At 36.7% G+C, this 144,179-nt stretch overlaps 2 protein-coding genes across 9 annotated transcripts in view; both read left to right on the top strand.

The window, feature by feature from the left end:
• The first annotated feature begins 24,075 nt into the window (after nt 1-24,075).
• Nucleotides 24,076-137,240, top strand: RPS6KA3 (ribosomal protein S6 kinase A3). Of its 8 annotated transcripts, XM_074324159.2 has the most exons (26): nt 24,460-24,579; nt 46,157-46,273; nt 46,433-46,526; nt 47,493-47,529; nt 52,609-52,629; nt 53,330-53,386; nt 75,628-75,744; nt 81,680-81,761; nt 89,108-89,188; nt 89,981-90,060; nt 90,667-90,773; nt 94,134-94,171; nt 94,396-94,538; nt 94,732-94,802; nt 105,005-105,093; nt 105,296-105,360; nt 105,439-105,541; nt 113,860-113,984; nt 115,978-116,103; nt 118,526-118,615; nt 121,058-121,216; nt 122,962-123,123; nt 125,970-126,046; nt 126,587-126,704; nt 131,059-131,199; nt 131,847-137,240. In XM_074324159.2, exons 6-26 carry the CDS (start codon nt 53,345-53,347, stop codon nt 131,967-131,969), a joined length of 2,139 nt encoding a protein of 712 aa, XP_074180260.1. In that variant the 5' UTR covers nt 24,460-24,579; nt 46,157-46,273; nt 46,433-46,526; nt 47,493-47,529; nt 52,609-52,629; nt 53,330-53,344; the 3' UTR covers nt 131,970-137,240. The 8 variants fall into 8 exon arrangements, with proteins under 8 accessions (XP_088651173.1, XP_019610968.1, XP_074180260.1 ...); XM_019755404.3 differs by lacking the exon at nt 52,609-52,629; XM_019755407.3 differs by lacking the exons at nt 47,493-47,529; nt 52,609-52,629.
• Nucleotides 137,241-142,177: 4,937 nt separating this feature from the next.
• The window catches only part of EIF1AX (eukaryotic translation initiation factor 1A X-linked), a 17,610-nt gene continuing 15,608 nt past the window's right edge, over nt 142,178-144,179 (top strand). The window contains exon 1 of the mRNA XM_019755433.3: nt 142,178-142,419. Coding sequence (XP_019610992.1) covers nt 142,404-142,419 — 16 coding nt within the window. The 5' untranslated portion in view covers nt 142,178-142,403. The remainder of the gene's footprint in view (nt 142,420-144,179) is intronic.

The following is a 144,179-nucleotide window of genomic DNA, read 5'->3' as shown; positions in this document are numbered from 1 at the left end:
ATTCACATTTAAAATGCTTTCCTTTTTACATTTGCACTTGCAGATAAAATTTTACAAAAATGCACAAATGTGACCACATCATACACATTTGGATTTTTGGTGCAGTCTCTTTTCCTCCTTTTCCCATGCAGCATGGCTTCCCTCTCCCCATTTCTTGCCCCCCCTCCATCATATAACCCCCTTCCAAATAATCCATGATAGCCACTTAATCTCTATCCATACATATTGTCTCTAAATTTATATTTTACACACACACACATCTACATGTATACATTTAAGGTGTTATTTTGATCATTGTTTTTTAGAAAGATGAGGTTATATTACACATGATTTTCTGCATCTTGCTTTCCTCATTCAAAAATACCATTTGGAAATAACCAAGTAAAGTAAAATGCCTCTCATTCATTTTTTTATTGGGTGGATATAATATTGGCTGGATATACCATCTTTGCACAATATTCCATTGGGTGGATATATCATAATTTATTCAACCATTCCATATTCATGGGCATTTACTTTGATAACCCTCTTCTGCCACTAGAAGCAGTGTGTGTGTGTGTGTGTGTGTGTGTGTGTGTGTGTGTGTGTTCGTTCATAATTGTTCTTAACTTCTAAGAGTTGGATACCCTGAAAAGGGATGACTAGGTCAAGTGGCACGGATATTTTTAGTTTTAATAGATACTGCCAGATTGTCTTGCAAAAAGCTGTAGCAGGTCAAACTTCACCCAGGAATGAATGAGTTCCCTTTTCCCTGCATTCAACCAGCAATAAGAGTTATAGATCCTTTTAAATTTTGTACCTGTTTCTTGAGCAATGTCTTATTGTTACTTTAATTTGCATTTCCCTTTGCTAAGAGCATCTTCAAGTGTTGTTGACCATCTGGATTTGCACTTTTGCCTATTTTTTTTTTTTTTTTGCAGAGAACTTATGTGTATAAAATAGAAATATAGAAAGCTTAGGACATATAACTGCAATTTTTTGGATACTTATGTTCAAATTGCCTATTCTACAAAGAATGTATTGTTGAAACATGTATAGTGTAAGCTGATCTAGATTTTTAAACGTTTTTCAGTTGTTCCATAAAAACATGTGCTCCTTCAAGAACTTAGATTAGTAAATTATTTTCAAGAGTGAGTTTTGGAATAGTTGCTTCTTTAATTTTGTCGCTCATTTTTACACTGAGTTAAAAAGTTCTTTTTATAAAATATATTATGTATGTCTGCTGTTGCTAATGTTTTTCCAAATATGTTGTTTTTCCATTAAAGCTATGGACATTTTTTAAATTTTACACAGTCAAATATACTTGAGCCCAGTTTTAGTTAAGAAGGTCTAATGCACCCCACTGCTGCACATAGTTTCTTGATTTTCTAACAGGATGTTGGTTATTTTATTTTTATCATTTAAGTGTTTAATTCATCTTAAATTTATTTGTGTGTACAATATGTAAGGTCAAATTTCATTTTCTTCCAGATGTATGGGCCAGGTAAGCCTACCCTACGTGTTAAATAATCTTTCTCCCACACTTCTCCCTTTTCCTCTTACAGTGCTCCATTCTTTCCCACAAATCCCTCTCTCTCACATTTCTCCATTTTCTCCCATGATTCTTTGGTTTCTCCCACAATTCTTTGTCTCTTCCAAAATTCATTATGTCTCCCACAATTTTTTGTCATTCCCGGAATTGTTTGTCTCTTGCACAATTCTATGTCCTCTCCCACAATTCCATATCTCTCCCACAATTCCCTCTCTCACAATTCTCTGTTCTCAAAATTCCTTCTCACATAATTCTTTGTTTCTCTTGCAAGTCTCTATTCTCTCCCACAATTACTTGTCATTACTAAATTCTTATATATGTTGGAATCTTTTTCTGGACTCTCTATTTTTTCCATTAAACTATTTGTTCATTCTTATTCAATTACCATATTAATTGGGCCTTATAATATTTGCTCTCATCTGGCAAAATGTTGCCCCTTCTATTCTGATTTTTTTAAATGCCTTGAGTGTTCTGAAACATTTAGTCTTCACCCAAGATATAAAGGATATTTTATTCGGTTTTTTAAAAGCATACAAAAATTCAACTATTGGCATTCTAACTAGAATTAATTGAATTAATATATTATTTTTGAGAGAATCAGGTTTTTTTATACTGTCTCCTCCAAAATTAGAAGTGTCTTTCCATTTGGTCAGATCTTGTTTCATGACCTTCCATTTGAATTTATAAGCCTTTTTATGGCAGTTCTGAAACTTTCTTACTAACTTTCTCTTATGAATCTTGTGTCGTGTGTTTTTTTCCAATAATATGAATGGAATAGATTTTTTTCAACTTCTTTTTCTAGGTACTTAATGCTAAAAAAGAGAAAAATGATTGATTTCTAAAATACATGTCTTCTTATTTAAACATGAGTGAATTGAAGGAATAATTATGTAGAGAACAGGGAAAACACGCCAGGTAGAGGGAACAGTAAAAGCACAGACTCTGAGGAGGGAACATTCTTAATAAGTCAAAAAATAATAAAAAGATCACCATGGTTGGAGGCAATAGGCAATGGGAATAGTGGTCTAAGATACAGTCAGAGAAGTAGCCTTGGGCAAGATTACATAGGGCATTATAGACTGCATTGAGTTATCTACTGCTGCATAACAAATTACCTCAAAATCAGCAACTTAAAGTAACAATAAACATTTTTTTGTCTCATAGTCTCTGTGGGTCAAGGATTTATCAGTCATTTAGCTGTGAGATTCTGGCTCCTGGTCTCTCTTGAGGTTGTCCTCAAGATGTCGGACTGAGCTTTAGTCATCTGAAGGCTTGAATGGGGCTGGAGGATCCCACTTCTAAGATGGTTTGCTCACAAGAACACTGCTGCAGACATTTTTTTTTTTATTTCAATCAACTCAATTCCTACTTAATGCCTGAAGTAAAACCCTGAAGTGTGTGCATATTGACTTTTCTCTGACTATATTTCCTTGGCTCCTGTGCTAATTTTGAATATGGACCCATCTAAATGTCAGACCCTGGCTACCAGTGTCATAACCTACATGTACTTTTCTAAAGCCTACATGTGCTCTCTTTTGGAAACACAATAGCATTTATGAGATCAAGAGGACAGTAAGAAAAGAACTACAAATTTTTTAAAGCAGGAAATTTGAGGGTGGGCCTCCAGATTTTGACAGAATCTCTTTATTGAAATATTGCGTATTGCTCCTACTCTATAGCAAACATAATAAAAGGCAATATCTCTCAGCATGGAGACTCTATTACATCTACCTATTTATAAAAGGGAGGCCTCATGTAAGCAAAAAGAGAGCAGGCTTGGCTACAGAGAATTATTCCGTCCTCCAAGAGCTTAGTCTAGTCTTTCAGAACTAGGTTACAAGTTTATTCTCAGGCTATGACCCTACAATTTGCATAAGTTGTTGTTCCATATTTTTTTTTCAGTTTTATTAAATTTATTCTTATTATGGGAAATGGAGTTGCTCTCAATAGTCAGCTTTCTGTGGACTTTCTCTTGGTCAAACCTGCTGGACCTGGTGAGTAATAAAGAGCTCCAGGCCCAGGAAGTAAAGGCAAAAGCCAGGAATAGTGAGTGTATCAGTCAAAAGTCAAAAAGAAGGCAATAAAACTCAAGAAAATATCCAGGATCCACCCAGCCGAACCGAAGCCAAGAAAAAATTGTCAGTGCAATGGGAAGAATATCTAGAACTTTCCCATTGACTACAGTTCTGTTTTTAAAAAGAGTAGTTCATTAGGCTCTAGCAACGCCTGGATACTGTATCTCTTATCATCATCTGATCTCTTCTCTCTATAATTCCATCCTCATCAGCATGACCTTCTGATAAATAAGATGGCTTCTAGGTATACCAGGAAGGGAGTACCTTAGAGAGAAGACTGTGGTTCAAGTCACTAGAAATGTCTACACCCCTACATAAATTAATAAAATTTTCATCTGGTTCACAAACCGGACTCCTATAAATTTTATTTTATGGTTTGCTGGGACCTGATTGCTTCCTAAAGCAGGAGGAAATAAAGTGGCATGCTATTGTTTCTTTTCGCTCTCATTTTATATTCAAAAGGAAAATCAATACATTAATGTTAAAAGCACTTAAAACTTTTTTAAAATCTTGATAAATATGGATGGAGAAGTCTGAAATAGGAAAAAGTCGGAACTGTAGGACACTGTTAATAAAACAAAGTTTTGTTTTATACATATATACAACAATTTAACCTGCTAACAGATTTTGTAAATGAGACATGTTGAATTTACTCATTTAATAGACAATTCATGTCTAATTAGCAAAAACCACTTGATCATGAGCAATTACACCAATACACAGAGTTCTTAACCCCTGATGAATCTCCTGATAGTGAAGGGGCAGTTTCACATATATATGTATGTTGTAGGTAGTACTCTCTCTGTTGCAAGTGAAAAATATTTGAACTAAACTTGTTCATGCAGAAAGAGGAAGTTGGGATAAAGATTTCTCATAGAATCCAAAGTCAGAAATGTGATTAGCTGAGCCTTAGAAGCCAGTAGAATAAGAGACACAGTTGGTAAATTCTATCATACTTCTCTCTGGTCATTGGCTTTATCCTTCTCCCTTGCTGCAAGCTGACTTTTTACTGGAAAACATGGCTAATAATGAGCCTTACATCTTACTTTTTCAAGTATCTGTAGACAGACTGGCCCTCTTTCTCCTTTTCTGTTCTAAAAAGTCAGGCTTAAACTCTGATTAGTTTGACTTGAGTCAAGTGATCATTTACTGACCAATCAGATGCAGCCAGGGGTGAACTCATGTTGTACCAGCATTGGGGCTCCTATGGTAACCAAGTGGATGGAAAGGCAGTTTCCAGAAGAAAGTTGCTAAGGAGATAATCCCAATATATGTATGCTACCTTAAGAATAGGTATTTTCTAAGGATAGATCCCCAAATTCCTTCAAATTCTCAAGGGATCCAGACCTCAAAATGCTTATGAACTACTGCCTTAGTGTATCCTCCCACACCAGGGCAGATAAACATATACTCTCCCAATATTTCTATACTACATTATAACTTAAACTTTCTTTAGACTTGTACAAAGTAAATACAATATAATTTCCACAAATTCTAAATTATTCGAATCAAACTAACAATTTTATCATGCCAGACAGACAGATTCCATGGTCAATCTCTTGACAACATTTGATTGTTTTTCTAGTTATGTATTATCATTCAGTTTACTGTAATGGAAGGCACCAATCATGTCTTTGGTTAGAAAAGAATCATTATTGTGTATGTGATCTTTGATTAATGTCTGGCAATGATAGTTCCAAGATTTATGAAAGTGAGAAATGGAGCATGAAATATTTTAGACTGAGGACCAGAACTCAGAGAAGTCCTTGCCTCTGTCCTTAATTACTCTAAGTACATTTTATAGTTAAGGATTTCTCCCAATATCTGAGCTTCTTTGTAAGATAATAATAACTTCTGGAGACTGTATCAACTCTCATGACCTCTTTATTCAGTCCATGTAAAACTATGTCTTATTGATAAACTTGACATACACACTTGATAAAATAAGTAGGGTTTTTTTTGTACTAACCTCAAGTTATGTCTAAAGAATATTCAAGTTAAGGTAGAGTATATTGTATAAGACTACACCAATTGTGAAGCATTATCTTATAATCCAGCTGTATTAGCCCAATTTAATGTCCTCCTAAACAAAGACAAAATTCTGAGATTTCAAAGCATATGGCTAAGGGATCGGTATATATGGAAGAAACACTACCCTTTTCACCAAATATTCAAGTCAATGTGCTAAAAGATTATTTATCTATAACTGGTAATACCTATAATGTTGTAACTAAAGTCAATGGAAAAATAGGAATCAGGTTACAAACTGTTCTGAGAGATGTGTATCATAAATAGGCAACATAAAATAGGAAAGAGAGATCTGAAGTGAACTGGATTTTCGACCTGGCTTTATCCCCATTCCACTTTTGTGACCTGGTTATGTGATTTAACCTCTTTGGTCATCAGCCGTCAAATGAGAATGGACCTCCAACTGAGCCATCTTCTAGCTGTAACATCTTACAATCTTATTTCTATTTATCAGTTACATTAGATTTGGGAGCAAATAGCAAAAGACCGAAAGAACTGTGGCTAAAACAAGGTAAAAATGTATTTCTCTCTTACATAAAAATTGAGAAGTAAGAAATGTGTGGCTGGTATAGCAGCCCTGCTTCACAAAGTCCTCAAGAACCCAAGCTCCTTACAACCCTAGGGTGAGGCCCTCATCCTTGTGATCTAAAATAGTGGTGAGAGCTCCAGTCATCATACCTGTGCTGCAGGCAGCAAGGTGAAGAAAGGGAAAATAATAGAAGAGGCAAAGAGTACACAATGGCTATCTTTTAAGGAAGATGCTTAGAAACTTCCACGCATCATTTCTGCTAATAACCCACTGGCCACACTGAGTTGCAAGAGAAACTGGGAAATGTAGTCTTCATTTTAAGTGGCCATGTTCCCAACTACAGATGGGGAGAATGGTTACTAGGGAGCACCTTGCAGTATCAGCCACATATATCATCTTAAAAATCAACACTTCTAATATAGTATCAGGAAATCTCGTTCAATATTTAGCAGTAGAGTTATCTATAGCCATACCTATTTCAATTCACTTCAACAAATATTTCATTGTTTCCTTTTGTCAGTCACTGTGCCAGGCTCTGGAGACACAAAAATAAATAAGACAGGCTTAGTCCCTGTTCTCATGGGGCTTACATTAGAATGGGGGAAGGTCATAAATAAGTAATTATAAGTGTGGCGGTTGTTACATAGTAAGAGAAAAAGCAGGGTGCTTTGATATTTGTGACAATTTAGCCACCAAATTTTCTAGACTGTCTGAAAGGGGAAGAACATGATATCCATTACTCATGTTTGTCACAAAGATGAAAACAGAGTTTTCTAGGACATTAACTATTTCCTTGCTCCCCTATCCTCGTTCTTACTTTTTCTAGCAATGCTGGAAAGTTGTCTGAGTTTAGCAATTTTCCATGGAACTCTGATAAATTACAGGCCAGCTTTTACCCTGAGAGTTCAGCATGTTAAAATCTGTGTTCATTTCAACATCTAAGAATAGAGCAATAATAGTGCCAGAGATATTTAAGAGTGGCTTTCCTTGAGTTTATATTGATGGAGGGAAGAACCTTGGGAAAGATTGCATCAAAAACTTTACAACTGATTGGACATACTTGGGGAAATTATATTGTATTGAGAATCCTTATTTGTTAAATACTATTTCATCAGGATTTGCTATTTCTGTTTTTGCTTTCTCTTAATATAATTTTCTTGAAAGCTCATCAGATGTATACTATTTGCCATTAATGATTCACTGCAAAGCAAGCTGTCTGCTGCCTGCAGTATTCAGGTAGCCTCACACATGTATACATATATGTGAATGAACGTTATAGAGAGAGTCGCTCAATACCTATAATGTATTCAGAAAATAGAAAAGGAGACCTTCAAAAGTGAAATAGCAGGTTATATATGTAGGAATGTGCTAAACACATTGGAGTCTAATTTTTTAATAATGAAGGAAATTCATTACAATGTTCTTCATATCACTTTCCTTCAGACAGGCTACTGACTTTCCTTTGGAAAAAATCTTCTTTCTTTCCCATTAAGTTGTTAAGAGTCACATGAACCTAGAAAGCATTTAACCATTGTACTGGGTTGAGTAATATCCCAGAAAAATTCATGTCCACCTGGCCCCTCAGAATGTGACCTTACTTGGAAATAGGGTTTTTGCAGATGTAATTAGTTAGGATGACATCCTACTGGATTAAGAAGACCCCCTACTTCAATAACTGATGACCTTATAACAAGGCCATGTGAGGATACAGAGACACACAGAGGAGAACACCATGTTAAGTCAGAGGTATTATTAGAGGGATGCATTTACAAGCCAAGGAACATCAAGGATTGCTGGCAACCAGCAGAAGCTAGGAGAGAAGCATGAAACAGTGTCTCCCTCAGAACCTCCAGAAGGAACCAACCCTGCCAACTACTGATTTTGGACTTCTAGCCAACAGAACTATGAGAGAATAAATTTCTTTTGTTTACATATCACAGCTGGAACTGTTGTGGTCATCTTGCAACCGTGATGCAACAAGCCTGAGGACCAAACCAATTCTCTGAGAATGGCAGAGTAAAAATAGGGAAAGAGTCCGGGCTTTTAATAACATTGTCAAGCCGTTGCATTAACTATGCAATCATTCTACCCTTAGTCCTCTTGTTATATAAGATTAAAAAATTCCCTTATTCCTTAAGTTTATTTCAGTTGGGTCTTCAGCTCTTTGCAGTCAGAAATATCCTGATAAGATGAAGACAAATGCCATATGATCTCACTTATATTTGAAATCTAAAGAATATAATAAATGAACAAACTAATCAGAAACAGTCTCAGAAATATAGAGAAAAAACTGAGAGTTGCTAGATGAGAGGGGGGTTGGGGTGAGGGGGAAGGTGAGGGGATTAGAAAGCACAATCGGTAACCACAAAATTGCCATGAGAATATGAAAGACAGTTTGGGGAATATAATCAATAATGTTGTGAAGATTTTGTAGGGTATCCGATGGACACTTGTCTTCGGGAGATTACTTTATGGATGGTGTAGGTGCCTGCAGTCAACTATAATTTTATATATATTTACATATATTTGTAAATATATATATATATAGTCACAGGATGTGGAGTACAGCATAAGGAATAGAGTCAGTGGGACTCTAACAGCTATATATGATGTCAAAGGGATAGTAGATTGGGGGGGGTTATCACTTTGTGAGGGGTGTAAATGTCTAGCTACTACATTGTTTTGTACACGTGAAACTAATATCAAAAAATCCTTATAAGCCACCCCTGGTATAAATACAAAGCGTAACACTTTAGCTTCATTTTATGTTAACTAGACTTTTGTGCATTACTCTAAAAGCTTAACCAGTGGGATAAAAAGATGAATAGAATTCAAAGTGCATGAGAAGGGAAAAATCTCTCATACAAAATAACTTGAAGAGAGAAAAGATTATTCATTTTCAGTCAAATGTTTTTGTGCAGATAACAATGACATCAATGGTCTTGAATTATTTAATACTTTGTTCCAGTGTCATTTATGAGCAATGTCTCTTGCAGTTCAAGATTAAAAGCATCTTTACTTTGCATTTCATTTACCTTGGTCACATAGTTTTCAATTATATATTTTTTCCATGTTGGCTATGCTTCAATTTCTCTTTTCAAGTTATTAAAACTCTTCTTTGCTGAACCTGAGTAAAATACAACAGAATACATACAAAATATGAAATCAGAGAAAGTGGAAGTAAGTAAACAATCACCCCCAAATAAATAACCCACAATGTAAACCATACAAAAGGTTAATAAAGCAAGTAAAAAGAGCTAAAAATGACCAACAAACTATGGCAATAAAACTTGTGAATAGTCCTATGAAATGAAAAAAATATGTTAAAAAGTATTTCTCTCTGAAGTGAAGCTGTTTTGACATTAATGGACTTAGTGAATGAGTTTAGATGCTGAGTAGAAGCTTGACATAGGATCAGGGAGAAGCATAGTTTAGTAGCAAGGCAGGAAAACTAGAAAGAATAAGTAAAATGGAGCCAAGGAGGAAGATGAGATCATAAGAAGCAATCTATTGAGGTTCAGGTCTGAGATTTGTATAATTAAATTGAAAACTTTTCCATTTCAAGGACTGGAATTATGTTTAAATGAATTTTTATAAAACTCACCATTCAAACTTTATGAGTATGAGCCCATAATTGCTACCTATCCATTATGTAGAATGTACTCACAGAATTCTCCTGGCTGAATTAGTCATGACTCATTAGTATGTTTTTAGAACACTTAGATATATTAGTTGCCTGGACATTGCAGGCAGTGTTATTCAAATATACCTCGATCAGAATACTTCAATAGTTTCCTCCATTTCTAATTAAGCACTAAAAACATTACAAACCACTTAAAATATTTCACAAAATAGATTTTAGTGAATTATGTTTCATTTATTCCAAAGGAATTTAACAGTAGCCTAATAAAGATAGTATTGATGCTGTTTTTAATGTTAATGATGTTCCCCTTCAATAGAAATAAATATTGACTTAGTTATTTATTCATCCACTCAACATTTATCAGCATCGCTCTGTGCAAAGCCCTGTAGTAGTCCATGTGAGGACTATTCAGATGAATCAGGCAGGGATTCTGCCTATTCTAATATCACAGCTCCTTTGGGAAGATAAAATATAACAGGAGATAGAAAGTGGTAAAGGCTAAAAGAGATGTGGACATAAAAATCAAGGAGAGTGAGAGCATATTGCCATCAGAGAGGTACAGGAAAGGCTTGGTGGAGAAAATGTGTTGATGCTGAATTCATTCCATCTTTCAAGAAAAATTTACTGGAAAGGTCCCAGCCCTCACAGAAGGTGCGTCGAACAGGGAAGGCAAATAACGAGCAAATAAAGGTTTGAGAGTGATGTGCTCCAGGGAAAAGGAAAGAGCTTGGCAAAATCAAGAAATAGAAATAGGGCCAATGTGGGCAGAGTGTAATGAGAAAAGGGAAGAATGAAAGGAGATAAAGTCAAAGGGATAGGTAGAGTTCAAACCCCGTAAGACCACATAGGCCATGGGGATGAGTTTGAATTTTACTCTAAGTGCTTTGGGAAGCCACTGAAGTGTTGAGCAGGAGGGTAACATAATCTGCTTTGCATTTTTAAAAGATCACTGTGGCTGCAGGGTGGAGGAGGGATTGTAGGGAGGTAAGAGTGGGAGCAGGAACACCTCTCAGGGGGCAACTGAAAGAGTCAAGGTGAGAGCTCACAGTGACTTAAATTCCATAGGTAGCCAGGGGGCTAGAGGAAAGTGGATAGATTAGAGATCTATTGTGAGGATAGAGCCAAAAGGACTTCCTGATGGATTGTACATGGACTGGAAGGGGAGTAGAGTGAGTTAAAGATAACTCCTAGGCTTTTGGCTTATAAATGGCAGTGACATTTACTGACATTGAGAAGGCCTGCAGAGGGAGGGGGCTGAGGGGAGAGATAAACAGCAATTCTAATTTGACCATGGTAAGTTTGAGATACCTGTTGGGCATCCAAGTGGAGATATCAAGTAGACAGATACATGTACAAACCTGGAGCTCAATGGAGGCATTAGGACTGAGGATATACATTTGTGACTCATTAGCATATAGATGTATTTAAAGCCATAGACCTGGATAAGATCAATAGGGAGAAAGTGTTGATAGAGTTGGACAAACTGAGGACCAGGCCCTAAGGCACTTGAAAGATGGATAATATTTTGATAGGCAGAGATGAGAAGGGCATTTAACATGAAGGAACAAATTAAACAAGCTCAGAGACAGGAACATGTTCAGCAGAAGTGGAGAAGCTTGAGTTACCCATTTAGAGAGAGCCTATAATAGATACCAAGTCCTAGATTTGGTCACAGACTTCAGTGAAGAATTATGGAAGGTTTGTAATCTGTGAAGTGATACTGCTCCTGACAATGTCCACATAGCTCCTTTGTGACTATCCTCTAGATAACAACTATGAACCCTGGACAAGATTTGTTTTTTAATCCTACCTGGCGACACTGGAGAGCAAACAAAAGCAGGCAGATACTGGACGGGGTCAACACTTGAAGGACAGCATCAGCTCTCTGTGAGTTTCCCATATTTATTTTATAGCTTTTTGCCTGAAGGCAAGTCCCAGTGTTCACCAAGCATGACAGCTAAAGCCGCAGTCTTATTGCCTTGAAGAACCAGAGGATAGAGTTTGGAGCAAGGTGGGGGTGGAAATCTCTGAATGGAGAGAGACAGAAAGGAGTACTTTAAATTCTGTATTTAAACTTTGCCTAAATCTCTGGCTAATCCTGGAAGTACACACATACAGGGCAGACTCCAAGAAGCCCAGATAAGGTTAAAAAATAATCTGAACCAAGATTTCAGCTGCTGCCCACCATGGGAGAGACAGTTTGGAATTTGAGCTCAGCCAAGTTAACTGCCTGCAAAAACAAACAAAAAGTTCCTTTGGAGGAAACGAACAGAATCCAGAATCTCTAGAGCATGTCATTTACAATATCCAGGACACAATCCAAAATTATTAGACATATGAAGAAATAAGAAAACAAGGCCCATACTCAAGAGAAAAAATAATCAATGGAGAGACTCAATGGAGATGACCCACATGTTGAAATAAGCAGGCAGAAGGAAAATATGCTTGTAATGAATAAAGCTGACGAGTGAACTCATCACTCTGTATCTTAGAATAATGAAACTTAAATCAGTGTATAACATTAATTTGAGGATACAGAGACCAGAGATGAGAGAACAATATGGAAGTTTTGATGAGTGAGTAATTCTACAGATATAAAAAAGTTACTTTGAAAAATATCTGACTGACTATGGGAAGCAGTGAAAGGAATCAAGAGATGACACTGAGGTTTCAAATCTGGTTGACTAAAAGAATGGTAGTACCATCAACAGAATTAGAAACATCAATAAGGATATAAGGCTTGGATAGTGGACGACAAATTCAATCAGCTTTCAAAATATTGAGTTTGAGGTGTTAACATGATGTTCCAATGGAGTGAGTATTCAATAGGGAGTTCCAAATTCAAGATAGAGCTATGGAAAAGATTAAAGGCTGGGGAGAGTGATTTGGAGTCATTCAATATAGACGTGATCAATAAAGTACCTATGAAATTGGATTAAATTTCCAGGGAAGAAGGTATATCTAATAGTTAAAAGAGAAATAATGTCTTAGGTATCTATTGCTACATAGCAAATCAAAAATGCTTAAGACAACAACCACTTTTTAGCTCATAATTCTGTAGGTTAGCAACTTGGGCTGAGTTTAGCTGGACATTTATACTGGTCGCTTGCAGGCTCACTCATGAATGTGCCATCAGCTGCCAGGTCAGCTTTGCTGACAGTTATTGAAATTATGTAGAAACGGATTTTGATAAAACTTACCATTCAAACTTTATGAGTATGACACCATAATTGTTACCTATCCATTACATAGAATGTACATCTTTCAGGCCTCATCTGAAATGGCTCATCTCTGCCCCATATACTCTCTCATCCTCTAATAATGTAACCTGGTCTTATTCACATGGATTCCAACAGAGCAAGCAGAAGTGTGCAAGACCTCTTAAGGCTCAGACTTGGAACCAGTCCCACATTGCTTCCATGTCATTCTATTGTCCAAAGCTAGTCATTAGGCTGTCCCCAGATTCAAGTAGCAAGGAAATAAACTCCATACTTTGATGGAAGAAACTGTTAAGTCATATCGCAAAGGCACATGGATACAGGAAGGAGAATAATTTATGGCCATTTTGCAATCTACCGCATAGTAAAAAGAACTTTGGATTTGCACACCCATGTTCATAGCAGCATTATTCATAATAGCCAAGAGTTAGAAGCAACCCTAAGTGACAGAAGAATGGATAAACAAATTGTGGTATATACATGCAGTGGAATATTATTCAGCCTTTAAAAGGAAGGAAATCTATACATGCTACACATGGATGAACCTTGAGGACATTATGCTAAGTGAAATAAGCCAGTCACAAAAAAACAAGTATGTTTCCACTTGTATAAGGTATCTGAAATAGTGAAATTCATAGAAACACAAAGTAGAATGGTGGTGGTGAGAGAGGGGAAATGTGAGTTGTTGTTTAATGGGTACAGAGTTTCAGTTTTGCAAGATGAAAAAGTTCTGGAGATCCATTGCACAATAGTGTAAATATACTTAATACTACTGATCTATACACTTTAAAATGCATAAGGTGGTAAATTTTATGTGTTTATTATCACAATTAAAATTAAAATATTTTTTTAAACATAGAACTTCGGACTATTTGTTTTAAAAGATAGACCCTCTCCCCATATTTGGGGGGAAAGGAGGAAAAAGAGAACAAAAGGGAACAAATTTTGCCCAGTCCAGACCTAATAGAAACCAATACAGCAAGTGAGGTTTGAAAATGGTTCTCTGCTCTTGTCTTTAAGGACCAGTGTCAGATAAAGTGTTCTAGGATTTATCCTTTCCTCATCGGAGGAAAGAGCAGAGTGATCTGCTCATGTGGCCCTCATCTCTCCAGGATTCTAGCATTCACATAATTTGTCCAATTATCCGGGCTTATAATATCATGATGGAAATTCCAACCTCAGACCCACCTTCTTTTTTCATTCAGGCCAGCCCCATCTCCTGATCCTGGGACCTCAATCCTCATCTCTTGGCTTCACATCAAACTGATTATTCCCTGTTGATGATACAGTCTGCTTCCAATCCTTGTCAGAACCACAGCCCCATCTTACTCCCAGAGAACAGACATCCATGGGAGAACCATACATACCTAGAGCGAGTCTAAACTTCTGCTGCACTCAGGGACTTGCTTGCTATGGACTGTCCTTGTGCTGCCAGAGAAGGGACAACCCTCCTGCCACCATATTTGCCTGGTTCTGTCTTGCTCCCTTCTTGCTCATTCATCACATTCAGGGTGTCTTGTGACCAGACCTGGAGCCCTTTTTCTCAGCTGAAGCTGCTGCAGATATTAAAGGCAGGAAATGGGCATCCTGAGAGCCAAAATGCAGCAAAATTTAAAATGCAGCAAAATTTAAAAACCACCAAAATTTCGTTTATAATCAGTTTTCATGATTGTCTTAGAAATATATTTACAATTGGCTTGTTCAAATTGGGATCCAAACAAGGCCTATGCAGTACATCGGATTATCAATTTTCATAGAAAGCGTTACTCCTTCCCCCTTTTTATTCATTCCATTGACTTGTAGAAATTGGATCAACTGAACCTGGAGAATATACTGTGTTTCCCCAAAAATAAGACCGGGTCTTATATCAATTGTTGCTCCAAAAGATGCATTAGGGCTTATGTTCAGGGGATGTCATCCTAAAAAATCATGCTATGGTTTATTTTCCGCTTAGGTCTTATTTTCAGGGAAACACGGTATCACATTCTATATATTTGTCTATTCGCTTGCTTCTGGTGTCACTTAATTTCTTTCTCTAGCCCCCTTTTCCCCAAAAACAGAAGTTAGCTCTAAAGCAGCACTGTCCAACACAGCTCTCTGCTATGGTAGAATGTTCTACAACATGCACTGATACTGTAGCGACTAGCCATGGGCTAGCCATGGGTGAAAATTGACACTTGAAATGTGGTTAGTGGGACTGAGGAACTGAATTTTTAAATTTTACTTTATTATACTTAATTTAAATTTAAATAGTCACATGTGACAAATGGCTACCATATTGGCCAGCACAGCTCTAGAGGCTTAATTGAATTTCACTTCAGGTTTTTGGAAAGACTACCTCATAGATAGTATTATATGCTTCCTATTGCATGACATAAGAGGTTTATAGTGTTTAATTGTTTCACCTTTTTTTGATGTTAAGATTAATCAGTGAATTCAGGTGGTGATAGCCTAATCATACCAATTTCAAGTTTTCCACCCACCTTTCATCCAATGGCTTCATTCATTTACAATTGTTGCCTGAATCAGTTCTTTCATTATGGGTTTCAAAATGGTGCTTTTCTAAGTCTATCATTCCTTCTACATTTATAAGCCAGAATTTTTCTATAAAGAACTTTCATCAACTATTATTGTATGGTTGGCCTGAAATACAGTTTACACAAGAAAAGGTATGATAAATCCTTGAATATTTCTCTTTCATTGCCATTGATGGCTGGAGAAAAAGGCAGGCATATTGAGTCTATGCAAAGGTGGTAGGATTTTATCCTGAGCTATGGAGAGCCATTCTGGGGCTTAAGTAGGGGATGGACGACAAGATGAGACTTTCATTTTAGGAAGCACCGTTTGGCCATAGTGTGGAGAATGGGTGAAAGTCAGGAAGGTTCTAAAGGTATCTGTCATAATGCAGTCCAGAGATGGTGAGGGCCTGAACTCTGGTGGCAGTGATGGAGTAGGAGAATTTGACAGAATCCAGATTAGAAAGTAGAATCAGCTATCAAATAACGTAGGGAGAGGGGTGAGAAAGAGTATAGTAGGATGACAGGATTAACCCTAGATTTCTAATTTGGTGAACTAGGTAGATAGTAATACCCCAAACCATCTTGTGAAATACAGGAAGAGAAGTAGAGAGAAGTTACTTTCTAAATTAAAAAACTAAATAGGCCCAAACATGGACCTCCCAGACAGAAGGAAAGATTTAGGAAGCTATAGCATAATTTGTTTTCACTTCAGTCTAATAAACAATAGTGAGTGCATACTATACTACACTGTGGGGAAATTGCTCATATAGAATTATGTGGATTCTAGAGGTCTATAAATGAAAATCAGGGAAATAAAGTTTAAATGGCTAGGAGATAATAACCAATTGTTTTCTGATGATTAAAAAATTAAAATCAGGGATTATTTTGTCAGCATTAAGTGTTTCACCTAAATAAATTAAATTCTATGCTCTATTCCTATCTATTTTTAAACATATTCCAAATTCCTCTCTATCATTTTTTCCGTATTGCTTACAGACATGTACCTACTATTTTAGGAAATCATTAATTGTAGATACTGTTTTCTCAGTGGTTGTATTAGTTTGCTAGAACTGCCGTAATAAACTACTACCAATTGGGTGGCTTAAAACAGTAGAAATTTATTGCTCACAGTTCTAAGAGCTAGAAGTCAAAAATTAAGGTGGCAGCAGGGCCATGCTCCTTTTGAAACCTGTTGGGGAATCCTTCCTTGCCTCTTCCTAACTCCTTGCCTCTTCCTAGCTTCTGATGGTTTGCCAGGAATCTTTGGCATTCCTTGGCTTGTAGTTCCATCATTCCAATTCTCTGTCTTTACATGGCATTCTCCTGATGTCTGCCTTCACATGGCCATCTTCTTATAAGGTTACCGGTCATATTGGATTAGGGGCCCACTCTGTTCAAGTATGACCTCATCTTAACTAATTATATCTACAACGACCCCATTTCTAAATAAGGTCACATTCTTACGTCCTGGGTCTTAGGACTGCTGTGGTGGGACATAATCCAACCCATAAGAGTGGTCTAACGACTCAAAAAGAATGTTTTCATTTGAAAATTACCTCCTTTAGCATCCTTTCGAAAGCCTTATATTGCTCTTTGGAAAACTGAAACTTATTTTCTTTCAATATGACATTCAAAGAATCTTTTTGTTTCCACCAAGGTGAAATAAAACAAAGAATAAGAAAGTGATATGGCATGCAGATAAATTTAATAAAGATACTTTTAAGTACTTAATTGTGCTTTATGATATTATACATTTTCCCCAAGTATATTCCTGAAATTTTTTGAAATAATTAATTATAATGAAAAACATTAATTCTTTGTTTTCTTTTTTACTATTTTTTATTATATTAGTTTCAGATGTACAAAACAGCATAATGATTAGACATTTACACCCCTCACAAAGTGATAACCCTCCCAAGTCTACTACCCTTCTGACATTGTATATAGTTGTTATAAGACCATTGACTATATTCCCTATGTGTACTTTACATCCCATGACTATATATACATACATATATGTATATTTAGTTATAGTTAACATTCAATATTATTCTACTTCAGCTTTAAGTGTACAGCGCAGTGGTCAGGCATCTACACAATCTATGAAGTGATAAGTCCAGTACACATCTGGCACCCTACATGATCTTCACAATATTATTGATTATATCCCCAAACTATATTTCACATCCCATGACTATTTTGTGACTACCAGTTTGGACTATCTAATCCAGGGGTGTCCAAACTTTTTACGTTTTTTACTAAGGGCCATATGCAGTAAAAAATACACAATCAGCCGGGCCACTCACTCGAGGTGAAGTACGTATTGCCTCACCTGGTTTATTTAAATAAACTAAATATATTTTTGGAATTTGCTGCGGGCCAGTTAAAAATGGATTGTGGACCACAGTTGGCCCACGGGGCCACAGTTTTGACACCCCTGTAATCCCTTCACTTCCTTCCCTATCCCCCAACACCCCTCCCATCCAGCAACCATCAGTATTTTCTCTGTTTCTCCGAGTCTATTTCTGTTTAGTTTGATCATTTATTCTGTTCTTTACATTCCACATATAAGATCATAAAATATTCTTTATCAGAATAAAACACTTTTGCCAACAATACCTATTGTTAGAATGACACAAGATAATGTATGTAAACCATTTAACATAATAGCTGTTAAATGCTATTAATATATATTTAGTATTATAAGGAGTACAAAGATTATTAAAGAAGTTAATAAATGTGAAACACTTATAATACTGCCTGACACCATGTGTACTCAATAAATGTCTAGCTGTTACTATCAACATCACCATCATTATATAAGATGGTAAAGTGTCCAAAACTGCCAGCGTTACTTCCAGTTGGCTTGTTCTTACTTACACATGAACTCAATATTTCTATATTGATTCATTAGGTGGGGCTTCTTAAAATTCAATTTAATCTATGGAGTCCATCCCTTATTTAGCAGGCAATTGTGAGTTATTTTAAATTCCATTTCTTTTTTAATAAAGTAATTTCTTAATATTTATACCAAAAAATATTTATTTGATTTACTAGTTACCAGAAATATGACTTGAAAATAACCTACTGAAATCATAATCGATGTTTCGTTTGATGGAAATATACTTCATTAACAAATATGGCATTATTAATCCACAGCCAGTTTTTCCAGCAATAGACTTAATTTGACGCTACCTCATTCACATGATTTTTGTAATTAAAGCCGCAGATTTTCCAAGCGTAGGGATTTGGGGTTCAGTTAGTGGTCAAGGAATAGAGTTCCATTTAATTCCATTGCTTTTCCAGAGTCACTTCCCCAATTAAGATCTGATTATGGGTTAGTCTTAAATGCAAGTCACTAAAAGAAGTCAAGATATTTTTTGAAGTATCTTTTCTCGCTGCAGACTCAAATCTACATTCAAAAGCACAAATATAAACTTTAAAAAAAGAACATAACCACAATAACAGCTATGCTTTAGAACAACAGTTCCGTAAAGCTTTAGGGTTTTTCTCATAGTGATGAGTAGGAACTGGTGGTCCTTGGATTTTTGCTTTAAAATGGTTTGTGGACTGAAAAAAATTTGAGAACCACTGCTGTAACCAACCAAACTAAATTGGTAGTTACGAAACAGGAATGTTTATCCTCTGAAGGAATACTGTATACTATGATTTTTGATTAATGTTAAGGCAGCCGTTTTAATATCATTTTGAAAATGAAATTTTAATGTATTATCTCTCTCTTATGGATAAATGTTTATAAACAAGAACATTTTGTGGGTCTTTTCCGTTCTAGTAAAATGAAAACTGAAGAAAAACAGTAGCTTATTAAAGCTCCAAGAATGGCTTCTCAGTTCCTTGTCAAGTCTCAAAGCCCCATAATTCTTTCTCTTCAAACAACTCTGAAACAAAATAACACCTCTAAGGATTAAACATTTTGGAAACCAATAAAAGAAAACATTAAAGCGTGTCTGACACAGACCTTTCTCCATACTTCCCTGTTCCTCCCATCCTCCCAACATAAGTATGAGTCAGGTAATGTTAACTTTGAATCATACATTTGTTAGTTTCTTTTGAGCATTATATAAACAAAGTTTTGATCATAGCCTATGAGGCAACTGACCTGTAATCATTTGCATTTCAACATATGTGGCTTGAAAAGCAGAACAGTAAGTCACCCGACATGCTCTTTTGTTGAATTCCACAGGAAGTTACTCAGTATCGTTAGTGTTGTGATACAAGAGTGCCCTAAAGAAATAGATTATGCCATAATAAAATGCTCACACAACAAATGGAAATAACTTTCAAGAGTGAAGTATTTGAATTACATTATGTATGCAGGAATACTCATTTTCTGAAGCTGATAACAATAGCTCCATTTATTGAGTGCTTCCTATGTGGCAGGCACTGTGCTTAATGCTTTACAGACATTATCTTCATTTAATCTTCCCAACAGTTGTACGAGGTGGTTATTATTATCTTTATCTTCAAATGAGGAAAACAAAGCTTATTCTGCAAATGTTTATTGAGCGACTACTCTGGACCAGATCCTGTTGTAGACCTTCAAATTGAAGCTTAGAGACATAAAGGACCCTGGAGTTTGGACACATAATCCCATATTGCCTAACTAGGAAGAATGTTAAAGTAAACATTTCAAGTATTTGTATCATAGAATGCCTTCCCCTTAGTTCCTTATAGATTTTATGAGCATCTTTTACCATATGCAACTCTAGAAATACTAAACTTTATATCTGAAGGGGAACCTAGAGAAGAGCCTTACATTTTCCAAAATTTGAATTCTCTAAAATAGATGTAGAAATTCCTGTTATTTCTTGAGATGTGCGTCAATCAGGAAAATATTCTTAATTATTTTTATTTGGGAAATTTGAAAGAAAAAACAAAATTCATACACATGAAAAATGTCACCACATATTGTTTCATTATTGTCTTACGTGAGATAAAATTTGAGCCTAAGCTTTATCTTTCTCTTTCTCTGGAAAGAAACAGTTAAATAGTTTCTAGAGATTACCTTTTCTTTTTGTTAGAAAAATAAATATGCTTCAAATAATGTAAAGGGGAAAGCTTTTTCAGATCGGTGATGAATCTTTATGGGTTTTCTATAGTAGTGACAAACCTCTATGTAAAAGAACTATGAATTTTGGATATATGTGAGATAGAGATTGTGCCATAAGCCATAGTTAGTCATCTTGTAACTTTTCCAGACTGATGTAACTCCATTTTTTGAACAAATGTTATTCTGTTAAGTAAATGCCCATTTAAACTTGTGTACAAAGGTTATAATTATAGCAGGAAATTGTTGGGGACAGAGGAGGTTAAATCTGGTTGTCCTGTCATACATCAGGAATGATTTCTTGGAAATCTAGTCCATATTTTTTACTGAGGTTTGCTGTTTCCCTTTGCTGTAGTTTCAAGTAATAACTTTCCAATATTTTAGTTCTGACTAAAAGGCATGTGGGGGCGAGGGGGGGATAGAATAAGTAGATAACTAAATCAGCCCTTTCTGCTGATTTTGCACCCAGGAGCCCCAAAAGACATTGTAATGTGAGGATATCACATTATAGGAATACTTGTAGGAATACACAGAAGGATCAATGTTAAAGGAAATTTCTAAAGCAGCACTGTCCTATAGAACTATAATGCCAATCTTGACAAGTAAGCCACTTATAGTAGCCACATAAGAAGTAAAAAGAAAAAGTGGAATTAATTTTAATGAATTTTTTAACTCAATATATTCAAAATGTCATTCCACCATGTGGTCAATATAAAAATTATTAATGAGATACTTTACATTGTTGTGTTTTTTTTGTACTAAGTCTTTGAAATCTGGTATGAACTTTACACTTATAGCACATCTCAATTGCCACCAGCCAACCTTATTTTAAATGCTCAAGAGCCACGTGTAGCTAGTAGCCACCATGTTAGCCAGCACAGGGTGATCTCTAGAGGCACCTATTCTTTGAATAACTACACTTAGAGTTTTTCTTTCTTAAACAGAACAACAACAACAAAAGGAATCCTGCTCAGGGTAATATCAGCTTCTATGTTCAAATAACTCCTTTTGCTGCCACTTACAAGAAATATCCCCCAGCCTCATTTGATTTCCCCAAATTCTCCCAGCCAGACATAGTGGTTGCGCCACTCTTGGATTTAATAAAAGAAGAAAAAAAAACGAAAAAAACTTATTGTTGACCCAAAGAAAAAAATGTTCTTTTCTTTTGAGGCAAAAGGAATGATAATAGTGTTTTTCTAAGTCAATTCACACATACTTATCAAGTTGATCCTATGTGTAAGGCAGCTGTGCTAGTAGTACTTTAGCCCATTAAAAGTTTATTTAACGCTTAATTCTTGCAATGTGGATACTATTCACATTACTTTTTCAGATCAATTAACTTTACTTTAAAAGTTATTCTTCTAGATCTCAAGGTAAAAAGAAATGAATAGAAGTTGATACTGAAATCAACTTTTAAGTATACAATTTGATTCATTTCTAAAAGGTTAGTTCACCCTTTGACCGGAGTAATTAGCACTGGACAGTGTTAGACACATAATTGTCTCTTTCAACTACATATGTTTTTACTAAAGCAAGACTGTTAATTGGAATAATTTGATCACGGGGGGGGGGGGGCTAATTTACCTTAAACTGACCAAATTGACCAAATTCTTTTCTCTATAAGAAATGGTAATGTGGCTTTGCAATGTATTATATACGAAACATAAATTAGGCACTTTGTACACAAATGCCAAACAATACAGAACTCCTTGTCTTCAAACTTCTGCAAGCTGGTTTCATGTCAGGAATTACGGAGAAGGTGCTGCCAAATTATCTGAATTAGGGTCCAGATTGGATTTGCAGCACTTGAATCAAGCATGTTGGCGGAGGTGAGAAAATCACGAGCTAAATCCTTCCCACCCCCCCAGACCACTGAGCCTGCCCAGATGTTGCTCAACCCTGAGCTGTCCCCCTGAGTCCAAGGCTGCGCCAGAGGGCGCGTAGCGAGGATTTCCGGTCGCCTCTTCGGGTTCCCTAAACAGATGGAGCCTCTTCAGGTGGCCTGTGCCAAGGGGCTAGCCGGGGAAGGCCGCAGAAAGAGCCCAACACCTGATTCTCTTGGGCCTAGCAAGAACCTTGCCCCGCCCGCGCAGACCTGGCCGGCTAGGTGTGGGGCTCTAACCTCATCCCCACACCTGCGTTCAGGAGGAAGGCGAGGGCTCTCCAGGTGTCTGGGTCCCGAGATAATGAGAGGGAGCTGTTAAAAGGCGTGCTCTGGGAACGCAGCGGGGGACGCGCTGTGGTAGCCAGGCGTGGGAAGCCCGGGACGCCTGGGCCGAGGCCTGAGGGAATGAAGGCACTACAGCCTGAAGAATTCCCTTTACTTTTTTCCTTCTCCTTGTAGGGCGATAAGCCAGTGGCTGCCGTAGCTTTCCACTCTGCCTGGCGACTTTTGCACAATTCTGCCCGGGGGCAGTAAGCTCGCCACGGCACCTGGCGCAGGGCACACGGGGTCTCACCCAAGCCCCCGGGACCTACTTCAGACACCCAGGCCTCTCCCCACACGCTCGCCCTGTCTTCTTGGGCGCCGTCGCCGTCTGGGGATTGAGTTTCCTCAACCCAGGGCTTCCCTATCTTGGGCAGGAGTTAGAACTCCTCCCTCTCTCCCCCTCCTCCACCCACGGCCTGCCTCATTTTTTTTAATTTAATCTTTTATTTAAAGTCAACAGAGGAGCAGGAACCCCGGACTCCTGCCAACAAGATATTTTAGAATAATTCCCCAACCTCTGCCGAGAGTCTCAGGCAGCCTTAAGGAACCTCCTTGTTTTCTCCTTCATGAAGATTTAGGCAGCAAGGAGTGGGGGGATTTAAGGGTCGAGGCTGAAGCCCGAGGGCTCTGCGGACTTGGGAGAGGAGGACGACTCATGCAAGACAAATGAATTCCAAATATTAAAATTATAACACAAGAGCGTTAATATAGAGAGCCTTGAATCAAACCGAGAGCCAAACCCCCAGGGTTCTCCCAGGCACTAAGCCTTCAGTGTCCCCGGTGTGTATATGGGAGGGGGGCAGGTGAATGCACAGCGTGTGACCCTGGAGAGGGCAGGTCCTGGCCATTACGAGATGTGCCCATAGACTCGGCTCACCCAAACGCATCCACGGGGGAGTCAAGACGAAAAGACACCCCATACCCGCTCTCCGGGTCCTTGGCACCGGACTGTGCCCCCTGAGCCTCTCCCATCTCCCTCCTCATCTGGGCGGGTACCACTGTTCGCTACATCCCCAAGGAGCTTCCGACCTGCTCGGACCCAAGGCTGTTCAAAAGCTCCCACCCTTTCGCCCCTCCTGCTTTCCCCCCTCTTCTTTCCCCCGCCGACGCCCCCAGATCTCTGGGGCTCGCCCTTCCTGAAAATAGGCGAGGCCCAGAAGCTGAGGCTAGGGCGAAGAAGGAGGGAGGAGCAAAGCGTGGCGACCGGGGGCGTGTCTTCACAAAGCCCCGCCCCCGGGTGCGCGCGCGGTGGCGGCGGTGGCCGAGCCTCGCTCTGAGAGACAGGTATCGCTAAGGCGCCATGTTGTGAGCGGAAGTAGGGGAGCGCGCGGCGGCCGCTGTTCTGCTGGGAGCGGGCGCGGGAACCCGCGGTGGGGGGCGGAGCTGTAGTCCCCGCGGCGGAAGGAGGAGAGGAAGAAAGGGGCGAGACCCGGTGCCGGGCAGCGGCGCGAGGTTCTCGCTTGGCGCGCGGGCGTCTCCAGCGGGCGCGCGGTGTTCGAGGGTCGGTGTCGGACACCGAGCCCTCTCTCGGGCAGCCTCTGTCGCTGTTGCTACTGCTGCCGCCGCCGCTGCTGCTGTTGCTGCTGCTGCTGCCGCCGCTGCCGTGGGGCTCGGGCAGCGACTGAGTGGGGCCGGCCGCGGGGCGGGCGGGGAGGGAGGAGGCGGTGAAGGCGGCGGGCCGGGGGGGAAGATGCCGCTGGCGCAGCTGGCGGACCCGTGGCAGAAGATGGCTGTGGAGAGCCCGTCCGACAGCGCGGAGGTGAGTGCAGCGGGGTGGCGGGGGCCGGCGCGCCCCCTCCCGTCGCCCCCGCCGGCTGGCTTCCCTCCCCGGAGCTGGCCACTCGGCCCCTTCCTTTGCCTCTCGCGTCTCCCCTCGCTCCGGGATTCCGGTTCGGGTTGTTGGGGTTGGTCCGTTTGCCCTTCTGTTCCTCCCACCCGCACCCTCACCTCCCCTCCCTTGCTATGGGGGCTGTGGTGTGGTGGCGCGTGGGGTTTGGAGTGGGCGCTGGGGCTTTGCAAGAAGCCGATTTTAATCAACTTTGCGTGGGGAAAGCGCGAGGCGGAGCGGGGGCCGGCGAAGAGTTGGGAAGTTTGGCCCTGCCTGGTTGGAAGCTTCCGTGGACCCTGGTGGCTTTGAGGGATGAGCGAGAAGTACGAATTGGGTTCACTAGGGAGCAGGGACTCTCGAGTCCCGTCCAGGGACAGGGTTGTTTCGGGAAGACTGGCGCGCGGGGGCAAGAACGGCCCAGGGCAGGGATAACGACCTGTGGGGGTTTCTGGTTGGGGTGCAGGACAACCAAGGGTTTTTGCTTCGAACTGCCGCAGCGGTTTCTCCTGCTGCAAAGGAGAAAGTGGAAGCCCGAGGTCCTCCATCCCCTCCCGCCACCACCCCCCCCCACCGTTTCTGAGGTCGCTCAGTTCTATCGAGGACCCGGTCCCTGCGAGTTTAGCTTGAGTTTCCTGTCCATGGAGGTGAGAGAGTGCTATTAAAGGAGATCAGCGGCCGCCGTAAAGGGCTTTCTGGTTTTCCTCGCACGAGATCTAGTGACCGTCCCCGAGACACCCACCCGAGTGCCAGAAACCCAGATATACCCCAAACAGGGCAAAATAGAATTTCCCCCGGACACACCACAGCACCGAGGTTTTCACAGCCGCCTCTTGTCCCAGAACCAACTCAGGGTCTGCGAAAAAACCCAGACAAGACCCATTCCAGGGCATCAGCGCTCCTCTTCGAGTGGAAAATCAGTTCCTGATGGTGGCGCGTCTGTGATTCTTCCTTCTTGACTTTTTGCTGTCTTCTGTCCCCGCAGCGGACTTTGGGGGATTACAGGATGATAGGCTACGTGTGTGCAATAGTTACTGAGTGAGTGACCCCATTTCTGGAAAGCATGACTGAAACGCGGGGGTGGAATGGGACAGGCTCTGATGAGTGGTGTACTTGGCCGCAGCCGCTGCCCTGCCGGCCTCCGCAGTGTGAGAGGTGGATAGGGTTACTGGTTACGTCAGTAAGACCCAGGCTCAGTTTGATCTGAGATGCGGGACACTTGCATTCTCGGGTATAACGGAGGGGAGGGAAAGCAGGGGGAACCGTTTAAATCGCTTTTCAATTTTTTCCTAGTCACCTCCACTGCTGTATAAAGTGTTTACTTGCTTTGCTTAACGCAAACAGAGTTGTAATAGTGCTTACGATTGGTGCTTAGTATTTTGCGATTTGGATCGTATTTTAAAACCCTAAACTAAACGCTGTTCGTCAATTGAAAAGACATTGATATATGTTACCTAAATTTTTTTTTGAAGAAATCATGTTTTTAAGACTGGCAGAATTACGAGAATTTCATTTAAAATTATGTTAGCCAGACTAATACTATAAATCTTTTATAAGAAAATCAAATTTAGAATGCTTGACTTGATAATGTGAAGAACAGTATTCCAGGGGGCTCTTCATTTTTTTCCCTCAGAAATTTTTTTGCATTAAATAATATAGCTAAAAGGTTAATAATGTTCTCAAAGTGCTGACCTTGTGGAAAGAAATGGAATTTGCTTTGAGCCTAATTTTTAGATGCAAACGTTAACATGTGCAACTCATAACCAATCCACTTTTCTGCTTGGCACGTACCAATGTGTGAAAAAAATCACTTAAAATTCTACCTTATCCTTTTTCTGAATAGCGTATACCTGGATAAGGAAGGCACAAAATTGATGATTATTTAGCACTTACTATATGCCAGATACTGTGCTACATGCTACTATTTCATTTTCTCCTTCTTATAATCCAACAGAGGATTATGGTTCCCATTGTTACAGATTAAGAAACAATCTCCGAAGTTAAGGGCACAAAGATTATAAATAGTAAATGGCAGAGCCATAATTCAAAGCCAGGTGAATATAATTCATGTTCTTTTGCTTTATATTAGGGTAGCTGCTTCAAACCCTTTGTGGAAAAATTCAGGGTATAAATAAATAAGCCAGTAGTTAGAGGTCATGTGTTTTTCAGAAACAATTATGGTATTATAAGAGGTCTCATTTGTTAAAACCTAGTTATTTCAGTTACTGTCATGGTTTCCAGAACCTGGCAGATAGGATTACACAATTTGTCATTTTGAAAGAATTTTCTGATATTCTGGCATAAGGTATGTCGAATACAGCCAGTGTTGCCTAGATTTATTAAAACTAGTTTTAACAAATTGCCTTTAGATATTTTGTTGCCTTTGGTTGTTCAGCTGTTTCAAGTAAATTACTTTTGATACAAATTTGAAATTATTGAAGCCAGTAAGGAAAAGGTTGAGAATTTTCATTCAGAAGTCTAATATTGGACTTAATATTATGCCTACTATTATTGTGCCATCTCCTCCCCAGTAAATTCTTGGCAGAGAATAATTGTCTTTTACCAGAGTAAAGTCATTTTTAAAAATATTCATTTACTTGAGTAAATACATAAAAAAATTTCCTCTCCAGACTAAAAGATTTCAGGGTTGGTCTCTATAGGAATTTACATTTGTGGTATCATCCCTAGTAGAACTTTTTTTTCTGTATCCTGAGCACTTAACACAGTGCCTGGTACATGCAGATTATGGACCTAGTAGATGTCCGCTGAATGAATTATGAAGGTCAGGAGTAGGGTGATTATCAATCTTATCTCTTTTCTTATCATTTTAGTCTTACATTGAAATATGAGCAATCTTAAAAGACCTGAGTACCTCACCATAAGCATAGGCAGTTTCTTCACTCCTTTACCTAGCCTTCCTGCTTTAAGACCTCACATGGGTCTCATGGTGCTCAAAACAAAACAACAACAAAAACCCTTGTGGTTGAACTCAAACATGGGTCAGAACATGGTAGGCTAGAACAAGGCCGAATGTTTCAAGAAGCAAATTTAGGATAATAAAGGAATTACTATGTGAGCAAAGTCAAGGTTGGTGCAAGATTTAAAACAAAATAGCGTTCTAAAGTGTCCCGGTGAATTTAAAACTCTTTAATGAGTTAATTTAAAGATGCTAGTATGTTTTTGAATGTTGAACTGTTTAGGAGATGGGTTTCAAAGAATTGTGGCTGTTCTGTTCTACAAATTCCTTGCCACTGCTGTCAGGGACAACATGTACTGGATCATAAGCTTGACCTAAAATGACACATTTTTCTCAGTTTCAATAGAGTAAGGATAGATGATAATAAAATTAAATATGAGCAATTTTCAAAAATAAAATTAAGGATGTTATTTTTGCTTTATAGAAATATGTTGTATAAAAATAGCCACCTTGAATTCCTTTAAATAACAAATACCCATAATGCATTGAAACATGGTAACTACATAAATATTTTCTTTATAAGAAACGAGACCCTTGTGTTAGAAACTATCTTCAGTGGATGTGCAGCCATTTTTAACCTCAAAAATTACATTGGGTTCTATAGTACTACTGTATAAATATTAGGTTTCTTATATTTCATCTGTAGGGGAAAATATAAAAGTATGATCATTGATTTTGCAAAAATATGTTTTATTAAGTTTTTTTTTTTTGCTTTTCCTGTTTCATTTTTACCACCTTTCAGGTTTTTTTCTTTCCCCCAAGTGAAGATCTGAGGAGAGGACAGGTATTGTTACATGTCAACTGTCAAGTTAACTGTGACACATTACTGAACACTTCATTGTTTTCAGTGATTATAATATAGGATGTCAGTCTTTGTTAAACTAAAATTTAGGAAAGTTTGCTTTATTTTGGCAGCTTGATCCTACACTAATGGGGTTGATCCAAAATGTGAAACTTCTTTGGTACATTTAAATTTAAATTTTGGTACATTTAAAGACATAAACTTACCTAATTAAAGAAAATATAGGCAGACTTTGCCTTTTCTTTAGTATGTTTCTGGAAATCACAATAAGTGTGTCCTATTTTTATATAAGAAGTGGCATAATTGGGATGTGCATTCTTGACCAAGGACATGACATTCAATAAATTATAGAATGATCAAAAATACAGCAGATCCTTTTATCAGAAGTCTGAATTGCAGAAGAATTGTTCTGAAGATTTTTAAAAAATTTATCATCTACTAAAAAATTTATACCATTGTGATCATTGACAAGATTTGCTCTAGAGTTCCATGCTCAGGGACATGTGATCTTCCAGACTGTGAATGATGTGTGATGTCAAGTGGCCCAATTCACCAGTGCAGACTGGATGCTTTAGACTCAGTAGATCAGATTACAGTGTACGAATGACAGTGACATCTTGGTGGTCTCAGTAATGCATGAGTGTGATAGTGCAGTTGTGTATGTGTTTTGGTGGATAACAAGCTTTAAAACATTGGAATGCAATTGTGCAAATATATATATTTCACATCCCATTCCCCAATTCACATAATAGAAAGAAAAAACAAGCAACTGGATTTTAATACTTGGCATTAGATCCCTCCCCCATCAGAGTTGATACAGTTTCCTGTATCATTAATCTGGAACGATATCAGATCTCAGATATTCTGGTTTATCAATTTAATACCAAATAGTGTAAAAGCAAAGATAAAACAACTGTAAATCTTAATTGTTAAGTAAAATGTGTTGAGTTAACAAAAACAAATGTACTATATACGTTTTATAAAACAGATTCAGAATAAATATATCCATATAGAACATAACTATTATTTAATACATTTGGCCTATTTTAAGCAAATGCATTAGTTACTAGCAATTAAATATTTAAATTTTACTTATCTCCTTAAAATTTGGAAGGCACTTTGTGGGATTATTTGGATGTATGGCGAAGTGTTAAAAAACATATGCTTTGGAGCCATAAAGACCTGGGTTTGAGTCCTGGCTCTGCCACTTCATCACTTTGTAATCTTATGCAAGTTATTTAATATGTCTCTATGCTTCAACATCCTAATCTGTAAAATAGGGATGCAAATAATATCTAACTCATGGGGGTGTGGTGAAAATTAAATGAAATGATAATATATGTAAAGCCCTTGGTTCAGTACATGGTTTAAGTGTTTAATAAATAATAGTTATAATGAATCATCTCTCTGACAACTGTCTGAGGAAGTTCTGTGTTTTTCCTCTGGGGTAATTCTTCAGAATCAAGCAGAACAATTAAAAATGATTTGTTTGATTGATCTGTTTAAACAGAGCCATTATAATATCTGAATATAATTGTAAGGGTGAGGCAGAACAGAAATCTCTTGAATCTTGTCCCTTTTTGTATTGTTCCCCTCTTTGTTATTGTCTTTAAAGGGGGAAAAGAGGTAAAGAACATTTTGAAGAATATGTGTGGAAGAAGGAAGAAAGGAAAGTGCGTTCACATTTCAACACTGCTCAAATTGGAAGGCATCTCACAATCCATAGCATGTCATTGTTTAATTAGCAGTGGGATTTTTTCCTTAGTGATATATGAGATAATAGTGTCTTCTACACATGATGGTTGCCTCATAAATCAGTGAAATATGGTATATCCTGTATGTCAACCTCTTGAAGGAAGTGTGTCCCTGAAGAAATGGATAAAGTCAATTTATAGTGTCAGTGGGTAGAATTTTAACTTTCTAAAACATACCCCAAAAAATATGGATACCTTTTTTCATTTTAGGATCCATTAGTTCTGTTAATTTCATTTATAGGGACAGAAATTAATATGGTACACCTCCCTCCCCATTACTCTATAAGCACATTTGTTAGGTGTGTTTTTTTAATATGACATGAGTAACTGGGTTTTCCTGTCTAGAAATATAATCCTTTGGATTTGGTCTATTATGTGGTATTTATACTAAAAAAAACTTTAAAAACTTAATTTTTCAGAATTTTTTATTGAGAGTACAGCTCACAGTGGCCCATGCGGGGATTGAACAGGCAACCTTGGTGTTATCAGCACCATGCTCTAACCAACTGAGCTAACCGGCCACCTGCCATACTTAAGGAGCTTTAAATAGTACATAGCAGTATTTTTTTTTTTTTTTTTTTTTTTTTAAGAGCCTGTGCTCCAACCAACTGAGCCATCCGGGAGGCAGCTCAGCTCAAGGTGCTGTGTTCAATCTTAGTTGCAGGGGGCAGAGCCCACCATCCCTTTCGGGACTCGAGGAGTTTGAACCAGCAACCTTGTGGTTGAGAGCCCACTGGCCCATGTGGGAATCGAACTGGCAACCTTCGGAGTTAGGAGCATGGAGCTCTAACCGCCTGAGCCACCAGGCCGGCCCCATAGCCGTATTTTTAACTGAGAAGTCTCTGGACATGTTAAAGATGTATCTGCACCCCAGCAACCATCTCCCACCTCCAAAAACACCAAACGAGAGTGGTACAGTCAAATAAATTTGGGAATTACAGAGTTAAACAAGATTTGACCAATGTCTTTACTGCATAACTTTTTAGAACTTTTAAGATGACGTTGTATGTGATGAATTTGCAAAAAGGATGTAGCCCACAGCATTTGAGACTTGATGTCAGAACCCCTTTTTTCTGAACCATCTATTGAAGTCTCAAAGGACACAAATGCTTTGCAGAATACAATTTTGGGAAGTCTGATAACTATAGTAACATGATCCAGTATTGCCTGGAAATGAGCTGTTATGTTTAATTGACTGTATCAAAGCTTTTTCTTTAACTGTCAAGAGTTTTTTTAATTTTAAATTGAAATATTTCTAAATTAAATTGTACAATTTCCTTCTTAATAGTGGACTAAAATTTAAATATAATAAATGAAAGTTTAAAATAATTTAAACATTTTTATTCAACGTTTTGAAAATTAATGGTCATAATCTACCTTAATATCAAGCTAATTGCCCCTACTATATGGCCCCTACATGGCTTGCTCTGTAACTTATATCTAATATTCACAGTTTCTAAGGAGCCCCTTTTATCATTTGCTACCTTATGCTGCTGTCAATATGCCTACTTCTCCCATTCTCCTTTTTTAATTAATTGCTTCTGACTGGCAGTTACTGGAAAACATACAGCTAGGGTTAATGATATTTTGATGCAGCCATTTTTAACTTTGGAATGTTGTTACTTCATCTTTAAAAAAACTTAAACTTACAGCTTAGCAAACAATTAAAAATAGTGCCCTGACCCATTTTCTTATCTCTCTCCATCATATGCATATACCTCTGGGGTCAGGTATTTGATGGGCATATTACCTACTAATAAACAGTGATTTTATGCTCCAACATACCATAACAAAATGGCTCAATTATTGGCATTACCTATTGTGCATATTTACCTTCCTTTCTTGAAGGTGTCAGCTAGAAAGGAATGTGAATGAACTTAAGAACAGGCAGCTACAAGACTAAAAGCTAGCCTACTGCCCCACCTGGAGTCAGGTCTCCACATTGTCTTTTTGGTTTGTTTTCTGTGTATGGGGAGGTGGGGTTGTGTTTTGTTTTTTTGTTTTTCATGAAATAGTGCTAGTTTCCTGAATGTTAGACACCCTACACTTATGTGTAAATCCAAAAGTGCTTTTATATTTCATTCTTATCCTGTTAGTATACATAGAATTACAGCAATAGCATAACTGAAATCAGATGTCCCCATCTTAACTAATATATCCATGGTTTCTTATATACCTTAAAAACTAATGTTTTATCCACCATGTAAATTGATTTTTATAATCTTATATATGATCACAATTTTATCTTCAAATCTGACGTGGTCATCTAGATTTCTGTGAGCTTGGCCTCTAATCCTTTGGTCCACAAAGCTTGTTATAGGAAACTTGGTTTAGTCATTTGATATGTGTTAGAAGCAGATGTCAAATGATAGCCTGAAGCAAAAGATCATTTTGACATTAATAGATTGAAGTACATTTCAAGCGCAGTGTTTTGAGAGAAACCTTCACTCCAGAAATCTTGTAAAACCTATACCAAAACCTCAGTTACCAGAATGTTATTTCAGTTCTTAATATTTAGGATCAGAGGTGTCTACCTGAAAACAATACAAAATAATGGGAAAGAGTCATTTGAAAAATAAATTTCTCCATAGGCATTGTTCAGTAGCCACTAGCCCCATGTGGCTGTTGAGTACTTGAAATGTGGCTAGTGTGGCTGAGGAACTGAATTTTAAATTTACTTTTAGTTTACTTAAATTTAAATAGTCACCTGTAGCTATTGCCTACCACATCGAACAGTGCAGTTCTAGATTATAGGATTAATACAAATTGAACCCTGTTTTTCTACACCAGTGTTTTTGATCTCAACCTTCTATTATTTGTGTATTGAAATTAGGCTAAAAGTTTTTCTAAATAAAAATATATTTAATACACTTTTTCAAATTATGTTTAATCAGCTTTGTTTTGTCTGTCTCCTACCCTGAAAAATTTGATAAGCCCTCCTAGGTGGTGCATGCCCCTCATACCACCATTCTGCACTTTCTACAACTTGACTAGTTTTACAGTGATATTTCTCATTCAAGTAATGACACCTACACATTGGGGAAAATGGGCTATCAAAAAATGTTGCATTGTTCACTACACTGTGCTATATTAGTACTGGAAAAGGGGATTGATATATCTCGGAGACTAACATTTACTGAGTGTCCCCTCTGACTAGATACTTTTGTATATCAATTTGAATGAGATAAGACATAATTATCCTCAATTTACAGATGAGGAAGCTGAAGCCTAAAGAGGTTAAGTCACTTATTCATGGTTGCACAGCTAGTAAGTGGAGGAGGCAGGATTCAGACCCTAGTCTCACAGATTGTAAATTCCTTTGGTGTTCCACTAGTCGGCCCTGCTTGATGATTCAGTCTAGATGAAATCTCCTACAGGGGAGAGAGGTTCTAGGTGGTCTGCATGAGTAGATGTTTTATGGGATTATATACGAGGTGTGATAAAAAAGTGTGAATGTTTAAATTTAAAATTATTACAGTAAAAGACACATTGCCATTAATCCCCCTCAAAATACTCCCCTTCATTTCAAACACACTTATCCCATTGTTCTTGCCACTTTCTGAAGCAGTTCTGGAAGTCCTCTTTCATGAGTGTCTTTAGTTGTGCTGTCATGGCTGCCTCGATGTCCTGAATCGATTCAAAATGTTTACCTTTTGTGGTCATTTTGACTTTGCGGAAGAGCTAGAAATCACATGGTGCCAGATCCACACCAGTGAATAAGGTGGATGAGGACACACCATAATGTTTTTATTCGACACAAATTGCCATACCAGAAGCTGTGTGTGACATGGAGCGTTGTCATGATGGAGAATGAAGTAAAGACACGCACGAAAGAGGATTTCCAGAACTGCTTCAGAAAGTGGCAAGAACAGTGGGATAAGTGTGTTCGAAATGAGGGGGAGTGTTTTGAGGGGGATTAATGGCAATGTGTCTTTAACTATAACATGTTTTTTGAACATTCACCATATCTTTTAATCATACCTCGTAGGTAGAGTTGGAAAAATAAAATCGATATTACTCTCCAAATACAGTATGGTTAAATAGGCTTTGTGAGCTGGCCTGAGGAACAGCATTTTGACATAAAATAGGAAAATATTTTGAGATTTCTGAATAGCTGTCTTACAAATGAACATTTGAAACAAAAACTATAGTATTTGGAAAAGAAGGGCTGCCTAGATGTTATTTAACAGCTCTCCATATAGAAACGCCTAGGTGTGTGCTGAGTAACTGTGCTCTGTTTTTTAATTGCAGCAGCTTAAATCTTACTTTTTTATATTTGCATCTTTTTTACAGAAAAATCTATTTGACGCTCTCTCAGAGTACCAGAATACAGGATATGGCTTAACCTGCTAAAGTTGCCAATCATCTTGCCACAATATTAGAAAGGAAATTTAAAGAAAAGTTACACAGTCATTGATGGGTTATTTTCCCCTATTGGATTTTCAAACTGTTAGATCAAATAGCCCTAATGAATCTTTTTAAAAATTGAGATATGATTTACATACCACAAATTCACCCTTGTAAAGTATACAATTCACTGGTTTTTAGTATATTTACAAGGTTGTGCAACTATCACCACTGTCTAATTCAAGAACATTTTCTTCATCCCATGCTCATTGGCAGTCACTGCCTAGTCTTTCCTTTCCCCCAGCCCCAGGCAACCAATCAACTTTTTTCTGTCTCTATAGATTTGCCTATTATGGACATTTCATATTAATGGAATCATATAATATGTGTCTTTTGTGTCTGACATCATTTACTTAACATAATGTTTTCAAGGTTCATCCATGTTATAGCATGTGTTAGTGCTTCATTCCTTTTTCTGGCTGAGTAATATACCACTGTATGGATAGATCACATTTTGTTTATCCATTCATCAGTCGATGGACATTTGGATTGTTTCCAGTTTGGGACTGTTATGAATAACACTGCTATGAACATTTGTATACAAGTTTTTGGTGAACTAATGTTTTCAGTTCTCTTGGGTATATACCTAGGAGTGGAATTGCAGTGTCATATGGTAAGTCTATATTTAATGTTTTGAAGAACTGCCAAATAGTTTTCCAATTTGCTCGTACCATTTTGCATTCCTACCCACAATGTATGCTGGTTCCAATTTATCTACATCCTCACCAACATTTGTTATTGTCTGTTTCATTATAATATGTGTGAGGTAGTTTTGATTTGCAATTCCCTAGTGACTAAGGATGTTAAGGATCTTTTCATGTGCTTATTGTCTACTTGTATATATACCGTGTTTCCCTAAAAATAAGACCGGGTCTTATATTAATTTTTGCTCCAAAAGATGAGTTAGGGCTTAGGTTCAGGGGATGTCATCCTGAAAAATCATGCTAGGGCTTATTTTCAAGTTAGGTCTTATTTTCGGGGAAACATGGTAATTCTTGTGCTTATTTTGTTACTGATTTGGGGACTTATGGAGTTTTGCTCTAATTCTGTTATAGAAGATCCTTATCTATGTTAATGTTATACATAGTTCTTCTCAGAAAACTTAGTTTCAATTCATGCTTTTAAAAGATTTTCTTTATTTTTAGATGTGATAAATACAAAGCTTTTCCTAGAAGAGTGGTTTTCCAACTGGGTTAATAGAGCCCTACGTTTTGTGGAAATACCTTAGGATACCTCATCACCTGTGCCACCCTTTCTCCCAGCTAAAGTAGAGTTCCTAAGAAACAAGCAGTTAAAGGTTAGTTATAGAAAATTATAGAACGAAGGCAAAGATTGAGGCAGTTAAATTTTTCCTTAGTCTCCTCAGTCTTGTTATATTATTTTATAGTGTCTTCTTTAAAGCAAAAATACAGTTATAAATTGAAGGTCAGTCAAAACAAAAGGTCTAGAATATATGAAATTAAATACATTAACAGATAAATGAATTCTTTTCAAGAGTTCATCTCAAATAAAGTAAGACATTCAGGTGTTTCATTTAAAGAAGTAAAAATTCACAAAAGAGGCCCTATTTGCCTCCTTTTCTTCAAATTCCTGCTGGCTATTGGTATAATTCAAGAAAAATAACTATCAGAATGGATGTTGGTAGCAGTAAAGGGGGTTGCTTAAAGAGAGAAATGTCACAGGCAAGTAAATAATAAAATTTGTCTTGGATTATTAAAAAGAAACTTGGATTATTAAAAAGTTTTAAAGGCATTTTTCCCCCCTGGCTCTTCTGAGTATGTATAGTATAATACTAGGTGAAAATGAAATAGAATTCTCTCCTTTGGAATACTGTAATCTAAAAGTACTAAGCTACACAAGCAGTTGAAAAACATGAAGCAAGATAAATTAGCTAGGAATGATATAAACAGATGTAATTTGATCTTTAGGGAAAAATTATAATGTTATAGCAGTTTTCCATAGTGCATTTTTAACCATAATGTGGGTACATGCACACTCACCCAGCCCTCACACTACACCTCAACTGGTGGACAGCCTGCTAAAAAAAGATTAACTAGGATCTAGAGTCTTGTAATCTCCAAAATGTCCATTATACAATTGAAGATAACTTATTCTAAGAACCAGGGAAATCACAACATGAGTGAGAAAGTAGTCAGCAGACACCAACACCCAGATGCTTCAGATGTTGGAAATATCTGACAAGGATTTTAAAGCAGCCATAAAAATGCTGCAGTGAGCAATCACAAACACATTTGAAACAAATGAAGTATTAGTTTCAAAAATAAAAGATACAAAGCAGAAAATGACAATTTTAGAACTGAAAAATAAAATATTAGTAATTAGTAACTGAAATAAACTTACTACATGGGAACAATAGAAGAATGGAGATGACAGGAAAGAGTTAACACGTTGCGTATGGCGGGGTTTAAATCCCTCGTGAAGAGTCTCGTGATCCGTACGCAACGTGTTAATAAAAATGAAGGTAGAGCAGTAGAAATTGTGCACTCTGAACAACAGAGAAAAAAAATGAACTGAAAAAAAAAATGAAGAGCACCTCAAGGGCCTGGGGAATAATAACAAAAAATTTAACATTCATGTCATCAGAGTCTCACAAAGCAGAGAAAAAATGTGGACCTATAGAATTAATGGCTGGAATTTCCCCAATTTGGCAAAAGACACAAGCCTACAGATTCGAGAAGCTGACTCAACCCCAAACAAGATAAACCCAAAGTAATTCACACCCAGACACATCAAAATCAAACCTTTGGAAATCAGAACTTGTTTAATGGGTATAAAGTTTCACTTTTGCAAGATGAAAAAGTTCTAGAGATTGGTTGCACAACAATATGAATATACTCAACACACTGAACTGTACATTAACAATGCTTAAGATGGTAAATTTTATGTTATATGTATTTTACCACAATTGAAATAATTTTTAAACCAAACGAAAAGTAAAGATAAAATCTTGAAAGTAGCTAGAGTGAAACGAACTATTACCTGTAGGGGAACAACGATTCAAATGACAGCAGATCCCACGTTAGAAACCATGGAAGCCAGAAGGAAATGGCACACTTTTTCAAATGCTGAAAGACAAGAACTGTCACCCCAGAATTCAATATCCTGTGAAAATATCCTTTGGGAATGAAGGTGCAATTAAAGCAGTGAGGAAAGCTAAGAGAATTTGGCTATAGGAGACCCTGAAATGACTACAGGTAGTTCCTCAAGCAGAAAGGAAATGGTATGGGCCGGCCCAGTGGCTCAGGCAGTTGGAGCTCCATGCTCCTAACTCCGAAAGCTGCCGGCTCGATTCCCACATGAGCCAGTGGGCTCTCAACCACAAGGTTGCCAGTTCAACTCCTCGAGTCCCACAAGGGATGGTGGACTCCGCCCCCTGCAACTAAAATTGAACATGGCACCTTGAGCTGAGCTGCCCCCTGGATGGCTCAGTTGGTTTAGAGTGCGGGCTCTCAACCACAAGGTTGCCATTTCAATTCCTCGAGTCCCACAAGGGATAGTGGGCAGCGCCCCCTACAACTAAAGATTGAACATGGCACCTTGAGCTGAGCTGCTGCTGAGCTCCCAGATGGTTCAGTTGTTTGGAGCGTGTCCTCTCAACCACAAGGTTGCCGGTTCGACTCCCACAAGGGATGGTGGGCTGTGCCCCCTGCAACTAGAAACGGCAACTGGACCTGGAGCTGAGCTGCGCCCTCCACAACTAAGACCGAAAGGACAACAACTTGAAGCTGAACGGCTCCCTCCACAACTAAGATTGAAAGGACAACAACTTGACTTGGAAAAAAAAAAAGTTCTGGAAGTACACACTGTTCCCCAATAAAGTCCTGTTCCCCCTCCCCAATAAAATCTTTAAAAAAAATTTAATTGAATTTCTATATATTAACAACGAATATGTGGAAACCGAAATGAAAAATGCAGTACCATTCGTAGTTGCTCAAAAAAAACTAAGGTATAAATTTAATGAAACATGTATAGAATTTGTATGTGCAACACTAAAAAATACTGATGAAAGAAATCAAAGTTCTAAATAAATGGAGAGGTATACCATGCTCATAGATTGGAAGACTCAATGTAGTAAAGATGTTGTCGATTCTCCCCAAATTCTTCTATAAGTTTAACACAAGCTTATTCTAAAAATTGTAAAGGTAAAGGAACTAAAATAGCTAAAGATAAAAATAAAGTGGGAGGAATCACTCCACCTGATTTTAATACTTTTATAGCTTCAGTAATCAAAATTCTCTGGTATTGGTGAAGGGATAAACACAAAGATCAATGGAACAGAATACAGAACCCAGAAATAGACCTACCTGTACAAGTATGGCTAACTGATTTTTATCAAAGGTGCAAAAGCAGTTCAATGAAGGAAGTATAGATAGCTTTTTTAACAATGGTACTTGCAACAATCACACATCCATAGGTAAAACAATGAACCTCAACATAAACCTCAGACCTTACACAAAAATGCATTCAAAGTGGATCATGGATTTAAATATAAAATGTAAAACTATAAAACTTTTAGATTTTAGACATAGGAGAAGATCTTCAGGGTAGTGGGCTGAGAAGTTCTTAGATCAGACACCAAAGCACAATTGATAAAAGAAAAATAAATAAATTGGACATCAAAATTAAAAACTTTCGCTGTATGCAGAAGATCCTGCTAAGGGGATGAAAAAACAAGCTATACAGGTAGGCTGAAAATATTTACAAACCTGTATGTGAGACAGGACTTGTATCTAGGGGGAAAAATACATATATGTAAACTCAAAACTTAATAGTAACAAAGATAAACAATCCAGTTAGAAATTGGACAAAAGAGGTGAATTGACATTTATGGATAGCAAATAAGCATATGTAAAGATGTCAATATGGTTCATTATCAGGGAAATGAAAAAAAACCACAATGAGATATCACTACATGTCGATATGAACAGCCAGAATAAAAAATAGTGACAATACCAAATGTTGCTGAGGATGTAGGCAAACTGGATCTCTCATACATTACTGGTGGGAATGTTAAATGATACTGCTCTTCTGGAAAATAGTTTGGCCATTTCTTAAAATACTAAACATACACTTACTGTGTGACCAAGCAGTCATACTGCTGGGCATTTATCCCAGAGAATTGTATGTCCACACAGAAGTCCGTAACAAATGTTCATGGCAGCTTTATTTGTAATATCCAAAAGTTAGAAACCAAATGTCTTTCAATGGGTGAATGGTTAAAAAAAGTTGTGGTACATCCACACCATCGAATAGTACCTAGCAACTAAAAGGAATGAATTATTGAATCTCAAGGAAATATGCGGAATGGGGAAAAAATAAGGTTACATTCTGTATGATTCCATTTATGTAACATTCTTGAAATGACCAAATTGTAGAAGTGAAGACTAGATTAGTGGTTGCCAAGATTAGAAAGAGTGGAGGGAGGGAGGGAGGGAGGGAAGTGTAGTTGTAAGTGGGGCAACATACAGGATCCTGGTAGTTACGAAATGTTCGGTATCTTTACTGTGGTGGCAGATATAGTAACCTATATGTATATGTTACACACACACTAGAACGGGTGTCCAAACTTTTTTCAACCTTTTCACCAAGGGCCATATGCGGTAAAATACACAAACAGCCGGGCCACTCACTCGAGGTGAAGTACGTATTGCCTCACCTGGTTTATTTAAGTAAACTAAATACATTTTTGGAATTTGCTGCGGGCCAATTAAAAATGGATTGCGGGCCACAGTTTGGACACCCCTGCACTAGAACATGTAAAACCAGTGAAATCTGAATGAAGTTTGGACACTGTTCCAGTATACATCTTCTGGTTTTGACAGGAACTTATGTTACATGTAACCACTGGATTAAGGGTATATGGAAACTCTTCGTACTATTTTTGTAACTTCTGGTGAACCTATAATCATTTCTAATTAAAAAGTTAAAAAATGTCAGAAAGCATTAGCTAAAATTCAGTGTCTATTCTCTCTTTTCATTGGGGAATATTGGGGAACAGTGTGTTTTTCCAAAAAACATCAGGTCCAAGTCAAGTTGTTTTCAATCTAGTTGTGGAGGTTGCAGCTCACTGGCCCATGTGGGAATCGAACCGGCGATGTTGGTGTTATGAGCACTGTGCTCTAACCAAACGGCTGCCCCCTAGTGTCTATTCTCAATTAAAAACTTAGAAAAATGGGAGTAAAAGGGTGTGTCCTTAATATTATTAAAAATATCAGACCAATAGCCAGCATCATGCCTGCTGTTTTCACTTTTGTATTCTGGAAGAATTTGCTATTAAACAAGAAAATCAGAGCATTCAAAAAAAGAATAAAAGATTACTATTCATAGATGATATATATAATCATCTGCTTAGAAAAATCTAAGGAAAATGCTAAAAGGGTTTGTTAAAACTAATGGTAATCTAGTAAGGTGATACTATACAAAATATGTTCAGAAATCAATATTCCTAGTTAGAAATGATAATGGAAAAATCTCATTCAAAATAACAGTGAAAACATTAAATGTCTGGAAATAAACATAACAAGCAAAGGGTAGGAACTAAATGAAACTCAGTTGCTTTAATGAATAATTTGAATAAATCAAGAAAAAAGCTATGATTCTTTAAATTCCGTTTAGTAGGATTTGAGGGATTTTTTTTCTTATTAAGAATTGAGGGTAACTTTTTCTTCTATCCTGAATGAATGTTCCCAGGTTTTTAGTTTTTTAATTTTTTAGGTTTCTTTTAATTTTATAGCTTATCTGAACAGTTAATACTAACAATTTTTAGTAAAATGATCTTTTAAATATATATATGCTTAATACATATGTAGCTAGAATTAATTATGGAACTGTAATTAGAAACCATATTTCTGATTACTTTTACAGAACGGTTTTGCTGCCAGATTGTGTTTATACCTATGATACTTTTTAAATATATATACATATTTTTTTAATGACTGAGTAGTTTGGATTGTTTTTTCCTAAGTGAATTCAACTCCAAACTTGTCCAAAACACTATGTGTTAAGATACAGTTGAAGTATGGTGGTTACCAGAGGGGAAGGGAATTGGGGTGAGGATGCACAGGGTAAAGGGGGTCAAATATGTGGTGATGAAAGACTAGACTTTGGGTGGTGAGCACACGGTGCAATATACGGATGACGTATTCTGGAATTGTACACCTGAAGCTTGTATCATGTTATATTAACCAATGTTACTCCAATAAATTTAATTTAAAAAAGGTACAATTGATACTGCACAGAAATTTTGCTTGGATGTTAAGCTCTGATTTATTGTGTATTTGAGCAAATCCCATTCTGTCTCATTTCACTTACAACCTATTATTGCTGTCTCCTTTTTGTTCATAAGAATGTTTGTAAAACTGTATAAGTTTAATTATTTTAAATGATTATTAGTTCACATATTATCAATAATGTATATTGGGTTCAGTTTGGCAAACATTTAAGCACCACTTGTTTTACAGATGAGGAAACAGAGGTTCAGATAATTTTGCCACCGTCACATAGCTTGGGCTTTGAAGCCCCACATAATGGTGTATCTGTTTTAGATAGGAGGACCTCATTAAGCCTCTGGAAACCAGAAAAAGTCATTAGACTTGCTCCTGAGACTCTTAAATTAGCCAACCCAAGTAATTGATCAAACAGTGATCCAGTACTCAGATTTTTAGCCCTAGAAACAGAAGTGGACCCATTAGGGTAAAAGACTCATCAGAATCCCCTCAAATATTTGTATTTGTCATTTCCTGTGGCAAGATGAGCAGGAGGACAGAGAAGCTAGCACTTACTGAACACCCAACATGGCTAGGCATACTGAACTTTACCACAACCTTTCGCATAACTAGTGTCCAAACCTTGTGGATTAGAAAACTCAGACTCGTTGTTAAGTAACTTGCCTAAAGTCACACCTATAATAGAGGACAAGGCCAGGTTTTGAAACTTGGTATGTCAGGCTCCAAAGCCTGTGGTCTTTCCTCTATACTGTGATTTCCCAGACTGTCTAATCATAGGAATCATCTAAGGTGACTGTTAGAAAATGAAATACTGAGCCATGGGGCTTCTGGAAATTCTGATTCATTTTTGGTTTGGAGTAAGGCCAGGTAATACATCATTAACGGGAATCTTAGGTGATTCTGATCATCAGGCAGGTTTGGGAAATACTACCAACTCCATGAGTACTAAGAGGTGGGGTTTGAAGGTATTAGGAATGCAGGAATAGGACTGGAGTAGATAGAGCAGTTTAAAAAGTTTAAACAAGTTGACACTTTATTGGTTTTCAACACTAGCAAAATAAGAATAGTACGATTGGATTATGGAAATTATAAAATTGCTTTAGGTTTCTTAATCTGCACTAAGAAACAATGTTTTATTTTCTTAGTACTTCTCTTTCAGGTGACAGCATTTGTGCAATCCATTCTTTGGCATTATCCTTGCTTACACTTGGGTACAAACATACCACTGAAGGATAAAGATAAAACTGTATTTTGGATGCAGAAGAGAGAAAGAGGGAATTAGATATAACATAAAAACAGCTTTAAATACAGAATCAGTCATTTCCTCAGGTGTAAAAACCCCACAAAATCTTAAATAACTTTAATCCTTAAAGTCACAGGATTATAACATTTCCAAGCTGGAAGAGCTCTTAGGTATCTACATATTTTATGCATGAAGAAAACCACAACTCAGAGAGGCTTAAGGACTTGCCCACAGTTAGTGGCATACTTTCAAATCCACCCTGGCCAAGGTTCCATCGAACACTTATGGATTGCATATAAGCACCAGAAAATAGTGACGTCCAAGGTCACACTGCTTTTGAGAAATAAATTTAGTGGCAAATCACGTTTACCTTATATCCCCTACTTTGTTTATCTAATTTAATGGTTTCTTCCTTTTTTAATTGTCCTATTGAGAATATAAATATATTCAAAGGTGTCTTTTTTAGAAGATTATGGAATTTGAAATATTAATATATCTGATTAATGATATGTTAGAAAAATTAACCACTACCTTCTTAGAATAGTGTATTTAACAAATGGACACTTTCAGAATATGTTGTGTTAAGGAAGAACTCTAGTTTTCTCCACTTTTTATTATAAAATTTTATAGAGAAAAATGAGCACACACAGCTAGATGCCTATACATGAATTCTAATAAATGTGACAGCATTTCTGTGTAGTATGAGTTTTGGGTACAGACTTGGGTTTAATTATCTTATCTGCAAACTTAATAGCTCTGTGATCTTGGACAGTTTATTAACTGTCAACCTAATATTTTTTCTTCTCTATACATAGTAACACGCCTCATAGTTTATTAATGATTAATTGCAATTAAACGAGAGACTATGTGTAACATGGCTAACACTATACTTTGCACAAAATAAGCATTGCATAAATGATAGCTGTTATTGTTTATTTCCTCAAGCCAGTAGTTATTTAGAAGAATATTAGTTTCTGAATGAGTGCTTTAGTTTATTTTCTTAATTTTTTATTGTGATCAGAAAATATGATGTGTGTGATTCCTGCTTTTAAGAGTTTTCAATTTACTTTATGGCCTAGAACACGGTCAGTCTTTATAACTTTTCATACTTCAAAAGAACCCATATTCTTTTTACTTTATAAAATTCAGTACTACCTATTCTAATATAAATTATACGCTTTGTCTTTATTTTGTTCATTATGCTAGTTTATATTAGTGTGCTAAGATTTCCCCTTCCACCTTGTTTCCATTTATTTCATGTTGTAGTCCCCAGAATATCTTTTGTGTTTTGTGGCTAGGTTAGTCTGTGATTAAATGTTCAATACTGTTTTGCATTCATTATTTTTAATGACTTGTTTCAGAAAATAACACGTGCTAATTGTAGAAAATCTGAAAAATAGAGAAACGCACAGAAGGAAGTAAACATCTTTACTGTTACTATGAAATGTCATTGTTAAAAGATTTAAATGTGATTAAGAGTAAGGGTTTTAGAATCAGATTTGGGTTTGAATTTAGGCTCTACTTATTAACGTTTGACAGGATATCAGACTTTTTCATTTATTCAACAAATATTTATTGAGCACCTACTGTGTACCAGGCATTTTGCTAGGGGCTGAGGACACTGCTTAAAAAGATTGACATTCCCATCTTGGCTTAATTTCTTCGTTTGTAAATTAGTGATAATGTCTCACACAGTTGTTAGAAGTATCAACGGTGATCTGTAGTACTCAGCACTTGCCTGGTACACGGTAATTGCTCAGTAAATGATAGCAATTGTTATTACTATATGTATTAAGTACTAATTACATTTTTAATCCAAAGCAAATAACCTTTTAATCAGCTTAAGGTTTTTGCCTCACAGTTTATTTTTGGCCTTAATATTACAAACTCTTTTTTGTGTGCTTTTCTGCACTTAACCTGTTTTGTTTGGGTTTCTGTTTAAAGCAGTAAGTGATTGTGTGGGCTTTTTAACCTTTGTAAAAATATAACTTAAGACTCTTAAAATTTTTATTATCAAGCATTTCAAACACATACCAGAGTAAAGAGAATAGTATAATGAACCACCATATTCTTATAACCCAGCCTCAAGGATTATCAACTCATGGCCAACTTTGTTTCATCTGCACACTCCCACCCCCCACGTACACATTACTGTCTTCCCCTTCCGCGAGCCAGTGTATTCTTTTGAAGCTAATCCTAGATACATCAATTCAGATGTAAATATTTACATTTATATTTCTTAAGACATAAAGACTTTTTAAAACATAACTACCATACCATCGTCATTCATAAAAACATCAATAATTCTGTAATACCATCAAATATCCAGTAAGACCCTTGATTTTAATTAGATTTAAACTTTACATTTCTCACATTATTACATTTAGAATGATTTCCCTCATTTTAAGTTTTTTATTATGGTGTGTTTCTTTTTCTTCTGCCATATGGATTGTTTTGTTTGAGGAATTTATGAAATATTGAAGAAAGAATTGTGGAGCTAGAAAGACCTGGGTTTGAATCCTACTTCTGCCATTCACTAATTAACTTTGCTGAGCCTTCGTTTCCTCATCTGTAAAATAGGGTTAATTACACCACCTCATATTCTTAGGGTTGAATGTGATGCTTGCGTAAAGTACTATTCACAGTCTTTGCCAATAATTATCTTCTACTGATTTGGACTGCAATAAATAAATAAAGCTCTTGGTTATTATGTGGTTTTTCAAAACATTGCAAAATTTATATCTACTAGCTAATTACTAAAACTAGTGGTGTTTAAATATCCTTTTAGGAAAGACAGAATTTAGAATCTCTTTTGTTTCTCCCTTCTTCCACTACCTCCTTTATGTGGTGTTCACATTAATATAGCCTGAGGTTATAAATCTTACCTTTAATTTTCTAAGCTTGCCTATTGTTTATGTACTTCTATCAATTATTTATTCTTCATTATTGACCCTTTTTTAGTGGGGTTAATTGTTCTGTTCAGTTATTTCTAGATACTAAGTTGGTGTCAGTATACTTCACCAGTTCTTGCCTACCTCAATATTCTTGAATTCTTATTTTGATTCTCTTTCAATGGTCTAGGATACACCTTTGAACAATTTATGAAAAAAGATACTACCAGGATGGTGAAATTTTATAAGATTTTGCAGATCTAAGAATAATTTCCTGTGACCTTTGTACGTGAAAAACTAGGACAAGGTATAAAATCCTTAGATCATAACTTTTCCCTTTCAACTCTCTGTAAATCATTACTTCATTGTCTTCTGGCATTTTATTGTTGCAGAGGAAAAATCTGAGGTCAATCTGATTTTAGTTCCTTTGAAAATAACCTATTTTTTTCTGCTTGTATGCTTGTAGGATTATATCTTTATCCTTGAAATTTAAAAACATTTGCCAGGACATGTCTTGGTGTTGATGATCTCTGTTGAACCTTCTCAGTCTCCAGTCTCAGGTATTTTTTTTCGGAACTGGAAAGTTTTCTTATTGATTAAACTGCTCTGTTTTTTTTTTTCTTTAGGAACATCTGTTATTCATAGATTATTTCTACGTCTGTCCTCCATAGTTTTTAAATCTTTTCTTTCATTTTTTTTTCATTTACTCAAGTTTGTCTTCCGTGGCATGGATTCTGTTTTTGCAGTGTCAATTCTAATACTTGCTATTCACAGTGCAGATTTAATTTTGGCTACCGTGTTTTCTTTTCTTTATTCTTATCTCAACATATTCTTGTTTCATAAACAGAATTTCCCCTTAGGGGTACACTCCAAAAAACATGAGGTGGATTCAGGCCTAAAACTTGTCTATTTTCTGAGGCCACAACCGCAGGACCAGAAAGAAAAAAATAGCTTCTGAAGGGTCCTCTAAAACTTAAAAATGAAGATAACCAGAGGTCATTCCTACTCTAGTCTAGAAAATAGAACAGTCTTGAGTACTAGCAGGCCTTTTTAGTTGCTAGTGGAATAGCAAAGCAGGCATATGGGCACCTTAACTAGAATAAAGGGATTTTTCTGATTACATTGATTGTTTTTTATCTTTAGAAAAATAATATATAATAAATGCATATAATTTTGAAAATACAGTACAAAGAAGACAATCCTATGACCCAGGTAACTACTGATAAGATTTTATATGTTTTGCCAGTTACATACACACATGTTGGGGGGGATGCAAAATTGGAGTCATACTATGTAGCTTTGTATCCCTTTTAATTTAATATATTGCAAGCATATTTTTGCATCATTTTTCTTTGAGGCCCTGATTTTAACCATTGCACAGTATTCCTACATATGAATAGATGTATTATGATTTATTTAATCAGTCCCCTGTTGGTCATTTAGATTGTTTTCTATTTTTCAGTATAATGAGTATGATGAATATCACTGTACTTAAGTCTTTATGCACATCTCTGATATTTCCTTAGGATAAATGAGGAGCTGATTCTTAATCCTGTCACATTGGTAAGGATTATATACATTCCTTATTAAGAATATGAAATGCTTGTTTCTTATTGTTTCAATGTGATTGCATAGAAGATTCTTTGGATTCTGAACAGTTTGATGGTATCTTAACCGAAGTTTGAGATTTCTAATACCTCATCTTCAGCACCTTCATGGAACTCCTGTTGCATACGCTTTGGGCAGGAAAAGCACTGCTGATATCAGGGAGTTTGGAAGGCAAATATACTTATGGAAACTTGAGGGTGGTAAAGAAACAAAACAAAAGTGTGGTCCTTGCTTGTTCCTAAACCTGGGTCTCCAAATTAATACACTTGGTCTCTGGACCCTTTCTTTCCCTCCTCCCTTCCTCTTATTTCAGGCTGTTCTCTGTGAGGCATTCTTTTTTCCCAATGTTCATGTGTACATTTCATTTCTAGGTAGGAAGATGTCAGTAATGTTATGTCCTGCTAAGTTCAAGGTAGCATTTGGTCAATCACAGATAATTTTTTCAGTCCTAGTTTACTTGTACATGATGATCTCCTACTGGCCTCAAAGCATTTTTTAAATGTATTTTATATTTTTTTCAAAAATATCAAACAGCAGCCTGGAAATACGCATTGTTGTAATATGCCATTACAACAAAACAATCTGTTTAGTAGGGTTGCTTAAAATGAAAATTTATAATTAGTAAAATGTTCTTATTTTTAAAATTTCAGAAGTTTCCTTAAAATACTTGGGACCACTCTAGAAGTCCTGAAGCCTTGGTTCAGAATTTGAATTGTTCATCCTCTTTAAACCAGGAAGATGATCTTGAGTGGTAATTTTATGCCACAACATTAGAAGTTATTTTGAAAGCAGTTCCTGCTGAAATGCAAGCTAGCAGTCTCCTTTATCTGATTTGTTCTGATGAGACCCACATTGTACAGTAGCTAATTTTTGACTTTTACACATTTCAGACTAACAGAGTAAAGCATGATTAGCATTTTCTAACCTTTTCCAGTATTTCATGTAATATTTGCATATGTACAATCTGCCAAGCTCTGCAGTTTTTTGGCTGGAAGGCATTATGGTGGGATGAGAGAGGATAAATACATTTGCCTCACTTTTAAACTATTCTTTTTTGTCTGTACTCATTCTTTAGTCACATTGTATAAAAATATACCACACATATTAATGGTCTCTTCCACCCTGCTTGGCAGGAAATTGTCTAGTAAGTGGTAATACAGGTATCTCAACACTCTGCTGTACTTCTTCATTGCTTTACATTTGGAAGTTAACTGTAGAAATGTAAATATTACACAGTCAATTGAGGCCAAAGGGGGACAGGAAGTAGCATTTACTTAGCATCTACTGTCCCTTGGTGGATCCTTTTAATTATAGCATTGTAATTCTACCTGTGATGTAGATATATGTGCCTTACAAATGAAGAAACCGAGGCTCAAAATGTAAGTAACTTACCCAGGGTAAGGTAGCGACAGCAGTAAATGACGGAGCTGAGGTGTAAAGCTGGTACTAGTTAGATTCAGACCATGTTTTCTGTGTTTCTTAAAATTAGAGAAACAAGTTTTCTTGTTGAGTAGATACTATTCCTTGAACTTTTGGAACTATAGAAATTGAAATATTGAGTCAGACTGATGGTCGGTGTAATCTAATCTCTAATGAAGCCAAGGGTTATTTTTCAAAAGGGAAACTTCTTAGCTGCAGTAGTAACTTTGTGCTCTTTTCGAACAGGTAACATTTGAATCCTTGTTTTGATGAAACAATACAAAAGGCTTGCTGAAGTAAAGGTGGTTTTTGGTAGATTTTTGTAAAGCTTCATTGGTATGTAGGATAACATTGGCTTTCAGATTTTGCTGCTTTAAAAATTAAATCGTTCAAAATTTTAAGTTTTTGCTAAACTCAGATAGAAAGTAGGTATTTTTGCAAAAAGTAGACTATAAAATACCTTTAGATCATGTTTCACTTAATTTTTTCTTAGGTTGCTTTATTACTATATTACTGTTTAGCATTTGGTGAGCAGTTCAGAAAAGCAAATCTATTGTGAAATTTGTGGATCACATGAAGTTGAAAATAGTGAAGAGGCTGATTGGCAGATTTGGAACCCAATCTATAGAGGCTGTAGCAATGGATCAGAACTGGGAAAAGATGAAACAAAATTTAAAATAAGGCTTTATTCATGCGACTAAGAGTAACAACGAGTACAGAATAGAGGATACAGGGTTTTGTTGCAGTGTAAATAAAGAAGACAAGGTTTTAATCAATAGGAAACTTAGTATGATTCAGCAATGTGTTGTGGACATTCCAAAAATAATGCACCTGTGAACTGCATTAATATAAGTTATTACTCAGGACAAAGGAGGTGATATGTCCTTTACATTGGTCATATCAAGGTTGGAATGTTAATTGCATGCACTTCTGTGAACTACCCTTTAAGATGAATTAGATGTATGCTCAGAAAAGAAGATGGTCTCATCTGTCTGAAAGGAATGTTTAAAGTTACCTGAGCTATCGAGCAAAGAACAGACTTGGGGTGTTGTACAGTCAAAGCTATAGATTTACTTCCTATGACTTTGCAGATATAGTACAGGCAAGGTAGTCGTCATATGTTAGTGATCCTCTTACAGGGGGTTTGTGTCTGAGGCAAGTTACTGCTATGTAATGAAGGATTTTATTTAGCAGCCAGCGCTTTTTCTGAGACGGTGTAGTAAACTGCCTGGTGATGTCGCACGTTCTTGGCCTGATGGTGTTCAAACATAGGTGAGAATGGCAGGGAAAGAACCGAAGCATGTGATGTGTATTTAGAATAGGAGACTTTTCAAGATCCCTTACCAATCCTAAACTTTTTTTTTATTCTAAGATCAAAAGGAATTTATGGAGTGTTATTTTATCCTCGTGAATCTACCTCACTTTAATAATAGTAATTTGCATTAGTACAGCTCTTCACAGTTTATAAAGTGCTTCCTTATGAGTTAACTCAGTTTTGAGCCTAACAGTAACCCTTTGGGTAGACGGGGACAAGTATCCTCATCTTGAACAGATAAAGTAATAGGGTAGGAGAATGTCTGAATTGCCAAAAATGTAAAGCTTGTAAGTGGCAGACCTAGGACTCTACCCCTAGTCCACCAACTCCAAGTTTAATGCTGTTTCTACTGTACCAATTTGCCTTGAAAGTAAGTTGTAATTCTTGCTTTGCATACACTGAAAATTGCAAGAAGCAGATGGTTCTCGAATTATATTTCCATGGAAAAGTGTAAGTGTAGTTCAAGTTAGACCAAGGGTTCTAAAAGCCAATTGGGGACCATTGAGCAGATCTGTGTTATAGAAAGAGAACTCTGTAAAATTAATGAGAAAATCTAGTTTGGGCTACTAGATGAATGATGGTACCATTCACTAAGAGCAAATACAGGAGAAGTAGTAGATTGATTGGCCACAGAGGGGGTGATTGAATTGAATTTTGGAAGTAATTAGCTAACATTGATTGTTGACTAAGCCAGGCACTGTGCTTAGGGTTTTGTATCATTTATATCATTTAGTCTTAACTCTCTGAAGATAAGACTTTAATCTCCACTTTCCATATGAAGGAACTAAAGCTTATACACTTTAAATAACTTATCCAAGTCTTCATAATTAGTATAAGAGCAGAAATTTCATCTAGGCGTCTGACTTCAAAGCCAGTGCTCTTAAGAGCTAGTTTAAGGTTTGTCTGGGATGTCTGAATAAAAATGATCAGTATTCAGTTGAAAAAATGGTTGTGGCTTTTAGGAGAAAAATGTATCCTGGAGTTATTTGAGTCCTTACTATAGAAGTGGGCAATACTATAGCCTCTGAAAGTGTCGTAGGAAAACATAGATTTTATGCTGCCTCCCCCCTTTCTGTATTTTGGCACTATTTCTGTGCTTTGTATAATAATATTGTATAGGCATTCCCTAACCTAGGAACATGCTCTGAGAGTGTTTGAAAATGAAAGTTACCCTTTTTATGGGTTAATAGACCTGTGAAATCCTCTAGGATGGATCTCTAGGATGGGGGCCATGTTTTATTAACCTTTCATCCCCAGCTTGGTGCCTAGAACATGCTATGAAATGAAATAAATGAATGAATGGATGGATAAGTAGAGATGGGGAGAGTAGAGAGAGGAGTTCAAATTCAGAGCAGCTGCCTCATGTGGGATATAGGGTAATGGATGGGATACCTTTTATCTCCCAGTTGATAATGCTCCAGAGATGGTTAGCTTAGATCTTGTATAATTGTTGAATTAACAAGTGGTCAGGGGCATTTACTACTTTTTCCAGTGAGGGAACTAGAGAAGACACTATGTGTTCCTGACTTCTGGTTTTGTTTTGTTTTGTTTTGTTTTAAATTACACAAATAATACATACTCATTGTAGATATTGTAGACACATTAGAAAATTCAAATAAGCAAAAACAAAACAAAATTTAAATTGTCTAAAATTCTACCACCCAGAGATAACCACTGTTAACATTTTGGTGTATATCCTTCCAGAGTTTTTTTCCATAGAAATATATACATTGAAACATGTATATATTTATTTAAAATGGGATCATTACAATCCATACTGTTTTGTAAACTGCTTTTTCACTTATTACATGTGACTGTCTTTCCATGTCAATGAATTTACATCTTTATCATCATTTTTAATGACTGCATAGTATTCCATAATATGGATGTACCAGATATATTTAACTAGGTCTCTATTGTTAGGAATTTAGGTTTCCAATTTGGAGTTCTTTTTGGAAAAAATTATGGTGAGCGTTCTTGTATGTACATCTTTGCACACTTGTCCATTGTTTTAAAAAAAGTTGAAATGATGGGACATTTCAAAGTCTTATGTTTGTTTTTTTGTTTTTTTGTTTTAACATACTTAGATTACCTTCCGGAAAGATTGAGCTGATTTACACTTTCTCTAGCAGTATATCCTGAGTGCTGTTTTCCCCATACCCACATTAGCGCTGGGTATTATTTTTTTCTGTAAATCATTACCAATTTGAAAGGCAAAGGTGCCTTTCAGTTAAATTGTATATCTTTGATTAGTACTAAGGCTGGACTCTTTTTTTCCCTTATTGCTCATTTCCATTGAGGGTCATCATTTTTTCTTACAGGTTTGTAAAACAAAACTCTTTATGTATTGAGGATACCAACCCTTTGTCATATGTTGCTTTTATTTTTGTGTGATCAATTTGTTCTTTAAACTTTTGTGTCTGGCAGAAGAAGTTTTAAAATTTTATGAATTCAAATGTCAATTTTTTCCTTTATGATTTCCACTCTCCTTACCTTCCTAAGTATTATTCATGTATATTTTCTTCCAATGTATAATTTTATTTTTTGACATTTAAATGTTTAATCCATCTGGATTCTATTTTGATGTAGAGCTCCAGCATAATTTTCCCCTGAAATAATTAATCAGTTACCCTGATTAATTATCAATGGAGTTGGAATTTAGAATGTGTTTTCCCATTAAGTATTGTAAATGATGTTTGGTGAGGTTTAAATAAGACCATTTGTAATGCATTTAACTGTTAAAATAAGCTCAAGGGCTCACCTGGAAAGGTAATCATCATTTATTATGTCTTTTCCATGGAAAAATGTTTTTATAGTTTAAAATAATCAATTTACATACTAACTTTTGAAGCACAAACTGTTGCAAATTGGCAACTGCATACTTATATGGTGGTTACGTACTTCATTAGAACCCTTTAAGTGTAAAAATATTCCTATATGATTTTTTTGTCTGCCTTCAATTTAACTTTAACTGATGTCAGATCTGTTTGGGTAACTTTGTACTTGCTGTGCTTTTCACAGAATGGACAGCAAATTATGGATGAACCTATGGGAGAGGAGGAGATTAATCCACAAACTGTAAGTAAAATGTTATATTATGAGGGCTATAGATAAATCAGATACCATAAAATTTAAGTATTCTTATTTTTAAACTGAGCAAAGTAATGATTTTATGGTATTAGAAACTTGATGTTTTTACGTCAGTTTTACAAAAATTCATTCTTGAATATGCCAGTGACATTTTTAAAAACTGTGATAGGAATGAATTTAAGAGAAAGACAAAACAAATTGCTTTGATATTTTCGAAAGTTTTTCATTCGTACCTTAAAGTGTTTTTTTTTTTAATCAAACTATAGATTTATTAGAGACAAAAACATAAAGGTGATAATTTAAAGAAATATTCAATGTAGAAAATGAATGTTCACCATTTCCTCATATTGGGTTTTTTGTTTGTTTGTTTGTTTGTTTGTTTGTTTTCACTCCTGAATCCCCAGCACCTAGAGCAGTGTCTGGCACATAATAGATACTCACTAAATATTACATAAATGAATTAATAAATTGTCTCCCCCTGCAAGATAACTATTGTTAGCAGTTCAGTTATTATTTTCTTTTTGTTCTGTACATAAGACAATTGTTGATATTTACAAAGTACATATATTCTGCAACTTGTTCTTTTAACTTAATGTTTTGAACATCTTTTATGGCAGTACATGTAGATCTAGCTACCTCTTTTAAATGGTTGCTTATTCTGTTTTATGCATGTCTTATATGTAATGCAATTTTCCCCTGTTTATTTTTGTGAACTTGTGTTTCATCAGGATATAATCTTAGAAAAAGATGTGCTGAAACACAGGGTATGAACATTTAAATCTCAGCAGACACTGCTAAATTGCTCTCCAAAACAAAAAGGTTGTAAAATTTCACTGTGTTAGAGTGCCTCTTCGACTATACCCTATTCAGCACTGGATAGTATCAGAAATTATTTTTAATTTAAGCCACTCTAAATGAATAATTTCTCATTTCAGTTTGCATCTCGTGATTATTAGTGAAGTTTAATATCTGTGCATTATTGGTTTTTGTATTTTTGTGTTTGTCCAATTTTCTTTTGGATTATTTGTTGTCTCCTTATGATCTGTGTGATCTCTGTATATATTCTGGATATTAACTCCATGTCTACAACATATCTTGCAACTATTTTCTCCCTATTTTTTTTAACATCGATTATGTTGTCTTTCATTGTATATGTACAGAAGTTTTCATTTTTAAGTGGTCAAATCTGGCTTCTGGGATTCATGTTTTGGTTAGAAAATCCTTCCCTGCACCAAGGTTATAAAAATATTCTCTTACATTTTCATCTACCATTTTTATGGTTTTGGTGTTTTGCATTTAGATCTGTGATCTACTTGGAATTTTAGTACCTGTTGTCAACTAGAAATCTAAGTTTTCTTTCCAAATAAATAGCCTGTTGTCCTAATCTCTACTTATTGAATAAGTAAGACCCATTCATTTCCACCCATTTGAGGTCCTTCTTTTATCACATATAAAATTGCCATATACCCATTGTATTAGTTTCCTAGGGCTGCCATAACAAAGTACCACCAACTGGGTGGCTTAAAACAACAGAATCTTATTCTCTCACAGTCCAGAAGACTAGAAGTCTGAAATAAAGATGTTGACAGAGCCATGCTCTCCCTGAAGGCTCTGGGGGAGGATCTTTCCTTGCCTCTTGCAGCTTCTGGTGAGGCAGTCCTTGGTGTTCTTGGCTTGTAGACACATTAATCTCTACCTCTATTGTTACGTGGCATTCTTCTGGCATGTTTCTGTGTCTAAACTTTCCTATTCTTATTAGGATACCAGTCATTGGATTAAGGCCCACCTTACTCCTGTATGACCTCATCTTAGCATTATTACATCTGCAATGACCCTATTTTCAAATAAGATCACAGTCACAAGTATCGGAGATTGGAACTTGAAAATACTTTTTTAACAGTTTTTTAAAATTTATTTTTCCATTATAATTGACATACAATATTATACAGTTTCAGGTGTACATAGTGATTACATACCTTACAAAGTGATCACCCCAATAAGTCAACTACCCATCTGGCACCATGTAAAGTACAATATAGGGAATATTGAACATACCTTTTTGGAGGACACAATTCAACCCACAACAGCCCTGAATGTTTTGACTTTATATACATTTTCAGTTACTGTACTTTTATTATGGTTTTTATATGTGCCAAGGCAAGCCCTCTCATCTTTTTACTTTTCAAAATTGTAGTCTTATCCATCTTCCAGATGAACTTTACAGTCAATCAATTTATCAAGTGTTCCTGAAAATTTTATTTGGGTTTTTATCAGAATTGCATTAAATTTACAGATTAACTTGAAGAAATTTATTTTAATAATATTGAGTCTTCACATCCAAGAACATTAATTTATTCTGATATTCTTTTATGTCCTTTATCAAAATTTTATGGTTTCTTACCATATAGTTTTGTATGTTTCTTATTAAGATAATTCATGGATATTTCGTAGTTTTTGTTATATTGTAAGTGGGATTCGTTTCTGCTATGTCTTCTGCTATGTATTCCACATGGTTATTGCTAGTACATTAGAAAAAAATTGTATGTTTCCATATGCTTTTTAATGTTTTGGGAAAGTTAACTTTTCAGAAACCAAATAAATTGTCATGAACATTATGGAAGTTATGGAGGAGTGAGATTATTGTACTCTTCTTCTTAAAACCCTTCAATAGTTTTGTGCTTCCTTTAAATAAAGTTCAAACTCTGCAATGTGACCTACCAGGCCCTGCATAATAAGGCCTTTGCATACTTCCCCATATCATCTCCGACCATATACCTCTACCCTCTACTGAAAGTCCAGTCACTCGAATGTATCATGTTCTCTTTTGCTCCTGGGAACTTCATAGGTGATATTCCCTCCCCCAGAATTCTTTTCCCTTACCACCCACTCCTCTGTAATTAATTCCTGATCATCCTTCAGGTGCAAGTTTTAATATCACTTCAACTTCTTCCCTATACAACTTCCCGATACAACTATCTCTTCCCAATACAAGTATCTCTTCCATTTCCACCTTGAGTTAACTGTTTTTTCCTTTGTGCTGCCATAGCAGCCTATGTATACCCGAAATGGCAACACCACACTTATTTATTTGTTTATATTCCCTACTAAACCGTGAGCTGCATGAGGCAGTGACCATGTCTGACTTATTTCTTGTTTTATATCCAGCACCCCAATAATTGCTGTTAGTTAAATGAATGCCTGAATTAAGTTTTGGCTAGCACAGAGACCTGGGCATGGGGCTTAGTGCCCAAGGCTGCCTTCATATTGGTATAGATTTCTGTACCTTCCAAACATTTGAGGCATTTTACTTCATTAGTCTGTAGTACATATTTATTAGCATTTAAGCAAATGTAAAAACAAGTGTTAATACTGATTTTTCTGCCACCAGCTACCTTTTTTTCATTATGTAACAAAATTCTTTTGGAAGGAAAACCTTCAAATTTTTTATTCTCTCAGTCTAAAATCAAAGCATTTTCCATTGTGATATTATATGGCTCATGTTTTCCCTCAGAGTTCCCACAGCATTAGTAACATTTACATCTGGACGAAAACTGCATTCTAGAGCTAGGTTGGATAGGTGCAGGACAAAGATATTACCAGTAGTGTGGGTAATCCTATTGAGCAGATCATTCCAGATTATAGGAATTAGGTTGAAGTATAAGACAAAAGCCTAATAATGTTTAGTATTTTTTAATGGTAATAAATCCTAAAGATTGTCAAAATATATATTAGCCTTCGGGAACTTCTAAATTGTATTTGCCTTTAATGTACAATGAAAAGTTTTCATTGTGTCAGTCACTGATAACTTAAATAGTGAAAATTAAGATGTTCCATTAGTTATCTGTTTGATGCATAACAAATTACCGCAAATTTAGTAGCTTAAATAACATATACTTGTTATCTCACAGTTTCTGTGGGCCAGGAATCAGTTTACAGCTTAACTGGGTTCTGTGGATCAGGGTCTGTCACAGACTGCAATCATGGAGTTGGCCAGAGCTGGTCTCGTTCAAACCTTGACTGCAGAAGGATCTGCTGCCAAGCTCACATGTTTGTTGGCCCAGATTCCAACTACGAGATGATAATTTTATATATGGAGCTTGTCAACTGGTGGACTTTCTTGTAGGTTGATTGGCCCCTTTTCCGTGGGCTGGAGTGCAGAGTGTAATGATTAGCCAGTTTTGACTGACACGATCCTGGGATGGATGAAGAATAACAAGAGAGAAGAAACCTGGTTCTCTTAATGGCCTAATGAACTAGCGACACTGCCTCACCCTAACCTACCTTCTTACCTATGTACTGCTCCATGAGAGAAAAATAGGCACTTACCTTTTTTGAGCCATTGCATTTTGAGGTCTTTCTGTTATGGCAACTTAGTCTGTACTCTGACTACATCTGATCGTTCATTAACCGAGTAGTTAATGAGTGTCTATTAGGTGCCAAGAACTCTGTTAGGTTGTTAGAGACACAAAAACATATAAGGGAAGCTTGTAGTTCTAAAATGGCAAAACTGTTTTTGACCTCTTCTCCTCTGGGAAATTATCACCCAAAACAATAAGGACAATAAGAAACAAAAATGTGGTCTTTGAAATTAGAAGACTTCTGTAATTTGAACCACAATATATAAATATGAAAAGCAGATAAAAGAGTCATAACAAGAGGAAGTTATGGGACCTGAATGCTTTTGGGGGAGTATATCAGCGGGAAGCAAGCCTTATTCACAGCCCTGAAAGCCCCAGAAGAGCCAAGAATGAGGTCACCAGGTACTATGGAAAGTGGAGATGTGGCACAGGGCTGAAAACAGATTGGTTGAATGTCTGTATAAAGGGCCTCCACTCTCTTACCCTGGAAGAGACAGAAGGTATTTCTTTGAGAACAATGAACCAGAGACGCTCCACACTTGGGGAACCCAGGTATAGTAGAAAGTGGGGTGAGGCACTGGGCGGGAAACAGGGAGTTCAAGGGAAAGCCTACTGCTAAATGGTAGAGCTGCCCCTGTGATGTCTCTTGAACATATCTTCTGATTTCTGTTTCCAGTAGCGCCATTTTATTCTGGCTGGATTTTTCCCTTCTTCACACCTCATCTCTTCCCCTCTTTATTCTTTGCCCTGCAGTCTGCCTCCTTCCCATATCCTAGATCCACTCCCATCTTCTGGAATTTTAATGCTCTTTTTCCTTTCCTCTGGTTTCTAAAGGCTTGATCCTTTCTTGTCTTTATATACCTGAAGTAACATCTTTTATTTCCTCCATGTATCTCATAAAATATAAGAAAATTAATCTAATTAAGTTGGTTTATACTGTAATATAACAGTCATTAAGTTTCCCCATCTCCCTCCCCCTGGAATATTTGCATACTAATCCATGTTTTTGTATAATTAGTTGAATTTCTTACCAGTTAACTTGCTCCAGCCAGTGTCTTTTTCTCCCTTCCCTGCTGGAGAGACTTATTTTTAGCCTTTATTTTGGTGGGGATGGGGAGAAAGACTATCTTCATAGCAGGAGGTAGAGTGCTGTAAAGCACCTCAAGCCAAGATATCTTCCTGGACTCCAGAATTTTCCATCTTTTTGTCAGCTGGCCAGAGACCTCCATGCTCTGCATGATCCATGCTGAAGAAATAGGGAGTCTTGACTGTTTAGGTATCCATAGTCATCCAGGAATCGTTAAAGCCGTTTCTGGCTTAGTGGAGAAATAATTTTCTTAATGGTTCTTGTAGTATCAGGCAAAGATTCTTCTGAGGCTTGAGAATTAAAGGAGATAAATAAGTACCAAGCACAAAGTAAGAGCCCCGTAAGTGTTAATTTTCCTGTCCTCTTCCTTCCAGAGGCTGGTCCTGCTCTCTTCAGAATATTCACCAGGGACGAAGTAGGCCCCTTAGGAACTATAGTGGTATCCTGTAATTTTGTGACAGACAATAGGCCTGGTCTCAGACAAAGTTGTGAAATGATTTAACTTTCTCTTAACTTGGTCCTTTGACCCGTCTGTTCCCCTTATCATTTATTTCTAATGGCCATGCATACATTAATTGCTCATAACATCAACTTTGTAAATATTCTGTTGCCATAGCCCTAAGCACTATATTTATCAACTGAGTCTTTGTAGCTCTTATAGCATAGTCACATGCATGATGGTCAAGAATTGGAGAAAGCTTGTTAAAAGTAGTAGTGATAAAAATGGTTTAAAAAGATAAAGTGAAGTTAGCTCGTAGATGACCTTAAATGCCAAGTTAAGGAGCAGCACCCTGTGAAGGACACGGGCAGGAGAGCACCAGCAGTGCCCTGTTCTTTTTTTCAAATCTCCTGAAGTCATGATGGGCATTTCGCAGTGGTTTCTTCTACCTTCCATGCGTGCCATTATTCCAGCTCCTGTTTATATAGTAACTCCAAGGCTGCAGTGATGTGTGTGATGGCCTTCACAGTGTCCAGGGCCTTTTGCCAATTCCCAGTTGTCCTTGGTTTCCTCCATTTCCTTGAAGATTCCCTCAAGCTGCCTTAAAAGTTGCATCTGAAGATCCAAAATGATACTTATAGCCATGAGTCCAGCACATATCTGCACCCACCTCTTATAGTCCTAATGGGTCAAACACGAAACTACAGAAAGAGAAGCCCCGGCCCACTTGACAATAGACAGTGAGGAACGCCCTCAACACAGGAAAGTACAATAGAGCGCTCATGGGCAAGGAACACTTGTGGGGTGGTGCATTCATGGCACTTATTGACTGATTGTATAGAGTATTGTCTGTTGTTCTAACTCAGACAAAATTGGCTGAGAGTATATTTTAGCATTCGAGCCATGGGAAATATATACTCCAGTGGGTTTAAGTATATACCACTAAGGAAACTATTTCTGAGATAAATAGCATTCTAATTAGCACTGCATAGTAGCATTAAATGGAGCATGTGTATAATAGGCACATTTCCCAAGCACGTAAGGTTTCCTTTTGCTACATTTTGGGCTCTCTTTCAGGGCTGTTTTTTCACTTCCAGTGTCCCTTTCCTCCACACCTAAGAGCTTTTAAAAAAATTAAAACCTGTTTTTTGTATCATGGCTTGTCTAACTCGTATGGTGCCTCTAATCCAAAATTGCTTCTCCTCTGCTCTAATCTATTCATCATAATACCCATTTTTTTTCAATTTGAGTGATCTAATTCATAATTGGAAATATACCAAACTGATTTGATTAAGTTTTGTTCAAGTAGGAATATTTTATTGAGTCAACCTGAAACACTGGCGTATTGAAAGTTGTGACCCCTTTACCTAAATTAGTCTTTTAATGTAAACCATTTTAGTCAAATATGACTAAGTAAAAAGAACTCCACGCTAAGCAGGAAAAAACTGTGTGGCTCGGCAGATGAACAGTGGCACGCAGGGTGTGTTGCTGCTTACTGCAAGATTCCGCCTGGGCCACTGATGCTGCTGCCCTCTCACCCTCTTGCCATACTCGTGGGAGATACTATCAGTGGAACATAGTGCTTGCCATTGAGACAGGGCATTCGAAGCAACCCTTCTCAGTGCTCTAGGAAGCCACTACCATTTCGTTCAAGTTGATGATCATGAAACTTATTTCCTATCTCTGATATAAAACCTTAAAACCTTAGCACTTTATAACATTAGCTACTGATAGATGTGTGCTAGAGAATAATTCTCCTATACTGAAATGGAAATCCTTTAGTGTCAGAAAAATTGAATGAGCGATACCCCCCCAAAAAAAAATGTATCCAAAGGAATTGGTTAAGAACATGTTAATTTTAAGTTTTTATCATAGGGGTTGATTTTTCCCCAGGAGGCTTCAGCCATCATGGAGTCATGAAGATGGTTGATAATTGGGTTTGACCAAGGTTGGGGTTTTGCCAGACAAAGGAGTGGTGTAGAACAGTGTTCAAGAACTCTGCTATGGACTCTCTGCTGAGCTGTCTTCCTTCAGGGTCTTATCAAAAGGTTTAGCACCTCCTGGTTTCTGACCTAAGTTAGCCACTGGCCATACATATACATGCTGCTTTCCCAGGTAGAATTGCCCAGTTATACTCCCAGCAACGTCACAGCCATTCCCACTTCCAAACTGTTAACTAGGGTGGCAGCTTCCTTAACTTCTCTGTAAGCCTCGTTTTCTTCATCTATAGTATAGATAATAGTACTTATCTCTTTGTAGTGAGACTTAACTGAAATAATTTCATGTAAAGCACAGTGCTTAGAACATAGTATCTTAAATGATACTGTCAGAATTGTACTTGAAAGAAAATATATTAATAAGTGAGAATTCAAATAAAAGAACTAAGGACTCAGTGAAAGAAGCTAGAAGAATAACTACAAAATAAACCTATAAAAAGCAAGAGGAAGGAATTAAATATAAATTCCAAAATCAGTGAATTAGAAAACAGGAGAAAAAAAAACACACACAAATGCACAGCGTTAGAAAAAGCAAAACAGGATATAACCACAGATAGGAAAGAGATTAAAACATCCTAACAACTAAAATATTTACAGATGAAATGATATAATGTCTGGGATTTGCTTCAAAATAATTAAGTATGAGAGTGGGGGGAAGTGAGTATATGAAGCAAGATTGGCCATGAGTTGATAATTGTTAAAGCTGAGTGCTGTTTGTTACACTATTCTGTCTACTTTTAGATATGCTTGAAATTTTCCTTAAGTTTAATTTAAAAAATATAATAGCATACTAAGTGTAACTCTATACTAATATGAAAATCTTGCTGAAATATGTGGTTTCTTAGGAAAATCTAAGTGATAATATAATTATTTAGGAAGGGATAGAAAAACTGAGTATACCAATAGCAAGGGAGAAACTTAAGTTATTAAAGAACGAGTACCACCACACTCTTCCCACCCCCACTCCCGCAACTACAGTGCCAAGCCCCAGTGATTTGGTAGGATAAATCTTTGCAACTTTCAAGAAATAGAGCATTCCTGTGGTCTTTAAATTGTCACAAAGCATAGAGAAACATTTCATTGCCTTCTAGTTTGTTTTATAAAGTTAGCATAGCCCTGAAAATGAAAGTTAACACAGAAAAGGGAGCTATTAATTTATGAATATAGATGCAAAACTCCTTTAAAACTTTGCAAATAAAATACAGACTTATATTGGAAGAATGGATTTTCCCCAGAAATACCAACATATTAGGACATTTATTGATCTAAGTTGTCAAATCAGTAGGTCAAAGGAGAAACACTAGGTGATCCTATCAATAGATGATAAAAAGGCATTTTATAAAAATTGAATAGTCATTCTTCTTTTAGTAAAGAGGAAATAGTATGACTTCAACATGATAAAACATGTCTAAAACCAAATATTGATGTCATATTTGAATGATTTCGTGAGTATATTTCCAAGTCAGGATCAAGGGAGCATGTATTAGAGCTTGCTTTATGCTCCATAGACTATGAGAAATTTAGGTTTTGTTCTGTGATGGGAAGCCATTGAGGAATTTGAGGTAGGAGCACGACCCGGTCTAATTTCTGTTTTAAGATTATTGTAGTTGCCGTGAAGAGAAAAGATTGCATGGGGAAAGTTGGGAAGCAGGAAAACCAGTTAGACAGCACCAGATGATGAGGGTTTGTACTGAGAACAAAGGAACTAGAAATAGATAGATTTGAGGTGTATTTCAAAGATAAAATAAGTAGAATTTGTTGATGGGTTCAATATGAAGGGAAAGAAATTAGAAAGGAAAGAGCCAAAAAGGACTTAAATTTTGGGGATCATTAATGCTGCTGTTGCTGAAAATTGGGAGGATTAGCTTCCCATTACACTTCAGATAAAATCCAGATCCAAACTTCTTGATAATCCATAAGGCCCTACTTAATATGGCTCCAACCTACCTCCCCATCTCCTCTTTCTTCATTGTTTACCACATTCTAGCCACCGAGGACTTTCCTTTGTGTTTTGAATTCATTAAATTCATTCCCTTCTCAGGTCTTTTGCATCTGTTCTTTCTGTTTGAGGGCTCTAGACCATGAGTCAGCAAACTGTCTATAAAGGGCTGGGTAGTAAATATTTTACTGGCTTTGTGAGCCATATGGTCTCTGTAGCAACTATTCAAGACAGCAGTAGCCATTGTTGGGCAAAAACAGCAGGAGCTCCTATGTAAACAGAGATGGGCATGATCAAATTTGGCCCTTGCCTGGCTGGGCCTGGCTGTAGCTTGCCCCTGCCGTCTTGGTGTGGTGCCCTCATTATTTAGGTTCTTCCTGGAGGACAACTTGGCAAACAAATTAGGATCAAAAAACTTTAAAATACTGCAAAATCTGCTTCTAGAAATGCAATTTCATGTCTAGAAATAATTTCTAAATGATGGTCAGTGTGCACAAAGGATGGGGACATCCCAGTGGTATAGAAGATCAAGTACCCAACAGTAGGAGGTTTGTATAGTAGAATCCTCTGCAGTCATTAATAATGAATTGAAGGTTATTTAATAATAGAGAACAGGGGTCAGCAAACTAAACCCAAAGCCTACCGCCGGTTTTTGTAAGTGAAGTTTTATTGGAACACAACCTCATCCATTCCTTTTCCCACTGCAGTGGCAGAGTTGACAGAGACCATATGGCCTGCAAAGCCAAAAACATTTACTTGTCTGGCCCTTTACAGAAAAAAGTGATAATATGTGTAATGTGATCCAAGTGTGTGTGTGTGTGTGTATGTGTATGTGTACACCGAAAAAAGACTAGAAAGGAATGGACCAAAATAGTGATTTTTTTTCTCTTTTGTTTTTCCTCCTTTTTGTTTATTCTTTAAGTTTTCTATAAGAGACATGCATAATTTTTATAATAAAAGTTACTTTTTAAATAAGGTAAATGATAAAACCAATAAGATGCACAAATGGAAAAACTAGCTGAAAATTTAATTTAATAAGACAAATTTCAAGAAAGATAAGAATTAGAGGCAGGAAAAGCATAAACCATAATATCTAGTTTCATGCACACAACCGCACAAGTAATGTCCTTTTCAGATTTCATCATATGATACTCAGGCAGACATTAGTTGAGTTCCTACTATGTGCTATTATTTGCTATGGGGATACAAAGATAAGGGTGGTCCCTGTTCTGAAGATTAATCTAGTAGTGGCTATGGCATGTGCTTAAACAGTAATAAATGTCATAAGCAATGTACCAAAGGACCTTAAGAGCTTTCATTCTGGTTGGGCGATAGTTAACACCCAAATAAAGCAGTTGCTCAGTGGTGAGTTGTAACAAGATTATAAAGGATGTAGGCTTTTAACTTTGTTTATGGTGCCTTTTGATGTAGAGACGTTTTTTAATTTTACAATCAAATCTATATCTATGGCTTCTGCATTTTGCAAACAGGTAGCCAAATGTCCTAACATTTCCCTCAGATGTTGTGTAACTTTTATTATTTTCTGTCACTCTGTTTATCTTTTATACAGTAGTACCACGCTGTTTTAATTAAGGTATCGTTTTGACTCAGGGAGACTTATTTCAGATTTTGGTGTCTGAAATATTACTTCATATTCTTAGTGCTAATATTAAAAAGCACAACACAAAGCAAAATGTGACTTGTTAACCTGACTATCAGTAGTCATTAAAAACAATTTAGACCCATCCTTTAACTTAAAAAATGGTTCTTTGGTTGCTCCTGTTCTTAAGTGTTATTTGAATTAAGTTGATGACTGGTCCATACAGAGACACGTCTTAATCAGTTGTACAGTAACCATGAACCATGTTTGCTTCTTCTTGACAGTCTTAAGAGGTACCTCATGTTCAGACTGCAGCTTTCTTAGGTGGTTGTCCTATCCTTAGTGCCGTTTTGCAGCATTGTAGGGAGCTTTACGTGATTCCTTTTGGAAGATGAGAGGGTTCGTGTTCTGATGGGAAACTTCCTAAGTGCTTTCCTTGCTGAAAAATTTAGGTATGCAATCTATTCAAGAGAAGTACACAATTTCCCAGGCAGAATTCAGAGTTTTATTTTGGATATTTATTTGGGTCCCAGTTAATTCTAATGTACTTGGTTACATAGGATAATTTTTTAAATTGAGCAATTTTTTTATTCTTCTTCCATTAGGTCATTTATAGAACACTATAAAAATTTGATATGGCAGGGACATTTATAGAACATTGCCATATAAATCTGATACGGCAGGGAGAGCCCGAGCCTTTCATATGGTACCTGGAGCACCTAATGGGCACTGTAATGTTTGCTCAATAAAGGAGTGCTGAACTGAGATCCCATTATAAATAGCTCCATCCTCAAATATGTGCTTGCCTTGACCATAGTTCCTTCATCCAGAAAGCGAGCTGATCATTTCTGGTATTTTTAGAGGCTCTTCAGGTTTTTAAAATTTAGTGATTTTATTAAATTTGTATTGGCAATGTAGATTAATGCTTGAGGTTTTTGTTGGTTCCACGTAAATTAAATACAAGTTAAGTACCGCCTTTTCGCACAGCTCTCAATGCTTCTGTCCTTTGGTTTTGTTTAAATGCCACTATCTCAGTGATCATTTTCTGAATATTGGCATACTTTAAAAAATATTTTCCAAAGCAAAAATACCTTAGAAGAACTTCTAAAAGCTATTAGAGGATGAAAAGCAGTAAGGGATTGTCTAGTAGCTTGACCCCCTCCTTCTTTTCCAGGTTGGCTTCTTCAGTAACTGTTCTTTTTGCTCACTAATATCCCAGGGATTGGATTTTTTTTTTTAATTTAGATTTTTATCAACTAGGAATGTGAGTTTTAGCTATGGGTTTGAAGTCTTTAACCTGGTTGATAATCGATGTTTATAACCAGTGTGAATTTAAATGTAAGTTACTTTCACTAATAACAGGAAGAATTTGTCCTTACGTCGCAGTCAAAAAGTTTCTTTTTTTTTAAATTTTCATGTGTACAGAACAACATAGTGATTAGACATTCACACCCCTCACAAAGTGGTAACCCCAACAAGTCTACTACCCTTCTGACACCGTACATGGCTGTTACAATACCCTTGACTATATTCCCTGTGCTGTACTTTACATTCCGTGACTATATATATATTTTTTAATGATAGTTGACATTCAGTATCAAAAAGTTTCTTTTACATGTGATCATTTTCTTCCCATAGTTGTGAAACTCTTCCTCATTGACAGGGAACACCCATGACATGTCTATATATAACCTTAAAATAGTCTTGAGACTATTCTTTGGAGTGTGTGTATAAACATTACAAAGGGTAAAATTTCTTGTGTACGTCAGTTACTTTTATTAATAGTGCTGACTAGTTTCAGTTACTTTTAAAAAGAAGTTGCATAGTTGAGAAATACTGGCATTTCTCAGGATTCTGAAATAAAATATTGTTCACTTCACTGGTTGTAAAAATTCACTGGATTACTAGGAACCAGAAGTAAAGGACTTTTCAACAGGATTTTGCTATCAGCAAATCTGTTTTGGTTTCCTGTTCTGGTCTCCCTACCTATCAGCTACATTAGTGCCCTCGCCATTTGTTTCTCCTTTCTTTTACCACAGGAAAATTGTCAGGCCTCTTTTTCTAGCATTTCAGGACCCGCCTGACAGGAAATTTTCTAATTGCCGGAACAGCTGGTAGGAGAAAACTTTGCAGAGGCTTGGCCTTCCCTTTCTAACTTAAGTTTTACGGTCAGAAATTCTTTTATCACCATCATGGTTTCGTAGCCATGTTTAAATTTTTGTCTTTTCGTGTTCGCTCCATACAGGTAAGCTTTTTTCAACTTCTTTAGAAACTAAAACGTTTTAGTTGGAGCTAAGTGTAATTATACTAATTAAATAATTATTTCGTTTTATATGTTCAAGAAGCTTTTCAAAATTCAAAACAAGTTTTTATAGAACATTTAAAGGATATTTCTATTTGCTAAAAGTAAGCCATTTATGCGAATTATACATTTCAAGTCTGTCTGTTTTGTAAATTTATTTTTACATTGGCTTTCTAACGCGAGAGTAATCTTTATCTTGCTAGTGTTTGTAATTTTGTACAGAAAACAGATGACTGTAACTCTCAATATTAAACCAGGCATGAACAAAATTGTGAACTTACTGATAGGAGATTACTGTAACATAAGCAATATTTTGATGGGTAGGAGAATGTATTATTTTAAACGGTCAAGAACTTAAAATCAGATATTTGTTGAAACTGGTTCCTTTAAAAATTTGAAATTTTTAATCAATGATTTAAGAAACTTTCAGCAAGTAATTTTATCTAACTTAGAATAGGCACAGTTTTCACATCATTACTTTGTTAAAATGTGCTTAGTGAATGATAATTTGCACTCTATTTAATCTATCTCAAATCCTGCCAAAATCAACTTGATATTTTGCTGTGAGAATTGTGCTACCCTGCTGCTCTTTAAAGAGAATTAAATCTGTTGATTGGGATTCCCGATTGGGAGAAAACTTTGCTCTTTATGGCAGTGATTGAGAATATTAGTCTGGCAATCAGCAATGCTGTTTTCTCAAACATAGATACAAGAAGCAGACTTGGTATACTCCCTTTAAGAATTTGGTTAAATGAAAAATGCTGAGCATATTTATCATCCATTAGCAAATCAAGTAAATTGAATTTGGTTGAATTGTAATCTAGAATAAATTAAAATGTTTCTCACCATGGCTTGATTAACCAGCCTAATTATGTCTCACAGCCAAATAATTTGTATGTGTCTTGATCATCTAAAAAAATAACATAACATTTTAAAATGAAAAAACTGTATATTGTAGAACTATAGGTATCTATATAGAGTGATACTTTAATTTTGAATTACTTTTAAGAGGTAAATAAAGTGTACATTTTTCATTTGTAAGGTCTTTTTATGTTAGGCTCCAAAATGGGTACACATCCATGGTTAGAAAATATTTATTGGCTTTTACCAAGGAACATTTAAATGTTTTACTTCAAACTTCAACAATATTTTCAGACATTCAAAACAATTTAGAAAATACAAATGCCTTAAGAACACACTTCCTGACTCAAGGGAGGGGAGGAAAAAGGAAATTATGTATACAAGGCAGGGCATAATGCCAAATGTTGAATCATTCTTTAAAGTCAATTAATATCACCCACTTTGTTTTCTTAATGTTAGCATGTTACAACATTAGGTTTTCTATAACTCAAATAGACAGCATCAATTTCAGTTCCTTTTCTTTGATCCTTTCTTCATTTTAAGAACAAAATTGTATTTTTCCCCTCTGAATTTGAAAAGGAAACATTAATTTTTTTTTTCCATTAAAGGGCGAACCTTAAAGACCATTTAAAAGGGAACCTACAGACCTTTTGTTGGTCCTGGGGAACAAATGAGGTGGCTTTCTGTGTGACTGGAGGAACACCAAAAGGTCCACGTGTCCACGAATTTTCTTCTGCCATTTTTTTGTGATGTCTAAAATGACACTCCTTATAGAATTCCTCAAGTTGTATATTTTTTAACTGAACTGAGTTTTATCTATCGGGTTGTATCTCAACAGGTATTTATCCAGTAATAAAATCTTTGAAACCCTAAGCTAAATTCCTAGAAGGCAAATACTCTTTTCATTTTGGCATCTCTAACACCTATCCTAGTACCTGGCCTGTAATCTGAATTGCCTTCTAACAGAAAGGAATGGGCCTAAAATAATATGTCATAGATCAGAAACATATCCATTAGGACCAGGCAGTCAGGAAGAAGCAAAAGCATGAGAGCCACCTAAGTTGTATTCCCCTGTTGGACCTGTTCTTCTGTTCCTCTCCTTCACATGCTCTCTGATCCAGACTCTGGTCTCTTATGTGTACTCCTGCACCGTCTTTGCACTGGCTGTCCCTTTGCCTGGAATGCTCTTCCCCCAGGTGGTTGACTCCCTCACCTCCTTCAGGGGCTTTGTTCAAGTAGCACCTTTTCAGTAAAGCCTGCCCTGATACCTTTATTTAAAATTTCAAACCGTTCTGTTCATCCCCGCACTTCTGATCCTTATTACCCAACTTAATATCTTTTTTCCATGGTATTTATCATGTTCTAACAGGAATTATTTTTTTATTGTTATGTCTCTCCACCAAATGGCAGAGATTTTAGTCTATTTCATTTAGTGTATATCTCAGGCACCTAGAAGAATGCCTGGCATGTATTAGGTGCTCAATAAATAAATGTTTAAATGGATGAATGAATGAATTCTAATACACAGGTTGGGGATATTGAACACCTAGGCTTGGGGTGGCATATGTCTGAAAGTGATGGGAATATAGACAAATTATATGTAATTGTGATGTAGACCAGCTGCTAGCCTCACAATTTTGCCTACAACTAGACCTCTACTCACCAAATAAACATAGACTTTGTAAAAATGAAAATATATAATTTATTATAACTTTTTAAATACACAAAATAAGTATTTGTGTGTGTGATAATGAATAGGCAGGTATCCATGTATCATTTAAAATGAAGTTGTGCCAGAGAATGTAAAAATATGTGAGCCTTACAGAGTAATTATAATGGATATAACTGATATCTATGCTCCACTTGATTGACAAAATTCTTTTTCCATAAAATTATAGTTGCTTCACCATGTACTTACAGGCAAAAACACAATTTAACAAACTGTCAAACTATAGTTCTGTGTTTTCATGTGACAGATTTATTTCAGTAACAGGTAATTTAATGACACAAGATATGTTTGTCATATGCAAATGTCAGTCTTCCTTGGTCATCAGTGCCTTCGGAAATTTGATATTCCTCTCTGCATTCATCTCATTGGATTCCAGATAGGAGCCAGAAGAGCATATTGTTGCTTTCCTACTTTTCCTATTGTCCCTGATTGCCCAAGTATTACTACTAGTATGTCCTAGTGGAACCTCAAATTCGTTCGTAAAATACTCATGCTCCCATAACTTGGAAAACTTGGTGACATTGAGCACAATCTGGGCATCAAGATATTTTGCCTATTATGCTCCTATGACTTTACGTATGTGTAAAAGTAGATAGAAAATAATTTGCTGATGTAATAAGTTAAAAAGTTAAAAGGAACGGAAACATGTGTTGAGGATAAAACAGTTGCAAGTTTTTGGAACTTGGGCCATAGGCATTAATCTTTTCTCTCTACCCTCAAGAACACTGTTTTACTCTCTGAGCCCCAATTTAGAAAAAGATTTTTTAAATTCCAGTTTGTATCTTCAAAGAAGTTTGGAATGATTGCATTCATTTTGGGGGAAAGAGGGCAGGGAGAGGAGGAAGGTGCTATTGGGGAAAAAAGAAACGTTGAGAAAAGGAGCAGTTGAAAATTTAATTAGAAATAAGATTTGCCAGAATAAAAAATTCAGTATGAGGGTGGGAAAATAAAGTCAAGGAAGTCTCAGAAAATAGGAGAAAAAAGATAAGTGATATAAAGGATTCAATTCCAAACATGCAATATCCAACTAATAAATGAGTTGCAAAAAGAGAAACCCTGGAAAATAGACAGAAGGAAATTATCAAAGAAATGCTAGAATTCCCCCAGAGGAAAAAACTCAGGTTTAGATTATAAAGGTTCACCAAGTATTTAGCATTCTGAAGGAAAGAAGACCCATATTTATCTCACTAGTGTGGAATTTCAGAAGTACAAGGACAGAGAAAATTCTTAAAGCTTCCGGAAAGAAAAACAAGGTCACCTACCAAAAAGTGTGTATCAGGCCAGAACCACCCATCTCAGCAGCCTGGGGTGGACCAGTGGTGTCAGCATGCTGAGGCAGGATTGTTTTTATTCTAGAATTTGGTACCAAGCCAAACTATACAAATGTGAAGACAAAATAAAGACATTTTCAGATGGGCAAGGTTCAGAAAGTTTTCTTCTACATTACCTTTCTTAGAAAATTACAAGGGAATAATTAATCTAAGAAAGAGAAAGACATGGGAAACTGAAAATAGTGGATTCAACCAGGAAAGAGATATCCCAAGATAATAGCTGTTCAGCAAAGCCTAGAGAACAACCAATCCCAATGGGAGGGCAAGAGAGGGTTCTCAGAAGAATGGAAAGTATGGTTAAGGGCTAAGCAAAGATTAAGAATAATGGTCAGATTAACCTCTCCCTGCCCCCAAGAATGATGAGGGGGGCGGGGGACTGTTAGAAACAGTAAAAATAGAAAGCTACAAGAAATCCATGGTCCAAATAGAAATAAAAGTTAAAATGTATCATGAATTTAAGAATTTGATGAAGTTGTTTTTCGTTTAAGTCCTCTTGGATTGACCTGGACATCAGTGTTATGGGCCCATGTAAAAGGAAATTTAATATACTCCCTAGCTTGCGTTTGACCAATATATTGTCATGAAAATGTAGATGCTTTTGTATAGGCTTTCAGTTTTTACAATCAGGCTGTGTCTCAAGAGAGGGTGAAGGATTTGGTAGTAGTTACAGGAGAGAATGTTAATTTTCTTAGTATTAATAAAAATGTAAAAATACAGCTATCAGCAGGTGGGGGGAAGTTTGAGAGAAAGAACGTATGGGCACTATTAGCCTCCCTTTGCAGTGATGAGTTAGGATTCTATCCAAAACTGATAGAAAAGACAAGAGGTTTATGTAAAAGTAATATAATTATCAAATAGTAGGGAGAAAGATGATGGAAGGAAGGGACATAATATAAGTGAGTCCCTCGTCTTTCTTATTTTTAAATCGGTAGGCATTGTCTTAAAGTTAAACTACCGGTAAGAAATAATCAAAGTAAGTGCTGAATGAACTAATTTTTTAAAAAGCCTAGGTATGGAAGTGAGAAGAGACTTGCTTTTCAGCGTAAGCTATTCTGTCACTGTTTGATTTGATACCCATGTGCATGTATGTATTACTTTGATTTTAAAAACAAAAAATTTAGGGAACAGGAATTAACACAAGTTGACAGGCAATGTATGAGGGGACGTTGAGAGATAATACTGGAAAAGTGGTAGAGGCCATAGTGTAGAGGGCCTCAAATGCCAAGGTGAAGCAGTACATTTAATTTGGAAAAACTTGGACTTTCTCAGCAGTGTGGTCATAATGACCAGAGCTGTGTACGTTCAGAAAATGAATTTGTTAGGAGGACGAATTGGACCGGCAATGGCAGAAAAGAGCATATGAGTAACCAAGCTAGTTTCAATTTTCCACAGGAAAGGTAATGAGGGACTATACCTGGATGATGCTATTGGAAATAGAAAAAGAAAGAATGAAAGGTATTTGCAGTACCACATGCTTGATACATAGCAGGTGTTTTAGTGTATGTCTAGTGAGTGAAGGAATCAAAGGGATTTCAGTAACTTGTTTGACACAAGAGGAAAGGAAGGGTAGACATCAAAGATGAAATCTGTCTTGAATAGTGACTGCTATTATTTTGAGATCCATAGCCTGATGGTGGCTCACACTATGGGAGTAAGACTTAATCCTGTATGCCTACTACAAAATGCAAAACATTTATAATTCAGTGATCCTTTCCTGCCTGTGTTGCATCTTTATTCGTTGCAATTGTAGTAGGTATTTGCTATGAAATATAAGATGATAAAATATTACAGCCTAATAAGTCATATCCCACTTACTCAAGAAAAAAAAAGTGGTAAAACATATAGAATGTTACAAAGTATGATTTAAGGGCATAAATGGCCATTAGATTCTAGTTAGGCTCTTGAACAGATTTGTGTTTTTTTCCATAGAAGGCTAACTGGCACATGCTGGAATCCAACCCATGAACTTGGCCTCATGAGTTCAAGTCTGTAATCCACTAGTCTTAAAAGTGCGATGTGATAGCACTTTGGGGTACAGAAAAGAAAGAGGAGAACTTCTTTATAGTTTCATTTGCATGTATAATGTATATACAATTTAATAGTACAAAAAGTACATGTGTATAATTCATAAGCCAATTAAGTATACAAATATTGGGTATATGCTACATTGTTGTCTTTTTTTAATTATAAGAATGTGCTACCAAAAGTTCAGAAACCATTTCTCTAATCAGTTTAGCTAACTGACCCAAGAGATACAGGCCAGTTACAAAGACCAGGGGAATAAGTTTGTATTTTCCTGTCATTGCTCTTGGATGGAGAAACACCAAGAGCCTCTCACGGTCTCAGTGTGGTGTAATGCTAAGAACTTTGTTTTAGAAGTCGTTAGAGGTCAGAAGACCTGAAATAGAGCCCTAAGTCTGCCAGTTACTGGCTTGTGATCTTAATCTCCTTAAATTTCAGATTGTAGAGGATTCACACCCTTTTGCCTTTAAAAGATCTGTCAAATTTCTAGTGGTGAATATAGGAATCTGTAAAGAATTCTGAAATATTTTTGCTTGCTCTAGGGTGTACTCCACTGTATTATCATCAGCCCTCTCGAACACTGATATGTACTCAGACTTGTCGTGAAGCTTAGATATAAGACAAAAGGTGTAAAAGCACCTCACCCCGGCTTGATACATGATAGATGCTTAATAAATATTTGCTGGATTTTAATCAAAATCTTACTTGATCAATTGCATATATATATATATATATATATATATATATATATATATATATATATTGTTCTTTGAAAGTTTTTAAAAAGATTTTGGTAATTTGCTTCCAGCGTTTCCTAATTTAGTCACGAACAATTACCATGTTTCCCTGAAAATAAGACCTAGTCAGGCAATCAGCTCTAATGCGTCTTCTGGAGCAAAAATTAATATAAGACCCGGTATTATATTACATTATACCCAGTATTATATCATATTATATTATACCTGGTCTTATATTATAGTAAAATTAGACCGGGTCTTATATTAATTTTTGCTCCAAAAGACGCATTAGAGCTGATTGTCCAACTAGGTCTTACTTTGGGGGAAACATGGTATCACTCCCAAGCCCTTATACATTGGTCTCATTTGGAGGGAAGGGGTGCCCAGGAAGGGGTAGAATCTTAGACTAAGCTAATGCTTGATTCTACCCTAATGCCTACTGGACAGGATTGTTGTGAGAATGAAAGGAGATAATGCATGTGAAATTACAAAATAAAGGACTAAACCATGTTAGGGGATTGTTTTATTGTTGCCAAAGTACCAAGAGAGTCCAAAATGATTAGGCTGCCTAAGTAGTAGGACAATCTACAAACTACAGCTTCTGTCTTACGGAGTAAATTGGTGGGCCTGCATTCTCTTTTTGTTCTCTTACAGGAGCTTTTTTTCCTTTTACTACACATTTTCAAAAGCTACCACATTACGATACCCTGCTACATCTTTCTGAGAAATTTTTGTAATTCCCTATATTGCCAGCATTGTGTGAGTGTCTCAGAAAATGTTAATTGAACTCAAACATTTATATGGGATAAAATAGTAATAAAAATAATTGTTTGTGTAAGACATTTAGATTCTACTAATAGTACTTATATACTAGAAAAATAATACTGTAGGCAAAAAGAAGAAAAGAGTCTTTGATGGGCTTATGTGTCTGGTTTTGTTGAGTTTTGTTTTGTAGTTTTGGGCTGTAGCATACATGTATAATATGTGTCTTGATTATATAAGGTGTACTTAATCTGATGATCTCAGGGTGAATAAGTAGTTGACATTCTATGTATACTGACATATTTTCAACCTTTCTCTTCTTCTGATACCTTTCCTTAGATATATTGAAGCACCCACTGTCTTTAAAAATCCTCTCTTAACTCCGAAACCTCCCACTGTTCCATCATGCTGAATAGTCATTGTTTTCTGTGTCTAATCCTCCACCCAAATGTTGGAGTTATTTTGTTTTACAGTTTTAGAGTTATTCCTTTCTCCTCTCTCAGATCTCATGTAGTGCTAGAAATAGACCATAACTTAGATATTTCAAACATAATAAATTTCAACATACTAATTCAAATGGCCTTCCTGAGAGTAGAAATCTCCACTTTTACCCTAGAATATTTTTCAACCCCTCTTCCCAATAAACTGTTTTTTTGCGTGTGTGTATAGGATTGGTTCTACCTAATACAACCACATGTCAGAACATAGCAGATTACTCTGATCTGTTTTCAGACTTCTTTACACTCTCTGCCTTCATCCCATGAAACCCGTTTATTCTAACTGTCTCCCCTAGGAAGAATGAAGATTTAGAAATACTCAGTGCTAATGTGATGTAGAGGTTAAATGGGCCTATGTGGTAGGCTGGTATTCTGCCTCTAAGATTTAACTTGAAAGTATATTTGCTGAGCATGTGTTTTCTGTTACTTGATGGGTCAGTAAAGGTGGTTTGTATATGTTAATTTGAGGATTTCTAATATGATACACTAAATTTACATTGCTTGATGTATATAGCTGGAGCAAGTAGCTCTCTAACTCTATTTTCTCTCCTTATATTTGCATCAACAGGAAGAAGGCAGTATCAAAGAAATTGCAATCACGCATCATGTAAAGGAAGGCCATGAAAAGGCAGACCCTTCCCAATTTGAACTTTTAAAAGTATTAGGGCAGGGATCATTTGGAAAGGTAAGTCATCAGTGTGTGCTTTCTAAAAAGTTGATTTTTGAAATTTATGTATACTTCATAGAGATGGGGAACAGAAATATTTATGAAATACTACCAATCTCCCTACAAGCAGTATTTTCTGTGTTTTACATTTTTCACTATCAGTAATTGTGGAAAAGTTATTAAAGTCATTCCAAAGTACATTGAAAACTTTCCTAAATTGGCACTGTTCACTTCATATTCATTTTATCTTCAAGACCATGTAACCTAATTGCACTTCTTGAATGATTAAAAGTCACAAAATATTCCCTTGATACACTGGCCTCTTTTTGAGTCCTCGTGTAGAATTGGAAGGTGATCGTAGGAGGTATGATTAAACAATACAGTGAATGTTTAAATTTAAAAAAATTTATGACAGTAAAAGATACATTGCCATTAATCCCCCTCGCTTCAAACACACTTATCCCATTGTTTTTTGCCACTCTCTGAAGCAGTTCTGGAAGTCCTCTTTCATGAGTGTCTTTAGTTGCACTGTCATGGCTGAATCGATTCAAAACGTTTACCTTTCATGGTCATTTTGACTTTGGGGAAGAGCCAGAAGTCGCACGGTGCCAAATCCAGGGAATAAGGTGGATGAGGACACACCGTAATGTCTTTATTTGACAGAAATTGCTGTACCAGAAGCGATGTGTGACACGGAGCCTTTCCCCATTGTGATAACAAAATACGGTGAGTACTGCTGCCAAGTGCCATCCAATGGAAAGGTGGGGATCTTCAATACAGGAAGTGGCGCTTCAAACCTTAGTAACAGTGTATGACAAGTTTCAACTTGTTCTGTGCAGTCAGTCGGGCATGAGCTACGGTTGAGAGAAGGTGTGTTTTAAAGTGTGCTGTAAATCATCCTCCATCATGACAACGCTCCATGTCACACATCGCTTCTGGTACTGCAATTTCTGTCAAATAAAAACATTACGGTGTGTCCTCATCCACCTTATTCACTGGATCTGGTACTGTGCTACTTCTGGCTCTTCCCCAAAGTCAAAATGATTCAGGACATCGAGGCAGCCAGACAGCGCAACTAAAGACACTCACGAAAGAGGACTTCCAGAACTGCTTCAGAAAGTGGCAAGAGAATGGGATAAGTGTGTTCAAAGAGAGGGGGAGTATTTTGAGGGGGATTAATGGCAATGTGTCTTTTAGTGTATTTTATTTAAACATGCACCATATTGTTTGATCATATTATGTACATTATAACAGTGCATTTCAGGCTTTCCTCCAGAGTATCCCTAATACCAGCAGAAAGTGAATGGATACTTCCAAAGAACTAGGGTGGGGGAATTACCACTACACGTATGAAATTGGGGAACTTATATCTTATCTTTAAAATGAATGCAGAAGTTGTCTTCTATCAATGACATCTGTGTTTGTTTCCCAAAGCCACCAACTAAAAATTGCTCCAGCAAATGTAACATCTTTATCATTTTTCTTCAAGTATTCCCTGTCCTTCTGCTGCACACCTGAGGGGCACTTCCTGTACTCCATTTTGAAAAGTACCATATTATAATTACTACTACTTCATCTGTCTAGTCCATTTCTCAGCAAGGGGAAAAGTCAGAGGTTGCGTTCAACTTTCACATTGCAGTGCTTCCTTACCACCTCTCTGTGAGGAAACATTTGAAGATATCATGCTTTGGAAGCTCAAAACCATACCAGTTTAATCTCTCTTGTGTGTTTTAATGGTACTAGTTAGCAATTCTTGGCTAACCTGGGTAACTTGTTATAGTTGTTAACCTCTTTCACACCCAAAGTGATGCTTTTCATCTAAACATAGAATAAATAGCCAGTAGAACATAACAGTTGCAAGTTTGGACTATAGGTCAGCCAGACTTGTATTAATCTTTTTTCTTTTTTTTTTTTTTTTTGAAATTAAAATTTATTGTGGTGACAGTGTTCATAAAATTACGTAGGTTTCAAGTGTACAATTCTGTAATACATCGTCTATATATCACATTGTGTGTTCACCACCCATCCATCACCATATATTTGACAATTTTTTTTTTTCTTGGACTTGCTTGCTGTGTTTGCTTGAGCAAGTTATTTAACCTCTCGGAGCCCCATTTTTCTCTTCTAGCCACTCATTAAGTATTAAAGTTACTTGAGGTTCCAGTCTAGGCTGCCTTCTCCTTACTCTATACTCTGTACTAATTATTTTCTCTATTCCCACTATCTTAATTATAACCCATATACAGCCAATGTAACAGATTTATGTCTCCAATCTAGATCGTGCCTCTAAGTTCTGAACTCTGTGTACAGCTGCTTATTTTTTATCTTCACATGTTTCAGAGGCAGTTTAAACTCAGCATGTCTAAGACCAAGCTGATGGTTTTCCCCTAACCCCCAACCTGTCCTATTTCATTTTTTTCTGTCACTATTGAATGGCACCCAGTTAAGCAAGCCAGGAACTTGGGAAGCACTCGTGATATATCCTTTTAGTCCCCCCTTCTCTTTCCCCACACCCCCCACCACTGATCTGATCTGTCAGCAAGTCCTGTTGATTTAGTAAAGATTTCTCAAATCATGCATGCCTGTCTTCTCCTTCTCCATTGCTTCACCAGCATTTGAAGGAGGCTCCTAACTGGGGCTTCCCAAATTTATTGTTGCCTCAGGCCATTATTTACAGGCAGCTGACTTGAGCTAATCTTATACTCCACCCCCTTAACCCTTTACTAGCCTCTCTTTGCTTTTAGGATAAAGACAAATTTTTAAGATAGCCGAGGATCCCCTAGGTTGGGGCCCTGGCTACCTCAGCATCACTTTATATACTTTTCACTACCTGTGTTCTGGCCATGTAGGTCTTCTTTTTCAGTCCTTTAGCACCAGGCTCCATTCCACTAGAAAGCCTTTGCACATGCTCTTCCTTTTGCCTGAAATACTCCACCCTGCCCCCACACCTTCCTCATCTGGTTAGCTCCTCTCGTGCTTCTGATCCCAAAGAAGTCTTCCCTACCATCCTGACTAGGTCATATTCCTCTATTTTACCCTCTCAGAACATTATATACCTCATCTTCACAACACAGACAATTGCTGTTTTTCATTTGTATAATTATTTGTTTATTGGCTCTCTCCCCCACTAGACTATATGTTCTGTGAGTGCACTGGCCATGCCTAGTACCGTGTCTCAGCATTGAACTGGTAGCACAATACCTAGCATATAGTTCTGGAAAGAATTAATGAGTAAATAATTGACCTCATAAGGTAGTAGTGAGAATTAAATGATATAAGGCCAAGCACATAACATCTACTATGAGATTGTATTATCATGCAATGTATATGGATAAACCCAAGTAGATGGGTTTATTTCTATACATTAGATTTTCAGGGAACACAGCATTTAAGTTTCCAGGAGTTAGCATGCTTCTCCCTTTATTTCTTTAAATACCTTACTATAAATAGCAAACATTAAAAATAGGGTGTCTCCTTTCTTACTCATCCTAAAAAGCCAGTCCAAGCCAAGAAAACAGGGATGACCTGTCAGAGCCTAAAATAGCATCATGGGGGAGTTCGAAAGGGCAGAAATGCTCTGGTGTGGAAGATCCGATGGCATCTGGGACTGGTGCTGCTCCTGCTGTGTTTGACTGATGACCAGCCAAAGGGAGCAGAGTAAGAGCCCCCTGAGCAGAAGCACACAACTTGGTGGCTGGCCCGGTTCTTGTCCCAATACCTCCACTGTGACACTACATGAATCGTTTAACCTCTCTAAGCCCTAGCTTGGGCAGCTATGGAATAGGCATTATTTAGTAGGCCTGCCTCCTGAAATTGTCATAATGATGTATTAAAAACTTGTGAAGGTCCTTTACAAACTAAGAAGTGCTGAAAAGTGTTAAGAATGTGCTTTCAAAGAAGGGTGAAGAAAGTTTGGAATCCAGAAGGAGAATTTTTCTCGTAGAATAGCTCAAACAAGCTTGATTAGGGAATCTTTTTTTTTTTTTTTTTTTTAAGATTTTATTGGGGAAGGGGAACAGGACTTTATTGGGCAACAGTGTGTACTTCCAGGACTTTTTTTTTTCCAAGTCAAGTTGTTGTCCTTTCAATTTCAGTTGTGGAGGGTGCCGTTCAGCTTCAAATTGTCCTTTCACTCTTAGGAGGCTGCAGCTCAGCTCCAGGTCCAGTTGCCTGTTGCTAGTTGCAGGGGGCGCAGCCCACCATCCCTTGCGGGAGTCAAACCTGCAACCTTGTGGTTGAGAGCCCGCGCTCCAACCAACTGAGCCATCCAGGAGGCAGCTCAGCTCAAGGTGCTGTGTTCAATCTTAGTTGCAGCGGGCAGAGCCCACCATCCCTTGCAGGACTCGAGGAGTTGAACTGGAACCTTGTGGTTGAGAGCCCACTGGCCCATGTGGGAATCGAACCGGCAACCTTTGGAGTTAGGAGCACGGAGCTCCAACCGCCTGAGCCACCTGGCTGGCCCCTTGATTAGGGAATCTTAAGAATGAATAAATATCAGATAAATCCTAATTACCTCCACCTAATTAGAATTTATTTCTGTTCAAAAATATTAATGATCTCTGATAACCTTTAACATTTAAACATCATTCCATCCTTAGGAACCACCCTCATTAAGAATGCTTCTGTCTGCCTAGGTTGGCTCACTGCTAACTGGCTGAAAGGAAGTAAAGGGTGGGGCATGGTGAAGGGAACAAGGAGGGCGTGATTTGGGGAGAGGAAGCACTCTGCATCAGCGTTTCCATGCAAGTGGTGGTACTCTTCACTTGACTTGAGGTCACTGCCCAGCACCTTTGGTACAATTTCTCAAAACAAGGAACTCTGCCTTGCCCTAGAATCAGTTTGTGATTTTGTGCTAATAGCCTGGCATGCTAATACAGGTAATGGAGAGCTGACCTTAAAGTTAATTCTTGACTGTAATTGTGTCTCTTCTTCTCATCTGTGGCAGCTCAATCACACTGCCTGGAAAGAAAGGGTAGGAGAAAAAGAGTTGAAATTTAGGTCCATTTAGTGGGTCTGTTTAAAGATTTGATGGCAAAGATCATGAAACTAATGGTCAAAATGAGTAGAAGAGATATAGTGATAGTTTTCTATTAGCCATGTTATAGCGTGACCATGAATTACGTACAGCAGGCTTTATTTGTTTTTTATAAATCCTATACTATATGTTGAAAGGAGCTAAAAAATATTTGGAAAATCAAGATGCTCAATAGCATACTTGGGAATTATGTTCTTCATATTTAGGTATATGTGATCATTTGAGTTTTTATTAGTTTCAAGTGTACAAAACAATGTAATATTTAGACATTTACACCCCTCAAACAAAGTGATAACCCCTCTCCCCCAATCTACTACCCCTCTGACATCGTATATAGCTAATCATTTGATTTTTAAAAGATGGGGATAGGAGTTCTTACTTAAGTTACATTAAATATTTGTGAATAGGCTTCCTCAGTGTGTTTTAAATTGTTCTGCCCAGTAGAGATAAAAGTATGTACAGTTTTCATATATAGAAAGACCATTCATCAGTGAATAATTATAGCAACAGAAAATTGTAGTCAAGGGGAATTCCTGTATAACAATTTTTATGGAATCAGAAGAATTTTTGTTTTGTTAAAAAACAAAGCAATCACCGCATGTGTTAAAACATGTTAGACTTTTCTCTAATTGCTACATAATTTGAAGATTTTTGTTTATGTCTTCTATGTTACATGCTCTTTGGGAATTGGCAAACAAAAAGAAAGAAAGAAGTGTATTCACTTATATTGACACCCCAAGTTACAACCACTGTTTACAACTCATCGCATTTATAATTGAAACATTTTAAGGAAAATAATTGATCTGCAATGTATCAGAATCTTTCTAATAATAAACTATATTATAGCAGGAATCTTATTTTAACAATGGTATAGTTTGTGATACTTTGTGAAACTTATTTTCTCTTATCTAAATACAGGTTTTCTTAGTCAAAAAAATCTCAGGCTCTGATGCTAGACAGCTTTATGCCATGAAAGTATTGAAGAAGGCCACACTGAAAGGTAAGTGCTGCTACTGTTTGTAATGTTCATGTAATATAAACAAACTGACAGGTCTCAATGGATCTCATGTGATGTCTAGACCACTTACTTTCTGAATCTGTTCCTGTTACCATCTTTAAATTCACACTTTCTTCTCGTGATTTTTTTCCCACTGGGCTAGGAACCATATCTAGTGAGAATTGGGCTTGCCATGTTATAAAAGAATATAAATTCATCTTGAGCTTTAGCCAAGTAGAAGTTTAGAAGATTAAAACTGGGTTTGATTCACCTTCAAATTAATATAATTATTTTAATGTTTTGAAAACTTACTGTTTTCATTGATGCAAAATAGGTTTTATTCTAAGGACTTTGTCATTTTGACTTCTGGTCTCCAAATAAGTTTTATTCCAAGCCTCTGGTTTTGAAAAATACCTAGTGTAGGGTTTGGCTCTTATAAGTAAACAGTCATTTAGAAGAAATTGTATATAGATTTTAAATCTTCCTTTTATTTAGTAGTATCAGTTACTTTACCACATAACCTAGTTGTTTTATGTATTGATTCCTAACACCGTTTTTTTTTCCCCTCTTCAATGTACCTGCAATTTCTAGAGTTTCTTAAATATTCTGAAATGAACATTGGTGATGATCATTTATTATTTCTGATGTTATTCTTCCCAATTAGTCACTCACTCTGGATATTATCATCATTCCAACAAACTTCACCTTCCTCTATAAATATCCTTTCTCTTGCTCCCTTCCCGAATGTATTCTGTTTCTTTCCTATCCAGTCTCTACCCCCTGGCATACTACTCAGCTTGATTCTTGCTAGGTCCAGGGAATTAAATTATATCCATAGTGGCCTACTTTATATCACTACTTTTATAACTTTATATTCATGAATTCCATCTTATAAAACTGCATAGATAGAACTTATATAAGGGAATTCATTTGCAAAATCAATAAAAGTAGTTTGTTTTCATGTATTCAACAGAATTTGTGTTGTGCATAATATATGTAAAGGAAACTGAAACTCCGAGAAACCTAAAAGACACCAGGAAAGGAAATAAATTCCCAATTCCTTTTAGGAAAGGCTAATTGTTGTTAAGCATCTCAGTATTCCTCTAGTCATCTAATTAGCTCCATATCCTCAAGATTCCAGTTCCATTTTCCTTGAAATAGTCAAAATTTCATTTGAAAAACATACACCTCAAAGAGTATTCTAAAAAAGAAGAATGAGAAAATAACAAGCTTCATCAGATTTAAAGCTTATTTAAAGTAGTAATAATTTAGTGTGTTATTGGGGAGAGTAATACAGGCATACAAATCAGTGGAACAAAACAGTGCAAAAGTATTATATATTTAATTTTAATGTATTTGTTACAAAACTGTTGAGTATTTCCTGTGCTGTATGACAAAGCAGGTATACAAAACAATGGGAACTTAAATAATGATTTCATAAATTTTGTCTGAAATGCTTCTGAGCAACCAGGAAATCACAGTCTTGTTTTAAACCCTGTATGATAATAAACAACAATCTAACTGAATTTTACAACTTAACACATCTAGAAAATTTGTGAAGAGATATTGAGCAAATTACAAACAAATTAACAATGTGAAATATTTTAGTCTTTCATATAATGAAAAAATACTATGAATAGGTAATCAGGGAATTATTCACCTCAAATATTACAAAATATCAATATAAGGAATAGATTAAAGGGCTCTTACTAGCCAAAGCTAGGACAATTTGAACATTTCAATAAATAATGATAGTGATAGATTACAACCCTCTGAATAAAATAAGAATCCATGAGTTAATCCATAAATTAATTAATGGGGACCAGGGGAAAGCACTTCCTTACAGTAGAATTCCAACTTATAAATGTAAAAGGAATGATTGAGTTAAGAGTTCCTAAGAAATAACATTACAACATCCACCTAAAATATTTCAGAATAAATTTTATGCAAGAGAATAAAAGAAATAATCTTTGGAAAAATGTTTTATTTTGCTGATAAAGTAATGCATATAAAATGAGTTATTTTGTATGATGGCAACATAAATTGGAAAGCAGTTTTGCAATAAGTACAAAGAGCCATTATTGCTGCTAAATTAACCTGAGGAAATAATCTCAAGAAGGAGATTATGCACTTTAAAATTCTCATTGTAACATTATTTATAATATCGAGAATTTAGAAGTCACATAAATATTGAGAAATAGAGGAATGTTTAGAAAATTATGGGATACCACTTAATAGGATATTATTTAAATGAAATATTTCAGATATAATCACAAAAATGAACTTAATTGAAAATATGTGAACCATTATAACAGATTTTACTACCATAGTACGTGAAATTACATAGATATAAGCTGTAAAAGAGATCATAATAAAGTGAAAATATTTGATTTATTGGAATTGTAAGCTGCTGGATAATTCTTAATGTGTTCTTAAATTTAATTTTTATCTTTGGCCAAGTAATATGTGTATGGAGCCTTATAAAATAGCAATGCTTTACCTAGCCTCCTCCCTATAATGATTCTTGACACCCAAAGACAATGAGTTTCATCTCTTTAGCTGCTGCTGCGGCCATTTACTTCCCCATTCAGTACTCTTTTTCTTTTTAATTAAAGTTTATTGGGCTGACAATTGTTAGTAAAGTTACATAGATTTCAGGTGTACAATTCTGTAATACATTATCTATAAATCCCATTGTGTGTTCATCACCCAGAGTCAGTTCTCCTTCCATCACCATATATTCGATCCCTTTTACCCTCATCTACCACCCTCCCCCCCGCCACTCTCTGGCAACCACTAAACTATTGTCTGTGTCTATGAGTTTTTGTTCCTTTATTTGTTTGTCTTGTTCCTTTGTTGTTTTCAGTTTTATATACCATGTATCAGTGAAATCATATGGTTCTCTCAATACTCTTATATTGCAATTCTTTGATTGTTTTCATTTGGAGACATAATCTGTTGACTTCCTAACATGGAAGATGAGGATGTAGTTCTCTTATACTACCTACACACAGTTTCCCTTTTCATGTTTTGTTTTCATTGTTACAGCTTTATAAAAATTGTTCTTAACTGAGCCAAAGAGTATGCTGCAGTCACATTTCCTTCACACCTTTGCTGTATTAGATCTCCTTTTCTGTATTCTGTATCTACCTTTTTCTCAGTTTGCTTTCTCGTTTTGGTGGAACACATCTTCTAGTAGCTACCTCAGAAAGGATGAATGGATGGTAAATTTTGGTGACCTTGCTTGTCTGAAATGCCTTTATTCTGCCACCCTCACTTAAATTTATAATTTGGCTGGGCATAAAATTCTAGGTCAGAAATAATTTTCCCTCAGATGTTTGAAGGCATTGTTTCCATTGTCTTTCAGTTTCCTGTGTTGCAATTATGAATTTATTGCCATTCTGATTCCCAGTCCTTTGTGTGTAAGCTGCTTTTCCGCTTTTGACATCTTTAAAATCAATCTACTCTTTATCCCTGGTGTTCTGAAATTTGTATAGTGGTATTTCTGATTGTGGGTTTTTTAAATTCATCATACTAAGTATGGGATGGTCTCTTTCAATCTAGAAACTCATTTCTTCAGTTTTGGGAAAGTATTCTAACTCTTCTACTGACCTTTTTATTTCTATCATACTTTGTAATTTCCTAGTTTTCCTTGTTCTCTAATTATTACATTTTTTTAAAAAAAAATTGTATTATGGAAAGTGTCAAACATTTACAGAAAGAAAGAGAAGAGTACAGAGAATCCCCATATACCCTTCTCTCTGCTTCAACATTTTTCAAAACATGATCAGTCTTTTTTATCTGTGTTCTGCCCCTTTGCCTCTTGATATTTTAAAGCAAATCCTAGACATTGTATAATTTCTTCCACAAATATTTTAGTATGTATCTTAAAAGAAATAATACAACTCTATCATATACCTAAAAATTAATATACAGATACCCAATCAGTGTTCAAATTTCCAGTTGTCCCTATTATTATAATTCACTTTCTTTCTGCAATTTGTTTGAATTGGAACCCATATAAGGTCTATAATTTGCAATTGGTTGATATCGCTTTATGGCTTTTTATCTATGTTCTCTGTCCATTTCTTTTGTTTTTTTCCTGTGTAGTTTATTTGTTGAAGATACTGATTCCTTCTTCCCTACCTCTTTTAAAGCTTCTTATTTCATGGGTGCCATGTGGTCTTTGCTCTCTCAGTGGATTATAAATTACAAAGTTGATTTTTACGTTTTCTTCTGTTTTTACATTGTCTCTCTTTGCTTTATTCCTTTTTTTTTTTTTTTGTCCTATTTATTCTGATAACTGTTTCTCGTGTTTAGAGCCTTTCCTCAAATGCCTGGGGATCCTTTGCTATCTTTTCCTCATTTAAGAGTGAGGGACCCAAAAAGCTGATTGGAAAGGGTTTTGTGACAAGCGTTTGCTTATTACTCACTGACTTCCTTCCCTTAGGCTTAGATTTTAGCTTTCTCTGATCTGCCGTGTGAGTGAGTTACCACTTACTCATCTTCTTCTGCTACTGCTTCCTCTCCTGTTCTGTCCTTGTGAGCTTATGCATAATTTTTCCATTACTGTAATTTCAGTGGGGCTTTAGAAGAAAGTAAAACATCCATGTTTAACCAGAAGTCTCTTTCCATTTTGAAGTTCCTATTAATACAAAAATATGGTCAAATAGAAGTCAATAGCATTAGGTGGGGTTTGTGGGGACTTTTGTCCTAACGAAGTAGTTTATGGGCATAAAAGGTTTTGTAAACCATTACTTAAAACAGTTTCTTAATACATTGCCCTAGAAACAAACAGCATTTCTTCTTGTTCACTCTCATGTTCAAGTCAAGGAGGGTTTAAAATCTAATAACTAGTATATAAGAAAAATTATTTCAGAATAATGTAGTTGTTTTGCCAACATGAGTCAGCATTAACAAATTCTGTAATATTTTAGGGTTTAGAGTTTAACCAATATGATACATGCCTTTTTATGACCCATTATATCCTAATCAAAATTCCTGATTATAGGATGATTTATATTTGTCATGTAGTCTTTGCATAAGTATAAGAAACGATTAGAATTATTACACAGTTCTATCTCAGACAACATGAAGGAATTCTTTTGAGTGAATCTCACTGCTCATTTTCAACTAAAAGTTTCATCAGCATTACATATAAGGAAACTATCTCACAAGATAATAGAAAGAAAATCACCTCTCATTTTAGAGAGAAGGAAGCAGGAAATCCCTGAGCAGTAAAAGGATTTGACCAACGTAACTCATCTAAGTTATTAGCATGGCTACCAAACTATAGCTTTTGACTCCCATTGTGGTAGAATAATAGAAGTGGGATATACTATTATATACTAGAAGTAAATATATTATTGACGGATAATTTTATGGCTTCTGAACAGAGAAGTGATTTTTAAATGATGAGCTTTGTAAGGTTTGTGTAATTATTGAAAGAGGTAGAAATTTAAGGTAATAGGAATCTAATCCCAGATTGTATGGGTAGCAATGGAAAAAGGGCAGATTTGGGCTAGACTGGCACAGAGTTATCAGCAGGCCTAGGTGATAAACCTCATCACATAAATAATCGAAAGGGCCTGTTGGATATAAGATACCAGAATTGTAGTGATAGGACAATATAATGAAATCAGAGATTGATACACCCACTGGACAAGTCAGTTAAAAAGAGCTGCATAGACATTGAGAGCAAGCGATTCCTACTCCTGGTTTGACTCTTTTCAGTCACTGGCACCAAAACCTCCCAGTTTGAAGTGGAAAACTGATAGAATGGAAAGCAGGATTTTAATTTTTTTTTTTAGCTACCTTGTTTATTTTTCCCCAGAGGTCTTATTTCTGTGTTTTAAATATCTGTGGTCACCTTACATTGAAAAAAGAACCAAGTCATCTTTCTCTCTGTCCCCACCCTCCACCCAAAAAGACTCTCTTTACCATTCTTTCTATTTAATCTTTGGCACAACCATTCAGTCATTCTGGCCTGAAAAATAGAAGTTATTTGTGACTTATCCTTTTTATCCTTTTTATTATGCAACAGAAAAAAATTAAAACTCTAATGAATGATCATTTTCACCTCTTAAATCCATTGAGCTACCAACACAATTAGAGTATATCTCAGAATGTATTCTAATCATTTATTTACTTGTTTGTCATTCCAACCAGCTTATGAGCTTCTTGAAGATTATTTTATTTGTATTTGTCCCATAGTGCCTAGCACATAGAGTTTGCTCAGGAAATATTTGGTTGGTAAAAGAGAGCTTTGTCTATGGGGTCAAACACCAATTCTTCCTGGCATTCCAAATTGTCAAGAGTCTGGATCCTCCCTACTTCACCTCTCCACTTTCCACACCGATTTGGTTCCTTCCTGCTTATCATGCATGCCTCCATGTCCTTTCTTGTGCTGGTACTTCATACTTTGACTTTTCTTCTCTAGGCCCGATCCTTCCCACCCATCTAAATTCTGCTCTACAAGTCCCTAACCCCACCTCTTCCCTCTAGCCTTCCTATGCAGGTAGAACTGATCTTTCCTTTCTCTGAATTCCTGTACTACTTATTGTTGGTAATCAATCATTTTCTCTCTCTATCATATTCATGGTGCTATCGCTACCATTTAACTGAATATCTCTTATATAAAATAGAAAGGATCTGGGATGTACGAACTTTACCTCAAATGGTAACACAGCCCCCAAAGGTACAGTGGTGTGTCCGCAATTTGTAGATGACAAGTACCTGAGGCTCAGAGTTTAAGTAACTTGCTCAAGGTTATACAGACCTGAATCCAGGTCTTTCTAACTCCAAAAAGCCTTTGCTCTTTTGGCTATACCACTGTATTTCCTCCCCCACTCCCTCTCCTCCTCCTCTCAAGCAGATCTTTTGGGGTATATCCATTCTTTCCCACGTCTGCCATGTTTCACAGATGCTTAATGAATGTTTGTTGAATTGAGTTGATAAGAGTATTGAAACCTATTCCATTTTTTTTGTTTTAATATTGGGATGCCTTGTTTTTAAAAAGTTGCTCTTTTTTGGCCATTTTTCATTAGTTAATCATTTTGATTAAAATACTTGTAAATTTGATGTTAAAGCCAATATCTAATATGTACTCTATTTATTTTTTAACTTAAAGCACAGATTTTATAAATATGTACATTTTCTTCTGGTTATATAATTTAGTAAAAATATAGTTATTAATTTTGAAAATTCAAGAGTAATATGTATAAAAATATAAATTAATATTTTTATACATATAAGCAAAATTTTATTGAAAATAGGCACCAAAGATATTTTGTTTTAAAGATTGTCTCTGAAAGCTATTGCAGTGTAGCCACATGTGCAATATTTTATAGTTCGAGACCGTGTTCGGACAAAAATGGAGCGTGATATCTTGGTAGAAGTTAATCATCCTTTCATTGTCAAGTTGCATTATGGTAAGTAAGTTATGAACCACCTCCCACCTCATTCCTTCACCTCATCCCCCACTCCTTTGAGTACGTTCAGATATACTAATATGTATAAATATGTATTTGTGTATATTTATGTGTGTTTAACAGATGCATAAAGTCATGGAAATTAAACCATTACTTCTTAGACTTTAGAAGCTTTTATCACATTTAGCTTATGTTTCTTTTAAACATAGTTTCTGAGTGGTAGCCTTAAGAACAGGTAATCATTTTTATTATGTTAATTAATAATAATGTGCCAGCATTTTATAGTCCGTATGTGTTAGCCCAACTTAAAAGAAAGATCCCTAATGTCCTGAAATTTTTATCACCTTTCTTTTCCCAGAGACATATGTGCTTTTTCTCAGTGGGTAAACGTGTGGTGATTCTTATTACATGTAATTAAAGCTACCCAACCCACATTTTTTCTGTAGTTGAGTGACATAGTTTTTGTATTTAGTTTCATGTTTAAGTAAGTCTTTTTCTGTTGGGAATTTTTCTTATTGATCACATGTTTAAGAACTATTGTATTCCTGAGAGACTATTGCCTGAAGAAAATCTAATGTTCTAGTGGTTCCATAATAAGAAGCACTGCATTTAACATTTCCACATGGGAACTAAGAGAAATCAGTGGTTATCTTCTAAATAAAAATCAGTTTGGATCTATGATGTAATTATTAATTTGCTAAAAATAATATTCATTTGTGAATGTTGACCTAATGTAAACCTAAGAAAATAAACTATGGTGAATTAATCGAAAATTTTCGTTTCTTCATTCAGCTTTTCAAACTGAAGGGAAGTTGTATCTTATTTTGGATTTTCTCAGGGGAGGAGATTTGTTTACACGCTTATCCAAAGAGGTATATAATTAATCTTTATTTTTAGTCTATTTATGCTCATCCTGTTTCAACTAAAGCTTTGTTATGTTTCAATATTATGCTTATCATATTTTCTCTAGAGGCACAAGATTACATTGAAGAATCAGAGCCAAAAAGAGTTCTTTTCCTACCTTTTGAATTTATTCTAAAAGTAGGACTTTAAATTGATTAACTATCGTTGTCTTTAGTCCTACTTCTTTTAGTTATAGTTTTGTATTTTTTTCAGAAGTATTACTATATTAACAAGATATCCTTAAGGAATTGGTAGTGGAAATTCAGCATGCATTTTAAAGATCACTTTTCATTTCTAAGATGTTGCTGTGTTGGGGCAGCCATGGCACAGTCTAAATATAGTTGTTAACAAAATGTAACATGATTTACTCCACAGTGCCTATTTAGCATTTAGTAAATGATTAGTTGACTGATTTGATCATTTTTGCAAATTTCTTTCATAAGTAAATTGTGGATAAAACTGCATATAATAGCATATTTATAATTTTTTGAATAATTTGAACTCTAGGGTGGAACTTTAAATAAAAATTACAGATACAAAAAGAAAATACAGAAAAATTATTACTTTATTTTTAGGTGATGTTCACAGAAGAAGATGTCAAATTCTACTTGGCTGAGCTTGCGCTTGCTTTAGACCATCTACATAGCCTGGGAATAATCTATAGAGACTTAAAACCAGAAAAGTAAGGAATCATGCTACTAAGTTGAATACAATGTAATATCATTATTTTGGAGGTAATAAAAAATAAAATTACTTCATAGAACTATCCCAAGCATTGCATTAACATGACTGCTTCACATTTCTCCTAACACTATGTATTCTCATACTTTTAAATATCTGTTAAAATTTCTGTTAATGTTATCTTGCTTTGATTTGCATTCTTTAATTTATAATGACGTTGAAATCGATATTCATTTGTTAATTGACAATTTGTATTTTTGTGTGATTTTTCTGTTCATGGCCTTTGCTCATTTTTCTTTTGGAATGTTATTTTTTTCTCCATTGTTTCGTAAAAGACCTTTACAAATTAAGAATTTAACCATTTAACATACATTGCAAGTACATTTTTCTAGTTTGTCTTTTAATTTTAACTTTATGTTATTTTAACCTACACAAGTATTTTTAAAAAACTTTTTTAATTAGGGAATATTGGGGAACAGTGTGTTTCTCCAGGGCCCATCACCTCCAAGTAGGTGTCCTTCCATCTAGTTGTGGAGGGCGCAGCTCAGCTCCAAGTCCAGTCGCCGTGTTCAGTCTTTAGCTGCAGGGGGCACAGCCCACCATCCCATGTGGGAGTCAAACTGGTAACCTTGTTGTTGAGAGCCGGCGCTCTAAACAACTGAGCCATCTGGCTGCCCCCTACACAAGTATTTTTTTTCTCAGTCAGATCTATGAATCTTTTCTTTTGTGATTTCTTCCATGACTTTTATTCTTAGAACGCTTAGAACGTCTTTTCCAATCCCGTGATCAGATATTTTTCTTCTAATTTTATGGTTTCTTTTTATATTTTAACTACATCTGGAAACTTTTTGGTATGAAGTATGGCAAAGAGCTAATGCTTTCCTCCGAATACCATTTATTGAAAATTTTCTTCACATGATTTCAAATTTTGAGTGTAAGTTGAGCAAATTCCCATTACTTTGATAATAGCAATTATCAAGAAGCTAATATTATTTAAATTCTACACACATCTGTGTTTTAATTTGTCAGTGTTTACCACTTTGAGTAAGAAAGGTATTTTTTTCCCTTTTTTAAGGATATAAACAAGAGCCATGCTCTAACAAGAATTTTTTTAAACAGCTTTATTGAGATGTAATACACATACCATAAACTACTACTTAAAGTGCAAAATTCAGTGATTTTCAGTATATTCACAGAATTTTGCAACCATTGTCTTTATCAAGAATTTGGATATTACTGCCATTAAAATGTTACATACAAAATGTAAATAGTATATTACAATAGCAAATAGAAAAAACACTCCTTTGGAATCCTATTAAGTGATCATTTACAAATTGTTATGCTTTCACATTCTATGTTTTTCATATATTTTGTTTTTGGATAAACAAATTCATATGGTTCTATTTCTATTCCCCAGATAATTACTGAGTTTTTCTTTTCATTTTCCCAATTTCTAACTATTACATAAAATATAATTCCAGGTGAGAACAAATATTCAAACATATATAATTCTTAGAAGTATTTATTTAACCATCACAATGGTATTTATTTAACCATTGTGTTAGCATTGGTCATAAAATTATGATTAAAGCATGAGCCCTGTCTCAAAGGTCGAATAAGATAAAATGTAGGTAAGATTGCTTAGAGTGAGATCTTTCACATACATGTCTAGATAACGCTATTAAATTGAAATAACTTTAATTGTTAAATAATCCAAGTAAAAACCCTTATATAGAACCTAGAAGAAATTTAAGTCTTTAGACCAATTGTTTTATGCACTGTAAGGGATTTTCCAGATACTTTTAAGCTAGAATTCTGTTATAATAAGTATAGCTAAAAATAATAATTAATAGTTGAAAGAGAACTTTGCTTATTTAGAATAATAGTTGACCTTTAAAAGATAAAGGATGCGCATGGTTATCTTAAAAGAACGCCTTAATTAGAAGGCATAAGTAATAATATCCTTTTAGCCATGTTTTCTTTTTCTCTCAAAATTATCAAGAATGATTTGAGGTTTGTTTTGTTTTTAGAAGTACCTTTCATGTATTTATTAGACGGGAGGGTGATTTCCACCATACCTAATAATTCCCTTTATATTCCCTAAGTGTATTTGTCTGCTTCATAATTAAGCATAATCAAGATTAGTATTTTTTTCATAATAAGTCCCTTGTTAAGAAGAGACCTGAAAAATACGCCCCTACTGAATTACCCACAGTGGTAAACTTGATTGTAATCATAGTTGAATTGATGGTATAGGAAGCTTGGTAATATTTTTGACATAGTAAAATTTTATTATAACAAAATTTGGCTTGCACATTTTTTAGTTAGAATTAAAAGTAAGGAAATGTCTATGTTATGGAATAGCTTTGAATGTAAATGAAACAGTTTATTATTTGATTTTTCAAGTCAGTATATTAAAATACCTATCCAGTAATACAATTATTGGCTTACAGCTTAGTACTTACCCCTTTCTATAGCTCCTTAATTAATGATGTTACTCTCCACTCATGTATCTGCTAAAGCTAGAAACTTGAGTGTCTTCTCTATTAGTTCTTCTTTATCATGACCCATATCTAAGAAATCACTAAATACCCTTTAAAATTGCAGCTATGATTATCAGTACCCTCCATGCATATAAACCTTTTATCGTCTTCATTGCCCATGAGAAGAAGCCCAAACTATTTGGAATGCCCTGTTGGCCCTTTGTAGATTGGCCTCATTATTCAATACATTTCTTATTTGTCTGTGCTATGCCAGGGACTGAGCTACAAGATGAATAAGGTCAAACCCTCTCTAGGAGCTCACAGTTGACTAAGAGAAAACACTGGAGCATGTGTACAGGGAAGGGATGGGTCAATGAAAGCAAGGAGTGTGGTGAGGAAGGTGTGTTGAAGAGAAGAGGATTGTGTAGGTCATGTCAGAAAAAAAGCTAGGAAAGAATGATTGAGTTAGATGCCTTAAAAATGACCAGAATGACAACTCTACCACATTCGACTTAAATATTTGGACCCTCTGTCTATTCTGCAAGTACTAAGGAGTTTAGTGAAACCACCTCTGCAGAAAGGCATTAAAAAGAACAACTTAGAGAGTATATAGGTTTTGGTTCTTTTCCTAATAGGTTTCAAATGCCCCTGGCTCATTAATACAAGATTATAAGGCTTTGCCTTTGGGGTTTGTCATATGTGTGTGTCCAAAAAAATTTTCTTTCCTCCTTTATCTTTGCCTTCTTATTCACTGTCTAAAGCAATATTTTAGAATGAATGTGGTGATCTGATGCTTAACAAAGTCATTTCAGTTTTAGCTTCTATAAATCTCTAGTGAGTTGAAAAGATTTTCTGACTTTGTCTTTTTTTTCTTTCAGCATACTTCTTGATGAAGAAGGTCACATCAAATTAACAGGTGAAAATTCTCATTTTATTAAAATGAGAATAAATACTCTCTATAAATTCTCTCTATATAAATTTCCTTTAAGGTTGATCATGGTACAAATAATGAGTAACACATTGTTTGTGTTAAAATCTTGATTAGAATTTTTAATAATAAATGTAAATATTGGAGCTCAAAATTTAAACTTTGTGCAAATTATTGTAGGATATTTACGATTCAGTATTTATTTTTGGCAGATTTTGGCCTAAGTAAAGAGTCTATTGACCATGAAAAGAAGGCATATTCTTTTTGTGGAACTGTGGAATATATGGCTCCAGAAGTAGTTAATCGTCGAGGTCATACTCAGAGTGCGGACTGGTGGTCTTTTGGTGTGTTAATGGTAAGGTTTGGGGCGTTTTGTTTTTTGTTTTGTTTTTGAGAAGTTCAATAATGAATGTAGTAGAAATATAAATCACTTGTTTTATTATGTAGCAATTTTAGAAGATTTCATTGTAATTAAGACGATGCTTTCTTACCTTCTGACATTGAGATTTTATACTTACTAATACCTCTGATTATTTGCCTTTTTGTAGTTTGAGATGCTCACTGGTACACTACCTTTCCAAGGAAAAGATCGAAAAGAAACAATGACTATGATCCTTAAGTAAGTACTCCCTAGTGGATATGTTTTAATGAGATTTCAAAATAAATGCTCAAACTAAAAAAACAAACAAAAAACCCCCAGATTTTTGGAGTGTTGGCTGTAGTATAAAAAATAACTAAGAAATTCATCAATATTATAACATCACTATTATGTAGTTTAAATATGAACAAACCCCATAGATTGAGAGTACTCATTATTTCATGTTAACAGTGAAATATTGAAAGCTTTGCCATAGAGACTTGGCATATGACAAGGATGCCCATGATCCCATTTCTGTTCACACTATCCTGGAGGTACTAGCAAGTACAGTAAGGCAAGCAAAAGAAATAAGGTTTAAGGTTTTAAAACGTTTAACATTTAAGGAAGAAATGTAATTGTCACTATTTAGATAACATGATTGTGACTGTAGAAAATCCAAATTTTCATATAAAGTCTTGGAGTTAATAAAAGTTTAGCAAAGTTGCTTTATAAAAGGTCAATAAATAAAATATGTTTTTGATTATTAGTTTCAGGTATACAAAACAACATAGTGATTAGACATTTACACCCCTCACAAAGTGATAACCCCCCCCAATCTACTACCCCTCTGACATTGCACATACCTGTTACAATACCATTGACTATATTCTCTATGCTGTACTTTATATCCGTGACTATCTATTTTTTTAATTGTAGTTGACAGTATTATTTTATATTAATTCCAGGTGTACAGTGTAGTGGTTAGGCAGCTATATAATTTATGAAGTGATCCCCACAATAAGTCTAGTACCCATCTGACACTACATAGTTTTTACAATATTAGTGACTGTATTCCCCATACTGTATTTCACATTCCCATGACTATTTTGTAACTACCAATTTGTACTTCCTAATCCCTTCACCTTTCTTACCTATACCCCAACCCTCCTCCCTTCTAGCAACCATCAGTTTGTTCTCTGTATCTACGAGTCTATTTCTGTTTTGTTTGTTCACTTATTCTGTTCTTTAGATTCCACATATAACTATGTGAAATAAGTCAGACTGAGAAAGACAAATAAAATCTAGTTCATGCCTGTATACTAGCAACAGAAAAATTGAATTTTCAAAAATGGTACTGTTTACAATAGTATAGAAAATATCAAATACCTAGGGATAAATCTAGCAAAAGTTATATAAGAACTCTATATAAAAAAAAAAGAACTCTATACAGAAAACTAAAAAATTTTATTTAAAAATATTTTTAAACACCAAAATAACATGGAAGGTTGTACCATAATCATATTATGACAGACCCAGTGTTGTAAAAATGTTGGTTCTATAGATCAGTGTTATCTAATAGAAATATAATATGAGCCACACATATAATTTTAGATTTTCTAGTAGCAACATTAAAAAAGTAAGAAGAAACAGTTAAAAGTAATTGTACAGTCATGCACCCCATAACGATGTTTCAGTCGATGACAGACCACATATGTGACGGTGGTCCCATAAGATCATAATGGAGGTGAAAAAGTCTTACTGCCTAATGACATCATAGCCATTATAACTTTGTAGTGACATCATAACCATTGTAACGTCATAGTGCAATGCATTACTCAGGTGTTTGTGGTGATGCTGGTGTAAACAAACCTACTGGGCTGTAATTCATATAAAAGTATGGCACATACAATTATGTACACTACATACTTACCACTGTGTTACAGTTGCCTACAGTATTCAGTAGAATAACATACTGTACAGGTTTGTAGCCTAGGAGCAATAGGTTATGCCATACAGCCTAGGTGTGCAGTAGGCTCTACCATCTAGGTTTGTAAATGCACTGTATGATGTTTGCACAATGCTGAAATCACCTAATGATACATTTCTCAGAACATATCCCTGTTAAGTGGCACATGACTATAATATACTTTATTTAACTCATTACATCCAAGACATTATCATTTCAACATGTAATCAACGTTAAAAAATGATTATTGACATCTGATACATTATTTTTTCCATACTTATTTGAAACTCAGTGTGCATTTTACACTTAAAATTTGGGCTAGCCACATTTCAAGTGCTCAGTGGCTGTATGTGGCCAGTGGCTACCTAATTGTACAGCATAATAATAGTTTCAATGCAAATCAAATTTAAATCCTTACAAGGTTTTTGTGTGGAACTTGATAAAGTCTGACATGATAATAGAAAGGACCAAGAATAGCTAAAACACTTTGAAGAAGATCAAGATAGAAAGACTGGCTTTACCAAGTATCAAGTTTTACTGTAACTATGATTAGGATAATATAGCATTGAAACAACTATTCTACTTGTGCAGTAGAATAGAGAACCTGGTAATAAACCTATACATATATGGACAATTGATTTGCGACCATTGGACATTGCAGAGCAGTAGAGAAAGAACAGCCTTTTTAAATAAATCATGCTGGAAAAATTGGTATTCATGTAGAAAAAGACAAAATTCCTATCTCACACCATACACAAAAGTTATTTCCAAGTATATTACGTGTGTGTGTGTATATATGTGTGTGTGTGTGTGTGTGTGTGTGTATATATATATATATATATACACACACACACGTAATATATACATACATATATATATATATATATATATATATATATATATATATATATATATATATACACACACACATATATAAAGGCAAAAAAGATTCTAAAAGAGTACAGGAGAATATCTTCATGACCTTGGTTAGGAAAAGTAGTCTTTGGACACAAAAAGCACTAGCTATAAAGGAAAAGACTGATAAATTATTACTACATTAAAATTATTAACTTTTTCTCATCAAAAGATTCCATTAAGAAAGAGTAAAAGAAGAAATTTGCAACACATATAACCAACAAAGGGCTTGTATCCAGAATATATCAAGAATTCCAGTCTACCAGTAGGAAAATGACAGCCCAATAGAAACATGGATAGGGGACATAGGGACTTCACCAAAGAGGATATTCAATGGCCAATAATCTTGTAAAAAGATGCTCACCCTCATTAATCAGAAAAGACAAATAAAACCACAAGCTACAACTGTATACCCACCAGAATGACTGACAGTACTAAGTGCTGACAGGATGTGGAGCAGTGGCAACTTTCATGCGTAGCTGGAAGGAATATAAATACTCATATAACCACTTTGGAAAGGAGTTTTTGGCATTGTCTTCTAAAATCCGATATATGTATACCCTCATCCAATAATCCCACTTTTAGGCATGCACCCAATTTATAAGCACATCAAGAAGCAAGTACAAAGATGTTTGTAGCAGCATTATTTATAATAGTCAAAAAGTGGAAGTTGGATCATTAGCAGTAGAATGGATTAATAAATTATGGTATATTTTTATAGTGGAATAAAATGGATTGACAGACTATCTGTAAATATTTTAGACATAGTCTCTGTCACATATTATTTATTGTTTGTTTCCAATACTTTAAAAATGTAAAAACCATTCTTAGCTCAAAAGCCATACAAAAACAGGCTGAGGTCTTTGGCCCATGGGTGTAGTGTGCCATACAGCAAAGAAAATGAACAAATCACAGTTATGTGCAACAGCTTGGGTAAATCTCACAAGAATGTTGAGCAAAGGCAGTTCAGATAGAAAAGAATGAGTACTGTATGATTCTATTTATAAAGTTTTAAAAGCGGACAAACGAAAGCATGGTTTTTAGCGTCCATATTTAGATCACAAAAGCCTGAGGCAAAATTAGTAAGTGGTTACATTGGATGAGGGGTTCTGGCAATATTATATTTCTTGGTCAGATGACTATTCACTTTGTGGTAAATCATTGAACTGTGTACTTTGGTTTTGGGATGTTTTGTTTTGTTTTTTGTTTTTGCACTTTGTTTTTCTTCACAATAAAAAAGGTTAAAAACTATTTGCTATATAAGTGAATATTCACTGAACCATCATCACTCCATCTACTCTAGCCCCTTCCTTTCAGCTAACAAACACACTCTGGTACTGGGGGGAAAGGATCACCTTTTCTTTGACCTGGCCTTCCTTTCAACTTTCTGCACCATCTTCCTGCATCCTTTTAACACAAAGCCTCTTTGAAGAGTGGTCTTTCATTTTTTTGGCTGCTTTTATCCCACAGCCTGTTTGTCATTCATTCCCACCACTCTATTGAAACTTCTCTCACTGTTGTCATCAGTGATCTCCTGGTTGCTTAAACCAGTGGCAGATTGTTAGAAAATTGACTCTCAGACATTTGTTCACACAATTCATTCAACAGATGATTGAGGTCTTGCTGCATGTACATAGGATGCAGTATGAACAAGACTGACAAGATCTTCTGTGGTCTCACAGAGCTTGCATTCTAGTGGAGGAGACCAGGAATTCATATTTAAACAAATAAATATAATTATTTCAGGTAGTAATAGGAGCAACAGAGATAATAAACCAGGGTATTTTTTATTTTTTTAGTTTTAGGTGTACAAAATAATGTAATAGTTAGACATTTACACCCCTCACAAAGTGATACCCCCCAATCTACTGCCCCTCTGACATTGAATATAGCTGTTACAGTTCCACTGACTCTATTCCCTATGCTGTACTCCACATCCCATGAATATATATATACATATATATATGTATATATATGTGTGTGTGTATGTATATATATATATATACACACACACACACATACACACACCGTGTTTCCCCGAAAATAAGACCTAGCCAGACAATCAGCTCTAATGCGTCTTTTGGAGCAAAAATTAATATAAGACCAGGTCTTATTTTACTATAATATAAGACCAGGTCTAATATAATATAATATAATATACTATAATATAATATAATATAATATAATATAATATAATATAATATAATTAATATAATAGCAGGTCTTATATTAATTTTTGCTCCAAAAGACGCATTAGAGCTGATTGTCTGGCAAGGTCTTATTTTCAGGGAAGCACGATGTGTGTGTGTGTATGTATAGCTCACATTCAGTGTTATTCTACTTCAGCTTCAGGTGTACAGCGCACTGGCATCTACACAGTCTATGAAACGTTCTCCCTAAAAAGTCCAGTACTCACCTGACATCCTATATAATCTTTATAGCATTATTGATCATATTCCACAAACTGTATTTCATGGATGGGAAACCAGGGGATTCTTGAAGTGTGAGGCCCGGGGCAGGGGCAGGAGCCATTTTAGATGGGACAGTTAAGGAAGGTCTGACACTGTCAGCCCCTCTTACCCCCCTTAGCTTTTCCTGATCTCATCAGCTTCTCCTACCTCTCTAAGCATTCCTCTTTTAGTCTCTTTTGCTTGACCATTCCTCCTCTGCCTTCTTTTCTCTCTCTAATTATGAAAATTTTCAAATGTAAATTCACAACAATGGAGTATTATAGTAAACACACATATACCAATCACCCAGATTCAAGTCATCAAGATTTTACCACATTTGCTCCATTTTATTCCCTTTTCTTCTAATTTACTGAAATATTTTAAGCATTTCAGACATGTCATTTCTCACCTACTTCAGTTTGTATCAGTAAAAAGTATGGATGCTTTCTTACATAATGTCGCGCAGGGTGACAGGCGGGGTTTCTGGTCCCGCTCACCACATAAGAACGCAGGATATGGTGAGGCCAAAAAGGAACACCCACGGAGCCATAGGTAAGGGAGTCACACCACTATAGTCTCGCTGGCAGCTGGGTTGGAGACACAGGAAGCAGGAGCCACACTGTCTGCAACCTGCTGTCCACTTCTCTGCAACCCGCACTCCGCCGTCCTAACTGCAATCCGCGCTTGCCAGCCCAGCCACCATCTTCTTGCTAGCCCCCATTTTTTTTGTTAGCGTAGCCACAGCAGTTATATTAGTGGCCAATGGCTCACTGGTTACAGCTGACGGCCAACTAGCCACAGCTGATGGCCATGCAATCACAGTTGATGGTCGTTTACTACCTGAGCCAGCACTTTTCTATGTGAGGCCGAGAGCCTGGAAACTGCTCTCTGGGGCTCTGTCCCCACACATAACCACATTTAACAAAACTAGTAATAATGCTTAGGTATCATCTAATACTAGTCTTTAACCAGAGTTTTCAGATTTTCTCCAAAGTGGTATTTTTACAGTCCTGAAAGTCTGCACATTTCATTTGGTTGTATTTCTTTTTTTTTTTTGGCTTGTTTTGTTTTTTTAGTTGTATTTCTCATACAAGAACAGAAGCTTCTGTTCATCTAGAACAGTCTATCTTGTATTTCTCCTGCCATTTGCTTGTAGAAACCAGTCAGTCAGTTTATAATTCCACTTTCTGAATTTATCTTGTTGAAAGATGAGACCACCTCTCAATAGCTGAAAAAAAGCATAAAGCTGATTCTATTGCTTACTACAGTAAGAGAGAGCAATGCTGATCCTGTAGAAGCTCTCCAAGCAGAGAAGACCACTGTTCTTATATAGGCTTTGGGGGAAGGGTGGAGTTCAACAATTGGCAGCTTTTCAGAGTCATAAGTGGATTGACATCATCTGTAAGAGTATGGTTACTTGGGTGGGACTGTTGTTGATAAGTTGGCATTCAGGTGTGGTTAGTGGAGGCAGCCCATTCTTGTTTGGCTAATTTTCATGAATGAAGAGCTGTTATTGATTGGTTGGTTTGCAAAAAAAAGCAAACTATGTTCACTTACGCAAGTTGTCTTTGATCAATTGACTGGATTTAAAACCAGTTCTGGTGGCTCTCTTGTTACCATGGTTGCATAACAATTAGTCTTTTGCTAGAAGTGTGGAATTTTTTTATTCTCCTTGTGATATTATTCCTTTATCCTATTTTTGGTTAAATGTATTTGACAATTTTTCATAGTTCTTGCTGTTGCACTCTATTGCAACACGTCAGGAGGCTTACTTTACAACACCTGGTTGTGAGGTCTTGTGATTACAGCTGATCCCTCCATTGTAAAGTTCCCTGTCTTGCATCTATTGGTTTCATCCACTGATAATCATTACTTGAAACAATTATTTTACTAGGGATTCAAAAATGGTGATTTTTTGTTACTGTTATTCCTTCTTCATTCGTTGTCTGATATTTTCCAAAACAATGTACTTTCCCTCGTCAACTAGGGCTATTTAGTTACCTTGAAATAAGGCTCAAACAAGAAGGGCAGAATAAATGCTTAATTCTTAATTATTTCCTATTGTCAGAGCCCTAGTTACTTCCAGTAGGGGTGGTGTCCAATGAGTTGAGTTTTTATGTTAGTTTTGACTTTTTCTTTTTTTTTTTACTATAATGAGCTCATGGGATTTAATAATCAGTGTGATTGGACCAATTGCATTCATTGTTTTTAATGCCTGAATTGCCCTTTTTCTGATCACCTTTTAAATGTTCTTGTTCCCCAGGGTTCCATCTCTGATATGCTTTCTTCCCCTCTGTGCTCACTTTCCTGGCTGACCTCTTACTCTCAACATTTTAATTATTCCCATATCACTCTTTCTTACCTTAACTTACCAGACACCAGACCAATATTTCCATTTATTCACCTGCCTGGCTCTCCCAAAACGTATGACGTGCATGACTTAATACTTTTAAACTAAATTTTTCTCTACCTGCCATTCTTTTCCTCTTCTTGTATTCCCAATTAGCAGCATTTCTGTGCAGCCTCTTTCCAAAGCCAGAAACCTGAAAATCATTCTTGATTACTCTCTCTTGCATATGCAGGTATTCACCACTTTCTGTCAGAAATATCTCAGTGTCCCAGCCTTTCTTCTTCATTGCACTGTTTACAGTTCTCAGAGCATGGTGAGCTCCTACCCACACTACTGGGCCAAGCTCCTAAGTAGAATGCTTACAACCCACCACTGTTTCCCACTCCAGATCATTTTATAATGCCCTTGGAAGTACCTTCTTGAAAATAAATCTGGTCATGTTAGTCCACTGTTTAAAGACTTCTGCTATATCCCTGTTACCTAATATAGCACTGTTTCCCCAGGTTTGTTCAACAGGACATTAATTCTACAAAGTGTTAATAGGTTAATAGGTATTCTCTGAGAAAAAGCTGCTGGAAACAAATGTTTAGAAAAATACCGATTTCTTTACTCTAGATTTCTCAGCCTTTTATTTATTTTTTATTATTTTTTATTTTTTTTTTATATATTTTTTTTCATTTTAAATACCTTTTTATTTATTTAATCTTTGGAGCCACAGAAATAAATTAGAAAAAACAGGTATAACTGATATTGTGTTAAATCTCACAATTATTTTTTTATTTTGTTTTCACTAATGGGACTTTCCCTTTGTTCTTTTTTTTTTGTTGTTGTTCTTTTTTTTTTTTTTTTCTATATATATATATATATTTTTTTTTTAATTAATTAGTTTCAGGTGCACAAGACAAAGCAAAACTTAGACGTTTATCATTTATATCCCTCACACTGTGTGAACCCCCCTCCCCCCATCCACTATCCCTCTGTACGTTCCCAAAACCTCTCACCTTCCCCTTATCCCCCCCCCCCCCCCCCCCCCCGCCCCTCTAGCAACCCTCTGTCTCAGCCTTTTAAATGCAATGTGTTTTTTTCTCCAGCAGGGAGGTATAATAGATAGCATTCTACAAACTCATTAGATCATGACATATTTTTTGTTGCCTTTAAGTATCTAGAGAGATTAATGTTATTCAGTAAAATGTTGGGGAGATACTGGCCAAATGAATAAATTCCCAATCCTTAGATTGCATTTAAGGCCTTTCGCAATCTCCTGTGTTAAATTAGATAACCCTTTAGCACTCTTCCATATGTCCTTCTGAATTTGTCTCTTAATGTACCAGGGTTATCTGTATCCATCTTCCCTACTGATTGTGGGGGGCTGTCTTTGTATCCTCAGCGCTAAGCAATGTCTAGCACATAGTAGCTCCATAACAACACACTGAATAATAAATGGATCTATTTCTGAAATATAAATTTCTCTGCCAGCCATTTTGCCCTGCTCTGTTATTATTTTCATACTTACAGGATCATTGGTTTCCTTGATTTGTAGGTTGAGAAAAAGAATAAAATTACATATTAGAGCTGCAACAGACCTTCAAGCTCATCCAGGCCAGTGGTTTTCAGACTATGTGCCACAGACTCTTAGATATTCCACAGACCCGTTTCCCACCAGCTCTTCTTCCCTGCAGGGCTATTAAAGGGGATGGAAGGGAAAAATAAGCATATGAAGGACATGTTCTTTTAGCAGTTTTAAATGTTGGATTTCTTAAATTCCTTTTGAAAAATGGTTCCAGGGCTCCAGTTTGAGAACCACTGATCTAACATCCAATCCCCTTGCTTACGAAGAATAAGTGGTAATAGGCCCAAGGAGATTGGGTTTCCCAAGTTCACAAAGTTCTTAGTAAAACAGCCAGAACTAAGACTCAGGTGATCTTACTCTGACAGTAGTGCTATTTGCAAAATTCTGAAAAATGAAAAAGTTCATGAGAAGATTACCTGAAACCTATGTAACTTTACTAACAATTGTCACACCAATAAACTGTTTAAAAAATTACAGACTAAAATTACATTATTATGTGTTCACACCAAAACCTATACACAGATGTTCATAGCAGCTTTGTTTGTAACAGCCCCAAACTGGACACAATCCAGATGTCTTTTGACAGGCAAAGGAATAAACTGGTACATCCCTGCTATGGAGTAACACTGATTAACAATAAAAAGTAATGAACTGTTGATACACACAACTTAGATGAATCTCAAGGGAATTAATGCTGAGTGAAAAGAGGTTAACCTACTATATGATTCCATTTACGTAACATTCTTAAAATGACAAAATTATAGAAATGAAGACTAGAATAGTGGTTGCCAGAGGTTAGGAGTTGGGAAGGGAGGCAGCTGGGTGTGGTTATAAAGGGGCAACATACAGGATCCTGGTGATGATGAAATGTTCAGTATCTTTACTGTGGATACAGGAACCTACGCGTGTGATAAAATGGCGTAGAACTAAGCACGCACACGCACAGATGCACACATACACTAGTTAAAACTGGAGACATCTGAATGTGATTGGTGGGTTGTATCAATATCCTGGTTGTGATAGTGTACTATATAGTTTTTTAAGATGTGACCTTTGGTGAAAATGGGTAAAGGGTATGCAGGATCTCTGTATTCTTACAGTTAGTGTGAATCCACAATTATTTTAAAATAAAAAATTTAATTAAAAAAAAATTTAAATAAAATACAAATACCTCCAGAAAATAAAATGTTATTCTGTGGGTTTTTTATTTAGAGCCAAACTTGGGATGCCTCAGTTTTTGAGTCCTGAAGCCCAGAGTCTTTTACGAATGCTTTTCAAACGAAATCCTGCAAACAGATTAGGTAAATTTTTTCTTTTGTTTCTTTTGTGTGTTTGTTGGTGTTTGGGTTTATTTTTTTTCGGGGCGGGGGGAAGATGGATATTTGTTTTTGTTGTGGGATTATGAAATATTAGGACAAATGTTCAAGCAAAGATTAATACACAACATGTATTCCTCCTTGAAATAAAATTACCATTTAATCAAAATTAGTTAATTTTTCATAGGTGCAGGACCAGATGGAGTTGAAGAAATCAAAAGACATTTATTTTTCTCAACAATAGACTGGAATGTAAGTATAGAATGGAAACTTGCTTGAATTTTTAAAAAATAATTAACACATGTCTAAGTCTCTCTTTTTTTACTCCAGAAACTATACAGAAGAGAAATTCATCCACCTTTTAAACCTGCAACTGGCAGGCCTGAAGACACATTCTATTTTGATCCTGAGTTTACTGCAAAAACTCCCAAAGGTAAGGGAAAAACATGAAAACCCAAATACAAGACTATATTTTCCTGTTCAGTCAGAAAATCTTTTCTAGTACAACTCTTTATGCTATCCTCATATCTCCCCTTCATGCTCTATTCCTGCCACAATACCTAGATAATTAGTAAATCCTTTAAAGTAATTTATAGCAGTTAAGATTCTTGTTAAATCTTTTAGCAAATTATGTTGTGCCTTAAACTTTGATACTATTTATGTGGAAAAATTATTTGGTTGTGCATTTATTTACCTGCAGCTGTTTTTCCATGAAATACTCCAGTATAAATAGTTCTCTTTAAAACTCTTCTATTAGGTGGTATTCTGGAAGTACTCATAAAGTTCAAATCCCAAGCATACCTTAAACTTTACATGAGGTATAGTAACTTCAAAATGACTCATATCCTGTATCATGCTTTATCCTAAAATTGTATAAGCAGTGACTATTATACAGAAGTAATCTTTGAAATGATAACCTGTATTTCATAATATACATAATGGTGTGTTTTTCACTCTAATGCTCTCATTTAGGTGTACCAGACCCCAGGTTTCTCATTGACAAGCAAATAAATAGAAAATGTACTTACATATATTTTCCATAGAGTACATCATTCAAACTTTACTATAAAGCTTTCCAGCCAAAATCTTCACAGTCTATGTTAAGCATTGGTAGCTGTTTATAACTTTTATAAGACAGCCTTAGAAATTTGAATTAACATATGAACAAAATTTTATCAAATACATGGACAGTGATATGCATGGATTTGATTATATATATAGTGATGTTTTACTTTGCTTTCTCCATACAATTTGTCCCGATCCGGGGAAAATCTCAGACTATAGTACTGCTATATTGTATTATGTCCGGGTATTGTATTAGGAGAAGTCTTCAGTATAATACTGTGACATTAATTTTTTTTAAATTAAAGTTTATTGGGGTGACAATTGTTAATAAAGTTGCATAGATTTCAGGTGTACAATTCTGTATTACATTATCTATATCTCACATTCTTTGTTCACCACCCAGAGTCAGTTCTCTTTCCATCACCATATATTAGACCCCGTTTACCCTCTTCTAGAGCTCCCCTACCCCCTTACCCTCTGGTAACCCCTAAACTATTGTCTGTGTCTATGAGTTTTTGTTTCTCATTTGTTTGTCTTGTTCTTTTGTTGTTTTTGGTTTATATACCACATATCAGTGAAATCAATTGGTTCTCTGCTTTTTCTGTCTGACTTATTTCACTTAACATTATAATCTCAAGATCCATCCATGTTGTCACACATAGTACTATTTCATCTTTTCTTACCGCCGAATAGTATTCCATTGTGTATATATACCACAACTTCTTTATCCATTCATCTATCGAAGGACATTTTGGTTGTTTCCATGTCTTGGCCAACATAATCAAAGCTGCAATGAACATTGGAGCACACGTGTCTTTATGGATAAATGTTTTCAGAGCATTTGGGTAGATACCCAGGAGAGGGATTGCTGGGTCATACGGTACTTCTATTCGTAATTTTTTGAGCAACCTCCACACTGCCTTCCATAACGGCTGCACCAGTCTGCATTCCCACCAACAGTGTATGAGGGTTCCTTTTTCTCCACAGCCTCTCCAACACTTGTTACTATTTGTCTTGTTGATGATAGCCATTCTGACTGGGGTGAGGTGATATCTCATTGTGGTTTTTATTTGCGTTTCACTGATGATTAGTGATGTTGAGCATTTTTTCATATGTCTATTTGCCTTTTGTATGTCCTCTTTGGAGAAATATCTCTTCAGGTCCTCTGCCCATTTTTCAGTTGGGCTGTTTGTTTTTTTGTTGTTGAGTTGCATGAGTTCCCTGTATATTTTGGATATTAGCCCCTTGTTGGAGGCGCTGTTTGCAAAAATCTTATCCCATTCAGTTGGCTGCCTCTTTATTTTGTCGATGGTTTCTTTTGCTGTGCAGAAGCTTTTAAGTTTCATATAGTCCCATTCATTTATTTTAGCTTTTACTTCCATTGCCTTTAGAGTCAAATTCATAAAATGCTCTTTGAACCCAAGGCCTATAAGTTTAGTACCTATGTTTTCTTCTATGCAGTTTATTGTGTCAGGTCATATGCTTAGGTCTTTGATCCATTTTGAATTAATTTTGGTACATGGTCACAGATAGCAGTCCAGTTTCATTCTTTTGCACCTGGCTTTCCAATTCTCCCAGCACCATTTGTTGAACAGGCTGTCTTTTCTCCATTGTATGTTTTCGGCTTCTTTGTCAAAAATTATCTGTCCATATTTGTGTGGGTTTATTTCTGGGTTCTCAATTCTATTCCATTGGTCTGTGTGTCTGTTTTTCTGCCAATACCATGCTGTTTTGATTATTGTTACCCTGTAGTGCAAGCTAAAGTCAGGGAGTGTGATACCTCCAGCATTGTTCTTTTTTCTTAAGATTGCTTTGGCTATTCGGGGTTTTTTGTGGTTCCATACAAATCTGATGATTTTTTATTCTATTTCTTTAAAAAATGCCGTTGGGATTTTGATGGGGATTACATTAAATCTACATATTGCTTTGGGTAATATGGCCATTTTAACTATGTTGATTCTTCCAATCCATGAGCATGGAATGTCTTTCCATTTCTTCATGTCTTCTTCAGTTTCTTTTTAAAATGTCTCATTAGTTTTCAGCATATAGGTCTTTCACATCCTTGGTTAAGTTTATTCCAAGGTTTTTATTCTTTTTGTTGCAATTCCACAAGGAATTTTTTTTTTCTTTTACTGAGATTTCATTGTTAGTATATAGGAATGTGATGGACTTTTGTACATTGATTTTGTAGCCAGCAACTTTACTGTATTCGTTGATTGTTTCTAATAGCTTCCTGGAGGAGTCTTTAGGGTTTTCTATATATAGCATCAGGTCATCTGCAAAGAGTGACAATTTAACTTCTTCATTCCCAATTTGGATGCCTTTTATTTCTTTCTCTTGCCTGATTGCCCTGACGAGGACTTCCAACACTATGTTGAAAAGCAGAGGTGATAGGGGACAGTCCTGTCGTGTTAATGAACGTAGAGCAAAGGGCTTCAGTTTTTCACCATTAATTTTGTTATTAGCTGAGGGTTTGTCATATATGGCCTTTATTATGTTAAGGTATTTTCCTTCCATACCTATTTTATTAAGTGTTTTAATCATAAATGGATGTTGTATCTTGTCAAACGCTTTCTCTGCGACAATTGATATAATCATATGGTTTTTTCCTTTAGTTTGTTTATGTGATGTATCACATTGATGGATTTGCATATGTTGAACCATCCTTGTGCCCCTTGGTCATGCTGAATATTCTTTTCAATGCATTGTTGCATTCGATTTGCTAGAATTTTGTTTAGGATTTTTGCATCTGTATTCATCAGAGATAATTGGTCTATAGTTTCCTTTTTCGTGTTATCCTTACCAGGTTTTGGTATCAGGTTAATGTTGGCCTCATAAAATGAGTTAGGGAGTACTGTCTCTTTTTCAATTTTTTGGAAGAGTTTGTGTAGGACAGGTATTAGATCCTCTTTGAAGGTTTGGTAGAATTCACTAGTGAAGCCATCTGGTGCCAGACTTTTGCTTTTGGGAAGGTTTCGGATGACTGATTCAGTTTCCTTACTGGTGATCAGTCTATTTAGATTTTCCAGTTCTTCGTGATTCAGCCTAGGAAGTCTGTATGTTTCTAAGAACTTGTCCAATTTTTCTAGGTTATTGAATTTGGTGACATATAGTCCTTCATAGTATTCTTGGGTGATCCTTTGTATTTCTGTGGCATCATAATAACCTCCCCTCTTTCATTTCTGATTTTTTTTATTAGTGTCTTTTTTTATCTTTGTGAGTCTAACCAAGGGTTTGTCAATTTTATTAATCTTTTCAAAGATCCAGCTCTTTGTCACATTAATTTTTTCTGTTGTCTTTTTTGTTCTCTATTTCATTTAGTTCTGCTCTGATTTTTATTTCCTTTCTTCTGCTGACCTTGGGTTTCATTTGTTCTTCTTTTTCTAGTTCTTTAAGGTGTAACGTGAGGTTCTTTATCTGGGATTTTTCTCATTTCTTGAGATAGGCCTGTAATGATATAAATTTCCCTTTTAAAACTGCTTTCTCTGCATCCCAAAATTTTGGTAGGGTGTGTTTTCATTGTCATTTGTTTCTATGCATCTTTTGATCTCTTATTGCGTCTTTGACCCGGTTGTTCTTTAAAAGTACGTTGTTTAATATCCATGTATTTGTGGGTTTTCCTGCTTTCTTTTTGCAGTTGATATCCAATTTCAAAGCCTTGTGATCAGAGAATATGCTTGGTATGATTTCAGTCTTCTTAAATTTGCTGAGGCTAGTTTTATGTCCCAGTATATGGTCTATCCTTGAGAATGTTTCATGTACACTAGAAAAAAATGTATAGTCTGATACTCTCGGATGAAGTACTCTATAAATGTCAATTTTGTCCATTTCATCTGATATTTCATTTAGGGCTGCTATTTCTTTATCTTTTTCTCTTTGGATGATCTAGCCATAGCTGTCAATGATGTATTTAGGTCCCCTAGTATAATTGTGTTTTGGTCAATTTCTCCCTTTAGCTCTGTTAGTAGTTGCTTGGTATATTTTGGTGCTGCCTGATTGAGGGCATAAATATTGATGACTGTTATGTCTTCTTGTTTTATAGTCAGTCCCCTTTATCATTATGAAATGTCCATCTTTGTCTCTTGTTAACCTTTTTTATCCTGAACTCCGTTTCATCTGATATTAGTATGGGTATACCTGATTTTCTCTGGATACCATTTGCTTGGAGTGTCAATTTCCACCCCTTCACTTTGAGTCTTTGTTTGTCCTTGTAGCTGAGATGTGTCTCTTGGAGGCAGCATATGGTTGGGTTTAGTTTTTTGATCCAATCTGCTACTCTCTGCCTTTTTATTGGTGAGTTCAGTCCATTTACATTTAGGGTGATTATTGATATGTGAGGATATCCTGTCATTCTATCTTTAGTTTTCTGGTAAGACTGTGTCTCCGTTGTTTCTTTGCCTTTTTGTTGTTGTGTATTATTTCTGTGTGGTGGTATTCTATGATGTTTCCCTCTGTTTCTTCTTTTATTACAGTATATAATTCAGTTCTGGATTCAGTTCTTTTATTGCAGTATGTAATTCAGTTTCTTTTGACTGGTTACCATTAAGTTTATGTAAAATAAAGTTTCATATTTAGAGTATTCTGTTTTCTTCACCATGCTTACTTTCTCCATTCCCATAATCCAGTTCAGGCCTTTACTCTCCCCCTTTTTTATGTTTTGGTTGTCACAAGTTATCCCTATTTGTGCTGGTCAAATAGCCTCCTTTTGTATTTCTTGTAGTGCAGGTCATGTGTTAGAAAATTCCCTCAGCTTCTATATGTCTGGAAAGGTCTTTATTCCTCCTTCATATCTAAAGGATATCTTTGCTGAGTATATTATTCTTGGCTCATAATTTCTCTCTTTCAATAGTTTGAATATTTGGTTCCACTCCCTCCTGGCTTGTAGAGTTTCTGCTAAAAAATCTGATGATAATCTAATGTGCTTTCCTTTGTGAGTTACCGTCTTCTTTTCCCTGGGCCTTGAGGATTCTTTTTTTGTCGTTAATTTTTGCCAGCTTCAATACAGTGTGCCTTGGAGAAGGCCTGTTGGGGTTGAGGTAACTAGGTGTTCTATTTGCTTCTTGGATTCTAGTATCCAGTTCTTTCCACAAGTTTGGGAAGTTCTCCTCGACAATTTGTTTGAATATATTCTCTGTTCCCTTCTCCCTTTCTTCCCCTTCTGGTATGCCCATTATTCTTATATTGCTCTTTCTGATGGAGTCAGAAAGTTCTTGTAGAGTTCTTTCATTTCTTTTTAGTCTCAAGTCTCTTTCTTCTTCTATCTGTGTCATTTCCAGATTTCGATCTTTGATGTCGCTGATCTTTCCTCCGTCTGGTCAACTCTATTACCTAAGCTGGCTATTTCATTTTTCATTTCTTTTATTGAGTTCTTAGTCTCCAGAAATTCTATTTGGTTCTTTTTTAAAATTTCAATCTCTTTGGTGAAATGTTCATTTTGTTCTTTGATTGTGTTTCTGAGTTCATTAAACTACCTGTCTGTGTTTTCTTGCATCTCAATGAGTTTTTAAGAACTGCAATCTTTAATTCTCTGTCACTTAAGTCACATATTTCCATGTCTTTAAATTCATTTTCTGGAGACTTTTCATTTTCTTTCTGAGCTCTTGCTACCTTGGTTATTCATGGCAATGAATGATTTATTATTTCTCTTCCTAGGCATCTACAGGAGTAGGTTCTGCAACAGGTTGATAGAAAGAGGTCTTACTTTTGTTTTCCAGTAGGTATTGGTAGAATGTTTTATTTTCTCTCTGTCTGCAGCTTTTTATTCTCTCACACACTGTCGTGTTATATTTTCTCTGCACTATTCCAGCTTCTCACACAATGGGGGGATTCCCTGGAAGGCAGGCTTCTCCTTTGTGAACAGTTCACCTGGCTCATAGGGCACCACCTCCATGGGGGGATGTGGAGAGCTTTTGAAGTTCCAAAGCTCTTCCTGCACCAGATTCAGAGCCCTTGTGTTTCAGCGGCTCTGTTTACTCCTTCAGGGATCCACCCAGATAGGTGGGGACAGGGGTGGGGTGAATTGCGAGAATTGGCCCAGAGTGATGGCAGCAACCACCACCATCAGCCAGTCCTGCTTCCACAGCTCCCTGCCCTTTGCCAGAATTAGTTGGCCTGCGAATCTGTGTCTGCGGACCATAGTTCTCAGAACTGCAAATATTCTGTTCTTTTGATCTGACACTGCTACTGTTATGCTTCTAGCACTGGGCAGGTGGGGGCGGGGTGAGCTCTGGGAGGGTAGGGACGGGCGGCTAGTCTCAATGCCTAAGGCTCCGTTCTCTGCTCGGTAGTGAGGCCTTAAACCACCGTTTTCAGCCTTCTTCCCTCAGTCTTTGCTCCGAGGTCTCTGCTGTGAGCATTGGGTTCAGCCGTGTTATATGCTGCCCCCTCAGCCCTGTGGGCCATAAGCAGAGCCCTAGCAGTCCGAGTTTTTTCCTCTCCCGCAGCTGCGGTAGTTCCAGGATGCAGTGAGGTCAGAGCACTGAGTTAGGTCTGCGTCCTGTGTCCGCATGTGGCCGCCTCTCCTCACTTCTCCCTTCCCTCCTCCCTGCTCGCGCAATTTGCCCAACTTTAGATGATTTCAGTTTCACGTCTCTTAGTTTTGCCTGTCTGCGGTGCAGGGAGTCATTTGTGGAGTTATAGTTGTTCAATTTGTTGTAAATTCCAGGGGAGATTTCAAGAGGCTCACCTCATACTGCCTGTCACGTTGATTTAAAATTCACTAAACAATATATGTTGCTGAGAATATGAAGCCGATGTTCAGAAAGAACTTTATACACAGTCGAGTAGATTTGTCTTTGTTGTTTGCTTTCCCTTAACATTTATAGTATAAAAGTATGCCTAATTGTGTGTTTATATTTATTTATGAATAACACATTTATTGTTTGTCTTTGTAGTGAACATTAACCATATTGTATAAGGATATTTCTATTTTTGTTAATGCCAATAGATTCCACATAAATAATTTCAATAACAATGCATGTCATGTTGTGAAATATATTTTAAGGAATATATACCATGATTATGCTAGAAATTACTTTTGGTCCTTAACTATATTATATGGAGATAATAATTTTTAACTTGTAGTTAAGATTTCCAGATAATTTTTAACTTGTAGATAAGCTTTCCGGATTCTCACATTGTGTACTGAGACCACTGAACTAAATTCCTTTCTCCTAAATTATCTGTAACTCAACCTTGTATCTCCTCCTAACCAGGAACCATAGCATTGTTAGTTTCCCATTGAGGGCTGCACTATCCAATATGGTAGTCAATTACTGAATTAAATTTAAATTAGTTAAAATTCAAAATTCTGTTTCTCAGTCACACTGGACACATTTCAAATGCTCAGTAGCTGCATGTGGCCAGTGTCTACCATATTGGACAGCACAGATAAAGAAAATTTCCATCACTGAAGGAAGTTCTATGGGACAGTGTTAATTTAGAATAACATTAAGCCAGTAATTCATCTATTTATTATATTCTTCAATGAATTAGCTATTTTCTGGGCTCTAAGGAAGTAGGATGTTAGAGTTGTGATGGCAACAGACCTCAGTGAGTATCCTGGAAGTAATGGGTGCCTGAGAAGTGGAATTCCAGAATAAGTGAGAAAGGTCATAATGTCAACAAGTCTTCCTTTAATTACCTTTCAAAGTAATTGCCTTCTTAGTAATTTATTATTCTTTTCAGATTCACCTGGCATTCCACCTAGTGCTAATGCACATCAGCTTTTTCGGGGGTTTAGTTTTGTTGCTATTACCTCAGATGATGAAAGCCAAGCTATGCAGACAGTTGGTGTGCATTCAATTGTTCAGGTGAGTGTATGTCATTTTAAATTTGAAATGTTGTACAATATAGTTCATTGTGTGAATAATTAGATTAGATTTGATCTGCTGACTTAAGTGAGCAGCTTAATACTCATTTTATATCATTGATGTTACTCGGAGAAATTTCTTTCATATACCTTTGAAAAGGTTGCATGCATCAGAATCCTGAGTACCTATCTGACCTGAAAGTAGAATTCTAAGAGAGTTGCAATAAATATCACCATCTTATCTCTCCCCTCTCCTGTGCCTCAAAATGTTTATCAGGCCTCGTTTGTTTCATCCTCTGCCTCTGTCAGGTCAGCTATGATGAACTGAGGTCTCCCGGTTCCTTGGAAAAGGGTCAGCAGACTTTTTCTGTAAAGGGCCAGATAATAAATATTTGAGGCTTTGCAGGCCATATGATCTGTGTTTCAACTACTCAACTCTGCTGTTGCAGCACAAAAGCAGCCATGGACAATGCAAAAATGAATGAGCATGGCTGTGTGCCAGTAAAATTGTATTTAGAAAACCACTAGTGAACCACATTTGGTGTACAGGTCGTAGTTTACCGACCTCTGCCATAGAAACATATAAGAAATGAAAATGAAGTTAAGTCTTAAGTTTTATGTCTTTGTTTTTTTGGGGCCCCTATTGTCATTAGGAAGAAATGGTTATGGGTACAGCCTTAGGGTGCCTTCTACCTCATTATCCCATCTGTTTATCAGAGTTGAAGAAAAAAGGGGGCAAAAGCCACAGAAGCAGGTTTATAGGTAGGGGTGTATGTGTGTGTGTGTGTGTGTGTGTGTGTGTGTGTGTGTGTGTGTAAAATAGGAGACTGGACTAGTAAATCAAATGTTATTAGAGGAACACAAGTAGTACAAGCCATTAGATTTATTTCTTCTCATCCTAATATCATTAAAAGATAAATTTAATTCATCTTCCTAATCATAGAAGGAATTAGATGTATCTTTTAAAGCATTGAATTGTTTTTAGGGTATAATTAGTGCTTGACTTCGCTTGATGATTAAGTTACTTTTGCTCTAAAGTTTTTTTCATGAGTCAATCATCTTGCTTTCTCCATTTTCTAGAAAACCAGTTTAAATGCTGGTTTTTGAACAAAGTTCATGTAGAACTAGTCTGTCCCTTTTACTATGACAAACATGTAATACTTGGCAAGTTTTAAAGTTATAACTTTTGTACCTAATAGAAATTGCAAACATATATTCTACAGAATTCAAGTTTTAACCTATACAAGGCTCATAGGCATGTGGTGGGGGTTGGGGGACAGTCTCCTACCTATAGCCAAGGACAGCACAGCTACCCTCAGCCTGTTTATGGAACCAGTAATTTGCTATTCATCATCCTACCACACGTTATTAGTCCTTAACCCATTAATGGCTTCTCTAGCAGAAGTCATATTGAAGCTATGACTTGAGGATGGAGAAAAGAGGGCATGGCTACTGATAGTCCAAAATGATAATAATAGGTATCACCTACAAATACGTTATTTTATTCCTCACCATTACCCTCTGAGAAACACAAGTTCAAGGCCACACAGCCTACAAGTGGTGCATTTGAGACAAGAATCCAGAGTTTCTAATTCTGAATCCTCCTAAAGCTTTTCTTCTATACCAGAGATTTCAGACTTTTCCCCATTTGCAAGGGTACTTCAAAGACCTGCAGCCTGTTGGAGAGTGGAAAGGGGCTCCATCACACGCAAGGCTGTCAGCCCCTTATGAAGTAGCTCTGTGTTTTTTCTTGTACAAATTTAATTTTTTGTTTTTAATATAAGTTTTTGTAAAGGGTATATTTCATGCTGTACATTTTATTGTAGATACTTCCAAAATACGCAGTTGTAGAAGAATAAATGCTGTAAAGATTTATTTTGACTGATACTCATTTATATTTAACATCAACATTGCATGTTGAGTAACTTATTTCCCTATTGAAATGTACCAAAATCATTATGGAACTCTTTGTCAGTTTATAATTGTGTTTGTAGCAGTTGCACAGGAACAGTATTCAGTTCACTGATGGATATGAAGTAAAAGAAGACATTGGAGTTGGCTCCTACTCCGTTTGCAAGAGATGTATACATAAAGCCACAAACATGGAGTTTGCAGTGAAGGTAAATGCTTTTAGATTTAGAATGCAACTCTAACAGTTCTTATTCATGCATGTCAGTACCAGTGAAAAACTACACTCTTCTTCTTTGGTAAATGTGCCTCTTGTTATAAAAAGATCAGGTAACTTTAAATGTCTAGCTAGCGAGCTTCAGGGATCTTCATCTGGAACCATGGATTCCCCTGTGAGTTACAGGTAGGGTAGCATACATCAGTTTGCTCAGGCCGGTACCAGTGTACACCTGACCTAATTTTTGGTAGCACCTCTTTTACTCTCAAGAGTCCCCCATTTTATGTTCAGGGAATTACTCGAAATTGTATACCAAATTTTGTCTGTTTACATTTTTCTGGCAAAATTGTTCATACTGTCCTTCACATTTAAAAGGATCTGTGAACCAATAAAAGACTAAGAACCACTGTCATAAAATTTATTAACATTAACTTTTAATTTCATCAGATGTCCTAAGACAGCAAGAATTTTCTAAGCCAAAAAACCAAGACACATGGCTCTATGATAAAGTTTGAGTTGCAAACTTTTAGTTGTAAGTGAACAAATATGATATTCAAGCCTCTGCCTTTTCACTTCTTGGGATGGTAGCCTCTGCTTACCCATTGCAAACAATTCAAGTAGTGTCTAAAGCTTTCAACTTACCTTGAACCTTAGAACTAGTCTATAAGTATGGATAGCTCATGTTTAATTAGTGAGAGAGTGGCATTAATTGTGATTACATCCATCCATTTATCTAGATATAGAATATGATTTCACTGTGTAAAAATTAAAATGAATGTGTTTTATATATGCATAGCAAATATCTGGGAAGACACATAAACAAATTGTTACTTTTCTAATCTTGGATCTAATTGCTTTAAAGTTATCAGTGTCCACAAGGCTTTCTGTCAGAGGTAAAGATAAACCATAGAAATACATTTTAATATTCTCTCCTACTCATTGCCTATAGTGACATCTGGGATACATAGAAATTTTCAAATTGCTTACATGAAAGGAGAGAAGATGAATAATGTACTTGGTAAGCAGTTTAAGGATATATCTTTCCTCCATAAACACATCAGAAAAAAAGCAGAAATGTCCTAAGGCCAGCTTTGAATGACAGAAACCAGGAGTAGTATACCAAAACCTTGAGCATATCTTCAAGCTATTTGTGGACTCTTGTAACTTAAATTAGATTCATAAAACCAATCCCAGCACAACTGGATTCTACTGAAATTACACAAATCTGAGATACACAAGCACAAATATGGGTATAATGTAAACTGGGCTCAGATTAGCAGATCAGAGAGAAGGTTGCAAAAAATAACACTTCCAGTGTGTTCTGGTTTTCAGAAGACTAGTCCCAGATCATATCCCTTGAATTAGAATGTCTATTCCATATGTTTCCTCTTAATCATCCATTTGCCTAATTCCACAAAAATGACAATTTACAGCCGATTATGGTTGACACCTGTATGTATGTCTTCCCTGTTTTCCAAATACAGAACTGTTTTATAACTAAACCCATTTCAGATAGCATATTTGGCTCCTACTAAGAGTTACAAGGGATTTCCTAGGTTGCTAGAGCATTTGGGTATCTATTACATACATTAATTACTAAGCTGCTTTAAAATTGCAAATATGAAGGTCACAAAATTTATTTCAGACTACCCTTTGGATGAAATGAAATCAAACCTTGTCTTTTTAAAAATACAATATTACTTCAACAGATTAAAACATTAAGAGAAATATTTTTAAGAAGCAGCTGACATAAAAGGATTGGAAAGCTACATTAGTATTTTAAAGGGCTTTATTATAATAATTAAACTTAATTCTAGGCAAGTAAAATTTTAGGAGTGGTTTTCTGCTTAGCTTTCTGCCTAGCTTCGAAAATAAGCTTGTTCTACTTAACTGTTAATTAATTTTTTATAAGTAGCTTACAACTAATGGGATATTCCATTGAAGCATTTTATTAAAGGAAGTAAAGTTAATTCAATAAACAGATGCTAGTAGTGGTGTTATAGATACATGTTGTTCTTAATTATCTGTATTGACAGGGCTTAGAAGTTGACTGAGTTCCCAAAAGTTTAAGATGTTCAAGGACGGAAGAAAGATATGTTAATTATGGTCTTGGTACCTTTTCTTGAGTGTTTGAGTTTGTAGTAAGTTTAGGACTTAACTACAAACTTAAACTGGAGAGACCTGGTAAGAATGTAACTCATGGCATAGAATTTACGTTACAGTCTTGCCATCTGCATCAAGACTGGCTTTTGAATTTTGATTAGGTAGTCTGGCCAGGTACTTACATAAAACTACTTGATAAATGGCTTATATATACAGTGTTTACATAAGATGATGCCCAAGGTCTGTAGCTGTGTATTCTTACAGTTTATGACTGTGTAGTTCATGAGATTTTGTGATAACCATTTGCCTTTTAGATTATTGATAAAAGCAAGAGAGACCCAACAGAAGAAATTGAAATTCTTCTTCGTTACGGACAGCATCCAAACATTATTACTTTAAAGGATGTAAGTAGATTCTTTAACATAGATCATTTGAATCTGAGCTGTTTTCAAATATTATGGGGTAGACAAAGAACTCAATATAATAAACAAAACAAATAGATTGGAGGACAACACATATAGCATAATTTCAGTTACAAAGAAAAATATGTTTATATAGTTAATTTTTCTCCTTTTGCTTTAAGAAGAAAAATGTCGCTGACATAATTGCTTTTAACATCTGCATTTACTGGAACATTTAGGTACTAATTAATATTCAGGATGGACTAGTCGCATGCTGCATGGATTTCCCCAAACTCTTCCACTGTACTGCCAGAGAGAGCTACAGTCATATCTAAACATGTTACTTCCCTACATTTCATACCCTCATAGCCTCTGGTCCCACCTTCCCCTGTCCATAGTAGTTTTCACGTTTCCTCACATACCCTGTGTTTCAGCGATGCTCCAGTGTATATACATTTTTGAAAATGCCTCGTTTTCTCATGCTGCTCTGTCTTTGAATTTATGGTTCCCTCATTTGAGGACACTATTTCCCTTATTTGCCTGGCTAACTACCATACATTTAAGACTTTGCTAAGGCATTACTTCCTCCAGGAAGCCTGCCCCGCCCCTCACCACCCTCAGGACAAGTAAGGTATCCTTTCCCTGCTCCCTATGACTTTGATAATAGAGCTGTTGGCAAAGGGTGTGAACTCCCCAGGAAGCATTAAGTCCTCTCGTGCTGAGGGTGGTCACATAGGCTCAAAGGCCATAACTGGGAGTTGTAGACCAGATATCACGAGGCCAACTGAGCCAGAGGTCTACCTTTCACATCAGAGATTTTGTGAATTCCAAAGTTTACCCTCCCTTCTCTTTCCGAACCAAAACTCCAGTTTCCTCAGATTAATTTATCATTGCTCATTGTTAGGAGAATGTTAACTTAGTCCCATTAAAATGTGAAGCTGTTTAACTTAAGTGACTCTTTCATTAATATAACATCCAAGAATCTAACCAAGTAAATCCAAAAGGAAGTGTAGAAAATACTGTCTCGCGGCCTTGCCTTGTAAACTCCCTCAACTGTCACTATTTTTTACATCTTTGCTCCTTCCCTCGTTTCAAATTTCAAAGTCTCTGAAATTTCCCCCACTTTTTTTTTAAAGATTTTTTTTATTGGGGAAGGGGAACAGGACTTTATTGGGGAACAGTGTGTACTTCCAGGACTTTTTTTTTTTCCAAGTCAAGTTGTTGTCCTTTCAATCTTAGTTGTGGAGGGTGCTGTTCAGCTTCAAGTTGTTGTCCTTTCAGCCTTAGTTGTGGAGGGCACAGCTCAGCTCCAGGTCCAATTGCCGTTGCTAGTTGCAGGGGGGCACTGCCCACCATCCCTTGCAGGACTCGAGGGATCGAACTGGCAACCTTGTGGTTGAGAGCCCGCGCTCCAACCAACTGAGCCATCTGGGAGGCAGCTCAGCTCAACGTGCCATGTTCATTCTTAGTTGCAGGGGGCCAAGGCCACCATCCCTTGCGGGATTCGAGGAGTTGAACCAGCATCCTTGTGGTTGAGAGCCCGCTGGCCCATGTGAGAATCAAACCAGCAGCCTTCAGATTTAGGAGCATGGAGCTCCAACCGCCTGAGCCACCGGGCCGGCACAATTTCCCCCACTTTTATTACAGCATCTTCAACATTGTTTTAACTCTTATTTCTGTTTCTCCCTACTGGAATAAAAACTTTGCGGGCAGGTACCTTGTTTTCTCCATTATTTGGGGCCTCAGTATGTGGTACCTCTTATGGAGCTAAATCAAGGGTGCAGTAACTCTGTGGTGAAGGGGGAATGAAAAGGACTGAAGTTTAATGAAGGGAATAATTTAGTTCGGGATTGCCTGGAGTACAAATCCAAAATTACAGTGAGCTTTCTATTTCTACATAAGGAGTAAACTGGTATGCTTCTGGGTGGTTGGATAGAATTTCTCTTTGCTACTCAATCTTCCTATTTAATACTAGCCACAACTTGTCTTTCAGTTTAACCAAAATCAGAATAATTCATTGTACCATGTATATAAATATAGAAGTTCTGCAATTCCAGAAGTTCCAGGAAAATCACAGGAGTGTGTCTTTGTAGCAGGCCTTGCCATCAGCAGTAGATAGAAAAATCAAGAGGAACGAACCCTAGGAGCAAAAGTTCAGTGCCCCTTCGTATGCCATACCCATAGTTACTTCGATTGCCATGAATTAAGTTTCACAGAAGGAAATTACAGGTTATTTTTCTGACATTCAATCTCATCAATTCTTATTTTAATATTCTTATGTGTCTAAAACTGTTTGCAAGTTTTATATCCTCCATTGGTTGTGATAAGTAAAATTTTCCTTGAATATAAAAATGAGTTTTAATTTCTCTTTAATATGCTAAACTTTGTTCTGAGCACATGTAAAGCTTTAAATAATTTTTCACATTTTGGCGTTCAATTTTACAGGTATACGATGATGGAAAATATGTGTATGTAGTAACAGAGCTTATGAAAGGGGGTGAATTGCTGGATAAAATTCTTAGACAGAAATTTTTTTCTGAACGAGAGGCCAGCGCTGTCCTGTTTACTATAACCAAAACTGTTGAATATCTTCACGCACAAGGGGTAAGTCTTTTTAATGTTTTATATAAAAAATACACACACACATGCATGAATACCTTTTTTCTTAATGTTTGAGCTAAAATTACAAAAGTAGAAGCTACTTTATGCATGTAATGGCAAATAACTACTATTAGCTTAATTATCCTGCTGTTCTTCCTCTATGTAAACTTCTCCCATTAAGCTTGAAGTGCTACTTTGAAATTCTAGCTTATTTATATTAAATTCTTATGCTTCCCAAGAAAAAGTGAGTGAGATCTTCTGACCTGGAAGACATAGTGCCATTTTTGCTAGGCCACTCTGTGCTCTTGAGAACTGGGCTCATTTCAAGTTTAGAAACAGAACCAGAGAATCATGGGTTGTGTTCACTTATAAAAGGAAATCCTTCCAACGGATTAGGCCAAATAGTCACCTGGCTTCTGACTGGTGGATGCTCTCCTCATTTCTTCCTGATACAGATATTTTAGTAAATGGCAAAAAAAAAAAAGATCATATTTTTAAAAGAAGAGAAGTCTGGAAGGGAAAGGGGGTGAAAGAGAAAATGAGGGGAGGGAAGGAGAAAAAGAGAACAGCAGAGGAGTGAAGAAGAATTGGAAGCAAGAAAAAGAGTAAGAGATGATATCTTAAGGAGTTTATTTTCAGTACATTGTTCTCATGTTGTTTGTTTTCACCCCTAGAAACTAGCAGGTGGACTGTGTTGATTTAGTTCTAGAGCTTCTTGACTTTGGCTGGTCAAGAGTCGCCTAGGACTGTAGCTAGAAATTAGTAGAACTCAGTATTCACTGAAAAATTCATGACTTCAATCATCTAAGTCTTCTGTGTTCTTTAGCAACTCCTTAGCAGTAGTAAGTTCTTCAAGTGGTCTGGAGAAGTCATGTTCTGGATGTTAGGAACTAAAACTGAGGTGATTGATCAGGATATAAACTCCAAATTTGATGATGTAAGAAACACATAAGTCTAATAAGGAGTGTCAGAGAGGCTTATGATAAAAGAAGTATTCACGTAGGTGATTAAATGGGGAAAGCAATACAAAACTCTAAAGGATCGGTATCTTTGTGTGTGTGACATTGTCGCTTGCATATCAAATAGACAATACTTAAAGTCTGGATTTTTTTCCTTTTTCCTCCTAAACCCCAGGCCTGTCCTACTGAGCTTATCAGCATGTTTTCGTGCACATCCATTGTGTATTCTGTTCCCTCTACTTAGTATGGTCCTACTCTACTGCTGTGTCTTGTTTGCTCTGTTCTAAAGGTCTTAGATCAGATGTTAACCTCCTCTAGAGACCCTCCCTAACCTCCCTAGTTATGCCCCATCTCTTATCTGTTTATTCTCTGCCTCTCCGCTACTGTGTAAGCTTCTAACATATAAAGGCAAAGATCTTATGGATCTTGTTCACCATAATATCTGCAGCTCCTTATATAACACCCTGGCACATGATAGGCAATCAATAAATATTTGTTTAATGAATGAATAACTTGGAGACAGGTATTATTGTTATTTGCATTTCTCCTTAACCCACTGATTCAGTTGGACAAAGAGGGGGATGGTAAATACTGTTCTTTCTTCTTCCTCTCTTTCCCCCGGTTCTGTGTTAGAGAGTTACACTTACATTCAGCATTTTATGATGTTGGGGTAATTTAAAAGGTCACCACTCATTATCTTGTTAAAGTGCATTGCTCCAACAGTTTGGGAATATTTTCTATAATGGAAATGTATTCTTAATGTACCTCTTTCATTTGTATTTCAATTAGGTGGTTCACAGAGACTTGAAACCTAGCAACATTCTTTATGTGGATGAATCTGGCAATCCAGAATCTATTCGAATTTGTGATTTTGGCTTTGCCAAACAGCTAAGAGCAGAAAACGGTCTCCTCATGACTCCTTGTTATACTGCAAATTTTGTTGCACCAGAGGTAATTGTGAAACAGCTTGCTTGTAGTATTTCAGTATATTTAAAAGCTCATTTGCTGTGTTTAATATAGAATAGTTAATATTTAATTGAAAACTTACTAAACAGATAATTAGAATAAAATGTCAGCCCTTTTTCTTCTGTTGGTAGTTCATAATGTCATCAGTCCACTACCACCTGTAATCCTTTTCCTGTCCTGACTTCTGTTTTTCTGCACAATCACACATCTGTATATGTCTGTTATCACTCATACTTTTGTGCTTGTCAGTGCATGGAATAAATGGAAACTAGCTTATTCTCTGCCTTTCCTAATACCTTTTTAATTTCCTGGTTTTGTCACTATCTTTCTGTATTTCTGAGGCTAAAACATGAAGGTCTCTTCTTGTCTTTAGCTATGTAGCTAGTTACCATCTCTGTTATCCCCTAAAACCAGCTGGTGGTTCTTGTGCTCACAGCACTGCCATCCTAGCCCCTGCTTCCCTCGCCTCAGCCTAGGTACACCTTGCTCCTTCTAGTCATTCTGTGAGCATTCCACAGGAGAGTTACAAAGCTCCTGAAGTCCTTTCCAAGCACCGATTTCATCAACTTGCTTCTTTTCTTAAGACATTGCAGTTGCCCATTATAGCAAATCTAAAATCCACTGTTTTGCCCTCAAGTTTTCTTGCTTTTTTATCACTATGTAAAAAAAAAAAAATGCAACTACGAATAAGATGATAGAAAATAATGGTAAAGTCTGATATAGGGCTTATGTGGCAGGCACATAGATGAACTGATTTCATCTCCACAATATGTAGCTTACATATAATAGTTCATTCTCATTATAACTATGTGAGGGGAGTGCTTTTATTCACATTTTACAGGAAACCAGTACACAGTGAGAGGTTAGTTATGTCATTCATCTGAGGTCAAATCTAGATTTCAGCCCAGGCAGTCTGGCTGCAAAGTCTGTGCTTTTACCATGTGCTAGATTTTTCAAATAATGATAATACTTGGCAATGTTAGGATAGTTGGATAATAGAGTTGGATTTCCCCCCTTTATTTTCCAAACATTTTGAAATTTTGTTACTTTTTATAATAATATTTATCTCTTCTCCCAGTGGTACTAGAACTGATGAGGGACAGATTTTTTTCTTGTTTGTCCACATATCCACAGCCTCTGACACATATTGGTCCAAGCATGGTCACTTAATCTAGCCATCTCATTTTCCTCCTAAGTGCTTCCTGCTTCATGCAAGCAGTCTGCTTCTGGAAATCACAATGTAGCCGTTCCTTGGCCCATAGATTGTTTTGTGCTTCAAAACTTGTCCCTAAATTCATCTTCTTCAGGAAATCTTCCATGACTCAACTCTCCTTAGACTTGACCTTTTAACTCTTTGTCTCCTAGTCATCCAAGTTTAAACTTTGAAGTTCTGCTGAAATCCTCCCTCTATCTACCATATCTCTACATCCAGTCTATCACCAAATCCTGTCCATTCTGATTGCTAAATATTTGATATCCCTTTCCCCTTACCCGGTAACCAATATCAGTAAGTACTTCTTGTTTTATCTTTGTGTCTGTTCTTCTTCATGTCCTGCCTTAGTGCAGATCCTCACAGCCTTTTATTTAGTTGGCAACAAATGGCCTCCTATCCGGTGACCTTGCCTCCGGTCTCTCCTCTTGTCAGCATTTCCTCTATACCTTGCATTATCTTTCTGGTATACAGATCTACTTATTTTATTTCCCTGTTTAATACTTCAATGACATCTGATTGCCTACAGGAAAAAAATCTAAATTCTTTAACAAGATGTTTATAAAAGCCCTTCAGTCTCTCTCATATCCCCTACCTGGAGATCTGGCCACACGGAACTAGCATTAACCGTGCCTCTGCCCTTTGGGTGTCCTCTGCCCTCTCCCACCTCCTCCCCCGAATTTGCCTCCCGAATTCTTACTTTTAGGCCCAATATAAACAGGTTGCCTCATAGCCTTCCCTCTCTCCCCTATCAAGAGGGAATAGCTTCCTCATCTTTATACCCATAGCGCTTTAGACATAGTTTTGTTATGATACTTATCATGTTGAATTGTTAAATATATATGTTTCTTTCCCCTGCCAGATTCTGATTTTCTTAAGAAAACCAGAGTTGTTTTGTATTTGTCACAGCTCGTTATAGTTGGTAGTTATTAAATGCTTGAGTGAATCAAATTATATACAATTTTGCACTATGTCATTTGTACTAAGTTATATGTGTTCTTAAAAGTATTATTTTCTGTAACTATTTCTGTAGCCCCATACAAAATACAAATTCATTGAAATAAGAAACTTACCTTCAATTTATTTTATAGTCCTCTGTGTGCCATGGCAACACTCAATAAATGTTAATTCGAATACCAAAATATATATATCTATATATATAAAATCTTTATACACACACATGGTACCCCAAAAATGTATACACATTTTAAGAAAGGAAAAAACTATTAAAATTGTAATACTCAATATATACCAGTAACAAAAGGTAAATTCAAGTCATGTTTGACTTCTGCAATTACAAGAGGTGCTCAAAGTGGTTACCATCAGCATAATTTTAATACAGTTTTTTCCTTTCTTAAAATGTGTATACTTTTTTTGGCACTATATATGTATTTTATGTATATATATATATTATATATATGTTATATATATTATGTATAATATATATGATTGTTAGTTGTAGAAGGTTCTAGAGTAGGATTAATATATCGCCTTGTTTGTTAATCATATTCTGTTGAGGTTTTTCTTATATGCATTGATTTAAGAGACATAATTCAGTTCCCACAGCCTATCTAAATCTATATAACAAACTGGTGTGTTCATACTGATTTTGACTTTCTAGGTTTTAAAACGACAAGGCTATGATGCTGCTTGTGATATATGGAGTCTTGGTGTCCTCCTCTATACAATGCTTACTGGGTAAGTGTGTACCATATATTGTAAGCATTTAATCATCAATATTTTGTTTATGTTATCTAGGTTTATTTTTTAATCTCTATGTTATAATATCTTTCTTTTCATGTTTTCTGATACAATCCTGTATGTATGTGTGTATGTGTGTGTGTGTGTATACATATAAATATATATATATATACACCACACTTAAGTTATATCATTATTAATTTTCTATAATGTATTATTTATTGTCTTGAGGTTGTAAATTGATTTTCCTTACCTTTATTCTTGTTATGTCGTAAACACACATGATTTTAAGTATTTTATTCTACAGTGTGTCATATCTTAAAATGTTTATATTTTTGTGTATTAAGTCTAATTAATGTTTCATAACTTACACCTTGACCTGGTGCTTTGTGGAGCTTCATGTTGTTGATATTTTTCAGATTTCAATAAAGTATCACATTAATTAAATTACTCAGAGTACTTTTGGACACTGCAAATAAAGATTCCAACCAAAGAAGAAATTTTATTCATTAACATTTTAATTTTATTATAAATTAGTTACACTCCATTTGCAAATGGCCCTGATGATACACCAGAGGAGATATTGGCACGCATCGGCAGCGGCAAATTCTCACTCAGTGGTGGTTACTGGAATTCTGTTTCAGACACCGCAAAGGTAAATATGGCTTTCTGTTGTAAGTTTTTGAGAAAATAATTTCTCATAATTCTTGGTAAGAATAAATAACATAGGTTAGAAACTTTTGTTTATAAAGTAATATTTTGAGGTGATGTTACCAAATAACTTGAAATAGAAAATGGACCGTCTTAATTTCTTTCCCTGAAGGCATTGATTTGACTGTATTGTATGTACCTCTAAACTTGCTTCTTACTGAGGAACATGATGAATAATAATGATAGTAGTCTTCATGATGTGTGTGTTTACTGTGTGCCTCATGCTGCACTTTACCTAAATTATCCCATTTAATCCTCTTAGCAACCCGTAAAATAGCGGGTAGGTACCCCCATTTCACAGAAGGAAACCAACACCCAGAATTTTAGTGTGAACTTGTCCATGGTTACATACCAGGTACGTGTGGGCATTTCAAACTAAATAGCTGATTCCAAAGCCCTTATACCCTAGAATAACTATAGCATGTCCTATATTTGGTCCATGTTATAAAGAAAGGAGTATTATCTTTTTCACAATAAAAGGTGGGATAGTTTTATGACAGCTTGAAATCCATTTGAAAAGCCTTTCTCACTGGAAGATCTGTCATCCCCTAAATAGTACTGACTTGCTTTCCAGCTCTACTCTAGTTTCACTCTATTCATAGAAAATTCTCTTTTAAAAAGAAGAGCAAAGTTTTCCACTTCAAAATAAGGAGAACATAAAGGAGATGAAGAAGATAGATACTGGTAAAAGTGCTGGTTTTTCTTAGAGGTGGAAGCTTGAGTTGATGTGATTGCACAAATAAACAGGGTATGTCAGAAATGTATATAGATACTTTACGCAGAAACAGAGCCTCAGCTAACCAGTATAATATCTGTGGATATAATATTTGGTTTTATAACTTCATTTAAAATGAAATGTTAGCCTTTCTTTCCCTTTTCTTAACAATAAAATTTCTTAAACCAGATGATTCATTTTTCTGGGTACTTATTTCCTTTTTAATTCATATGTTGAGCACCTACAATGTGCTTAATGCATGAAGGCTCCAGGGATAAAAGATGTGACTCAGATAGAATTCCCGATTTCAGGGAGCTTACAGTCTAGTTGGGAAATGGCCAAAAATATACAGTACAGTGTCACGTGTGCTGTTACAGTGGTACGTTTTCTGTGCTAAAGAAGTTCACAAGTGATGCTCAGTCAGAAAGATTTCAGAGAAAGCTTTCCAGAAGCAATGAAGGGATTTGCCAGACGGCTTTGGGGAATAGAAGGATGCCATCCAGGCCAGGCTGAGGGACGAGCACATGCTGTTCATGGTCAGGATGGCATAGGAAGGGCAGAATGCCTCCAGGGGGCTGCAAGGAGTTTGATAGGACGAGTACAGGGTACACGTGAGAGGGTAGCTGATGAACCCAGATTATGAAAGGCCCTGTAGACCATGCTCAGGATTTGGGGTTCACTCTAGGTATTGGGGAGCTGTTGAAAAATATTGAGCATTGTAGGGGTCAGATTTTCCTTTTTCAAGTTCTCTTCTGTGGAGCAGTAATTCTTATCCATGGGGTCTGCCACAAACTTTGTCATGATCGGTTGGGAGACATATCAAGTAATGTTGCCATAATAAAGTATCAGAGCTTGCACAGTCCCTGCTTTTTTAATAAGTTAAAGCAAGTCGGGGTTATTTCTCTAATTTCTATAATTTGTTCTTACTCACTTGCATTCCAGTATGCTTTTTTGAGTGAAAGAGAAACATAGGTGAGGAGGAGATACAAATAGAGCGCAAAAAACTGCATCCAACTCACAGCCTATCTTATAAATACCATGTTATTACTAATAACCTTTGCTGGTTTGCCAGCTAAGACTTTTGACTACAAACATGATGTAATATAGTGAATGCCCACAAAATTGGGATAGAGGACCCTATCAATCTGGTGTGTCCCCTCAAGAGCAAGGTGCATATGTGACTGTCGTCAGTCACATGGACCATACGTGTCATGTGTGACTTTGAGAAGAACAGAACCATAGCTACCATTGACTGAGCACTTATGTGCCAAGGACTGTGGTAACACTTTCACCTGCATTAGTTCACTCAGTCTTCACTGATCTAATATTAAGCGCATTGCTTGGAAGGTTTTGCAGTATTTTGGGTCATGAATGGGGAGGATCTGAACTAGAGCAATTGTAGCCATATGGAAGAGAAATTTAGAAGGCTGAATAGACCCAGTGGTTTATTGGACATAAGAAGCTAGGGAGAAACAGATATCACGCGTGCAGTCCACATGTCCCCCTCGGGCAAATGAGTGGGTACTGGTGTTCTTCGCCAAGATGTGGAATACAAAAGAAGTCGTTCTGAGAGGAGTGATGATTACAAATTTGGACATTATGAATTTGCTTCTGTGATGTGTAATTAAGAGCTGTATATCCATTAGGCTACTGGCTATATGGATATAGATCTTAGCAGAGAAGTCTGGGGTGGACATTGAAATTAGGAGTTGTCATCCTCCATAGTAGCTAAAGCCATGAGCGTGAGTGAGTTTATCAGAGCAGACTGATAGCAGCAATGGAAGGAATTCAGGGAGCACCACTATTTAAAGAGGAAAACTTAGGCGGAATAGCCATTGAAGAGTAGCGGTAGGAGAAGTGGTTCTAAGTGACTTGGCCAAAAGAGCACTGGTTAACGCACAGATCTGCTCAGAATTGTACTAGAGCTTTGTTGTGCCCCTGAGCAGCTTTGATTCGTTTGAAGCACAGTTGCCCACATCCAGAATTTGGAAGGGGAGGTACTTAATTGTTTCGCTTTTTTTCTCTAATTCTGTTCAGTTATTCCTGTTCTTAGCTGTTAATGAGAACTAAAAGTAAGAAACTATAAATATCTAATAGCAGAGGAGTACTTGGAATAACGTTTCCCCAGTTCCCAATATCCAGGCAACCACCAGGGTCTGTCAGTTCTTTTTCTTAAGTATCTCAATTCCATCCACACTTCTCCATCTTTTATACCGACCCCCTCAAAGCTATCTTCTCTTGCCAGTCTCAAATTTGAGTCTCCAGGCTTGCCCCCGTCAATCTGTTTTCCTCCAAACTTTAGTGAGTGTAATCTCTCTAAAGTCCAAATCTGACCACACCACTCCTTTGCTTTAAATGATTTATTGCCTCTAGAAAAAAATCCAAATGTGCTAATATGGCTTATAAGGGCCTTCATGATCAGGTTCCTGTCTTGCCTCTCCCACTTTTATCTGCTGCCATGTTCTTCTTTATGATTTATGCTGCAGCCTCACTGCATTCCTTTCAGTTCCTTAACTGACATGTTCTCTCCTACCTGAGGGCTTTCCTCCAAACACAGTATGTTCTATCTCCCTGAAGTGCTGTTTCCCCCTTCCCTTCTCTAATCCAGCTCCTGCCTATCCTTCAAGTCCGACATTTCTCTAACGAAGTCACTTCAAAAAGCCACCCTACTCTAGTCAGGTCAGGTCTTTCTTTGTGTTTCTCTAGCTGCCTCTCGTATTTATTCACCCTATCGGAGAACTTCCTATTTGTTTTGTAATTGGTTCTTAGACTCTCCCTCACTGGGCTGAAAGCTTCGTGAGGTCACAGTTCATTTCTCTCTTGTTCACTGCTAAATACCCAATGCCTAGCAGAATGCCTGGCCTTAATGGATACTCAATAGATATATTTTGAATGAAAAATTAAACAAGTGGTACATGGCTTTTAGAAATCACAGTTGTGTTATTTGGAAGAGTATAAAACTATATAACAATTATAGGGATCTATATTCCATGTATAGGAGAGCATTTGGATGGATAGAAAGCATTTGTCTCTGGAAGAGTGGGATTCTGGGTGTTCTTCATGATCTTTTCCTTTTCTGTGTTTCTGATTTTCCTGTAATGCCCATGAGTTGCTTTTGAAGTAGGAAAAAAAATTAAAATTCTGTAATCTTGAGAGGGGCATTTAGAGCCCTCCGATTAAATTCCTGTTATTGGACAGTTCTGCTTTTCAGTATTGCCAGCAGCACAAAAAAAGTGTTAAGTAGCTGAAAATTATTTAAAAATAAACCTTCAAAAATGTGGAAACATCAGAATATCTAAGGGAAAAAAAGAGCCAACGTATTTAAAGATGCATAAAATGTGGTATATTTACCCTTATAGTGCACCAAAATTACTATCACTCAGGGAGGAGGAAACAGAGACTTGGGTTTTTGCTTTTTTAAAAAAAAAAAATTGTCATGCTGACCAATTTGCTTTGAGCCCAAAGATCTACCTACTACCAGAAAAAATATAGTGTCATAGTAAGAGAGAATGTTCAGCAGTGTCAAGTGCTATAGAAAAAAACAGAAAGGTTCACATTTGTGTTATTATTCTTCCCATTATAGGACCTGGTGTCAAAGATGCTTCATGTGGACCCTCATCAGAGACTGACTGCTGCCCTTGTGCTCAGACACCCTTGGATAGTCCACTGGGACCAACTGCCACAATACCAACTGAACAGACAGGACGCACCACATCTGGTCAAGGTGAGCAGCCCCATTTAGACCCTGTTTTCCACATGTCCCCCGTGAGAGACTGTGAGATGCCCTCTCCATGCCACAGCACCTTTCCCTTTCCCTTTCCCTCTCCGCTTGCATCCAATTCTCCTGTGGGATTCTCTCACAGTGGGTGATTTAGAAAAGAAAAAGGCAAGCCGTACCAAATAGCATAATAAATCTAGTTTAAGAATGACTTTTTAATTTCTGAATTAATCAGATAAGCTTATGGGTTTCTTAACTTCTCTCTATACTGTTCTTTCTTATACATAACCCAAAGCAGTTTGAGGTTGTCACCAGTGGCAAAACACAAGTTCCAAAAGAGCATGCCTGCTGCCTCTCGGATTAAAAGACTGCAAAGAAAAAAAGTTGAATAGTCCTGAGAAAAGTGAGGATTGCTTGTTACAAGGCCATCCCTGTTCCCTCTCATCCATAATTTCAACCTACCACATTGGCCTCTTCAGTTTTAGTTAAATCAGAGGATTTGAACAGTGTGGTTTTTTTCATTATGAGCCTAATAAAATCTACATAAATTTGCTAATGTAGAAATTATCTGGGGAAATAAATCTTCATTTCATATTCTGTGTATGTCACGACCCATTGTCATTTTTGTTTTGACCTTCCTTTCCTGTCTTCAGGGTGCCATGGCAGCTACATATTCTGCTCTAAACCGTAATCAGTCACCAGTTTTGGAACCAGTAGGCCGCTCTACTCTTGCTCAGCGGAGAGGTATTAAAAAAATCACCTCCACAGCCCTGTGAAGTGACCTCAGTGAGATATTTGGTACCATGGTGTAAGCTGATAGCACAAGTTCTGGCGACAGGTAGCACATATCTGAGAGACACCTGCAAGCACACACTGTCCCAGCTGGTACCCATAATGCTGCTGCTCCTGCTGCTGCTCCCGCTTTCGTCTCTTCTCGCTTTAAATGATTGTTAGCAAGTTAGATTTTCCTGGAGCTTCGATGAAATGAAAATGGAAAATGACGAAGATATATTCACTGAATCAATAAGAAGAAGAATGAACAGATGAATACCACCTAAAAATACACTGAATAAAGTACTCTACACCATATAGCATTATTTTTATAGGAAATATTTCATGTCCCTTAAATATTCTTTGTTAGTGATAGGGATGGACAGTTTATGTTAAGCACTTAGCTTAATCCGTTTATATTAGCACTGTATTCCTTGTGCCATCCAACATTTTGTATGTTTTTGTAAACAGTTCACATACAGTACATTTCTGTACTGCTTTCTTTAATGTATACATGCCTTGTTTAACTTGGAATCTATTATTATTAATCAATTGACTATTAAATCTGGTTAAATAGTTCACCTGGATTAACAGTATTGTTGGACAGCCCTAAAAATGGCCAGATTGTGGAACAGCTGTTGAATGTAATCCTTCCAAAATGTACATATCTTTCCCCATGTCTGTTTCACTGGTTCATTCGTTCGTTTGTTTCTTAAAGTCAGGTGCTCTGTCAGACTAACGTAGACAGCTGTGATAGCAGAGAACGTTATATGTGTGTGGCATGACATCAAGAGTACACCTATGAAGTTAGTCCATATGCTTTGCAACTCCTTAGGGTTCCTTTTTCTTTAATTAAGGAAGTAGTTCTTGCACTTTTAATCTTAAAGAGTATCCATACTTAGTATTGGCATATAATTTGGAATTTTGCCAATATACATCAAAGGCCTTTGAGAGTCATGGTGAAGAGACTGGCAAAGGAGAGTGTAGTAACAGGTCATTCAAGTCCCATTGGACCTTTTCATGTTTAGATCAAATTGGAGAAGTTAGCATATGAACAACAGGATACCTGTTCTTGTATACCTGTGAGAAAAGTATGCTTTTTTGGAAAAAACGTAAATCATAATGAGTTCTATCCCATTACGATACTCTATATTAAACACTTACCTGAATGTAATAAAAACCACAGGCCTCTATATGAAATTCGATTTAAACTTTATTCTTCTAGGGATTAAAACATTCTTGATCGAACAATATCTGTTCTAACCTGAAGTCATAGCTAAGGTAGGGTAAGTGAGTGTTCAGCATTGAGTGTTTTCTTAATTCCTCCTGATGATTATAGCCACGTAATATTCCCTTTAACTTCAGAAATGATCAGTTTTCATAATGGTCACTGGGTCTGCTTAGATTACAGCATTCATTATCTACATCTAATTTGGTAGTTTCCATAATTTTATTTGATTGAAGACATCTCTGTATCCATTATTACCTGTATCTTCCAACTTACCTAGCATACATCAATATGTAATACGAAAAACATGAGCAAGGAAAAAGTGATTTAACTTACCTCATCAAGAATGCACCCAAACAGATCTTTCTGGTCATGTACTAAGCCACTTACATCAGAAATCTTTTGTCCTGCCAGAAGCTTTAAATCTTTCCCTGAGAGTACCAAGTCAAGAAAGTAGTCTCTAATTATCTTGGAAGACCCTGTTATTCCTTAATTCCTCTATGCAATTAAAGAGAAAGGGAAAATCTATAACATTCCTTTTGCCCAAGTGACACAAAATGATTATTGCATACAAATCAAATATAACTTTATCTTCTAAATTTAAAAAATTTTTAAGAGGAGAGATTTCAGAAGATATAGATGGAGAAAGTTTTTTTAAATTCTTGAATATGTGGATGCGAACTATCAAAAGCTGCTTTCCATTGCCTGGATAGAAAGCTTTCTTCTCTCTCATTCTCCTCTATTCAGCGTTTCAAACCACGGTCATCCCAAACTCTTGTGGCTTTTAAAATGTTAACATAACTCGGGGTATATTTTTTCAGATTTTTGACATGCTATCCCATAATTGCTTAGGTGTATCATCCATCATAGTCTTTTAGAACCAGAAGTAAATGTGTAAATCCTTATAAGTCATCTAGTCCAACTTTCTCATATTGCATGTGAAGAACCTGTGACCCAAAGCAAAGACTAGAATTCTTACCATTCAGTTTTTTTTCCCCCTTCAGCACCATGCTGCCTTCCCTTCATATTATCACCCAACCAGGAGCTGAGTTGTTCAAAAACTGCATATTTCTTGGGGCAGTCCTCTACTGGTATATGAATGCCAAGTTTATTGCTTTCAAAGATATTGCCTTCTTTGCTTAGTCCAGCCACCAGTTTTGTTGGAGAAAAGTAAGTTATATGTTCACAAAACTGAAGATTTCTCCCTAAAAAGCAATTCATGAGCATAATTCATTTTACCTATGATTGTGGTGTTCCCATTGCCTTTGACTTACAGCAGACAAACTTGGCCAACAATGTGCTCTAAATGTAGTGTTTGTGCTGGGTTCACCTTTCCATTCATTTCTCCATGTTCAAATCCTCCAGGCAACTATAGTTGTGGTAGTGAGGCCCTTCACCAGTTAGTGCTTCTGGTTACCAGGGCTTCTCCCAGGGAGTTTAGTTCAGTCTTAAAGATATTTCAATGTGAAAGAAGGAACTAAACTAAATATCAGGCCACTTTCACAAACTTCCTCTTAGTTTATAATCCAAAATAATCCCCAGAATGGTAGATTGCATTTAACATTGCCAAGCACATACTGGAAAATAAGATTACACTACCATGTGTTTTGTATCTTCCCTTTCAAGTGATGATGTTAAACTAAGGTAAGTTTTTTGTCGTTTTAATTTTTTATATAAATTATTTCCGTTCCTTTTAATTTATAAAGCTGTCTTCCTTCTACGTACAATAGACCCTTAATTTGAACAGATTTGATATGGATTCATTTATTCACAAGCAAAGTCCGAAAATGTAGTATTTTTGACAAGGCACAGAGTTGAGATGCTGTGAGGCTGACGTGTAGGAAAAGTCACTTAGCGAGTATCTGGAGAGGGTGCGATGTGTATATGACAGAGCTTCCACATTTCACATGTGGTGGGCTGCAAAGAGCAGGTTTGGGTCAACCATTTCCCATTTTTTAAGAAGTGGTTGCTGTTGGGGCCAGGGGACATCCTGGGAGGTAGGGCTGGCCTGGTAGCTGTGCCTTGCACCCTCTGCCCAGGAAAGATGTGAAGGGGGAGAGGGGTGCAAAGGCTTCACAAATAGGCAGAATGGTTTGAGTAGGCAAAAGGCTGGGGTAGGTCCAGCCTCTGGTGAGAGCAGAAAAGCATTCAAGAGTTGGGGGCCTTGGTACAGATGTACTTAATCATCATGGAAGCCAGCAAGACACATCTCAACATGGCTTTGATAGTCTCTACTTCCTGGCCTTTATAAATGTCCTAAAATTGTTCCACTTGCTTTACTATGTTTTATAGAGAAAATTCTCTTGTGGTAGTATCAAGCATTTGAGATTTATGAAGGCATTAGGACAGATATCTCAGGAATGTAAAGGGTCAGAAAAGGTCTGTTTTCTGTGATTAACAAATCCAATGGGTTTCGTGGCTGACCCTTGGTGCTTAAACCAGGAGGTTCCGATGTAGTCCTAGAGTTCTGTCCCTCTGACAGGTCCAACTCCATGTGACCAGCAAACTGGACGCATACTTTGAGCCTTATTTAATTCACAGATAAGTTGACTTAACTCGGTATTTTTATTTCAATAAATGAAAATAGTCCTCTTTTCACCTCCAGATCGCTTACATTTTTCTGGTCTCCCCAAGTGACCATTGGTGGAGACCAATTAATGAAGGAATGAAATTCGCTTTCTTGGGACTGTGGTATTCTGCAGAGCCATGCTTAACCACTTTTTCTAGTGAAGAATCTACAGGATGATAATGCCTAAATATGGACGGCCAAGAAGAATTTGTATCTACAGTGTGCTTTATGTATTTTTGACACTGCTGTATTCTGTGTGATTGAGTGACTTGTAACTGGTTCCAATGTGACTGAGTGTTCTCAAAGAATTCTAGTAACTAAGTTGACTTAATTTTCTTAAGCCTTGTATTACTATCAGTCTCACATTTACCACTCTGATTCCAGTCTTTTAACTGTTCATAACGGCATACCAAGGGTTGGGATAAGAGCCTACTTCCTACCTCTTAAGGCACTTTCCTCATTATTTTGCCATGTAACCTTGAAGTGCATGATAAGCTGTTTAAATGTCAGTGACTTCTCCCAGAGCAACTAGCAAAGTATATGACATTGAATAGAGATTAGTGGAAAGGGAAATTTAGAGACTAAGTTCGGGGGTGCAAACCTCAAGAAAACCTTTAGAGCACATACCATTTGAGTACAGTATATGTAAACATGTGAGAAGAGAGTTGCTATAATAGTCCTCTAAGTAGATTAGATCAATATCTAATGGAAGTGAAAATCTTTACTCCTATTATCACTATAGTACTGAATGAACTGTATACTGAGTTTTTCAAACAAGTATTTAAAGTAGAACTTTCAAATACAAATAAAGGGCATAAGGATAAAGGTTTTGGTTTGTGTTTCTCTAAGTGTAGTTATCATCTAAAGCTTTGTTTTTTTATTTTTAAAAAAAGCTTCAAGGTATTGCCATTCCTTAGCATCCTTAATAATTATGGGTGATGAGTTTTTAAGTCTTAAAATTATGTACATGTATTAGGTTTATCTTAACTCTTACCCTAAGAAGGTATACACCTAAGGGATGTAATTATTTTGCATTTTTGGCCATGGGTGGGAATGGGGTGGGCATCTACTTAAACAGTTTTTAAAAAAAATCACAAGTATTTTTCTACTATTATATATGATCTTACTTTATACTAGTTTCTCTCTAGTAAAGCATGCCAGAAGCCCAAGGTACCATATCATGCGTTCATATGTATTGTACCTTTTATTGGTGGTTCAATCGCATCAGATGCTTGGCACTGCTGCCATAATTATGAAATGCTTGTAAAGGATTAAATATCACTGAATACTTTAAATTGTTTTACTTAAGAGTCTAATCTGGGAAGTTTTCAAATCATACTATTAATGTGTAATCTAAGCTCTTTCAGATGTATCCATGAATAATCCTGGAACAATATTGCTTGTATTCCTGTCACAGAACAGGTTTTGTAATCTTTAAAAGAAATGAAAATTTATATAATAAAGTTTCAAATAAATGCATGTATGTTCCTTTATCAGATTATTTCAATTACATGATGATCAATCCTTCATATTGTCGAATTATTCTATCCAAAGTATAAATTTATCGAATTGGATTGATAGAACTTAAAACAGTAGTGTTTCTGAGTTAATAAGTACCAAGTAATTTTTCTATGCAAAGCTTTGGTTAGCCTAAAGCAGGGCTGTCAAAACTGCGGCCCGCGGGCTAACTGCAGTCCGCAATCCATTGTTAATTGGCCCACAGCAAATTCCAAAAATATATTTAGTTTACTTCAATAAACCACGTGAGGCAATACGTACTTCACCCCGAGTGAGTGGCCCGGCTGTTTGTGTATTTTAACGCATATGGTCCTTGGTAAAAAAACGTTGAAAAAAGTTTTGACACCCCTGGCCTAAAGAGTGTGTCAAATCAGACTCATATCAGTCATAGATCTTACCCAAGACCAAACTTGATTAATCATTCAGAGGATACAGGGTAATCACCAAAGATGAGAATCTTCTTGGAGAAGTCCAAGATTATCAGATTTAGCTCCAAAATAAACATTTTCTCCCTCATTATGGTACATTTTGGATTCAGAATTTAAGGACAAGTTTCTTTCTGAGCAATGTATGTAGAAACATTGTTTAAACAAAGGGAGTCATTTGGTTTTGCAACATCCTCTTATGCCTCATTAATTACAAAATGTAAATGATGAACCCACCTTCTCCAACCAACCATGCCTCATAAATCTATAAATTCTAGGTTTTACAATAAGCCATCTCTATAGACCAAGTGTATCTTGCTAAAAGCATTTTAGAGATAAGGACTTTTTGTTTCTTTCTGATAGTATCATTAGCACATTTAAAAGGAAATTTGAGGTCTATGATTCTTGATAGGGAGGGAATGGGTTATAGTCCTGCAGTTAGCCCTTTCCTTCCCTGTTGACATTTTTAGTAGTTTTATATTATGATGGTGTCTTAGTTTGCTAGGACTACCACAACAAAATACCACAGATTCGGTAGCTTAACAAATTTATTTTCTCACAGTTCTGGAGTCTGAAAGTCCAAGATCAAGGTGCCAGCTGAGTTGGTTTCTTCAGAGGCATCTCTCCTTCACTTGCGGATGGCTGCCTTCTTTCTGCCTCTTCATATGGTCGTCCCAGCCCTGGTGCCTTCCTCTTCTTTTAAGGACACTAGTCATATTGCATTAGGACCCCATCCTAACAGCCTTGTTCTAACTCAATTACCTCTTTAAAGACCTTAACTCCAAGGTACTGGGGGTTAGGGCTTCCATGTAGAAATTTGGAGGGAGACACAATTCAGCCCAAAACAGATGGTTTAGGGGCTATCCACTTGGATTAATTTGGGTATTCAGGTGAAGATGGAAAGCTTCAAGGTCTACTTGGTATTATACGGGGCCAGTGTAAGAATGTTCCTCTATTTGTTTTCTCTCACTGCCATAACAAATTACCACAAATTTTGTGGCTTAAAACAACACATATTTATTGTCTTTACAGTTCTGGAGATCAGAAGTCCAATAATGGTCTCACTGGGCTAAGATCAAGGTGTCAGCCAGGCAGCATTCCTTTTTGAGGGTTGTAGGGGAGAATTGTTTCCTTGCCTTTTCCAGTTTCTAGAGGCCGCCCACATTCCTTGCCTCATGGCCCCCTTCCTCCACTTGCAAAACCAGCAACAGTGGTTGGAGTCCTCTTCACATGCATCTCTCTGGCCCCCCTCTTCTGCTGCTGCTTTCACTTTTAAGGACTTGTGTGATTATATTTGGCCCACTCAGGTAATCCAGAATAATCTCTCCATCTCAAGATTGCACGTGCAACCTTAATTCCCTTTGCCATGCAAGATAACATATTCACAGGTTCCAGGGACTAATATAAGATCTACATTAATTTTTGCTCCAAAAGACGCATTAGAGCTGATGGTCCAGTTAGGGCTTATTTTTGGGGAAACACAGTAGGACATGGACATCTTTGGGGTCCATTAGTTGGCCTACCATGGTTATCTAGAGAAATAGCTGGCTCCTCAGGCCAACATGGAATAGCAGTATTTGCCGTTACCACTCTTCTACAGCTTTACAGATCCAGATATTAAATTTTGTCAATGGGCCCTAAATTGATAGAATTGACACACTCTAGCAAAGGTAGGTAAAGAAAGTGCAGGATGCTGTAGGAATATATAGCAGAGTTGCCTAGGGATCAGGGCAGATCTTCTAAGTAAACAATGATTATGCTAAGACCTAAAAGGGGAAGAAGGGTAGAATAGAATTTACAGAGAGTCAGAGTTAGAGGCACTCAAGAAATTAAAAGTTCTGTATGAATGGAACTTAAGCCATAAAAGAAGCAAGACATGAGGCTCAAGAAATAGGCAGGGGGCAAACCATCAGACATAAGAAGTCATATTAAGGAATTTGGATTTTATCCCTTTGGTTTTCCCCCACCCCAGTCCCCATTCGTTATTTCCTTTGCTGCCAGACTGAATCTCGTGGCCCTATAGTTGATCACCTGAATTTCTACCTCAGAAGCACCCTAAGCCTCCTTATATCCTTGCCTTTATACTGCACCCACTGAACAATAACTGATATCTTGGAGGAAACCATACCATTATGCAAACTGATTCCACCGCAAGTATATGTATGTTTTCAAATCTCAGCTAAGCTCTCAGTACCGTTTGTCAGTTGTTTGTCCTTGGTCAGTTCCATTTTTCACATTTCCTTTTTTTAAACAGCTTTATTGAGATAATTTACATACCATAAAGTTCACCCATTTAAAGCAAAAACATTAATTCAGTGATTTTTAGTAAATTTAGAGTTGTGCAACCATTATCATAATCTAATTTTAAAACATGCTCATCATCCCACAAAGAAATCTTGTACCCTGGTCCAAGCCACCATTGTCTTTTGCTTAGACTGTCCCAGTAGCCTCCTGCATGGCGTCTATTTCTTCCCTTCTGTTTCTTGCCTCTGCAGTCTATTCTTAACAGAAGCTAAAATGATCTACTCAGAACCTACTAATGATTATAACAAGTGATCTGGTCTCTTTACCTCTCCGATCTCATCTCCCCAAAGCCCCCCCCGGCTCACTGCATTCTAGCCATACTGGCCTTCTTGCTATTTCTTGAATATGCCGAGCATGCTCCCACGCAAGGTCTTTGTCCTTGCTGTTCCCTACGCCTGGTACACATTTCCCCCCATGGATGTCTCTATGACTCACCTCCTTCCAAGGGATTCTGATCGTTAGTCAGAGGTGGGGAACCATCCTATAATAGACAAATGAAGCCTGATTCTTTTCTCCTTTGGGGTTTTATATTAGGTAATTGATAGAGACTTTTGATTTTTAAATATTTGAACATCCCGACACTGAGAGTCTGATTATTTACCATGTGTTAAGTCAATTGCTAAACACTGAATCCACTATATCAATTAATTCCCACAACAAACCAATATGGTAAGAACTATTCCTACACCGAATTTACAGATGATAAAACTGAGACTTATAAACAGGTTAAGTAACTTGTCCAAGATCGTAGAGTAATAAATTGCTGTAGAGCTGAATTTGAACCCAGGTCTCTCTAACTCTAAAGCCCAAGTTCATAATTATTTGGCCTTGAAGCAAAATTTAAATACATTTCATAGGCATCCTTTCATCCTCAATTGTGTAAATTGCAAATATTGCAAATGGAAAGAGAAACCCAGAACTTTAAGTCCCCGTAATCTTTCAGTTTCACTTAAGAAGTGCATCTGTCATTGGTTACTCATCCTCAGCTCTATTAACGTTTTGGACTGGATAATGCTTTTTGGGAGTGGGGGTCCTTACAGTGCATTGAAGGATGATTAGCAGCATCCCTGGGCTCTGCCTACTAGATGCCGGCTACATTGCCCTCCATACCCACTTGTGACAACCAGAAATATCTCTGGACACTGTCAAATATCCCTAGTAGAGAACCGCTGTGTTGGACAATTGTACTTTATTCCTCTGTCACTTAGGTGTGTCCATTTCCCTAGAGTGATAATGTTGAAACCCAAATGTTTTCAGGAGGATGATTTATTTAAAATAAGCTTACTTAAAAGCTTACTTAAAAGTGAAGCTATTCGTCCTGCATAGTCAGCTGTATTAGTTTTCTGGGACTACCATAACAAAGTACTACAGACTGGGTGGCTTAAACAACAAAAATTTATTTTCTCACAGTTCTGGAGGCTAGAAGTCTGAGATTAAGTTGGTTTAAGTGTTAGTTTCTTCTGAGGCCTCTTGTTGGCTTGTAGGTAATCACTTTCTTGTTCCTGTGGAGGTCTCCCCCCCATGCCTGATTCCTAATCTCTTTTTGTAAGAACACCAATCACATTGGATTAGGGCTCAGAGTAATGACCTCATTACAACTTAATTATCTCTTTAAAGACCCTATCTCCAAATACAGTGACTTTCTAAGATATTAGGGGTTAGGAACTCAACATATGAGTTTTGGGAGTGCACAATTCAGCCCATAACACTGAAGCGTCACGCAAATATTATGCTTTGGCAATGGGAATGATAGGAAAGCCTTGCCCTTCCCCGCTGACGCCCAACCTGGTAGCTCGGGTGAAAGGGCCCAGTTAAAACTGAGATGTGACGTTAGAATTGGTGAGTCCGCTGCTCAAACCCAGAGCGGCTAGTTTGTCACAAAGCCCCACAGGTCTGATGTCAGCCAGAAGCGGGCGCTACCTGAATCCATCCTTTACTGTGATGTTTGGGCCCCGCCCCCTCTCTCGCTCTCTCCCTTCCTCCGCCTCCTGTATGCTCACGCCCCCGCCCCCGTGTGTTCTTTGAACTTCAGCGAACGCTCGGGGAGCTCGTGTTCTTCTGTTTTAACACTAGAGGGCAGTCGGCTACGCCTGCGTAGTAGCGCGGGAGGCGGGGGGCGGGGTCAGGGGGCGGGCCCAGGGGGCGTTGGGAGGCGGGGACAAGCGACGCAAGCAGCCGCGACGCCATTTGCTGCGGCCAAGCGTGGGCGCAAGCGGATCTCGGAAGAACTCGGACTCGGGACTCTGCTGCGCACGCGACCCGGCCTCTCGCGCCTGCTTGGTACTGCGCTGTCCCACGCGTCGCTCCTCGCGCCCCTTGCGGGAATCGCCACCACCGCTGCCGCCGCAGCCGCCCAGATAGGAGTCGGAGACGACGCGAGGCCGCCGGCTCCGCCATGCCCAAGAATAAAGGTAATGCCGCCTGGACCGCGCGCGGGACCACGGCTGCGCTCGGCTGGGCTCCCCGGGCGCTGCCTACGGCCTCGGGATAGCATAGGCCGCAGTGACCTTCCTCTTCGCCCTGCCTGCAGGCGGCTGGGCGATCCGGACGTGATTCTGGGCTCGGGAGAGGAGCTGGGAAGTTACTCCTGCCTTTTAATTTGGTCACATTGGGGTGGAGCCGACGCCATTTTTGTAGGGCCTCCTGCGGGAGAACGTGGGCTTTTGCTCCGGATTCGCGCCAGGCTGACCGCAGCGCCATAGGGACCCGTGGGGAGACCTCCTCCGGGGCGGTCTTGGCTTCGCAGATGGTTGGGCCTTCCCGGGCAAGGGGAGTTAAACCCTGGAAGCAGTTCTTAACTTTCAGAGGGTGGTACTTGCGTTAGTGACCATCAGGCACTTCTGCGTGGGTTTCTTTATGGACAGTTGTTGAATATTGTTGAGGCTGCCCCTTTTCTCTTGGAAGCAGTGGATGAAACCTTGATGCATTTTTAAGGTTTTTCTCTAGAGATGTACTACTCTTCGCCATCCCTTTATGGGGTTTAACTTTTTTCCCCCAGAACATTTGTTCCATATTTAGCCGAGTTTTCTACTTTTGTTATAGATCATGTATGGTGGTGGTGGTAGTAAAGACCTTTTAAGTTCCCTCCATTCTGAAGCTGAACGTTCATAAATTATCAGACTTGAGGATAAGTTTATTTGAAATGTCCAAAATGGAAGGCCTAATCTAGGTGAAACAGCCCTAAAGAAATTCTCCCTTTTTTAGACTTGAAGATGTTTCTGCTTTTTAAGTATCCTTATGACCTCGAAGGAAATTATTCCAGTAGAAACGGGGGGGGGGGGAAAAACATCGAATTTCTGACAGGAGAAGAGCATATTTCACAACCCACAAGCAGTTTCCTTTGATTATTCATCCTGAGACCCCCTGCCCTGACACCAGCCTACTTCTGCTCTCTTCTACTAAACAGCTGGCTCCAGGGATTCTGCCTCATTTCCTCTGTAGCTGTCACTACTCATTGTATCCCTCCAGATACTTGGTTGCAGTTCCCTCAGGGCACTCCGCCTTACTGCCTTTAGAAATCTAACTTATAGGCCCTTTTTTGTAGCAGGGGTTTTACTGCTAGATCTGGGAAAGACAGGGTGATAAAGTAGGGTTTTAAAACTCAACAGTTTTCTTGTAAATTATATAATTCTTTATTCCTTCAGATGGTAACTGGATTGCTTCAATATTTATCTTATTCTCACTTTTATTTCTAGCGATGAGATTTCCAGTTCCCTAACTAGACTGTAAGCTCTAAAGGGCAGTAATAGTATCTGTCTTAGTTACATTGGATTGCTAGCACTTGACACTTAGTAGATGCTCAATAAATATTTGTTGGGTTCAGTCACCTTCCTCTGTTGACTCCACCCTTAAGTGAATAATAGCTTCCCCTTGCGGGGAACAGGGGACAGGACTTCTGTATTAAATCACATCTAGTTCACTGGCGTCCTTTAAAGTTCATTACGTGGCAATAAAATGGGGTGGTCAAGGTATGGTTAATTCAGGTAAATTGAAAAGAATGAATCTTTTGTAAAATAACATTTGAGGCATACAAAAATGACAAATAATGCTGTGAACACCTGGGAATCCATTACTCTGGACTTGAGAATTACAGCACAGATTCAGTTTAAATCCTCTGTGTCCCCCTCCCCATTCCTCTTCCTCTTTCTGGAGGTAACCACCATTCTGAATT

Source organism: Rhinolophus sinicus, chromosome 18, assembly GCF_057876585.1.
Source record: "Rhinolophus sinicus isolate RSI-liver-muscle chromosome 18, RSI-T2T, whole genome shotgun sequence".
Taxonomy (NCBI): domain Eukaryota; kingdom Metazoa; phylum Chordata; class Mammalia; order Chiroptera; family Rhinolophidae; genus Rhinolophus; species Rhinolophus sinicus.
The sequence above is the reverse complement of the archived record's forward strand: the minus strand, read 5'-3'. Positions and strand labels throughout refer to the sequence as shown.

Bases quoted from the DNA above. Each gene is read 5' to 3' on its own strand.
- RPS6KA3 (XM_074324161.2), top strand. From the start codon at position 24,511: ATGCCGCTGGCGCAGCTGGCGGACCCGTGGCAGAAGATGGCTGTGGAG. The intron at 118,616-121,057 runs GTAAGTAGATTC...TCAATTTTACAG, and splicing joins ACATTATTACTTTAAAGGAT to GTATACGATGATGGAAAATA. The intron at 126,047-126,586 runs GTAAGTGTGTAC...ATTATAAATTAG, and splicing joins CTCTATACAATGCTTACTGG to TTACACTCCATTTGCAAATG.